The sequence below is a fragment of the Uloborus diversus genome, chromosome 8 (genome assembly GCF_026930045.1).
Source record: "Uloborus diversus isolate 005 chromosome 8, Udiv.v.3.1, whole genome shotgun sequence".
In the NCBI taxonomy this organism is placed as follows: domain Eukaryota; kingdom Metazoa; phylum Arthropoda; class Arachnida; order Araneae; family Uloboridae; genus Uloborus; species Uloborus diversus.
In genome coordinates, this window is record NC_072738.1 from 119,658,419 (window position 1) to 119,802,597 (window position 144,179).

General features: G+C 31.9%; 3 protein-coding genes across 3 annotated transcripts; 2 read left to right on the forward strand and 1 right to left on the reverse strand.

Annotated features, from left to right (window-relative positions):
• The first annotated feature begins 2,457 nt into the window (after window positions 1-2,457).
• Window positions 2,458-6,433, forward strand: LOC129228560 (uncharacterized). Its single transcript, XM_054863242.1, has 4 exons — window positions 2,458-2,835; window positions 2,926-3,503; window positions 3,585-4,162; window positions 4,344-6,433. The coding sequence occupies exons 1-4, from the start codon at window positions 2,458-2,460 to the stop codon at window positions 6,431-6,433; spliced, it is 3,624 nt and encodes a 1,207-aa protein (XP_054719217.1).
• A 392-nt stretch (window positions 6,434-6,825) lies between these two features.
• Window positions 6,826-7,620, forward strand: LOC129228561 (uncharacterized). Its single transcript, XM_054863244.1, has one exon. It carries the CDS (start codon window positions 6,826-6,828, stop codon window positions 7,618-7,620), a length of 795 nt encoding a protein of 264 aa, XP_054719219.1.
• A 10,921-nt stretch (window positions 7,621-18,541) lies between these two features.
• LOC129228562 (uncharacterized) lies at window positions 18,542-102,945 on the reverse strand. Its single transcript, XM_054863245.1, has 14 exons — window positions 102,915-102,945; window positions 89,712-89,859; window positions 61,264-61,331; window positions 47,008-47,088; window positions 42,631-42,801; window positions 40,237-40,358; window positions 36,578-36,692; window positions 35,404-35,626; window positions 29,944-30,008; window positions 28,696-28,776; window positions 25,258-25,449; window positions 24,608-24,693; window positions 24,216-24,327; window positions 18,542-20,571 (listed from the first exon to the last, which is right to left on the reverse strand). The coding sequence occupies exons 1-14, from the start codon at window positions 102,943-102,945 to the stop codon at window positions 20,462-20,464; spliced, it is 1,605 nt and encodes a 534-aa protein (XP_054719220.1). The 3' UTR covers window positions 18,542-20,461.
• Window positions 102,946-144,179: the final 41,234 nt, after the last annotated feature.

A 144,179-nucleotide genomic window follows, 5' to 3' on the forward strand; every position in this document is an offset into this window, starting at 1 on the left:
TTTCAAATGCAAGGAAAGTCTTTATCGTGACAAGCTGAACTGGATCCAGTAACTTAACTGTTTTACTGGAAAGACTGGGGCCTCCGTGGCTCTATGGTAGAAGCTTCACTTCACATACCGAAGGTTGCGGGTTCGATTCCCGCCGGTACCCTGGGTGTTATTTCCTCTCTTTGTGCTGCAAATCTTTCTTTGTGTTGTCTTATCTGTTAATAAAGAAGTTTAACCTTTCGAGGCAATGGCACCAAGCTTTCCGTAGTAGTTTACTACGGACGCGCTAGCAACAACTGGTAAGACTGTTATTTCAGGAGAATGAAGAAATGCAAAAATAGTCAACAATGAATGCTATTTATTGGGGTTTAGGGGTCATCCACTGGAATGAGGGTTACAATTTCAACTATCGAAGTATCACCAAACAGGCAATGGCTTCGTTCAAATGTAGCACCAATTTTCACCCGTCATATTTAAATGAAAAAAAATATCTTTTTGAAATGTTTTTTTTTTCCTGAATAATTGCTGTCACGTGAGAAAGAAGCGTTTGGACATCAGTTTCAGACTTATTGATTATTATGAAACTACTCGGAGTTTATTGGATTCGTGCATTAATTTTCCTTCATGTGACACTGGATATATATTATAATTAATATTGGATTGATTGATATATATTAGAAACGGGAACACCTTGATTTAACATCGGCACAAAATTTTAAAGCGGTTTTAGTTTCTATTAGAAATACCTTAGAAGCGTAATTTTATTCTGAGTTTAAAACATAGGTGTCAGCCATAAATCCCATAACTTCTGCTTTAGCGAAATAAAAGTTTATATTCAGAATAATAGATTTTAAAGCGTGCAGAATGCGCCATTTTGTAAAGAAAATAAAGCTTTATTAATCCCAAGAAAGTTGTTATCTAGAAACAACCGCTAATAAATTTCCTTCTGGGAATCGCTCTTTGTCGTTAAAGAAATTAATGCTTTGAGTAGTTTACTTTGGGGCATCAAAAGTTAAAACGTGTAACGGTTTAAATTATTCCTTAAGTGAAGTTATTCTAATCCAGTTTGGATCGTGGGAGCACAAAAGCCTTTTAATGCTTAAAGATCAGAATTCCAGAAACTTGTAAAGAAGTCAACGGGCTATAAAATTTTAAATCTTGATAAAGTTTCGTTTTAGCTTTAAAGCTAAAACGAATATTCTTAGTTGAACTAGGAAACAGAAGGTTTCTGGCATGGAATTGGCTTAGGTGTCAAATATTGCTATCTTATGTACGGCAATAAAATATTTTTAGATAGCAAGTCGCTTTCATATATTTAAATATTTTCAACAGTAGATTATCGATTATCCGGAATTACATTGTATGGATTGTGGATTATCCGTACCCCCCCCCCCCCCGACACAAAAAATGAATGGAATATTCGCGGGAAAAGCGTGAAAGTCTGGTATCATAATCTAAATCTGAAAGTCCCTTACTAGTCTAGTTACACTTCTTTGAACCCTTTCCAATACAGAAATATCTTTCTTCAGATAAGTCGACCTAAACTAAGCAGCATACTCTAAATGAGATCTTACTGAACTCCTACATAAAGGCAGAAGAACTTTCTTAGATTTGTTTGAAATAAATCTTTTGAAAAAAACCAAGCATTCTGTTGGCTAACTACTTGCAATGCTGCACTGTTGACCAAACCTGAAGTCCTGATTTATTAAGATACCCTGATCCATAACATTTTCTGCCTGACTAATGGCTGAACCTTGTAAACTATATTTCGGACGCTTATTTCCATGACCTAAGTGTAGCATTTGACTTTTCCTACATTAACTGTCACACCCCACTTATCCGCCGACTTAGTAATATGATCTAGAATAGTAATATAATCTTGTTCATTTTCTACAATCTCCGAAGCTTTTACATCTGTGGAAAAACTTTTATGTTTTTTTAAAATGGCAACAGTATTAGCCAAGCAGTTTGGTGTATATATACCCAGTGAATTCATGTGTAAGTGCTTCTGTTAATTCTGTTATGATTTTAATTTATGTTCGTTCATTTAGTTCATAATTTTTCTTCAATAAAATGTTTTAAGTTAATTGGTTTCATGTATCTGTTATAACCGCGTGGCAGAAGAGAGTTTGAAGTTGTTTCGCGACATCATTTTTGGTGCATCAGGCCGCGAAGTCGTGAAAGGTGGAAATTGTGAGAGTTGTGTTTGAAGTTGCTTGTGGAAGTTGTTGGAAATTTTGTGGCACGTGCAAAGGTTGTGAGTGGTTTTTCATTTCTATTTTGACTGAAGTTTGTGTTATTTCTACTGTGTTGTTGTGAACTGAACTGTTGTTGAATAGTAGGAAATTTAAATCGTGAATTGAGAATTATAGAAATTGTGCTTTTATATACGTTAGTTGGTAATTGAAGTAAATAAATATTGAAATGGCAGATATTGAAAAGTTAAAAGTTAAAAGAGCAGCTATTAGAATGACGACAACTAAACTAATTAAAAAAATAGATGACTTTTTGGTGAAGATTGAAACTTGCAGCGAGGATAATGATACTAAGTCGAGTATTTTGAAAGAGTTTCATGAGCAATTACTTGAGAAAGAAAAAAGTCTGAAATTTGTGAATTTTGATATTGAAGCGTATTTACCGCTAGATGAAATTGAAAAGGATTGTACTACTTCCGAAGAATATTCGGAAAATATAGTACTTTGGAAGCAACGAATAAAAAATAAAATAGAACTATTAGAGACTAAAACTAACAATTCCAGTTCAGTTAATTCCTCAGAATTAAATGTTCAGAATGTTAGGACTGTAAAATTGCCTCGATTAAACATTAAACCTAACTATGGGGATCCAGTGGGATATTTGGAGTTTATGAATCAGTTTAATAATGCAATTGATAAAAATACAAATTTAAGCAAAATTGACAAGTTTAATTATTTAAAGACATTTTTGGGAGGTGCTGCAGCAAATTGCATTAAAGGTTTTACTTTATCAGAAGAAAATTACGATTCGGCTATTGAATTACTAAAAAAGCGTTTTGGTAATACACATACTTTGATTCAGTTACACATGAATAATTTATTGAAAATTCCTGCTGTGTATAATTCAAGGGATTTAAATAAGTTGCGAATTTTTTTTGATAAAGTGGAGGTTCAAATTAGGAATTTGAAAAGTTTAGGCATTGAAATAGATTCATACTGTAATTTGTTAACACCAATCATACTTGATCGTGCTCCTAGAGATCTTGTTTTGGAATTCAATAGAAAATATTCGGAAGGGTATAAATTTCAGGACGTTCTTACTTTCTTAGAAAGTGAAATTCAATCGCGTGAACGTGCATTACTTGTGCAATTAAGGTCGGAATCGTTTAAATCTGGTTCAGAAAATTCTTATAAGAATGATCGTAAAAATGGGTCAAGTAACAGTAAGAGTTATAAAAACTATGCTGCAACAGCAAACTATGTGGCTAGTACAAAAAAGCATTGTGTATTTTGTAATAGTCCAGATCATGAGTTTTGCGAGTATAAAACTATCGAAGATCGTAGAAATAAGTTAAAAAATGAAAACCGTTGCTTTAAATGTTTTTCGAAAAATCATTATAGTCGCATGTGCAGGTTAAAAGTTGAATGCAAATTTTGTAAAAGTAAATTTCACAGTTACGTTTTATGTGAAAATGCTAAGAATAAACCTTTAAGTAATGACAAAGTTAATGAACAAAATAACTCTGTTGTGACGCAATGTAATTCGTCGGCTTTAAAATCAAATATTTTATTGCTTACATGTTCAGTGATTGCAAGTGCAGGTAAAGATTCAAATTCTGTAGAAATTGCTCGAGTACTTTTAGATAACGGTTCTGAAAGATCTTGGATCACAAAATCTTTAGCAAGTTGTTTAAAATTAAATATAGTTGGAAGGGAAAGGCTTTCAGTTTATTCTTTCGGTTCGGTAAAAACATCGGAAAGAATTTATGAGGTTGCAAAACTTAAACTATCAAATATAAATAACTCTGAATCATCAATTGAAATTGAAGTTTTAGTAACGCAAACAATAACTTCAGCATCCTTAGCAGTACCTAATGTCAACGTTCAAAATGCATTGCAACAGAAAGGCTTGTTCCTTGCAGATATGTGTAATAGTGAAAATGAAATTGAAGTGTTAATTGGAGGGGATGTGTTTTGGGGTATAATTTGCGATTCAAAAGTGTTCAAAATAAATGAAACATTAAGTTGCGTACCAACGATGTTTGGGTTAGCTATTCAGGGGGTCCAACAAAATTGCAATTCTCAGCTTCGTAGGAGTTTTGGCTACGGATTGCGTAATTGCAAAGGATGTTCAGGTTCTTTGGGATCTTGATGTTTTAGGTATCACAGATAAGGAAGAATTAACTTTAACAGATAAGCGTATAATAGATAGATTTCAATCAAATTTAAAATTCATTCAGGGTAGATATGAAACACGATTGCTATGGAAATTTTCCCCGATTGAGTTAGGGAATAACTTTTGTAATGCAAAGAAAAGATTTGATGAATTGCAAATAATTCTTCGGAAGGATGAATGGTTGGCTAAAGAATATAATAAAATTATTGAGGAACAAGAACGGCTAGGTATAGTTCAGGAATGTATTAGAACTGAAAACGAATACTTTATGCCACATCGTCCTGTTGTTAGGATTGATAAGGATACGACTAAAGTGAGACTCGTTTTTAATTGTAGTTCAAAATTAAAGCAAAATATTTCGTTAAATGATGCGTTAGAATGTGGTCCAAATTTAAACGCTAACATTCTTGATATTATGTTAAACTTTAGGAAATTTAAAATTGCATTCAATGCAGACATTGAAAAGGCTTTCCTTATGATTAGTATTGCAAAAAATGATCGTAACTATTTGAAATTTATTTGGGCTTCAAATAACTCTGAGGGATATAAAATTATGCAAATGAATCGATTACCATTCGGTTGTACAATGTCAAATTTTGTTCTCAGTGCTACAATTAAAACTCACATAAAAAAATATGAAGATAATAGGCGTACAACTGTTGAAATGTTGAAAAGTTCATTGTACGTCGATGATTTGTATTTTGGAGCTGAAAGCGTGGAAGAAGCATTTCAGTTGTCGTCTGATGCCGTATCAGTTTTGAAAGATGGGGGTTTCAACTTAAGAAAGCTCAGATCTAATTCAGTTGAATTGGAATCTTTATGGGTTGACCAGGGTCTGAGTACTAGTGAGTGCTTGGAAAATTGTCAGTTAAAGGTGTTGATGTTGAATTGGAATACTAAGGAGGACAGTTTGTCATTAGATGTAAAATCTTTGTTGAGTAATTTATCTTCGTTGAAAAATACTAAGCGTTGTGTGCTGCAGACAGCCGCAATGATATTTGATCCAATGGGTTTTTTGTCTCCTTTTGTTGTAAGAATTAGATGTTTAATGCAAGATATTTGGAAAATAGGTACAGATTGGGATGATGAATTGCCAGAGAATTTGACTTTGAAGTGGAGGAAGTGGTATGGGGAGATTAAAGATTTAGATTCAATAACGGTGGAAAGATATTTCTTTTTAAATGTGAGTGACCTTAGGGATTCTGTTGAAATACACATATTTTCGGACGCGTCATTAGTGGCTTATGGTGCGGTTGCATACTTTAGGTATAGTAATAAGAAGAATGAAGTTTCGACATCCTTTATAATGTCAAAGGTCAGAGTGGCACCGTTGAAAAAGTTAACGCTTCCGAGACTGGAATTGTTAGGAGTGTTAGTGGCTGCAAAATTGTGCAAATATTTGTCTGGTTTATTTAATAATTTGTCTGATAGAGTAATATTATGGACGGATTCAGAAATCTGTTTGTGTTGGATTAGAGGTTCATTTAGGGAGTGGAAACAATTTGTTGCAAATCGTATTTGTCTTATTCAAGATTTGACTTCGCCTAGTATGTGGAAATTTTGTCCAGGTTTAATGAATCCAGCAGATAAACTGACAAAAGGTGAATCATTGAGTTTGTTGAAAAATGACAGCGTGTGGTGGCGCGGACCAAAGTGGTTGGCTAGTCCTAGTGATGAGTGGCCGTTGCAGAAACAATACTGTACGAATGACGCGGCGAAAGTTGAACTTTTGAAAGTTAGTGTTAACACGGTTGTTTCATCGTACAGTCCTGTATTAAAAGTTAACGACTTTAGTAATTTCAAAAAATTACTGAGAGTGACTGCATGGGTGTTGAGATTTATTTCGAAGTCCAGAAAATTATCAATTGAAAAGGGTCCACTGAGTGCTATAGAATTACAAGAAGCTGAAGAGATGTGGATAAAAACTGTGCAGTGGGAAGTGTTCCGCGAGGAAATTCAAAGACTTCAAAAGAATCAGCAGATTAGTAAATCTTCTAAGATTTATTCCTTATCTCCATATCTGGACGAGACTGGTGTTCTTAGGGTAAGAGGACGTCAAAGGAGGCTCCATTGACTGAAAATGAAAAACATCCAGTTTTACTTCCGAAATCGAAATTTGCGGAATTGGTGATTTTTCATGAACATCTTCGTGTCTTTCATTCGGGTGTATCATCAACTTTAGCTCAAGTGCGTAAGAAATTCTGGATACCGAAAGGAAGACAGACTGTGAAAAGAGTTATTTCTACTTGTTTAATCTGCAAAAAATATTCGTTAAAACCAGCTAAGCAGTTAACTGGTCAATTACCCTTGGAACGTATTGCTGAAAGTCCACCGTTTACTAATGTGGGAACTGACTTTAGTGGTGCAATAACTGTTAAATCTAAATTAAACAGTTGTGAGAAAGTGTACATTGTATTATTTACATGTGCCGTAACTAGAGCGGTTCATATTGAAGTAGTGCAAGATATGTCCGTAAAAAGTTTTATCTTAGCTTTGAGACGTTTCCTAGCAAGAAGAGGAAATACAAAAATAATATTTTCTGATAATGCAAAGACTTTCCGTTCATCTTGTGAAATACTGAAATCTTTTCGTAAAATAATAAAGCATCCAGAGCTGCAGAATTTTGTAGCGTCGGAAAACATCATTTGGAAATTTATTCCAGAACGTTCTCCATGGTGGGGAGGTTTCTGGGAACGATTGATGAAAAGTATTAAAGACCCGCTGAGAAAAATACTCGGTAGAGCTCTATTGACATTAGAAGAGCTTGCTACCATCCTTACAGAAATTGAGTTTATTTTGAATAATAGACCAATTACCTATGAGTTCAATGATTTAAATGAACCAATTGCATTAACACCTTCATGTTTTTTATTTCCAGGAAAGGACAAGATTAACTTTCCAAATTATTTCCTTGAGGTATTTGACAAAAGCTCTAACCAAAAGACTTTACAGAAACGTAAATTGTTCCAGACTCGTTTAATCAAGCAAATTTGGTCTCAATGGAAAGAACAGTATTTATTGCAATTGAGAAGTGCTCATAATTTTTTAGTTCCTCACTCCCAACAGAACTTAAAAATTGGAGATGTAGTGCTTGTTGAAGGACCTTTGAAAAATAAGTTACTGTGGGACATGGGTGTGATCGATAAAATTCTCATAGGAAGAGATGGCAATGTACGTGCATGCATAGTCCGCACGTCTAAAGGTTGCTTAAGAAGAGCAATTCAACTACTCTATCCATTCGAAGTGACTGTTTTGAAATGAAATGTATTGTTTATTGAATGTTTAAATTAGTTTAATTTCAGACTGAAGTAAGTTGATTGTTAATTTAAGTGATGATTGAAATGTCTAATTTACTTTAAATTGATAGATCTGTTTAATTTATATTAAGTTTTAGTGTACTCATCAAAGAGTACAGGTGGGGAGTATGTGGAAAAACTTTTATGTTTTTTAAAATGGCAACAGTATTAGCCAAGCAGTTTGGTGTATATATACCTAGTGAATTCATGTGTAAGTGCTTCTGTTAATTCTGTTATGATTTTAATTTATGTTCGTTCATTTAGTTCATAATTTTTCTTCAATAAAATGTTTTAAGTTAATTGGTTTCATGTATCTGTTATAACCGCGTGGCAGAAGAGAGTTTGAAGTTGTTTCGCGACAACATCATCAACACTGTAAAAAAATTCAGAAACATTACTGACTATTTCCGTGTAACCTTTCGGGATTTCAATGGTTTTTATCCACTTCCTGGAAATATCAATTATCATTGACAAAAAGTTTCCTGAATTGCTACAAGTTGCACAAATGCAGAAATCTCTCTGTTGTAAAAAATATTTTTAGCTCCCAGTTTAAAGATTAATTGAGAGTATTTATAAGGTGTATCGGCTTCAGTTCGTGTACGGCTTGTCCATGCTAAGTAAACTCCCTATGAGAGCGAATAAGTATGGACTACGTGGCTTTGCAAGAATTGCAAGCAAGTGAGGTGCTAATACTTACTTGCAATTTTAGCTTAGCTTAGCTTAGCTTTGGGAATGCTTCCAGTCCTGCTTTTGGCACTGTCTTTATTAATCAGGAAGGTGCCAAACGGTAATATCATCCCTACCCAAGATAAATTTGAACTTCCAGAGACACAACGGCTTTAAACGGGAAGATTTCTGGATTTTTCAGGAAGGTTACTGAATTTTAGCGGAAAACTTTCCTGGTTTTTGCGAGATATATTACTGGTAGAAAGTGTGCACATCAGCTGCCCATTATTTTCCAGGAACGTTTCTGAATCGTTTTTACAGTGAACAAAACAATTCATGCTTAAAAAAAATATTTTCATTTATGTTATTCATAAAAATAATAAACAAAAGAGGCCCTAAAACTGATCCATGAGGACACCCGCTTAAAACATCACTCCATTTAGAATGATTTCCCCTCACAACTACTCTTTACTTCCATCCAGTGAGCCAATTTCTAACACAAAGTAAAGTGTTTCCTCCTATTCCTATATCAGCTAGTTTGCTGAGAAGAGCAACATGCGGTACCATGTCAAAAGCTTTTTGAAAATAAATATAAACAACATCCAAACGCTTTTTTTTAATCTAAAGCTGAGGTAACCTTGTCATTGAAATGCAATAAATTAGTAGCACACGATTTACCTTTCTTGAAACCATACTGATAACTAGTCAAAAGACTATTAGTCTCTAAGAAATTCATGATCTTAACTTTGATCAAAGTTTCGAAAATCTTACAAATCACTGAAGTTAGACGTACAGGTTTATAATTCCCTGGATTTCCTTTAGAAATTTTCTTGAAGAGCGGCGTTATTATAGCCAACTTCCAGTCCTCTGGCACTGTCCCCGAGTTATAAGAAGCATTAAAATTATTTAAAATAACATCCACTAATTCCTCTGTATATTCAACTAAAATTTTTGGACAAATATTATCTGGTCCCGGAGCTTTTTACTTGCTTTAATCTTTTTCAAATGAAATAAAACTTCCTCCCCGCACTGTAAAAACGATTTTGAAACTTTCCTGGAAAATAATAAGCACCTGATGTGCACAATTTCTGCCAGTAACACGTCTCTCAAAAAACAGGAACGGTTTCCGCTAAAATTCAGTGACCTTCCTGAAAAATCCAGAAATTTTCCCGATTAAAGCCAGTCGAGTCTCTGGAACTTCAGCGAAATCTTAGGTAGGAATTATACAACTGATTGGAACCTTCCTGATTTATCAAGAGAGTTCCAAAAGCACTGTTGCAAACATATCCAAAGGTAAGCAAGAATTGCAATTGAGTATCAAGCAACTCACTTGATTGCAACTCTAGCAGTGCTACGAAGTCCATACTTATTCGCTCCCTTTGAGAGTTTAATCAGCAAGGACTAGCCCTAATCGAACTGCAGCCGATAAACCTTATACATACTCTCAGTTAATCTATAAACTGGGAGCTGAAAATATTTTTTACAACAGACAGAAGTCTGATTTCGGGCAACTTGTAACAATTCAGGAAACTTTTTGACAATGATACTTGATATTTCCAGGAAGTGGATGAAAACTATTGAAGTCCCGAAACATTACATGGAAATACTCAGTAACGTTTCGGAATTTCTTTACAGTGTGGAAAATACAAAATCCTCAAGCTGTATAATAGTTTGTGTCATGTTAGTGTCAGCTGTTGACATACAGTTATCGTTAAACACATTGGAAAAAAGTTATTAAGAACATTTGCAATATTCCTATCTTTTCGGATTAAATTTCTATGCTCATAAACCAATGGCCCAATATGACTATTTCAAGCTTTCCCAGAATTAGCGTAAGCAAAAAACCTTTTAGGATCAATGTTTTCTGCTAGTGTTTGCTCCAATTCCTTTTTCTGAATCCGCACCAAATGCTTAATATTCCACCTTGCCTTACCATTCTAGAGCCTCTGCGCACTTCGACCAGTTTCTATACACTGACGAAAAGCGGCTTTCTTATAATTTAGAGCTTATTTTTTTCTCTCTGAAGAACCACATGGGCCAAATATAGGTACTGACATCTTTTCTTCTAACTGGAACATAATCTCCAACCGTTTTGGCTAGTTTTTCCTTAAATTCCGCCCACTGCTGATCTACGTCGCTATTTTCCAATCCTGACAAAAAAAAAGAAACTCTTTCAAGCTCTGCATTATTGCAACAAAATCATCGTTTCTGAAATTAGGCACAGCTCTAAAATTATCATCTTTGTACACTTCAAATTAAATTTGGAACCTAATGCTGTTATGATCACTATCTCCAATATGATCCCTTACACACATCCCCTGAGCAGAACTTCCTACGTCACAAAAAACTAGATCCAAAATCGCCTCTTCTCTAGTTTCCTGAGTTACAACTTGATTTAAGAAACAGTCACCAATTACTTTTAAAACTTCCTCCTCTTTGCCATTAAAAAAAAATATTCCAATCAATACCCAGAAAATTGAAATCGCCCATAATGATAACGGATCCCTTATTGGACATGTCACTAATAATGCGATACATCTGCTCATCTTGCCCCAAGTTTGAATTAAGTGGCCTATAAATGTTTCCAATGCGTAATTTTTTGCCCTTATTGCTCATCAACTCCAGTCAAACACTATCAATATCAGTAGGTTTATTATTTTTGACCAATTCATTGCAAATGAAATTGTCTCTAACATAAAATAAAAAACCTTACCACCTGCTTTGCCTACTCTATCTTGTCGGAAGAAATTATACCCAGCAATATGTAATAACTCGGCATCAAATTCGGTAGTCCACGTCTCTACTTTATTCCAATAACAACCAACTTCTCATTTATAGCTATGCTTTTCAACTCATTCATCTTGTTCCTAATACTGCGAGCATTGGTATAGAAAAAACTAAAACTAGACAGTAATAATCAAAAAATACAGTAAGAAGCCACTTATCTGATTAGCAGCAATAAAACTACCTGCATCACCAGGCGCCTGCTAGTGCCCTTTTCCAGCATGTGTTAAAGTTTTACATTAATCTCAGAGCAGCACAGTTTGAGTAACTAACTTCGTACTTAAAAAAAAGTGAATTACTAATGATATGTGTCAGGTTATAGCACACATTATATTTTTTTTATTTTTAACTTTATAGTGGTAAATATCGGGAAAAAATACCTAAATTTAAAGTATAATCAACAGAAATGATTCCACGTACGATTTTTAGATGGTAGAAATGTGCTTCTTTGTCCCTAACAGCTCAAACATTAATGACACTTTCAGAAATAGCATTATAGTTATAGCGTAGTTGGATCTTAAGTAAAAACCTAACTCTTTTACAGACCAATTTTTTGTGGGTTTTAAAGAGATCTATATTTATGTATTACACTAGCTCTTAAAGTTGTTTCATTTAACTTTAACTAGTGTTACGTGCGACTTTAAAGAGAGGTAACGCGAGTCCAAAATAAAAAAAACAATTTTTTTTCGAACCACCCTAATAATTATACCTTTTTAGGCTTTCTTAAGTTTACACTCGAACTAAATAAGCGTGCACAGTATGTTAGATGGTAAATTCATCAAAAGCTAATTTCAGTTTTATATATTGATTTGAAGTACAAAAAGTCAATAAATAAGTAAAAAGAAGTTAAAAGCTACCCTTAATTAATCTTTTAACGTAAAAAAAATAAATAAGAGGATGAAAAAGCGCTTGATCTTTGTTATTCTAGTTTTCAAAAATAACTGAATTGCTAAATTTAAAATTAAAACTATCCAGTAAAAGAAAATTAACAAAATATTGAAGTTGATTTCGCTTTCAGAAGGAAAACGAGCTGAAGTGTGCATCACATGACTTCCTTTCACGTCAATATAATGATAATAGAAGTGTCTTGGAGTAAGCAAAGTAACACTTTAAATATTTTTGCCCCAAATTTGTCGCGAACTGAAGCAAAAAAAAAAAAAAAAAAACTTTATACAAGTTATTTTTTCCAATACTGGACATTTTAATGTGATTCAATGGATAACTCTCTAAATATTGCCAATAGTGACCAATAGAAAGCCTAATTTATAAAAATAATAATAATGTCCCCAAGTTGGCGAAAAAGCTTGGCGATATGTCGCCAAGTGTTTGCCAAATTATAACACCACTTGAGTTTTCATTGATATTAACAATGATTTCCCCAAAAAAGGTGTAAAAGAACCCCTAGGAATATCCGAATGCAACCAAAAGTGCAGGCGCACAACTTGACCTCATTGGAGGTCAACGTATCAAATTTCAACTTTCTAGGACATACCGTTTTTTAGGTATGCGAAATACATACGCACATACACACAGGGCCGTTCGAGGGGGGCGAGCGGGGCTATCGCCCGGGCGCCTCGAAATCAGGGGACGCAGCAGGCGCCCCCCATCTCGTCTCTCATCTGGCCGATACACGAAACGATACACTACGGCCTGAGTGATACACGAAATGAGGGGTGACGAAGGCGTCCCTCATTCCCCCTCCCCCACACAGTCGTAGACACAAGAAATAGAGAATCATTGCGATGATTTCCTATTTTTTTAAGGGCACGAAAATATTCCTCTCTCTCAGTCTCCATAAGTCTCTCAGTCTACGTAAACTATTATCGGATTCCTGCTGTTAAATGTTTATTTCATAAGTTTTGCAGAATTTCACATACATTCATCGTTAATCGGTCGACCAAAACTTCTCACATAATCCCATTGTTGTGAAAATGCGAGGGTGATGCGATTTTTTTTACCAGCACTGTAAAATGCTGAAATTGTAATCTGTAATAATTATACTGGAGTTTATTCATGCTTAATAGTTTTCTAGGTTAACACGTTAAGATATATTTTTTAAATGACTTTTTTATGTTTTCTGAAGCTCAATTGCCTTTGAATACAAGTACGCAGTCAAAACTTTAACCAAACATTTATTGCATTAAGCATAACTTAATTACTTTCTTACTTCTATCAGATAATATCCTCAGAATATCTTCAAAGTTCAAGTCATAGAACGAAAAAAGATGGAAAAAAAGAAAAATATATATTGGTTTGGAAATTGCATTAACGTCCTAAACATAAACTGAAAAAGAAATTTAACGGAGATGGTAGGAAAAGAAAAACAGAAAACGTAGGAAAATAAATCGAGTATTAGAAAGAAGAAAATATATTGGTCGATGAAGATTATATTAATTTTCAATGAGGGAATAAATAGTTCAGTACCACAAAAAGTTTTCGTTCCTGATAAAGAAAAAAAAGGCAGAAAGCTTTTGCATATCTTTTCTCCAGTAAACTTTTATTTTTCTTCTGCAAATTCACGTTAGGTGACATAAACATACGTGAAACAAATGACTGTTATTAATTTATCATTATATAGACGAAAAGAAATTTTTAAGAGGGACAAAAAAACGGTGAACAAACATGACCATTTTTTGCTTCTGTATAATTATGCAAATCAGTAACAATTTTCCTGTTTTTTTTCTAAAAATGATGAAAAAAGAAAACTTTTGTAAAATTGTTTTTTTTTTTTTTTTTAATGATGAGAAAAAAAAACCTTTGTAAAATTTACTTATTTGTTTATTTATTGCGGGGTTTTTTCTTATTTTTTATTGTATTTTCTGTCATTGGGATTTTATATATTCAGCATTTGTGGAAAACTGTTCGGCAATTTTCTGTTTTTCAAATTACCACGAATAAATTTTATGTTGAAAAGGTAGTATAAATTTAATTAAATCGTTTAATGTTGGGTAAGCACAATGGGGCAGTTTCCAAAATTTTTAAAAACATTCTTTTCTCTAAATAGTGTGCTTAAAAACATATGATCTGACCCTTCTTTTAAATATTTGACTAAGTTTAATATTTTTAAAAAATACTTTAATCAGTGCGCTTTCATTGTTTTTGCTTCTGTCGATGACATCACAAATGATGAAATGCCTTTTACTGATATCATTCACAGAGCGCAATATTTAATTTGCATATTTTCTCACGGGTACTGGCAACGATATGGTTGATAGCAAGCGTAGAGCGCAGTATTTTTCTCGCTTCTTGATTTTCAAAACATGGAAACGCGGTGGACAGATGCGCGAAAGTACATCATTTGTGACGTAATAAAGACCACACATTATTTTCAAAATCGGACATTTTAAGAAATTAATTAAAAACTAAGCATCGGAAAAATGAAAGTTTTTTCTCACTCCGAGTTTTTTTTCATTTTTTTTTTTTTTTTTTTTTCTCATTCATTCAAATTCAGTGACTAAAAGTAATACTTTTGACTGAAGGAAACAACCCCATTTTATCAAATATCTGTCTTAGTTAAAACGATCTGTTTGAATATGAACTGCTAGCATTGTTCTCCATTTGAAAAAAAAATCTACAAGTTAAATTTTAGTGCTTTAGACGATCGCAGATCAGTGTTTAATTTTACACAAAAAATTAAAAAATAATAAACACGATAAACTATCACCTTGTGAAGAGAACCATTTTGTCATGCTTTTTCTTCAATACTGTGATTTTTTTAAAAGATTTTTGTTCTTAAAGTACAGGATACTGTTACAGCGGTTAAAAAGACATATTTTTACTTAAAATTTGTATTTATTATCACGTATACTATTCTTTAAAAAAAACTCTTTTGTTAAAATGTGTCATTTTACTTTATTAAGTAACTTTTCTGGTTGAAATATTTCTTCTTTAGTTTTTTAACTTTGTCAAGCTTCGCCTTTATTATAGATATTCTCTCAGTAAAGTAGGTATCCCATGTAAGTTCCTTTCAATCATTTAAATTCAATTTCGTTTTATTCAGCGAAAATTCTCTCAGTTATAGAAAATGTGCTTGGTTTTTTATTTTTCTAGCTTTGTCCTATAAGGCCTCTATGACAATGATCCTAACACTAAAATAAAACTATATTTTTGATAAATCTTAACATCAATAAAAGTAGTTTTTTTATACTTCTTCAATGCAAATCAAATCTAAATCAAACTATATTTTCGATAAATCGCAACATTGTTAAAAGTAGTTTTTATATACTTCTCAAATGCAAACCAAATCTAGATTATTTAAACTATTGTATGGCAGCATTCAAGTTCAAAATTTACTTGTCCATCAAATTCAACTATTTTTTATAACAATTTTCGTAGGTTTATTATCCTGTATGCATAAACTGTTGAAAAATCTAAACATTATTAAAAGTAGTTTTTAAAAAAACTTCTTAATTACACATGAAATCTAGATCAAACTATATTTTTGACAAACCTTAACATTATTAAAAGTAGTTTTTAAACACTTCTTAAAAGCAAATCAAATCCAGATCATTTAAACTATTGTACGGCAGCATTCAAGTTCAAAATGTACTTGTCCATCAAATTCAACAATTTTTTGATAACAATTTTCGTAGGTTTATCGTCATGTATGCATAAACTCATTTTTAATACTTGGTACTAAATTATATTAATATAAGGTAGTGTAATGATCGTATTATCCCAAACAATGCATCATCTTTCATTAAAGCTATCTCGAAACTTTAATCCCAGCGCATATTATCGTGAACGTATTTGTTTACATTAGCTAGTCGCTCATGCAACAGTGTAATAATCTACTAATTATGAGAAATGAGCCAGACGTATGCCAGTAATCAATTTTGTCTCAGACATTTAATCAGGTAATATAGTGATTTTGGCTTAATGTTAGTGTGCTAAACAACTTTAGCGCAGGAAATATGTGGGGAATCAATATCATTAATTATTTATGAACAAAGAATTTATATAATATTCTTATGCACAATGTTCGACTCTGTCTTATTTTTTTTCACATAAATAACACATATCTAAGCAGTGCTTGTGGGCAAGTATAAGTGCTAAATTGCATGTTTTTGAAGAAGAGTAAAAATTTCTTCTTTCATTTAAATATTATTATAGTGCATTCAAAATTTGAATAGTTTGATACTAATTTGTAGCACTAAAAATCTAATTTATATGAGAATGTTAATTTTTAATCATGGTGATATTTTCTTACAAAATTCAATTTAAATATCAAACGATAGAAATTTACTTACTACGTTAAATGAATATGCCACCAAATGAACTAATTAAGCTTTTATTAACCATTAAAACATGCCCGTCAGAGAAATGGAACACAACAATGAATAACATTAAATATTCATTAAAAAAATCAACAAATAAATATAACAAGCCTATAAATAATATTCAAAGTTTCATTGAAATGTAAAATAATTCACTGACAAAGTCAAAATCCACAAACAACTCAATTATTTATCTTCTTTACTAATAAAAAAGCTGAATATATGGATCTGTCTGGATGTCTGGATCTCTGTGACGCGCATAGCGCCTAGACCGTTCGGTCGATTTTCATGAAATGCTCCACGAAATTAGTTTGTAACCCGGGGGTGTGCACCTTCAAATGATTTTTCGAAAATTCGATTTTTTTTTCTATTTCAATTTTAAGAACACTTAACCGACCAAATTATCATAACATGGACGAGCAAATTACCAGAACGTGGACGAGCAAATTACCATAACAGGGGCGAGTAAATTAACATAGTAAATTGGCGAGAAATTCATCATCCATTTTTTCGTAAATATACAGGCGAACCAAATGACCTTTAAATTTTTTACTTTGGCCAAAGCCGTGCGGGTACCGCTAGTAAGCAATAAAGCCTTGTGACTAAGTTACTGTAAACCAAGCTTCTTAAAGTTTTGGCGAGCTTTATTTCCTTGTTCCTAGATCAAAAAATTTTATGATTGAAGTGGTGGTTTTTTTTTTGGAAGATCGACTGGGTATGAAATCTTGTAACTTTATAAACTTTGATGCCATGTATTGTGATGGCAAAAAAGTTCTTAATAATTTAAATATTTCTGAATATTTTTGTAGCAAATTTTATCAAAAAAATAATAATATTAAATTAAATGAAAATAAACACATGAAAGTATAAAATCTGCCCAAGGATTCAGCTAGTGAATATTTGAATTTTTCCTTTCATTCGTTCATTTTGCTTTGCATTTATTTAGCAGAATGTTTCTACTGTCAACTACATAGTAATTTCCTAAAAGTTCAAGAAGTTTTTTTTTGAGCAATCATATTGCTTATTGTTCTCATTTGACTGTTTTGATGTCCTATAATTTTATTTTCCTCCCGCCGCCCTCTGCAGCCGGCCCCTCCCGATGTTGCTCCTGTAGCGAAAACCGTCTCTAGGTTGAGTCTATATCCTACACACACATACTTATGCATGCACTCACACATAAACACACACGCATACATCACATACCTATAAACATACACACATACACTCTTGCCTGGACACAAGCACACATTCCTGCATACATACACATATTCGTGATTGTGAAAATATAATTTGAATTCAAGGTGTCAAAATTAATTTTTTTTTTTTTTTTTTTTTTTTTTTTGCTTCAAATATGAACGAAGTCTATTAAAATAGCAAGACCAATGAAAAATGAACGTTCGTATTGGGCAATTATTATGCGCAGGAATTAATGAGAGATAAAAGTTTCAATAAATTTGGAAGCATACACTGTAAAAAACATCCGAAACGTCACTGATTACTTAGGTGTAATTTCGGGATTTCAAGAGTTTTCACCAAAGAAAAGCAAGTTTTTCTGCGAAAAGGTTTACTGAATCGCGACAAGTTCGACATCGAGCGCCTATTTCTAGGAGGAAATCCAATTTGGCTCAGACAACACGATAGATGGCAGCACCATCTATGGACAGTTTGATAGTTTAGAACCTGACCAGAAGCTGAAAAACTTTGGCCTTGCACCGTTAGGGGTATTATTTAACTTGGAGGACTTTGTGACTACGAGCATATTTAACGTACCACAGTCACCCTTAATGGAGACGGTGGATTTTGGGCCGACTAGAATCGAACCAGGAACACTCCGGTCACAAATAGAATGCCTTACTGATCAGGCCACCACACCTTAATCGGCAGTGATTAAAATTAAACTATAGTGCATTCAGCGAGAAGTGATAGAAGTAAACGAAGCAGCGTGACACTTGGAGTTACTACTGTCTGCTTGGCTCTAGGATGATTATAAACAGAGTCAATCGGAATGATCTCTAACAGAATCGCCATTCTAATGCGAAATTCGTGAAATTGGCAAATGTGGGCAGCCAAAGGGAAAACAATAGCTTTATTTCCGCTATCATTTCTCCCTGAATGCACAATATGTACATAACTCAGAATAACACGTGCACAAAACAGATTTCAATAATTTATTTCTTTTGTTTAAGGTAATTATACATGTTGTAAAATCTATTAATTTTCATCAAGTGATCGAATTCACAAAATATATATGTATAATGCTTATGTATTTACATAAAGTACATGGTTTCAAATTAGAAATGTATATGGCATTATTTTAGTCTACGACAAGAATAACAGTACTTTTGTTATTAAAATCTTCTATGTTTAATTATTGTTGTCAAAAACATATGCACTTTGCCTTTGAGAACATCAATGACAAATATATCTACTATAAGTTTCTTTTTAAATGAACAGGAATCACAGTTAGATGCCATCATTTCGTGAAGATTGTATAATTTGTACTTGATTTACCAATTTTGTTTTATGAAGGCCAGTTCTTTATATATTTTCACAACTACTTTTTTTTTCTTATTCTTTCCTAGAAAATTTTGCTGAATTCACTAGTACTTACTTATCTCTCGACATTTGAAAGTAGCAAAATGTAGTAAAACTTTCAACATTATAGTTTGGAATTTAAGTAAATTTCATACATGTTTTGTAATTTTCTATTTTAGTTCAAAATTTTTAAATTTGTGTAGCAAACAAATGTAGTAATAACAAGGCTACAATGCACAAAGGAAAATAAAGTCTTTAATTTTTTTTTCCAATTTGTATTTTATTTCCAAAAAGAGAAACCTACACTTGATAAAGCATTTCAGATTTTTTTAAATAAGTTTTTTAACATTAATTTTCTGCTTTTTATACACATATCGTAATTTATTTTATATACTCGCAGCTTTGACAGTAAATGAAGCTCAGTAGTTTTAACATTTGTGTTTGTAACAAGCAATTCAATTTCTGAAAAATTATATAACTTATTTAACTGTAATTAATTTAAAAGTATAGAAGGTAGAATATCATTTTGATTACAGGAATATTTTTCTTCCTTTTACTTAGCGTAACGTAGAAATAAATAAATAAATAAATGCATAATGTCCCGACTTTCTCATTTTGATCATCGTTTCTCAGTTCTTTTTGACTCCCAGACCGGTAAACATTGTGAAAAAAAATTTGCAGCCCAGTGCTGTGTTTTTTCCCACTTCAATGAAAGATAATTTGTGTTTAAAAAAATGGGTAATGTAAGTTAATTTTCTTTTATTTGCTTTTTTTTTTGTGTGTGTGTTTGGCTTGCAATAAATTGTAAATGTCACAATAATTAATTATTGTGATCACTGATAACCATACATATGTAAATGAACCGCTGAAAAATTTGAAAAAAAATATATGAAACTCAACAGAAAATTAAGGAAAATAATATCATATTATATGATTTACTTTTATTTCTTGGTTTTGTTCATTCTTTTAGTTAGTTCTGATACTTTGTATTTATTTACATTTTCAACTCATTTGTTATATTTTTTATTAATATTTTAATTTAAATCGCAAACAAATAAGAATTTATTAGAACTGTTTAACAGATACACCACGTATACCAATCTTCTTCTGATTTCTTTTACTAAAGTAAAGAAATGTATTTAAAGAGATAATTAAAAGTTAAATTGTTCAATCCAAATATAAAAAAAAACTTTTTGTGATGTAAGATTTCTTGATACAGCCATAAAATGCTTTTTTTTATTTATGCATGAGTGATTAGGTGTGCACAGTGATTCATGCATTCCATCATATTGCTTATGCCGTCGAAAAATATATGTCTACCCCAAAACACTAATCTCTCAAAGATCTATTCTTGAATGGACGTCTACTTTCTCAGCACATTCGAGATTTTTTTTTCTTTTGTTCGCGACTGGCCTTCGAACGGTAGAATGAACCTTCACACATGGCTTGATTAAGCGAGAATCCATCGTTCACTACTTCCATTCATTTTCGCCATATCATCAGGCACTGGCAATTGATAAATCGTTTCCTCCTTCACTGTAATTGTCACCTAATGGGCTGACACGATAATATGACGAGGCTCAGTATGCCAAGGATTACTGTTGCTAATGGTGGCACATTAGTTGGCTGGGAACTCAGCAGTGCTTCACACATTCCTGAAATGACACAGAAAATGGTATGTAAACTGTAAGCGTTGAATACGTTGGTTCAGGAGACATTTTGCTTAATAATGCTCTTGGATTCAAATAACAACGTATAAAAAACAAAACATAGTTATTAAGATAAGCTAAAAGAGATTACCAAAGACACCCATCCAAAGTAAGAGTTATTTAGAGTACATTTAATCAACTAATTTTAGTTTTAATCTGCTTAACTCACATTTCAGCAGCAGGGAGGCTGTATGCAGTTTATATAGGGTTAAGTTCATACAAGGGTATTTATTTTGCGCATGTGCTCAGAACGGGGGGCATTATGAAGACGTAACCGACTTATGCTGATTTAGCTTATCTAAGCGGGGAAAATGAGAGTTTTCGTTTGAGAGACAATTGTAACAATTCATTTTTTCTGCACAAAATAAACTTTTATAATTTGCTTTCATCGGTTATGTAAGGTGTTTAAGATACATGAATTAAGATAGTGTTTAAGGATGCATGATTTTATCTAGAAAAGTTACTTAAATTCAAAGCCGGTTTTTTGCCGTATTTAAATGACGGGACGGCGTTATTTGGAGAAAGTTAATATATCGCGCTTGAGTCAAGCTACTTACGTGTAATAGTTTAGCTCACAAAATGTTTAGAGTCTTTATTTTTTCATAAATGATTCAAAATGCCAAGAAAAAAAAACACCTTAACAGGGAAAGTAATATCTCCTTGAAATATTTAAAAGGACATGTTTCGAAGAAAATACCTACATTTATGAATGTACTAGCTGTACCCGACGCGCGTTGCTACGCCAACAAAAAAAGTACATCATTATACTGATTTTCATGACAATCGGTTGAACGGGTCAGAAGTTGCTACTCTGCAGTGCCACCTGGTGGCGAGTGGCTTCAATGAGCATATTATGCACCTTCTCTGTGGAAAAATACATATATATAGCAATTTTCATAATAATCGGTCCAGGTATCAAGTGAAGCCGTGACTATACTCAAATTTTGTACTCACGCAGTTTGCAAGATCAATCAATCGCTAAAAATATCAAATAGAAAAAAATTTAAATCCCCCCGTTGCATAAAAAGCCATAAAACAATAAAGAAAGAATTTATTTGTTCAAACTTAAGAAAAATGGCAACAGTTAACTTCTTATCAATGAGATCTTTCACGCGAATTAATTTCTGCACCCGATAATTTTATTCGTATTTATCCAATGGATTGTGACTTAAATTGGAATAAAAAAGGAACTATCGATCGGATTTTTTTCGAACTGGTCTATAAACATTCCCAGTAACAAAAATAACAAAGGGTGAAAGTTTCAGCCAAATCTGCCGGGTAGTTTTTGTGTTCATGGATGGCATACAGACAAACATTCATTTATATATATATATATATATATATATATATATATATATATATATATATATATATATATATATATAGATTACGTTTATTTTATTTTGGTACGAAATATTACTGAACAAACATCGAATATCTATCTAAAATGTGTATCAACTACACCTGGACTCACTTCTTATTAGTACAAAACTCCGAAAGTACTGCTAAATTATCCAAAATAAAAATTAAAAAAAACCTTTAAAGACCATTTAAAGTAAACTAAATCCAATGAACTTTGCTCTTATTTTAAATTAAACTGGTTAAAAGTTTTGCTTCGACTTAACGCTTATATTGAAAAAATGAATAACTGCTATATGAAACAAATAATTTTAATAAATTTAAAGTAATTAATATTAGAAAAAATAAGGTTGCAAAGTGTTTACAAGATCCCAATTCTTCTTCCTTTTCCTTACAAGATTTCTATAACTAATAATATGAGTCAGTAAGAATTAAAGAGATGTAAATGAAAAAAAATCAAAAAAAAAAATCAGATAACCTGTATGAATGATATAAGAGCAACTCCTCTGTGATGGGGCATGATATAGTACTAGTAGCCCTGGTGGTAAGTACTGCTATACACCCTGATTTAGAAAATAAATTAAATGAAGGCCTACCCAGGATCTCAACTTCTGACGTATTTTACTCAAAACTTTAAAAATTGCAACATATTTAGCTCAGTGTTCAAGAGTTGCTTCATAGTTATTGAATTGCAACTCCTTGGTTGCTAAACGTTTACTCTATGCTTGCTTCTGATATCGAATTTTAATCCCAACTTTTAACCAATTGAAGAACATTTTAGCTACGAAGTTTTTACGGAAGTAGAACAACATCTGACAGAACATCTGACAGCATAAAATTCCTCTACAAGAACTTTCAATATTTCACAAAATAAGCAAGAATTACAAAAATCTTTAAAACTTGCCTTTTTATTTATAGCTCACATTTGAATGCATGCATGAAATTCCTTCTATGTTACGTATACAGATTAAGAAAAAAAACTGTTTTTTTTTTTGGTCCCTTTTATTACGTTTATTCTAAACTCTTATAATAGTACATCTTTAGAAGTCTCACTATGAGAAACTAACAAACTCGAATCAATCGGACGTTTTATACTTCCTTTCTTGAAGCTCCAAATTTCTTTAGCGTAATATAACAAGAGCAGCACTTGTGAAAAAAAAAAGACAGTCCTAGCAAGAATAACTTTAAAATTTATAAAATACAATTTTCCTTTAAACTGCGTGAACAAAAAAGTGTCAGTTTGGTTATAATTACAAATTTTCCTTACATTGTGCAACAGGTATAGTAGGGATAAAAGTAAATATTGCACATTAAAACGATCGTCATTTGAAATTGTTCCAGAGAAAACGAGGCAATTGTTTTAAACTCAAAACATATTGTGATGAAAAGCAATAAAAATCGCTCCTTAATATATGTATATATACATTTATACAAATTATAACTTTTTTAAGCGACTGGAGTCATATTAATCCTCCTAAATCCTTTGAAAGACAAGCAAGCTAAATGTAGTTTCAAACCGATACGTTTCTGAAAGGTCACAGGCATTTTCTCAAAAGCACTGAAACATTTAAAGAAAAAAACATGTTGAAAACGGCATGGGTCTCTAAAACCAGATTTCGTTAATAAAATTTAATCATAATATTTCCAAGAATAATATCAGTGACAAAGTAAAGCGAAAAAACAAAACTGTGTCACATTCTGTTCCGGATGTTGCAAAAAATAAAATTCAATACTTAAGAAATAAAGCTATTAATGCTAAGAGTTTGGATATTCCTATTTTTGAGGAAAAAAAACACATAAAAACATTTCATCTCTTGATTCTAACGTTAATTTTGATTCTGTTTGAAAAGCTATAATCTTACAAAATGAAACGAAACTTTTAAAACAATAGTTTACAACTGAAAAAGGCAGCGGGCTCATATGTAGTGTAATTTCTACCTTAATATTTTAATCGTACATTTTCTAAAATAAAATGAAAGAAAATATGAAAATTATAAAATTTTATAAATCTAACCGATTATCTGTACCAAACCATCCATATTGCATAGCAAACCATTTACTAATGCAATCAATGAATGCAGGACGTGTATCAATATTTTTTCCACCTTTATAACATTTTAATTTTTTTTTTTTTTACATAAATGACGGCACACAAAGGCAAAAAATAATAAAATCAATCGTGTTATTCCAGAACTAGCACAAGTTTTAAATGGAAGTTTTTAAGCACTTACCCGCTGATGATATGTTAAATGTTACATTTTCTGTTAAGATTTTTTCTGAATTTCTTCTGCATGTATCATGGACACCTGCTAAGTGCGTTGTTTTGTCTTTACTCCAGTAAACCTGATGTAGAAAAATACGACAGTTTCAGTTTATTAGGTCGGAAGAACTGTAATGGTACTGTAATACTGTATACCTATACAACAAAATTATTAGGACTTACAGCCTTTTTTTTTTTTTTTTTTTTGAATAAAGCAGATAGATTTAAGATTTTCTCACTATACATAACAATTAAATAAAATTAGTTGTTTATATGTTTGTTTGTTTTTTTCCTATATTTTTTGTTCATGTTTTGTTTAACGCTCAATGGATTAAATGTGTGGAGGAAAATACGTGTACTTACAAAACAATATTTGTCTGCAGTATTTCGCAATCCTGTTACAAGAAAAGACCGTCCATCTTCTTCCCAAGACCCATGACAGTGAAAACCTGAAAAAATAAATAAATAAATAAACAAATTTTTAAATACGCTATTAAATTAGATAAATTTTTTGCACTGTCGATAGTTTAAAAATGTATTCAAGCAATGCAAACTATTTTTTGAATTGCTTGCTTAAGGTCTCTCCCCCCTACATAGTAATAAGTTCAAAGTGAATGCTGTCCATTGATGATACGTGTTTAATAAAATGCAATTCGAAATAAACACAAATGCCTCTTAAACATATTTACTGGCGTTGTTATCAATATTGAACTGGATAAGAAAATTTTATAAATTTAAACTTGTTATTTTTCTGTTTTAATATACCAACGCTTGATATCATATGTTCCATCTCATAGAAGATGTTAGCTAGAGCACCGAAGGGTTGAAGCTAAAAAAAGTTCTATGCAGCCTAAATACATACAAAACCAATTACTAATAAAAGGTGACATGACCAAGCTAAAAACTTAAAAAAGCCATACGCATGTTTCAGTTTAGAGTGTGGTCCTACTTATCCTAGTATCCCAATTGCCCCAAACAACCTTAATTACAAAAAAAAATTTTGTTTCACTTACTTTTAACATCTGTAAAAGAAGCACAGCTGATAAGGAATTCTAGAGTGTCATGCGAACGGCAACCGGAAACCTTGATTGTATGGTCCCTGCACAGCTCTGGTCGTAAAGATGAAGAGACACCTTTCACCACCTGAACTCTAATTTCATTGGTTTCTACAAGTTGAGGACAACTAGAAGTACTAACTGATCTCGCTGAAAAGGAAAAAAAAATAGTTACGTTGTCTTTTCAGTCACTGTGCATTTGAAAATGCGCTACTGGAACAGATTGAAGTAGAAAGATCATATACACGTACTTAAAATCTCTACCGTTTCCAAATAAAATAAATCTAAACAAGTAATTTTACCTCAGTGCGAATAAAAGCGATAAATTGGGTGTAAAGACAAAAGGAAGCAGCAGTTTCAAGTAACAGTAGAGAAGGTGAGGTTTACTTCAGAGAGAGAATTACTTCAGCAAGTAGAGAGGTTACTTCAGGCTACAAACATCCAGTGAACTAACTCCCTTTTCTGATTAACATGTACCTCTTATTTTTCATTAATAAAAAAACTAAACTACATTTCGAGTTTTTAACTGTCAGTTTCAATTAACAGCTAGTTGATTTCTTTTTTATGCATGATCAAAAATATTTTTAAAAATTTAAGCTGAGATTTTAGCAAGAACTCTCATGCTATAAGACTGGAAAAAAATAAAACTAACAAAAGCAATACAAATTTGGAATAAATGTATGCTTCTTAAAATAAAATAATAAAGCTATTTCAAACCATAACTTGTAAATTATTATAGCAGAAAATGAAATGTTTCATATCTTATATCCATTATTCGTTAAACTAGTAATAAATAGTTAAGATTTTCACTCTAATACACGCACACATATACTACCCAAATTCAAAATAATAGAATATCAGAACTGTTCAAACAAAATTTGTCCCTGAGTCGGAAAAATGAACGCATGCAGATAAAAAAGACTAAAACTCAATGAATGGATAAATCAATTAATTAAGTATATATATATATATATATATATATATATATATATATATATATATATATATATATATATATATATATATATATATATATATATATATATATATATATATATATATATATATATATATATATATATATAATGTGTGTGTGTGTGTGTGTTAGAGTGTAAATCTTAACTACGTCTTGAAAAAAATGATAAAACTTTTATTTTCTTCACCATTACGTTAAAAGAAAAATATTATAACGTGTACACTCAATGTAGAGTAATTTATCCTCCTTTCAGGAAAGAAACCTTTCGATTATTTTTTTTTTATTTATTTTGTGGTAAAAGTTCTAAACATAGATTAACTGCAAAAATCGGGCTGCATTTTCTAGAAATAAATCATAGACTCTTTCATTTCAACACGAAAGAAAAATTTAACCAAATAACATTTGTTTCTTTAAACTGAATTTATTAATAAATCACGCATGCTTTTAATAAATATGACACAATTTATTGCAAAAATTTAAACCTTTATAAATCCTCATTTATCCTTAAATTTAATATGAAAATATCTTAAAGTCATTTATAAAAAAAATACCAATGCAATAGTTGTACGCGGAATTGCTTCCACTTTTTACTTTAGATGAAAAATATAGCAACGCAACTTACAATAAATTATCCTACTTCCAGCAGAGAAACCCTTTAATTAGATTTTTTATACCCTGAAACATAAATTCATAAAATTCACCAGCTAAATTTCTCGAAGTTTAGAAATAAATCACAGATTCTTTAATTTGAAGTCGAAAGAAATGAAGAATATAACATTCGTATCTTTAAAAACTGACTTATTAATAAATCGCAAAAATTACTCCAAGACTTAGATATGGTCGCTCAGAATTTTGATCAAAGAAATGGCGGAACGTGAACGTAGTTGAATAAATTTTGATTATCGCTCCCAAAACGACGCAATTGCTTGATGTAAAAATAAGCTGAGGGAAAATGTTTTTCAAGTTTAATTTAACGGCAGTCATTTGATGAAAATGAACATTGTGCACACAAAAATTTTAATCATGACTAATTACTCTCATCTGGCTTTCATAAGAATTCTGGAAATCTTCGATAATTAATCCTTTGGGGCTGTCAATCTTAACTTTTGGCTGAATAATTAAAATTAGGGTTTTTTCTTCTTTATCTTTAGTCATATTAGTATTTTTGAATAGTTCAATCTCTAACTAGTTCTGATGTAAAATTAAGAGAATTTCTGTGATACTTTTCGAAATATTTCGTAAAGATGAAAGCCATGCAGTTTTTTTTAAATCAAAAATAAATAACGAAATAAATAAAAGACTAATGTCATACTTAACTCAATTTATCTTATTAGCACCTATTTAATGGCATGAATCATTTTTGGAAAGTGACAAAAATTGAGTGCTGTAATAAAAAATAAAAGAATAACTGAATGGATTATTTTTTATCAATTTTAATTTAGTTACTAAACATAAAAGTTAAAATATTTTGTTCAAATTATTTGAAAGATAACTGCAATCAGCGATAATGTAGTTTTGAGCGTCAATGCTTACCTTATGAATGGAATCCCACACCACACATTCACTAATTTGGTTGTAAACTAAGAACAACATGAAAGATAAAATCAAGGACATTATTTTAAATTTCAAAATTTCCACTAAAAGGGTTTTTGCACAAAAAATCTGAACTGGACAAGTAAAATTATTAAACAGGAATGCATTACCAGTTTGAATGCTTATTGATTAACTGTTTAGTAACACGACATCAATCTGTTATTCTATTGAAACGTTTGCTGTCGAAGCGTCACCTAGCGGGTATTATTGAACTAATACAATGTGTCTGGACATTGCGTTGAGTAGGACTTAATAAACGGAATCCTGAAAATTTATTTTCATGCGTAGACATCCACATCCTAGCTACTAAGCAAAAAGTTGTTTAAATTGTGAAGTACCGGAGCTAAGCTCTTATGAACTATCATGAAAACTAAGTCCTTTTAAAGATCCAACCATGCATTGAAGTTAGCGATAAATTTAACGCAGCCTCCATGCATCAAATTTATTTACAAACCGTTACGTTTTAGTCTCCTGATAATCAAGTCATAACGCGCATATAAAGTGAATTCTACATTATGATTTGATTCCAAATTGCTTCCCTTTTTCTCTTCGCGAAAGTCAAACAGGAAAATGATTTTCTCGCGGACAAAGGAAAATTACTTCGATAAAGCGTTGTAAGAAAATTGTTCTTTTTTTTCATTCTTTTTTCATTCATTTTTAGCCTATTAATAGAAATTTCATATTGGGAAACATTCTTTTTAGCGCATTTTAACTAAAACATTTAATTAAAAGAAAAAAAGCTTTTTTATGTACGTTTGAGGTCCAGCAACTAACATTTAAATTTAGTACTGACCAAAAAGCAGTAAGTATATTTTAATAAAACTTACCGACTAATGTCACAAACTCCGGGCTGCCAATTTCAGCAAAAATAGAGTAGCATGCTTCTTGTGGACTCCTTGCTGGCTCTCCTAAACAAAAGGAAAAAATATTGGTTGCAAAATGTTACGTTAAATTTAGGTAAAGAAAAGAGCTTTAGCTTTTTAAAACCACGTACTAGAAAAAAATGCTCAATAAGATTGAGAAAATTTCGTAAAACTAATCTTTTTCCCGCTATTATAACTGATTAGAAGCTCTACTTGGAATTCACATTCGTTTTTTCCTCGTTTCTAATAAAATTGTAAAACGAATGAAAAAAGCAAGCCAGATGGCTTAGAATGCATCTTAAAAATGACACTAAAATAAATAAATAAAATAAATAAAATGGTTTTTGAGGGAATAGTACGATTCGAACAGACTTTGCTTTGATTAAAAGACCTCGACAAGGACACATTATTACAATGTTTTCCGTTTTGGTCTAAACAATTTTTATTTCAATTTTGCGCGGTTAAAAAACATCTCATTAAAGTCTACGAGGCAATTTAAGATAAATGCAAACCCGAAAGTAAAGGCTGATTTGCTTGAAGCAAATTTTGTTTGAAAAAGCTCTTGGCCAATCGCGTATACGAAAATGAAAATTCAAAATTTTCTAACATTAACGCATACGGTTAAATTTCAAGAAATATGTCCTAAACTTACTTGGGTTTGTTTGAAACAAGCAACCATGGAAAAGGCTCTAGACAAAAAAAAGTTTTAAAATGAAACTAAAAAAATATAGCATGATCTCCTGTAAGAAAATTTAAGGCAAATACACATCCAGAACTTAAACGCGTAGTTGCTTGAAACAAGTTTTATAGGAAAAAGTTCATGACAAAGAACATGTTCATTAGCTATAGTTCAAAATGAACAATTATTATTATTTTTTTACATTAGTGCCTAGTTGAGAATTTATTTATTTTACTTCTGGGTACGGAAAATAAAAGGAAGTTCACGGCCGAGGAAACTGCAGTCATCGGCTGCAATTGACTGAGCTGGCGGTGTATTTCATGTATGTCTACCTTCGCCCTGGCTATAGGGCGGTAACACACTGAATAGCTCTTTATTTGATTTATGAACACTTGACCCCATTAGCCATTTTCCCCGCCAAACCCTAATAAATGAGTATACATGCTTAAATTTATCAATAAATGTGTTGGTTTTTATTAGAAAAAATTCATTTTCTAAAGTGCAGCATGTGCACGTAACAAGAATTTACTTACCATGCTGGATTTCGATTATATGCTTGTGTCTTCGGAAAAATGTCATGCACACGTATCCATTTTTGCTATAAAGAACATTTTAATCTTAGATTAACTTATGGTGTTTTTAACGTACAATAATGCATATAATTCAATTAAAAATACTAAGAGCATAAGATACTTTATTTCAAATAGTAAATTATATAGACAGAAATTACGCTGGCATACCATTTAATTGATTACAAAATGTTATTGACACTATGAACCTTTCTTTCACATGCTTTAAGGGAGTCTGGGACACATTTTGAAAAAAAAATTTTATGTACTTTAGAGTTTTGAAATTTTTTGCACTGATTCATCATTTATTTAATAAGCAAAATCATAACATAAATATGAAAAAAAAATATTTTTTTATTTAAATTTAATTAGTTTTTTTCAAAAAAATGGGGTTGCTTTAAATTGCTATAACTCAAATTATTGTTGGCAATTTTCAATTTTTTTTCAAAAAAGTATGCACAAATATCTAAGCTTTAATTTTTATTCGGCGATTTTAAAAATATTGATTCAATAAAAAATAAAAAATATTTGAAGAAAAATTTCGAAAAATTCAAAGATACTTTTTAAAAAAAAAAATCATAATTTTTGCAGTAAACGTTTTTTTCAAATTCGCCGAATAAAAATTAAAGTAAACTGCTTGAAAAGGATATGCTCCAAGTTTCATTACTTTATCTCTATCGGTTCCTGACTTATAAGAGTTTGAATGCAAGAAATCTGGAAAAATTGCATCATGGAGAAAAACGCGTTTAAAGTTTTAAAGTTATGTACACATTAGTTAGATGCATGCAACAAAAATAACTATATCTTTCGTTCTATTTAAGGTAGAAACAAGATTCAAACGTCTTCTTAAGCAGAAAGAAACGGAGCAATTTTTCAAATCATAAAAAAAAAATTGCAAAATTTGACGACTTTTGTGTCCCGGACCCCCTTAAGTTAAAAACGCATTAAGCTATCCCACCACATCTGAGTGATTGGCACTATACCAGGATCTGTCTTTTATTTTATTTCCTGCCTAAGTTACCGAGATTTATTATATTTATCTTCAGGATAACCCATATCTGGATAACCCCGTGGTTTAACCAGTTGGATGGAGCCCATGAAACATTTTTTTTTTTTTTTTTTTTGATCCAGATCAGGAGCCAAGCGATCCCAGATCAAGCATTATCATATGTATTGATTTGGAATGGAGATATGAGTATTTTGTGACAAGAACATGTTTAACTATTAACGAACTGTTACCATTAACGAACACGGAGGATTTTTGACCAGCTGTCATCGAACCAGGGGCACATCCAGTTACGTCTAACCGATCAATCCAACACGATCTAGTTATTGAGATTGTATTGAGAAAAACTTTCAGTTGCAACAAACACTTGGATTCTGCCACGAAGAACTGTTAAATACGATTCATAGTTAACGCTTGTCGAAAAAATAGTTAATTAGATCAGCCTTTTGAAGCAATTACTGCTTAAAGTTTACTGTCCTCGATTCTCATTGAGGTCCATTAATACCCAAATTTTTGTTGAAACTTTTTGATTGTTTCTTCAAATATGATATTCCCGTCCGAATCTTTTTCCTTAGCGTTTCATTTTTCCACCAATTTTGTCAAAATCCCAGCATTACTTTCTTGAAACAATATCAGCTATGATTAATGAAAAAGTGTTTCATTTTGTCAAGATTGTGTTCAAAGTGATTCAATCATCATGGAAATTTCAGCGTCAGAACCTGCTAGAACCGAGTCCCATCAAGATAGTTTTGTATCAATTTGTAACCCCCGACAAGAAAAAAGCGGGGTTATAAGTTAATAAAAGAGAGGTTCTATGTATCTGCCTCACAGTAAAAAAATTCCGAAAAATTACTGGTTATTTCCGTGGAACGTTTCGGAATTTCAGAGGTTTTCACCTATTTCCCCAAAAAATCAAGTATCTTCGCAAAAAAGTTTCCTGAATTCCTAAAAGATGCACGCATGCAGACCTTGCACTGGTGAGAAAAATATTTTTCGCTACCAGTTTAAATATTGACTGAGCGTGTTTATTAAGTGTATCGGCTTTAGATTAACTACGATCCGTCCAGATTGACTGAGCTCCCAATGGGAGCAAATAAGTCACTGTCAAGCTACAGCCTTGTGAGGCAGGAATTGCGTATTTTCAGGAATTTTCACGTAGCTTTGGCCATGGTTGCTCCAATGTTTCTGGGGCTGTCTTGGTAAATCAGGAAGGTTCTAATCAAATAAAGCAAACCTATTTAAGGTTCACGACTGGCTGTAACAGGGAAGATTTCCTAATGTTTGAGAAAGGTTATTGACTTTTATCGGAAAACGTTAATGGTTTTTGTAAAATGTGTTACTGGTTGAAATTGGGCGCATCAGCTGCATATTATTTTCCAGAAACGTTTCTGAATCGTTTTTACAGTGCTGTGGCGGCCGATTTTGATTTAGAACTTTTTTGGTGAAAGACATTCTTCAAGTTAACATAGTATATCAATATCAAATTTCCAATAATTAATACGCATAAAACAAAATAGTAGTAAAGTATTAATTTATAAAAACTTCGTTTCCAGAATTTAAAATCGATATTTTGTTTCCAGTAAAGTCCTTCTAAATCGTGATTTAATCTTAATTTAATGTAGATACTTTTAACAGGAGATTTTTTAATATATTAAACATGCACTCACACATCTTATTGAGCGTAATTTGGAAACATACAATAGTATAAGTGCTATCATGGTCGTTTTTAATTTACTCTACTTCTTCGTTGGTTATTGTTCGTTTGGAAGAAACGTTAGTACTTTCTTCTTAACTGCAACACCGTGTACTGACACATCGCATTTCAATTTGCTCGATATAAAATATTACAGGACCAAAACCGCGTTTTTTTTTTTTTTTTTTTGGTGACACGGTTGCAGCTTATTTGTCTCTACACTGTAAAAACGATTCAGAAACGTTCCTGGAAAATAATGGGCAGCTGATGTGTCCAATTTCTACCAGTGACATATCTTGAAAAAGTCAGGAATGTTTTCGGCTAAAATTCAGTAACTTTCCAAAAGTTATCCTGGAAGGTTCCTGAAAAATCAGAAATCTTCCCGTTTAAAGCCAGTCGTGCCACTGGAGCTTTAGGGTAAATTTAAGTAGGTATAATATAATAACTTGGAGCCTTCGTGATTTATCAAGAAAGTTCCCTAGTCAGTATTGGAACCAAAGCAGAATTACAAGAAAGTAACAAGAATTTTACTCTCCTGCAATTCTAAGCAGTCCATGGATTGATTATCTTCCTTTGAAAGAGTAATCAGTTTAAACGGGCAGCAATCACAATGAAGCCGGTATACATTTTAAATACGCTCAGTTAATCTTTAAACTGGGAGCTAAAAATATTTTTCACTACAATGAGAAGTCGAACTTGTAGCAATTCAGGAAACATTTTAACGAAGATACTTAATTTTTCAAGGAAGTGGATAAAAACCACTGAAATAACGAAACGTTACACGGAAGTAGCCGTAACGTTTCTGAATTTTTTTACAGTGTATAGCGAGGTACAGTGCGACGTAGAAATACAGCTAGAAAATGAAATATCTTAATTGGGTAGAAAAGATTGCTTTAAAATGTGGGCATTATTTTTAACAGGCTAATAAATTAATACGATTTTATTATACTCATATACTTATTATGAATTTTTATTTTATGTAATATGTTTACTTGTATTACAAATACAAAGACTCACAAGTTGCTGTAAATTTATTAGGTCTATAAATTCGCCGAGCTTTACTGTGGAAATTTTAAATACACATTGAGCTGAAATCTCCAAGGCGCTCTAAATTCCACAATAAATGTCAATGGCATCTCTGCTAATATCAAACATTGATTTTACTTATGGTTTTAGAGGTTTCTTTAGCTTATGCAGAATTTTTCATTGCAGCCAAAATCTTTGACTAAAAATTATTTCTAAAACAATAATATATATTAATAAAATTTCTGATAAAAATTTCGTGCATCGAAAATAAATAGCTTCTCACCCATATAGTATTAACAGTTTGTACTCAATACTGACAGCTTGAAGCAAATTATGGACTTGCACTGATAAATTTGCATCCATTTTATATCGGAATTATTCCGCTTAATATATATGTCTAATATATTTTTCTAAAACCCTTATCTATTATGTTTATTTTAAGCGATATAAAAACCAATTATGAAAGTTCCTATCAATGTATGAATTTCTCTGTTTTTCTTTTTCCTTTCTCTTTTTTTTTTTTTTTTTAAGTTTTCAGAATGTTGTCTAATTTTTTGAAATTTTTTTCACACTCAATATTTTATTCTTAACCGTTGAATTTAATTTGTCTTTTTCTTTATAGATCCATATTGCGTATTTATGAATAGAAAAACCCTGCAGAACTTATATTTCAGCCTAAACCAAGACAGTTTTAAAGATTAAAAATCCTTTCTTTACATTTTTTCCCAAATCCTTTCTTTTTAGCTTAATTTTCCGTAAAAGTTAAAAGCATGAAAGAAAGTTTTATGACATGAAAATGGTCGCAAATTCACGAAAAAAGTAGCAGTTAGATTTAATTTTTTGGAAATTTTATTTTTCTGAAATAATTCTCAAAACAGTTTTAAAGAATGAATTTGCATGCAGGATTTTATGAACTAACAACCGTTTTTTAGATGTAGGAGATACGTTTTGTCTTTGAAAATTTTCTAATGATAAAAAAGATTATTTTAAATAGATTGTAGCTCACGCCAATCGATAGAAGGATTAATCATCTGTCAGAAAATCACTGTTGTCATATTGAAAGTAGGCTAGCTATGGTCTATGAATACTTTTTATTTCCTTTTTATTCTGATTTAGTTGAATCGCTAAACCCAATTTTATCCTCTTTCCTTACTGCAAATTTTAGTAATTACCTTCTGAACTTAAAAAATCATTTTATGTTACGTCGTTAAAAATACTTTCATTATCTTTCTATAGTACCGGCAAAATGAACATGGAAGCGTTGTAATGATGTGATTAGGATCTGCGTATCCTTTGCAATGCTGTCAGGTAAAGTAACCCCAACCGTGGACTCAGTAGATGGCGCTGACGCTTTCGGGTCTTGACAATTTATGAATTTTCTGTGTTAAAATGATGCATCTATGATCTGATATGCATCAACCAATCATTACAACGTTTCAAAGTTTGTTTATTTTTGATTGGATGTCGCCCATTTTGACTGCAAGAGATCCTGCACGGAAACCTGCATCCTCCAATCAATGACAACGTAATGGAAAACACGGGATCCCTTTTATCCCTCTATATTGCCATGAGTTTCAGCGATTGTCATGGTCTATAAGGGTAAGCGAAATTTCGTGGGGCCATGCCCCAACTACCCTTGTTAAAACTTTCTCATTAATAATTTGAAACGGACAATATTACAAAAATGTTTCAAACTTACCATCCAGAAGAACTGTAGGTGACAAGTGTTGTGGAGTTTGCTGCATTTGAAATGTGTTCAATGCATATAAATTTGGTGTCCCCTTGATCTTGGTAGGTATTTGAGACTTTGAATGTGTTGTTCTTGTGTAGAAATGTGTAAGTTGTTTTACCATCCAATGTATGCCACTTGTGATTGGACGTCACCCACGATGGAAATTGACACCCACTTGTCGGATGTTTACCTAGGATAAGTAGATAAGAATGTAGTTAGGTATTTTTTCATAGGTAAATAATTATTACTAATAATAAAGCTGTAATCTGTTTCTTTGTATCTCTGGATGCCTGTATCCCCGTTACGCGCAAAGTGCCTTGCCCGTTCGGCTGATTTTCATGAAATTCGGCACAAAATTCGTTCTTACCATAGGAGTAAATACCTGGAGGGGATGTTTTTTAATTTGGACTTTGTTCTATTTCTGTTGCAATTTTAAGCCACCATTCATCTGCAGCAATACCTAGCGAATTACCATAACACGGGCGAGTAAATTACCATAATATGAACGAGCAAGTAACCATAACATACACGAGCAATATAAGTTGCATTGTTTTCACTACGCCTCTTGAGCCTTTCGGATGTTTTTCAACAGTGATCGAAACTACAAATTTAACCCTAAATTTACATCCATATCAATTTTTTGAATTATATTTTAAGCTGTTTATTTTCTTTTTTGAGAAGAAAGCTACCATGTATTTACATTTTTGAATATTTAATTTACTATTAAGCTGTTTAGAACTGCTTGGACTTACATTTGATGTGCTCTGCTCAGAGCAGGTTAACACTAATTTTATTTCTTTATGCTAAACAAAATAATGTATTAACTAATAACAATAATTTCGAAGGAAACACTGAAGGTTTATTTAATTGGCAAAAGATATTATACTATTCCATCCATACACAAGAAGTTTGAAAATAAGAAAAATCACAAAATTTCAGGAAGTTGCTGAACATAATAAACGATTCACCTTTCTTCGTATTAAAGCAGAATTTTTGTGAATTTCACAAGGAATTATTGTATCAAATTAGATATCTGATATGTTTTATAAAGTAAGTTATTTAAAATGCTAAATGACATGTATACGACTTTTATAAAAATCAAGCTGTGCATTTATAATTGTTATAATTTTCAATTACTTACTTTTTGTGAGTCTCATTGTTCGTGATCCTTCCCATGGAGAAACAAGCCCATCACAAGTAGCATCTGCCGACTGTGACATTTGTATGACGACTTTGTCTGTGAGGTAATCAAATACCTGCAATTACAAAGGTGAGTGAAATTAAATAAGTAATGCTTTTAAGTAAATACTCGAATGATGAAAAATAGTAATGATAGTTAGGTCTCTAGACACACTTTAGCACTGCTTGAAAAAAAACGACATAATATTTTGTGTATTTTATGCTAAAGAGATTTCTCTCTCTCTCTATCTATTTCTCCTCTCTCTCTCTCTCTCTCTTTTATTTTTGAGTATGCAAAACAATTCTAATACATTGGATATAACTGAAAACGAAAAAAAAAACATTTCGTCCCCTTTAAAATACTTTTAAAGTAATGTAATGTATACATATGGCTTTTATGGATTTCGAAAATTTACATTCTTATTTTTTATCACATGGTTATAGAACTAGACATTTCAGAAACGCATGTAATTACTTTATCTTCAAAAACCATTATGGACAATACTTCAGCTGATGGGATCGTGTAAAAATGTTGTTTCATTAAATATTTCATTCGTTATGTCTAAAAATACTCATGATATTTAACTTTGCGTTAATGATTTCTGGTTATTCTGTATAATTATAAATTTCAGATATGATTTTGAGAATGAAGTACTTGTTCTAAAGGAGTCGAACCAGAAAGGAACAATGTACTACTAAAAAAAAGTTCTAAAATTTTATAGTAAAAAACAACTGCCATCCATGTTGCCAGTAACCTTTGTCGTAAAATCCTATTTTAAAGAGAGTTAATAACGGAAAATGCCAGTAGCAGGTTCAAACTCTGGACCTTCGTATTAGTGGGCGACTTTGGTAAATAGAATACCGATTGGGACTCATCGTATGAGGGGAAGTACGGTGTTTTCTGTTTCGCACTGTAAGTCACGTGGTGTATCAATTGGTGCTGCGATCGTTTTTTTATTCTTTTGGTACAATTACTGTAAACTGTTTCCGTACTGTAAACACTCCATTTTACTGTAACATTTACCATTAAAATTTCCTGAAATTTTTTACAGTGTACTCATCAATACCGCATGCTAAATTTTGAAGCTAAGATGCACCGTTTCCTTCAATTATGCAGACACTATAAATGCAAAGCACAATATTGAGACATTTTTATATGAAGCTATGCAAATGAACCGCAAGTATGCAAAACTTTATATGAAGGCTGCTGTCTGCACAGAGAGCTTTACAGACTAAGCACGGATTATCGGCAGTACAAACAGGCAGTAATTAATTATTAAAAGTCATCAATGTGAATTGATGGATGATAGAACACTTTATGTTTGTTTTTTGTAGGGAAGGACGAGCTAGTCACGGAAGAAGCTTGCATTGGAATTCAGTATGTCTACACGTTTTTCCTTAAAATAAGGTTGTGATCAAATTTGATACTATCTTCTGCACTAGATCTAGAGAGCAAATGTTATCAGAACTTTATTACTCTTCACCCTGTTTTCCTGTGTTTCATTTCCCGATTTCAGGTACCTGCATGACCATTCTATTTGCAAAATTAAAAGTTTCATTTAATTATTACTATAAAATAATGTAAAATTTAAAACTTGCTTTTTGACTAAATATTTTGACTACGCGAAAAAAAGGGGTGTTTTGCGATCATTTGAAGTTACTTTCCATGTGCTATTCCTGTTTAGCATAAAAATACCATCAAACACTGATGCAAGGGCTTTCAATCTTTGTAAAAAGATTGCGACTTTTTTAACGTCGTTAACTATAATTACTATTATCATTACTTACAATAAAATTTCTCATTTGATCATCGTCATCATCACCGACACTATTATTATCATCATCAATACTATCATTATCATTATTATTGTCATTAAAAGTTGTACTCATAATAACAATAATTATTATTAATACCATCGTTGAGAAAAAAAACTTTATTTTTATAAAATATTATAGTTATCAAATAACGTACTTGTTTTGCAGCTAAACATATGTACACGTCGTCAAAGATCAATTTTTTTACACTTCACTGGAGTCCAAAATGTTTTTTTCTGATCAGACCACTTTCTACATTTAAACTGGTTACATCAAAATACACTAGAATTTTTGAAATACATTTATTTTATAAACATTTTCTCAAAACACTGCTTTTATTTTAAAACTTTAAACATTAATTAGTTTATGAAAACAATTTTAATTAGGCGTGTCTTATTTCCCTTTTGCGAACCAAGATTAAATTCATTAATTTAATTTCCTATTTCAGTTCGGCGTTTCTAGCAAACTTTAATCAAGAATAATAAATTTCATTGCTTTACTCCAGCTAATTAAAATCATCTTCACATGAATTCAAAAAGTTACCATCCATCGTGAATGAAATACTTGAACATTGATCTACTTAAATAAGGTCTAATTTATTGGTTTTTTGTAAAATATCTTTACGAAAAAAGGGTGACTAATTAAATTAAGCTTTGAATTCGTATAAAAGGTTAGAAATATGTGTACTTGATTTCATTGATTGTATTTAAACATAATTCTAAATAATATGTGTGTGTCATTTAAAGTACATGAATTTTTATACACCAGTTTACATTATCTGAAAAGAAAAGGACTTTAAAAAAAGTATATTTTGTAAAAAAAGATTGTAAGGAATAAAAATGAATTCAATCTATAAATTTTTATTCAAACGATATAAAAAAGAGACTTGTTATACTACGAATAATACTAGCATAATACGTTTGACATTACGGTTAACACTGACCGTATTTTGAAAAGTTATTAAATTTTGGATAGCCTCTTATTCTAAGATGTATTTTTTTCCTTTTTTCGTTCTTTGTATTGCATTATACAAACCGTTGAGAGCAAGAGTGGAGTACGTCAATAAAACGATACTTTTTGGAATTGAATGATTTAGTAGCCACTTTGTACAAAACAATGTTCACGATTATCTGCTGTATGCCTTATGATAGAACTTAGACTTATACCAGTTTTTTTCCTGAAGTAGAATGCGGTTAAAACTACTTTCCTAGACTTGCACCACTTTCGCATGAATTAGAATGCAGTAAAAATTAATTTACCAGATTTAGACCTTTTCCTCAAGAATTAGAATGCTGTCCAATCATAATTCATGTAGGTTTAGAAAGAAATAATGTTTTAAAAGTTACGTACCCAACTTTTGCTTTCAACTGCTCATGTAATAATTTTAGAATATGTTTCCTAATTGTCTTTGCATTTAAAAACTACTTGAAATAATGATAGCACTAAACAGAAATTAAATTTCTATAAGCTTTTGAGGAAGCTTAAAAGAACCACGAACTCCAATGTTTACCAATATTATAACAAAAATATACATAACTAGTTTTGAAAACTAATCTACAACTAGAAAAATCATGTTACATTGAATTTGACAGTGAACGAGTTTTATTCATTAAATGAAGAAACTACACAAAAACACTATTGAAATGGAAACTATAACTAACATAAATTCCCTTAAAAGGTTTTTCTTCCAAAAATATTTTAACTACGCATGCAAAATTATTATTAAATGAAAACTGTTACGAGCATATGTAATCTTGAATGAAACTATAAATACTAAAAAACAATTTTCTTTAATCAATTACTTACAAAACATCTGTAAGCATTTTCATCTGTAAATGACTGCTTATAACTTTTTCTAGTAGAAATCTTTCCTACCAAGTAATGTGCTGGTCCTTCTTTCCAAACAGCAGTACATGTTAGCTCCTCAACTAAACAACATGAGAATAAAAGTTATTTAACTTTACTCTTTTTTTTATAGAAAGCTTAACTGTTCTAATTTAATTGGAAGTGCTTAGCGTTTATAAGTATCATTAATTAAATTTTTATCAGGTGCTTTTGCTGGAAAAAAAAATATATATATATATATATATATATATATATATATATATATATATATATATATATATATATATATATATATATATATATATATGGGCAGCTCTCTTTACTCTCAGATCCCCCATCCCCCAAAATTTTTAAAACTACACTTCGTAAAAAGGATGTTATTAATAGTATTATCAAGAAAGCTTTAGAAGATACAATGGTCAACAGAAACGATTTCGTTTTTAAGGCGATAAACAGCTATTATTTTTTAAAGTAACTTTCAATGAATTTCTTTACAATTTTCAGTATAGTTCATGATGCTAATAAGTATAAAATTTCATTGAAGTACATTGAATTCTTTTTTAAATTAAATTTAGATTTTATAACGTTTTTTTTATATTACTCCTAGCGTATGAAATTTCATCAAAATAATAAAATACTAGCTAAATATGATACATATACTTGGCATAAAATTAACGACACATTTAAATAGTAATTCATTACAATTATTGGAATAGTTTGAATTTTGTAATTATGTCGAAAATGAGGTTTTGAGAAAATCAACATTTTCTGTTTTTACTGCTGCAAATTTCACTATTTAATAAAAAAATTTAATTTATAAGACAAATTTACCACAAATAAGGTTTTATTATCCATTTGAAGTGGTATTACTATTAAAAATTAAAACATTATGGGCATTTTATGTCCAAGTTCATAGGAGTATAACCCGCTTTAAACAAGCAAACTTCACTTAAAGCGAGCAATATTTTTGCGGTTCATAAAATTTCTATTGATTTCCAGCTTAAATTAGCGTTTTTTGGTAAATTTTCTTTGACATTCCAAAGTTAACCAAAGTTAGTCATAAATCATAAATCCTGAGAACAAGCGATAACAGAACTTTTTTTAATTTTTGGAGTAAAGAAACATTTAAAAATTATATTACGTTCCTAAAAAACAATGGCATACGAAAGAGATCTTCAGACAGTTCAAAGTAAAGTAACTAACTTCTTTGGAATACAGTGATTAAAAAGACAACTGAAGACAACTCCACCACTTCTCAACCGAATGGTAACAAGTCTCGGTTTTGGTGGGAGATTTGGGGAGATTTTCGCCATCCAACTAATAAATCCGGAACTACAGCTGACTTGATTGAAATTTTGGCAAAATACGGTAAAAATATCAAAATCAACATTTTGTGTACATAATTAAGGTTGATTGCAATTTGAAGAAAAGCATATAAATTTTTTTAAGTACAATTTTGAAGAGAGAATAATGTTACTTTCAAAAACATAAACGATAAGGAGAATCAATTACAAAATGATTAAAAGTTATTTAACGTTTTAGAAACAACATATTTTTCAGAAACAGTCTTGATTAAAGATAATAATGATTAAAAAGATACTGGTGTAGTAACAAAGTCATGATCAGTAGAATGTCATAATTGGTAATATGGTCAGAATCAGTAAAAGTGAGTAAAAAGAAGAAAAAAGGCAACGATGCTAAATATTTATGATGTTTTTCACGAACCCCTTTCTTTACGAGCACTCGGTTACAGCGAGCAAATATTGCGGTACCTTTGCGTTCGTTTAAGCGAGTTTGACTGTATTATCATGCCTTAATTTGAAGCAGTTTCTTAATGACTTATTTTTATGAGTGCAAGTCTTTATAAACATCCTGTTTGTATAAGAGGTATTGGTGTTATAGATGCAGACTACTATTGTAGGGGGGTCACGCTGAAGAATGCCCCCCCCCCCCCCATAAACGGACTTATGGTTTTGGTAATAAACATTTCTGAAACTGTTTGGGGGTGAAAAAAAGCACCAAATCGGTCGGAATAAGGTACTTAGTAGGGCATAAACGTTACTAATTCTTTTTATATACAATATAAAAAAGCAATATTTCAAATATTTACTTTAAAAAAATTAATAAATTGAAAAAATTACTGAAATTGTTAAAATTTTATTCATCAAGCGCTTGAACACAATGTGGACTGATAACATTGTCGACGGTTTAGGGGGTGTCATGACCCCCATGACCCTCCCCTTGTATCCGCCACTGGTTGCACGCAAGAAATAAGAAAAAACAACGCACTTTTTACTTAAAAAAAAACCAGCTAAAAGAAGTCTCAAGGTGAAATATTTTTTCGGAAGTACCTACCGCTGCTTTCCGTTCCCAAAACATCTGCGCACGCTTGGAACCTGAAGAGCAGGTGAGAGTCATCCGTGCAGGAATCAATAGTGGACAACGGATATTGGCACTCTCCGTGGCCCCTGTTGTAGGTGAAAGTAAACGGCCCTCGCAGCTCACAAGGTACGGGCTCGGCATCCACTGCGGAAAGTTGTTTGTTGTCAGAAGGTTTGGGGAAAGAAAATGACAATTTAAAGGGATTTAGCGCCACACACGCAGGAAAATAGTGTGGTCATTTCCGAAATTTTGAAAGTATTTCCTTTTCTGAAAAAGCATGCTTCAAAACATAGGATTTGACCATTTTTAAATAATTTGACTAAGTTTAATGTTTAAAAAAAATTTAATCGGTGTGTTTTTATTGTTTACGCTTCTGTCGATGACATCACAAATGATAAAATGCCATTCACTGATGCCATTCACAGAGCACAGTATTTAATTCGATTCTTTACTCATATATTTTGGCAACGATAAGGTTAACAGCAACTGCAGAGGGCAATATTTAATTCGCTTCTTGATTATCATAAAGTGGAAACGCGGTAGACAGATGCGCCAAAAAATATAATTTGTGACGTCATAAAGATCCCACCTTGTTTTATAATCGGACAACTAAAAAAAATAGCGCGCTAAAAAAATAAGCGTTGGGAAAAGAAAAGGCTTTTCTCGCTCCATGTTATTATAATTATTATTTTATTTATTTATTTATTTATCTGTTTTGCTTATTATATCCATTTCAGTAACTAAAAGTAGTATACTTTTGACTGAAGGAAACAACCCCATTGTGTGAAAAAAATATTAAATAAAACTGAGTTTAAAAAAAAAATGAATATTTGTCAAATATAATACGCTAAGTATTAGTTTTGAATTTAATTTTTAAAAACAAATTTCATGCCTACCTTTTATTTAACCAAAACATGTTTATTTTTTTAGAGCACGGAAAGTAGTACACTAAAGGGCAAAAGACTAGTTACGGGCACGGGTAAGATTTTTTTTTTTTTTAGTATAAATTTGGATTGTTGTTGAACAGTGCTGTTGCAGTTCTAGTTCATGGAAAAGTTAATTTTCATGAGGTTAGAAGTTAGAAATTGCAGTTTTATATTAGTTAAATGTTCATTAATACTTAACTAAGATTTGCATTAGAATAGAATATATGACTGTGTGGTTGAAAAATGAAATATAATATAACATCGTTTAATTAGTTTCGGAGCTCACTGAAAAATTCCGAACCACGTGCATGCAAAAATCTGCAAATTTTGCGTTATGAAACATATATTACATATAAATATACAAATAAAACATTTTTTTTTTCTTTTAGATTTGTTTATTTCTTTTAAAAATATATTGAAATACATTGGTTTGACCAATTGTAGATACATTTGCTTTGATTAGGGCCGACAAAAAAATAATAATGATCATGCCACCTGAATTCTACTATTTTCGATAAATATCACAAAAAAGTCTTTAACCATATTAAAACACTTATCTTTCAAACAATATAAGTAAATTTCAACTTACCAAGTCGAACTACAATAAAATTAAAAACTGGACATTTGATAAATTGCTTTTGAAAAGTTCGTCTGAACAAAAACAAAAATTAGTAAATGAACAATTTAAATATAACTATGTATTTTACATATTTAACATTATTTGATGAATGTTTTTACACATAACTGGGTGTGGTTCTTGCTTCTTTCAGATTAAAGATTGCATTGAGTAAACACCCGCCACCCCCACCCTCGCGAAAATTTGAAATGACGGACCTGGTAATTTGCTTACAAAAAAAAAAACGATTTTTTCTGTTTTTCTGCAGCTTGACGTTTATACAGTAATGCTTTTCCCCCCTACCATTTGCTGGGTCATGAAAACAAAAAAAAGAAGGAAAATAAATCACAAAACAGTCAATTTTTAATCTCAAGAAAGTCGTCAGATGCACTTTAAAAAGCAATGTAATTCAGAATTTGGAGTAATTGCTTAAACAGTTTCGTATAAAACTATTGACTGAAAAAAAAAAAAAAAAAAAGAATTCTCAAATGAAAATACAATAAAAATATGTTGTTATTATGTGATGGTACGTGGCGTGATGGTATGCAATGATATTTTCTCAATATTTATGAACAAATTTGTTTGAGCGAAAAGGCATTTTTTTTCCGCTTTGGCAATTTTGAGAAGGGTAATCTTAACTAACCTATTATGCATTGAGCTTATACTCTATGTGGGTCTTATATTAAATATTCCAAACTTCTGCTACCGAAGATGGGAAGGCAACAAACTCAATGGCTGCTTTTATGCATACTTTCACGCAAAATTTATCCAAAATCAAAAATTAATTTTCCCTCAGTTACATAATAATTATAAAGTTCATGTTTCATTAAGTCACGTTCACGAAGTAAGAAGAGGAAATTAAACCAAAAGGTATGATTTTTTCCAACTCACCAAGTGGATTTCCTTTGATAGCGCAAGCACATCAGAAGATTTTTGAATAATATGTTAATGAAAATTTAATCTCTTCAAGCTTAGTTATCCAGGATTGAATAACCGTCAGCTTTCCCAATCTTGCTCAAACACATTGGCTGCTGCGAAGACAATCTTCTTTTGGCTTCAGACCGCAATATTTAATTATTCTAATTAACTACACATACTTCTAAAAAGGAAGCCAGGTGCTATAATGAGAAACTAGGCTCTAGTTCACGGTGGAGACCAGGGCAATACCAGGAGCGTTAATCCAAGCAGAAATTCTGGTGGTAATTTCAGAGTTAGCGATAAACAGTGAATTACAGCTAGGGCGTAATCTGTTTACTTGGGAGTTGCAATTTCACGGCTGAGTACTTCGCAGCGGAGAAAGGACAGGCGATAACATGCGAAGAGACAAGAGATTTGCCGCCCTTGTCTGGCGCTCTTGTTTTCTTTAAAAAGAGTATCCCGTGAGGAGAAAAATTGCAAACTACTTAAGAGCTGTGATTTCGGAAATCTTTTGCTTAATGCGTTATTGGGAAAATATTTAAGTATGTTTACACATGAATAGGCTAAGCTTCCTTTAAATAAAGCACAGAAACTGATAGCTAATTAATTTAAAGCAGTTAAGAATATATAGCGATAAGTATTAGTTTGATTTTTTTTTTTTTTTTGCAATGCGTAACATAGGTTCATAAAACAATTCTAAAACTAAAATTTATCTTTAAAAAAATTGAAGTAATACAAAAACTCAAATGTTATACATTAAAAAAATAAATAAAAATAAAATTAAAAAAAAACTTTTTTTTTTTATTAACATATATCAAAAGAATGGGGAAGAAGGCGGTAAATTTTAAAAGATAATATTTAACGCCGCTGCAAAACCATTTGTTACTTAAAAAGGAAAAAAATAATAACGACACACTCACTATTTTTTTACAGAACAGAAAGTAGTACTAACCCTCCCCCATCTCCCCTACGCACACAAAGAAGAAGAAAGACGTAAATAGCAGCTTTTGAACCACGCTCTTCACTCCAAAATAATAATAAATATAATTCTTAAAAATATTTAATATGTTAAGATGAAAAACATATATGGGACGCTTGATGAAAAATAGTAGTTTATGAAGAACCATAGACCAATATTAATTTGTAGGAAAAACTAATTTTCGTAATAAAAATATTTGTTTTAATTTGAAAATTATACCTAAGGCAGTTTAAAAAAAAGGGATGTAAGTGCAAAAATTTCGGAGACAACCTGTGCAAATGATGTGAGATCCTCTCGTCTGTGTTCGTGCTAGGGAGAGTTCTAATCGATCTGATAGGTTGTGCGAAACAGCATAATTTTAAAAAAAAATCGATGAAAACCTGCCAAGGATCTGAACTTCATTTGAGTTTTTCTCGAAACTTAAAAATGTCTACTTACATCCCTTTGCTTCTCTCAGCCACAAATATCTTTATGATAAATTAAGAAATGCGTGCTGTAGAGATAGCAAAGCAAAATAGGTACAGAAACACATTTATATTTTCAGTACCATTTTGTGCAGAAAAAAGTAAGCAAGTTTACGGAAAAAAAATGTATCAAAAATTATGTGAGTAAAATGATTGTAGATATAGTCTAACTTAAAAGATTTAACTAAGTAGTTTTTCTAAATCAATTTCAAAATTAGCAACTATAAAGATTAACAAACTTGTCTTGCAATAAAACTGATTGGCGTTTCTCTTATCATTTGCACTAGTATATAAACATTTTCATTATTGTAGTCAGTTGACTTTTAACTACCTTATTCGTTTATTTAAATATTTTTAAGAAATACATTATGTTGTATGCATTTAAAAACCATTAAAAAGGTTTCATTGCTACTTTGTTTTTCTATAAGTATGCTGTATGCAACTTACCTCTAAATAAAGAATATAGTGGAGCATCTGCATTTATTATAGAACAAGCTTGGCTCAACGATCTGTATCCATCACAAAAAGCTGCAATACAAAGAAAAAAAAACTCTGTCAAAGTCTTTACAAAATTTAGTCTTTAGCAATGTAAGAGAAAAAAAAATTATGAACATCAAAGAAAAAGCAAAAAAGTGAAAAAAGGCTTTTTGTTAAACATGAGTTTTATGATAAACACGCACCGAACTGAGAAAATTATCATTTCAATCAATGTAACATTTTGTGAATCCTCTTGTTAATTTTTCGATTTTATCTGTTTAGTCAATCTTTTTTTACTATCAAAAATTGACACTCTTTCAAAACTAAATTCTTAAATATCTCAATATCTAAACAACAGGAACCGTAGTCATCACTGAATTAAAGTAATTCATACACGCACCTTTAGAAATTAGATTTTAAATACGTAAATGTCGTCAATAAAGAAATGCAGTTTTTTTAATTACGAAATTATTATCAGAAGTTCATATTAACACCTATTTGAAAATAAAATTAATTCCATGCTACATCATGCAAATGCTTGCTCTTGTTAATGGTACAAGAAGTAGTTACGTCTTTAAGATAACTGAAAAGATGCTTTTTATAGAAATACTTAATATTATACACGTAAGATGTTATGTAATACTCTGTCGAGATTTAACTCGTGAGTCCTCTTCCGAAATTATATGCAGTACTAAATTAAGAATTACGTAATTTCTATAACAGAAAAAAACGACACATTTTGACTTAAGACATACAAATTATCTGGAAAAAATATTTTTAAATTTAAATCTTGATTTGGTGAAAAGAGAAACAAATACATCTATAACTCTAATTTTTTAAACATAATCCATTAATTCCAAAATCCCATTATTCAGGGTAAAGTACCCAAGTTAAAGCTACTTTCAAAACAGAAAGATATGAAGGTAATAATTAAATTTTACAGTTTATAACATACTATTAGGAAGCTGAAAGAGAAATATGAATTAAACACAATGCTTTTTTTCATTAGAATTTTAATGACACCAAAGATTTCCTAGCACATTACTCTGCACGGGCTAAGAAAAATACAATCCAACTACTAAAGATTACTCAAGTGGTTGCATTTTTCGAAGAGGAAAAATAAAACTAAGCAAAAAAAAAAATAGACAGGGTGGTTTTTAGAACAAAAGAAAATGGCATTTAGAGAGCATTTTTTACCAACTGACTAAAATCACATTTCAAAGCTCTCCATTTTTCTGATGTTTCTATAGCAACTGCGGAAAAAATGAGACTAAAATATCTATCCACTATAGGTTTCAAAGGTTCTTCTTCGCTTGCACCAAGAAACCGAAAACGGATATCACAACACGAAATTGCTTTTAGGAAATCCAGCTTTAGGGGTAAAAAGCTAGAAGCCCGAGTTCGAAGGCTAACATAAAGTTATGATACGTTTTGGAGCGATCGTGGAAGTGCACTCTTGAGGATTAAGCTTGTCGTATTTCACGGCAGATATCTTCTGGCTAATGCATGTTTTCATAAAAGAAAGTTCGTTTGCTCAGCGATAAAACCCGCCTCATCTACTCCGGCAAACTTATTCCGGGACTCTTGAAATGGATTCACTGAGGAGTGAGGTATTCTTGAAAATATCAATAGGAATGATATCCTGTGTTGTAGTTTTTTCTTGTCATCTATTATCCTATTTAACGATTAGTTTCATTTTAAACTTTTCTTTCCAAAGGTGCACATATTGTTTCGTCCTGTCCTCTAAGGATGCAGCACGTACCAATTAATCGGCCATAATCGGTCACTTTGCCAATTATCAAAAATCGGCGGAAAAAATATTGTTCAAAGCCTTTTTTTTTTTAAGTTTATCTGGAACAAGAAATTATGATAAATGCATTTACCAGCAATAAAAAAAATGCAATTTTGTCTGAATATTACTATATAATATAAGATGAAAATGCACGGAGAAAAACAAAATATAAAGTATAGATAGCGCGGAATATTTAATGGAATGTTAAAGAATCTGAACTCTTACAGCTGATATTCACATGACACTGTTATTAATAATTAAACTCCAGGACTTTTAAATTGTGAAGCAAAAATCTTTATCCCATTCAAGACCCTCCTCCAAACTCTTTTCACATCACCTGCCTTAAAGCAACATTCTGTTTTTATGTTACAATGATATTTAAATGTATCTTTAAAGATAGAATTATTTGCAGAAAAATTAAATGTGTTTATGATCCCACTGTAACCTCTCCTTAACTCTCCAATGAAAAAAGAAAAACAGACTAAGACTTTTGTTTTGCTTCTTAAAGAAAATCAGGATCATTTTCTAAATTTAAATTACAACCCTCAACTTTTGAAGACTCAATATTTTTTCCTGTCATTTTGTTTCTTGTAACTATACATAGGATTACATCATACATTTTACCATTTACTCTTTAAACTATTAGTTTTTAATTCACCAAGAAAATTATTATTATTAAATATGGTTTGATTAAAAAAAATATATACATATTTTATTATTATTATTTTTATTATTGATATTATCATTATTGTTAGGATTACTTTTATTATTACAAACTAACATGTCTAGTTGAAGCAATGTTATTTTTTAAATTAAGTTTTTCAATTTTGAATAATTATAAACATACTCGTATATACATTGTTTCGCCATTTTTTATACGTCGATACAATTCCTCCTTTAGAATACTGCTCTTAGATAATTTTATAATTTTTATAAGTATTAAATCGTGGATAAAATAGGTACTAATAACATAAAACTAAATTTAAATTAAAGTGCTAATAAATTAACTTGGTTACCACAGGCTATCCCCTAATATTTTATAATTTTAACGTCTAGTTGACAATATGTAAATACATCATTAATAATAAGAAAACTGAAAGAAATCGGAAGAAATTTTTGAAATTGTTTTAGGAAAATTAGGAAAGAGGAGAAAAATAAATCATCTCTCATAAATAATCTATTAACTATTTATCGTCGAAATGAAAAAGAGAAAAAAAGTGACTAGTCTTAAAAATAATTGTGATCATCAACCGGCTAAGCCGATTAATCGGTCGATTATCAATAGCCGATTAATCAGTAATCGATCCGTTTGCTTATCGGTGCACCCCTACTCTCATCCTTAATTTTAAATGTCTTTATTTAGAAGTTTTTAATTAATTGGAATTTAAACACAATTTACTCGTCTTATCGTCCGGCTAATGATTGTTTTCATTTTTAGGAAAGTTAGTTTGCCTACTAATAAAACCCGCTTCATCTACTCCGGCAAACTTGTTCCGGGACTCTTGAAATGTATTCACTGAGGAGTGAGGCATTCTTGAAAGTGTCAATAGGAATGCCTTTTTGTTGTGTTTTCTTCTCACCTGTTATTCTACTTAACGATAAAGCACAATTTTAAGTTTATTCCTAAAGGTGCATACATAGTTATACCATATCATCCATAACTATAGGTATCTTTATTGAGATTTTTTAACAAATCGGAATTATAACTCAATGTACTCGTATTATCTTCCGGCTAATGACTTTAAAAAAAAATCGTTTGCTCTACGATAAAACCCGCCTCATCTACCCGGGCAGACTTTTTCCCAGACTCTTGAAATGAATTCACTGAGGAGTGAGGCATTCTTGAAAGTATCAGTACATTACATTACATTACACCCCAGGATCCCCGTACCTACGACAGATGTGGTTTAACCATTGGGTAGGGCCCTGGAGAAAGTTCAGCCTCAGTTCAAGTTACAGGAATTGTTACAGGAGTGCTTTTCTGTTGTTGTTTTTACTTCTCACCTGTTATTCTACTTAACGATGCAACACAATTTTCAGTTTATTTCTAAAGGTTACATTGTTATATCCTATCATCCATAACTATAGGTATCTTTATCGAGATGTTTTAACAAATCGGAATTGTGACTCAATGTACTCGTATTATCTTCCGGCTAATGACTTTACATTAAAAAAGAAAAAAAATCGTTTGCTCTGCGATAAAACTCGCCTCCTCTACTCCGGAAGACTTATTCCCAGACTCTTCGAATTTATTAACTAAGGAGGGAAGTACTTTTGAAAGTATCAATAGGAATGCTTTTTTGTTGTCGTTTTTTTTCTTTTCACCTACTATCCTACTTAACGATGCATCAGTTTTTTTTTCTAAAGGTGCATGCCGGTAATTTTAATAAAGGGGCATTTTAACACAATTTACCCATATTGTCTCCCGACAAATGAATTTTCATTAAAAAAAATTGTTTGCTCAGCGATAAAGCTCGCCTAATCAAATAAACTTATTCCGATTGATTCAGTGATGGGTGAGGCAATCTTGAAAGTATAAACAGCAATGCCTTTTTGGAGTCGTCCCCCCCCCCGTTTTCTTTTTTCCTCTTAGCGATATATCTTAATGTGAGTTCTTTTTTAAGGACAACTAATTATTTCCTCATATTATACTGAAAAAAAAAAACGCATATTTTCAAACATTTTTGAACAATGTCATTTGAATGCAATTTCCATTGACTATATTCTGGTAAATCAATATTTTCAAAACGGAAAGTTCGTTTGCTCAGTGATAAAACGCGCCTCGTCTGCTCCAGCAAACTCTTTTTGAGTCTCTTGAAACGGATTCACTGAACTGTGAGGTATTCCTGAAAATATCAATAGGAATGAATGCCTTCTTGTAGTCTGTTTTCTTGTCACCAAGTAGTCTACTTATCATACTTTACAATTTAAGGTTTTTTTTTAAAAATTAGTATTAATTATTTCGCTCTATCTTATATAGTTAAAAACTGAGCATGTGCCTATGTATGTACATATGTATCTATGTAATTGTCTATGTCCGAGTTACTTCTCCCGAACGACAGTGAACTGACCATCGAACCAGGTATCAATGAATTCGTAATCTTCTCGTCTTTACGTTTGGTTATTTAACACAATCCCTCGATAATAATTAGCGGAGATATCAGTTAAAAACTATTTATTATGACACTTAGATTTCGACATAAAATACCTATTTTTCGAAGGCTTTAATTCATTCAAATTATTATTCAGTGCTTCATCTCAACCTTCCAATGCTTTTATTAAAATGTATTGCGGGAAGAAAATCACTGAGACGAAAGATCTGTTGCCATTTTTCTTTCTCGAATAAAAACAAGTAAAATTCTTGATTTTGTTTGCAATCAGCCGCAAAATTTTACTGAATTTATATATATATACTAGCTGACCCAGCCACGCGTTGCTGTGGCAAAGAAGTTGGATTAAAATAAACTTTTACTCATTATTTTGATAGAATCAAATAAATATTTTTAATAGAGCTTAAAATAATATAGCCGATTTTAAAACATATGAGATTGATAATGGGCTTGATTCAATGTAAAAACGATTCATAAATGTTCCTGAAAAATTATGGGCAGCTGATATGGCCAATTTCTGCCAGTAACATGTCATGCCAAAACCCGGAAAGTTTTCCGGTAAAAGTTAATAACCTTCCTGAAATTATCTCGGAAGCCTCTTGAAAAATTCGAAGATCTTCCCGTTTGAAGCTAGTCGTGTTTCTGGAACTTTAGGGTAAACTTAGGAAGGGATAAAAAAAAAGCTTAGCACCCTTCTGATTTATGAAGGAACTTCTGTAAGCAGTAATGCAAATATAGCCAAAGCTTAACCAGAACTGCAAGCAAGTATCGAAAATTTTTACTCAGTAACGATTCGTTTTTTTTTTTTTTTTTAACAGTCGAGGCTGAAGAAAGTACTTATTGAATCCAGTAGGTACTAACTAAATTTTCTATAGAAAAAGCACTATACTTACGCTTAGTAAATTTTGTAAGTATGACTTCGGTCAAAAAAAAACCAAAAATAACTTGATAGTGACAGTAAATATCGAAACTGATTGTAAAATAACCGAATGTAGAAACTAAGCGTAAACCACCATACACTTTTAGATTCTACACTACATTTTATTCACCTCAGCTTTCTCTATAGTTTGTAATCAATAACTTCTTTACAAAATACACTAACTAAATTAAAAACATATAAAAATTAAATTTTTTCAATGGAATAGATAACATTGACTTCGAACTATTGTTTCTATTTTTTGAAAACTGAAAACTGTCTAAGCACTAAGTTGTGCACTATGTTCTTGCTTAACCAGTCTTTTAGTAATACGAAAAGTACGATAACTTTCCACTTGTGAGTAGGCGATATATGGTTGCACATGAGAGAAATATTTATGTTTCAAGTCCAAACCGAAAGAAGACATTGTTTGTTCTTGACATCTATTTATGGTCTTTGCAAAAGCTAAACGAATCAAAAATTGAAGTCTTTCAAATCTGTTTGAAAATTTTGACTCTATTAATGGATTACGTGGCAACACAAACATTTCTCCTTTAAACTTTCCCGTCAAAATTGTTGACTTTTGATGAAGAAACGTGTACCGTTGCGTAATTTAGGTGGGTTTAAATCGCGAAAAAAATAAATTGTTGAGCCAATTTTCAACCGGAAATCGTGTAGTCGCATTCCTGGTGTATCCAGGGCATTTAAAAACTCAGTTGGAATGTTTACTGCTTTGTTTTCATCGACAACTGTATAGGCTTGTTCAGCATCAATGAGGAGCTTTTTTCCAACCGTCAGTAATGGCTCATTATTCGCAATAATTGTAGCTAAGACAGCGTCATTGCTCTGTTGTTATACGTTGCAAATCAGTGTTAACTAAGTCGGTGGCCCAACTATCAAGTGACGGCATATCATAATAATTAAGTTTCAAATTTGAAATTAAAACGCAAAAACCTTCAGTTAAAACTAAAGCTTCATATTCATCTCTGGTGTAAAATCTGGATTTCGACATTTGTGTGTTTGTTAAACTTTATGAAATACGTCTTCAAACGTGAAAGTTATATAGTTTCTCCTTGAAAAATGATGATTGTGTTGGATAGTATGTCGTCAAAATTGTTTTAAACAGTTGACGAATACTGTTTCTCCATATGTCAAACCTGCATTAGAAAGTGTCAACTCCCAATGACTTTGTGCGACCAATAAATAAAATTTGCGACATGTATCGGGATATGTATTTGACAGTTGACAATTGACGATCCACAAATATTCCCGTCTCTTCGGGAATGTTTACCGAAAACAAAACTGCTACAAAACCAGCGCGATTACAGAGACAATTATGATTTTTAAAAAATTAAATTTATCTGGGAATAGACTCTCAATTAGTTCACTTTTCGTCTCAATGGCAGTGTAGAAATTGTCTGGCTCTTTGTTGTACTGTATATTTTGATACAGTTCAATTTCACCGTTTCCAATACCAAGCAATTGCTTAGAAAATACTTGTGCGATTAGATTATTTTGCGTTAATACTCGCATGTTCATGGCCAATCGCATTATCTCGACATTACGCTATAAAAACGATTATTTTAAACATGCGTTGATTTCATCGGAATAACTGGTAACGTCTGCCGGAAGTCCCCAGACAGTATTCAGACAATTTGGTCTAAAAGTTTATCGTTGCCGTTCAAATCTTGCACAATCCTATGATGTGCTTCTAATGAATGCTTTTACTCATGAGCCATAGTACACTTATCCCATATTTTAATTTCACTCTCTTGCAACACTACAGCCATTTTTTTTTCTTTAATGTTACACATTGCATTTTGTTTGTTATGAATATCTAATAGGCAACTTTAAAGCTGAATGTGCTGTTTGTCTACCATCTAAAAAAAGTAGCAGCAATGCCTGACGATGCAATTGTCACTGCAATTTTCTGTTGCGAACGTATCTTTGCAAGAATTAATGATATTAAAAATTTCTTTGGGGAACAAAATAAAGAAAATAATTGTTTTCCGCTTAAATTCATTAACCTTCCTGAAATTAGCGTGGAATATTTCTGAAGAATTCAGTAGTCTTCTTGGTTAAAGGCAGTTACGATTCTGGCACCTTTAGAGAAGCCTGACTCAGGTTTAATATAATAGCATGGAACCTTTCTACTTTTCTAAGACAGCTCTCAAAGCATTAATGCACGCATTGCCAACGCGAAGGCAGACTCTCAAGCAAGTAGCTCGGACGTAACTCCTCTGCACTTCTTACAAAGCTTCGTGATCGAGATCTGTTTTCGCACTCATTGCGTGTTGAGTCAATCTGGGCGAACCTTAATCTTTTCGCACTCATTGCGTGTTGAGTCAATCTGGGCGAACCTTAATCGCTCCGAAACCGATACACCTATTAAATACGTTTAGTTAATCCTGATACTGGTGGAGAAAAATATTTTTCACAACGTTGTGAAATTTGCAATTTGTAGCAATTCAAGGAAACGTTTTGAAAAATATAGTTGATTTTCTCAGGAAGTGAATAATAACCTGTAATATCCCGAAATGTTATATGGAAATTCTAAATAACATTTCTGAGCTTTTTTATCATGGTGTTTTTAGCAGTAAGTCATACGATGTTAGAGTTATATCGATTAATTAAATTACACCGCCATCTATTAAGAATTTTTAGAACTAAACAATTAATTCACACTATTATTGCATAATAAATATGAAAGTTGCAATAAAAAATTATGAAAACTATCCTATCTTTTAAGTTGGACCAAATGACACGTAGATATGAAATTTGAGAAAAATCGGTTGAGTAGTTTCGGAGTTTACCCCGAACAAACATCGTGACACGAGATTTTTATATATATATATATATATATATATATATATATATATATATATATATATATATATATATATATATATATATATATATATATATATATATATATATATATATATATATATATATATATATATATATATATATATATATATATATACTATTTTTGTGATTATCAGTTTACATTTGCAAATCACCAGGCACATTATTGGAAGATGACCTTTTCCAATGAACACACACATCACCATTTTCATCTTCACCTCCCCTCCTATGTTTTTTCTTTTCTACGGAAAAAGTAATTTACTTCTTTCCTGCATCGCGTTTTTTGCACGACATTGATCTATCCCTCTTATAGCACTCCTCGCCAACCTAATTTTCATTCTTAATTACATGCGGTATCATGTTTGAAATAAAAAGAAGACTAACAAACATGTACTTATCGTACAGTATGTACGTTAGAAATACGAAATTTTGAAAATCTAATTTTTAAACGAATAGGAACAAGGAAACCTGAGAATTGCAACTCTGCAGAAAACTAGTAAAATATGAAGCAAACACTTTTACCTGTCATAACTGCAGTTCATACCACTGCTTATGATCGCTACATTAAGCACCAACTCTTTGGCAACTAGATTCAACATTATCTGATAGATGGCAGATGCATCAATAGAAAAAGCACAGGTACCTCCCACTTTGGGAGGTACCATCGTAATCAGATACGTACTTTACACAATATTTGTTTTTTTTTTTTCTGCATGTTTTCAATTTTATGCATTCATGTGTGAAATAACTTTTGCTTAAATTTTTCTTTCATTTTTCCCTGCATTCAAATGCCGATCCACTTATTATTATCTTAAAGGGATTTTTATTTTTCAGATAAATTCCTGCTCTTTAATATAAGTTGCAATACACTTCTAACTTACACAATCAGACGGGGAAAAAATGTGTAAAAAATAACTCAAATTACATTTAAATCCACTAATATAGAACGCTTTGAAAATTACTGTTCTTTAAAAAATTGGGCAGGAACAAATTTAACCTTAAGACCAGAGCATGCATTTCTCAAAATAATGCATCTTCGTACTGCGCTGCTTAATTAAGAAACATTTCGCACAGCAGTAATTTTCTTAAACACATTACGTAAACTTGGCACAAGTAATTAGAGACCATGAAATAATTTACGAAGCAGCCTAAAAGATTAAATAAAACAAATTAGACTGGATTCTTTTCAATTTGCTTGCAGACAATTATTACGAAAACAAGTAAAATTGAGACTAATTCACTACCAAAAAAAGAGATGTTTTTTAAATTTTATCTGTGTATTTTTTAATACACATGTCCGTTTAGAAGTAAGACAGAGTAGTAAGACACAGTAAGAACGTGCGTAAATGTGCCCCGATGAAAATGCGTAAACGTGCCCGGTCAGCAAGTTTGGATTTATTTTTATCCTTCAAAAAAATTTAATAACTTTTCTGTACATACAAAAATGATTCTAAAAAACATTGTAAAATTCTGTTTTTATATGTGTTTATTTGTTTTTAGTAAATTATTATTCATTCACAATAACCTCCAAAAAGTTCAACACAAAATTTACTCGGCTTGGTAGAAAGCAGATTTTTCTATCTGCATGCTAAACCGAAACGCGACTGATGCTCAAAAACTTCTGAGAATATTTGCTAGGGAGCAGCATCAATCTGCTATGTCTGTTGGCTCTAAAGTTATAACTCGTTTTTGAAAAAGGGCTCTGCGTAAACGTACCCAATGCATAAACGTGCTCCTCTATGTCATACAAAAGAGGTTTTTATATCGAATTATAGGTTTTTCAGGTCACATATTTCATTTTGTATGTTGAAAATAAGCTAAATGTTCACTTTGGTACTTTTTTTTACATCTAATTTTATTACTTACAAAGGGGATTACGTGCTTTTCAAAGTACCAATAAAAAAATAGGAAAAATATTAAATGCAAATATGTACAAAAATATTTGTACTATATCGTTACTCAAATGCTTCATTCTTCGCATTAATTTTTGCATAATAATGTTCAGGACAGACCAACACTTCTGCAGCTAGCTGCTACACTTGTTCAGATTTTGCAGGTGCACTTAATGAGCTCACTGCATGAATCAGAAATTTCCGGTAACTCCGATCATTTCAGCTGCCAAGGTTTGTCATCTGACCCTATTCACTTGGAGATGGTACACGTATGATACGCTTGTGAACTTGTCCCAAAATGTGTTCAGCCTGGAAAGCACTTGTTGCTGTAAGACACCCTTTGTTGGTGACAAACTTTCAAGTGGCCGATTTTTTGTCATTAACAACTCTTTCCTTGCATAATTTACAATTACGCTATAACTAGTATAACAGTACAGTTGTAATACTACGTACTTTTCAAAAATGTGAAGTGGCAATCAAATTGCTTTTATAAAATCATCTACAACATATTTTTTAATGCAGCTTTAAGCGCAGTCACCTTTCAGTGATTTTTTTTCTTTTTTAATTTTAAGCTTAGCATCAAAACCGAAACCGTTTCTGCAAATGCTTTTATGGAACACTGATTGAAGTGAGCAACACAAAATTGCTCTTAAGACCTTAGCTGCAAGCGATGAAAACATTTTTAAGCGGATACAGATCATGAGATGCTGAAGTAATGTCTAAAGCACTTCTGGGAGTTTCTTCCTTTGGACTCCAATTCAACTAATGTGCAGTAAAGGATAAACTGCGATTTCTGAGTCTAGCCTATTGACTTTCGAAACCCTGCGTGCTTGATGTAAGATTACTTTCATTCTCATTTTCAGAGTATCTTTGTTTATGAGCATAAATATGTGAGACTTTATTTGTTCAAAGCTAGCTTCTTGACGGATTTATACAAGAATTATAGCAGTCTAATAATATGGTATGAAAAATATCATTTGATTGAAAATGCCACTTTATTTGAAAAAAAAAAACGAATTCTTCTATTGTGACATTTTTATGAAATCGTTTGCTAAACTTTGTTTTTGTACTCTTATTCTTTTTAGGCATTAAATATTATTTTATAACTAAAACCAGCTTAAACTATTAACCTATCCTGTTGATTTTACTTTGCCTGGGCTTAACGTATCACAATCTTTTGTGATAAGTTAGTTACGTGATCCATTGCGAATGCTCGACGAATAAACCATAGCTCATAGGTGTGTTGCTAGGTCTCATAATGCTATTTATTTATTTTTTTTTACACGTTATAAATCTTTTCAGATTTTATGGTTTTTTCCTTGTTTTATTGTTATTGTTAAAAATTGTTTTTTTCTACTTATTGGATTTGTTGATTAAACTTTTTTTTTCAAACATAAATTAGTTTTCATTTTATTGTTGATTCTTTTCCCTTTTACAAACGTTATTTACCGGTGCTTTTTTAAGTAAATAACTTAGAAAGTTTAAATAAAATCATCTGTGAGTATTTTAAAGGCTGGGATTATTTATTTATTTATATATTCTGGCAATCGTTATTTTCTAAAGGGGATTTGTGGATTTTGTAATATTTTATTATTAGATATACTTTTAACAGTATTTATTTTGGACGCATTATTTATGCCTTCTTTTTTTTTTTTTTGTTACATTTATTCATGTACTATGCAGTATAATAAGCAGTAAAATTACCGGTGGAAAAATGGTTACTCAAAAAGTTCTTTCTTTAGTTCTTCAAAAAGCTCCGAACAAACCTTTGATTTCAAAATATGTCATTTGAGCTTTCCAAATACTAATTCATTTTGTTTAAATGTAATAAAGGAAGAGCAGGTAAAAAAAGGGAATTAAAAAAACGATACAATAAAATAAGGTTTAGATCTGTAATTGCAAAGGTTTTTCCTATTTATTATAATTAAAGGAACAGTTCTGAAAATATAATTTAAGAGTTACAGGAACATTATAAAATAAAATATATATTATTTTTCCAAAATTGAAACTGCTTGGTTTTGAATTTTAGGCAATATTTTTGCTTTTTGCAATTTTTGGAGCTTTGGATTTATGCAAAAATAAAATGAATCGAGTGGGGTTGTTTCCAAAATTTTAAAAGTATTTTTTTTTTTTTTGAAAGAGCATGCTTAAAAACACAGAATGTGACCATTTTTTAAATAATTTCTTTAAGTTTAATGTTTTTAAAAATTACTTAAATCTGTTGTCTTTCATCGTTTAACGCTTCTGCCGATGATATCACAAGTGATGAAATGCCATTCAGTGTTGCAATTCACGGTCAAAAATATTTAATTCGCATCTTTATTCACGTGTATTGGCAACGATATGGTTGATAGCAAGCGTAGAGCGCAATTGTAATTCGCGTCTTGATTATTATAACGCGGAAATTCGGTAGAAAGATGCACCTGAGTGCATCATTTGTGACGTCATAAAGACCACGCCTTGTTTGAAGAATCGAAAATTTAAAAAAAAAATAATTAAAAAATAACTGTTGGGAAAATGAAAGTATTTTCTGAGTCCATGTTATTATTATTATTATTATTATTATTATTATTATTATTATTATTATTATTTGCATGTTCTATCAATTTCAGTGACAAAAAGTACTACTTTTGACTAAAGGAAACAACCCCATTGAAAAAATTAATAATTTTTCCAGAAACATTATTATAAAATAATCCTGACGCAATATGACATAATCTAACTTTAGAAAACTATGCAAGAACTTTTTACATTTTCCAATACTTTAAGAGGATTATATAAATGTCTGAAGATGTATTTCACAAAGTTTTAAAACTTTCTAGTATGCTCTCATATCTATTGTCAAAATATGTTTTTTATTTCAGTTTTTAAACTATAATGAAAACTACGATGACATAAAAAAAAACTATTTAATCCACCATTTGCAACAAACTTAAATTACACCTAGTAGTTTAAGCATCAATACAATCTAATATATTAGTAAAAATTAAAAGTTTTCAAGTAATAAATATGCATAAACATTTACCGACTGTTAGAGCGTCGTAATTATAAAGAAGTGAAGTACCAAAAATTCTCAGAACTCATTATAAATACATTTGGAACACTTTAAATAAAAAAAACCGTTACAGTTGCCTTAACTGAGCAAAATGTTATCCGATTGTGCTGCATTTAAACCCAGAGACTACGTTCGGACAGAGTACTTGTGCTCGAATCAATGTCTCCCACTCAGTTTCAAAGCTGAGCTTAAACTTAGGAACACATTTTAGAACCGATTGGGAACAGATTTAGGCACACTCGGATTTTGTTAGAAGTAAAATGTTATGTACTTACTTCTGACAGTACAGCCTTAATATACAAGTGATAAATAACTGCCTTTACTCCGATAACAAATGTCATACAACGATCAAAAAAAAGAGGAAAATTTGCATTTTTTAGCGGATTTGCGAAGGTAGTTTTCTGCAAATAAGCGAACACATTTCTTTATTTTTATGCTGCATCAAACTAAGTTTACTAAAAAATAAATGTTGTGTACGAATAAATTTATGTAATACTTAGGGTATAATTCCGAAAAATGGGAATGGGGAAAACTTATGTGATTTTATAACCTACTTAAAAAATGTTTAACGCAAAGCATTTTAAACAACTTACTTTCTCGATATTGTAACACATTTGGATGTTTTTCGTATATCACAACACATCTAAAGCACTTTTCTTTCCTATAAAAAAGAAAACACATAGTTTAAAACACCGAAAATGAAAGATAAGTTTTACAATTGTTATTATAATGGTTGAAGTGAATATTATTAAATAAATACTTGAGTTATTTAATCTTAAACAAAAATAATATTTATGATCAATGCAAAAATTAAAAAGTTTTAATGTAATGCATTAAAATACATGTAATAATTAAATTTGTTTAAAGATACTCCACAAACTTTTACACATCGACATCAGTGCTTTTTTGCAGTAAACTAAAACAAAATATTTTAGATTTAACTGTTAAAATGCGAATTAATGAAATATAGCTGCTGTGACACTGTAAAAATTTATGTAGAAACGGTTTAATCCCTTCTTGAGTGCTCCTTTCAAAATCATCGGCTAGGATTTCGTCTCTTATTTCTAAAACCGGTGATGTTTCCACGCTAGAGTGTGCAAACTTCAGGCTAAATAAAATTCCAGAAATCAAAAATAAATACGTATATTCAGTAAGTTATCACCTTATAGCCAGGGCTAAGGCAGAAATACGTACATTGTAAAATAAACTTTGTTTATCTAACTTTCTTCAAGAAAATAAATACATAGGCACTTTTATAACAGTTTTCGTGAAAATAACAAGATCGTTAAGAGGTTTGAAGTGGAAATGGCTTTTAAACATTTATCTCAAAAAAAGAAATTTAATTCGTTAAAAAATGCTAAATAGCGTTTAAAAACTCCTGTTTACTATAGTACTTAACATTTAAAAAAGACAAGATTCAAAATGTAATCAAACTAAACCAGTTTTTTTGCGTGAAATCACTGTGAGATTTGATCGCTTGTTCTGTGCAATCGCATTCAAATACTTAACAAAATATAGTACGTTGTGACAAACAATTTTTCTTTATGTTGTCGATAAAGTATTGAATGTGATTTTAAAAAAATGAGAGATTTTGAATTAATTATTGTGTTATATGATGTTGGAAAATTTTCTCTCATGATTTGAACTTAGCATTCGTGAAGCTTTTCTTCAAGGTTTCAAAAAAAAAAAAAAAAAACATGACGTAAAGGAATGGTGATACATAATTCAGATCTGATGTACTTCTCTATGCAAAAATAAATAGACAATTTCTTGAAAGTTATATATTTTTGTAACGAAATAAATTTCTAATATCTGCATGACTAAGTTAGGGTAAACTTTCTCTTCGTTCGTTCTTTTTTTTTTTTTTTTTTTTTTTTAGAATTTGAAATTATAAATCTACGGTCATGCATTGCGTCTATATTAGTCTGAAAAGACAATGATAAGGGAGATGCGAGAAAAATGAGGCACTTGCAATTATATTCCGAAATAAAATTCAAAACTTTATTCGTTGCTTGGTTCAGTAGATGTAGCAACAAGATTCTGAAGCTAATACATCTACCGGACAAGCAAGACATAATTTTTCGATTTTATCTAGCTGTATAAGTTCAGATGCCCCATCCTCTCTGCTCTCTACTAGGTACGAAAAAACTTGATTGTTTCTCCAATAAATTCGGTTCGTTGTTTTTAAAATTAAAAAATTGGAATACAAAAGCTTTTTATTCGATACATATTTCCTTAAATTATCGCGGAACTTTTTTAAGAGGAAATATTTTGCTGACATCGAAAGAACAAATGTATACTTCTATTAAATGGAATACTACACTTTGTAAAGACAAGCTAAAAAAGTTTTTATGTGCAGCATCAAAGAAAACAAGCTCAAAAATACTAAGAATAAAAATGAAAATTCAAGAAGTTTACTTTTCGTTGCCACATTTCTTTTAACAAAAAAGGTAAAAGGAGAAGTTGAAAGAGAAAGTAAATGGCTTAGCTGTAGACCCTAAATAGTGGCTGTTCTTCAATGTCTCAAGAGACCGTAAGACATTTAAGACGTTCTCCTCAGAGGAAAGAAAATCTGAAAGTTGGTTGGAATTCTCCGTTTACCACAAAAAGAAATGGCTATTCTCTCAAGATCTCGGACGTCTTCAAGAACAGTTGACTTTTTTCCCTTTAAGTTCGTCTTTAGCTTTTTTCTTCGTCCTTCATCAAGCTTTGTTGGATTTTTTCGCTGCGGGAAAATAGTTCTTCGTTAAATACTGAAGGCATGGGGAAGATTGGATGCGGAAAAAAACTTAATTTTACAAGTTACATCTTGTAATTACGACAGCTCATGTGATCAAATTTAACAGAAGGAATTAACCGGAATGACTGTTAAAACATTCTTTAAGGAAAAAATTTTAAACACAATCATTTCTTAGTATTGTGGACAGCTTTGTTGTACAGTCTGTTGTCTTCATATTCAAAATAAGATTTTATTATTTATCGTCTGCATTTTTTTTATATTAAAAATTGCATTTGTTTAACATTTACTTTTTATTATAGTTGTTAGTACTTCCCTCTCTCTCATTAAGCATTTAATTTTTCTGTTTTCGTGTCTCTAACTTTCGTATTAAAAGTAAATAGTATGTATTTGTCTGAACAATGTCATATCATAATAACTGCAGCTACACAAAGGTACCAAACATTCACTTTAAAGTCTGCATTTATGGTTTAACTACTGTAGCTATAAGACTTCAAGCACAATGAAACTGCGTTCCATTTCTTTTTTCTTTTTTTTTTAATATTTTATAAAATATTTGATTATACACAAAACAATAGTTGTAAACTTTCAAATTTTTTGTGCATTTAGAATTTGGTTGAATATTTTTCTAGGTTTGAAAATTAACAGCCGCCCTATAAATGTGTGTTAACTGATATTTGAAATGCAGTTTTCGGTGTTGAAAGTAACAAAACATTCAGATGTTTTACAAAAATAGAAACACACAAAAAAAGTCTTAAAAATATACAAGCTTTATTACAAATTTTTGAAAAATAAAATTCATGAAATATTCAATATTTATTTAATTATTTTATTTATTTTTGCCTTTTTTATTTTTATTTTATTTATTTATTTATTTATTTTATTTCTTTTTTTTTTGCGATATTTTTAAAATACATTAAGCCTTCTTCCATGCTTTTTTCTTCTTTTTCTGACTTTTACTGGGAAAGTAGGCTAAAAATGATTCTTAATTACATTTAAATAAATCGAATATAGAGTAACCTTTGGACTTGCCACCTACAATTGAATTGATTTTGAAAATAATAATAATAAAATTAATCAAAAAAAATATTCAGGATTCTGGGATTGCAATCGTTTCAGAGCAAAAGATTAAAAAAAACAAGTAAGATATGAATTTAATCTTGAAAACAACTCTCAGAAATATTTTGCTTGCACGAGATGCCCTCTATTACGGGATGCCACAAAAATAACATCAGAAAACATGTGTTTGAATTTCATAAGTCAAAAACATGCTTTTCAAAAAGAAACATTTTTATCTTTCAAATACCAGCGAGTCTATATGAGTTATCATGAGGCTTTTTTGACACCAAACTCACTGTTTACCCTCAGAACATTTGAAGGTGACAGGGCACAATGAACACTCGCTCCCCCCTGATTGTTTAAAATATTAAGAGATATGACAAAATGTTAAAGAAATTTAAGCGTGTTTTTGTGCCAAACGTGACGGTGGAATGGCCCTTAAAACCCAGTTTTTTCCGTTTTTGGTGTTTTGGAGCGTTATGTTTCTTTTATGAGTTACTTTAGCAAAACACATAACGCAACGATTTTTTTTTTCAAGTACATACTGCAATTTATCTTTCGTTCCCCGTATCGCACATTTCTTTTTCAAAAACAAAATCTCCTTTTTTACTAGTTTTAGTTATGTTAAAAATAAATTCATGACGTCTTTTCAATGTAATCCCACCCTTAGCAGCTCAAACTCAAAATCTGTAAATATAACACGTTTACTTAAAAACACGGATACATCAAAATAAAAGCCCATCTCAAACTCAATCCCATAACTCATTCTCCTTTACGTGCTGCAGATATCTATGGAAGAAAATACTCTTCATCAGGACTCGCTTGTTCAAACAATATAAATCTTACAGTCATTCACTCCATCTTTTCAGCACCAGCATTTTTACACATCCTTTTTCGAAGACATTCATTAACATTCTACCCCCTTTTGTAATGACCACGTTCAGAAAAGAACACATAGCATTTAACGTGAGTTACACACCACGTAGCTTTTTACCCCTAATTTAGGAAAAACCTGCTAAGAGAGGAAACTCTCGCAACTTATTTGCATGTCACGCCCCATGCTCATTTAAAGCTTTCCGCCGAGGGCTTTGTGCCCCACCCATTGCCGTCGATGAATCGTGCTGTCAGGCGACACACTAACTAAGCATTATCTTCCCCGGTCTGTCAGAATGGGAGTGAAAGTGGGGTTACGTCCGTACTTCGATTTAATTCGGAATAAATCGGCCAATGCGTAAATATAACGGAATAGAATAGAATTATTACTGGATGTGTTAAATTAAAACTTCAGCACATAACTCAACACTTTTTTCTGAACCATACATCTCTTTAGTAGATAATATCTTCTATAGAATATTGCTCATCAGGAAATCATACGCTAGTGTAATAATGAAACATATTTGAATTAGTTAAGAGTTGAAATGTCACACTGTAAAAAATTTCCAAAACATTACTGAGTATTTCCACGTAACGTTTCGGGACTTCAATGGTTTTCATCCACTTCTTGGAAACATCAAGTATCATTGTCAAAAAGTTTCCTGAATTGCTACAAGTTGCCCGAATTCAGACTTCTGTCTTTTGTAAAAAATATTTTCAGCTCTCAGTTTATAGATTAACTAGGAGTATTTATAAGGTGGATCGGCTTCAGTTCGGTTACAGCTAGTTCATGCTGATTAAACTCCCAAAGGGAGCGAATTACTATGGGCTACGTTGCTTTGCAAGAATTGCAATCAAGTGAGTTGCTTGATACTCAATTGCAATTCTTGTTTAGCTTTGAGCATGCTTGCAATACTGCTTTTGGAACTCTTAATAGATCGGGAAGGCGCCAAGCAGTTATATAACATCTACCTACGATTACTCTGAAGTTCCAGAGACTCAACTGTCTTTAATCGGGAAGATTTCTGGATTTTTCAGGATGGTTACTGAATTTTAGAGGAAAAAGTCCCTGGTTTTTGCGAGACATGTTACTGGCAGAAATTGCGCACATCAGCTGCCTATTATTTTCCGGGAACGGAACGTTTCTGAATCGTTTTTACAGTGCATTAAAAAAATAGTTTTTGAACGCATTAATTGTTTGCCCACGCGTCCCAAACAGTTAAAAAAATCCGAAGTGTCACTGATTACTTGAGGGAACCGTTTCGGGATTTCAAAGGTTTTTATCAGTTTCTGGTTTAAAATAAGTTTTTCACGAAAAACTTCCCTAAATTGCAGCACGTTTTACACCGATTTTGTACTGTGCTGAAAAAAAATTTTTAGCGACCAGTTTAAATGGTGTTTTACTTGGTGCTTCTCTTTCAGCTTCGTTACCGTCCCTCTAGATTGACTAAGCCGCAATCAAGGCCAAAATGCAGTCTCCAGATTTTGTAGATTTGAAGGTTGCCTGCAAGTCTTTGCTTTAGACATATTTGCTATCGGAGCTTTCCTAGTAAATTAGGAAAGAGTCAAGCTATTAATGCATACAAATGTAAAGTCTCACAGAAGACTTCTGGGTTATTCCACAAACTTGACAGGCTTTGATTAGATAGGTTTTATGAATTTTTCGAATGATTCCAGATTAATTTCAGGAAAGTTGCTACCTTTAAGCGGGAAACTTTCCTGTTTTTGCCAGATATGTTATTGGCAGAGATAAGGAACATTACCTGGCCATTATTTTCCAGGAACGTTTCAGGTTTTTTTTTTTTTTTTTTTTCACCGTGCCGTTTTTGAAATGCTAAGTCTTAAAATCGGCCGAAATTTAAGAAAAGTCGCCAAATGTTGCTGGTTTCGGTCAAAAATGGAAGATGTATTTCATGTCACATGAAATCCTGGTTGGCGTTTACTAGTTACCAAGTTTTTTTTTTTTTTTAATTTTTTCTTAAAAGTTTACCCGTCTTTTGCACCTTATATCTCGACAACGGTCAATGAGTTTTCTATGACTGAAATAGTATTTATCAAGTACAAAATACAACTGAATTGAACTTTTTTGTCCCAAATATGCCATTAAATTGGTGTGCAACACCTTTGAAGTTAAACTTTAGAAAATGGTATTTTGGAAAGAGAGCGAGAAAACATGTGACGAAACTGTTGTATAAATTTTTTGCAGCTTTATTTATTTAGTTATTGCTATTTAGTAAATGAAAAGTGCTTACATGGAATTACTATATGAACATTTTATAGATTTTTTTTTAAAATTATATTCATTGTTTCTTATTTATGGCTTTCTTAATTTAGTCATTGTTATTTAGAAATTGAAAGTGGTTACATGCAATTACTTTATGTAAATTTAATACAAGAATATTATTTTTTTTTTAATTATATCCGTTCTTTAAAGTAACTTACAATTCATACTGTTGAAGTTTATTGATATGAAGTTTTGTAAGCTGCTTCAAAAGACATTTTTCATAAGAAGTAATTTGTTTGCTAGGTAAAATACTTCTATGACCTTTCTATTGCTAATTAAATTCAGTTTCCTAAAGTTCACTCCTTCCGAAGAGACTTATTAATATTGATGATTATGGATTGAGTTTTGCTCAAGGCTTAAGTTACTACAATTTGAATTATCTTCAAAATTCTGCAGAATACAAATGCATATTTTAAAAACTAAAAAATAATTGATTTGTCAAATTTAAACAGTTGGAGTGATCACACAAAGGGAGGCAGGATGAAAATTACCATCAGCAATTGATTCTTTGTTTTATGCTTCTTGCAAAAGACATTAACTAAAGACATATCTGGGAATGATGATTCCTCCCCGAAGGACATCCCAAAGTGATTCGCAGGGAAATTGAAATTTCCACTCGGTCCCTTAACACCACAACTAACTACAACTTCCACTTCCGCACGATAATTACGCTTTCGGCGCTTCTCCACTGCGATGGAGTTCCAGCCCTGGAGTTCTACTTTGTAGCTTATTTTAATTTCGCTCTCTACATGAATGGACTTGTCTTTTACCAGACGCGGATCACGTTTTGGACTTTTGTTTTGCCTCATGCATTTTTAAAAGGAAGCTTGGGAAAATTTCGAAAGCTGTTCTCGCTGGTTTCACTATTCAGAATATTTTTACTCCAACTTCGCCTTAGGTTTAGTTCAATGAAATGGAAATTATCAAGTGAAAATAGGCAATTACCTTCATTACTGAAAGTATCGATCTGTAAGGAGCTTCCGAAATGGCAATCAAAATATACTTTTATGATGGGTTCGCTTTCGAAATTTTAAAAGTATATTTTTCTGAAAGAGCATGTTTAAAAACATTAGGATTAGACCATTTTTTAAATAAATTGACTAAGTTTAATATTTCTTAAAAATAGCTTTGATCGGTGCGCTCTCATTGTTTACGCTTCTGCTGATGACATCACAATTAATGAAATGCCATTCACAGAGAACAATATTCAATTTGCATCTTTACTCATGTGTACTGGCAACAATATGGTTGATGGCAAGCGTAGAGCGAAATATTTACTTCGCTTCTTGATTATCATAACGTGGAAACGCGAATGCGCCAAGCACATCATTTGTGACGTCATAAAGACGACGCCTTATTTTCAAAATCAAACATTTAAAAAAATAATTTAAAATTGAGCTTTGGGAAAATAAAAGTTTTTTTTCCTTGCTCCATTTTTTTTTTATTTTTTTTTTTTTTACTTACTCTCAATTTTAGTGACTAAAAGTAGTATTTTTGACTGAAGGAAACAACCCTATTTTGATATTATTATGCAAACTGTGAGATTATAAACTATCATGATTTCGATTTCGTTTTGAATAGACTTTTTGATGTGACAATTTTTAATGTTGTTTAGTGCAAATACAGTTTTCGAATATTTTTTTTTTCAACTGCATAACGGAAGTCTCTGAAACAGAAATGCAGGTAAATTTATCTTCAGATCTACAGAAGGCACAGTATCTACTGAATAGGAAAAATCACGTTGTAATTTTTTAAACCACATATCGTTAATTTCACATAAATATTTCGTACAGCAACTTCGCAATTTGAATAAAATTCCGTACTGCATCAACAAAGTTTATGGAAAATGTTTTGAAAATTTTAGAGCAGTAGATACTCTTTTGTAACTGAACATTGTCAAGAGAAATAAAAAGTATTATAGAGTCCTATTCACCGACGGGATGTTGTGTAATGGCACAATAAATAAATCACCACACAAAAGCACGAGACGTAACTACTCGCAAGTTGCAACATGAAAAGAATTGGCCTGGAAACTATAAATTTACTCTTAATTGAATCTTTACGCTCCAAAAATGAACGCATATGCACACGGACACAAGTAGTCACGCCTAACAAGGTGTTTCATAAACATATACGGATTGGAAATTACTCGGACATGAACATATTCTAAACTGCATTATTCAGATCCTAAACCATAAGTTCGCAACTGCTCACGGGCTACTAACAAGATGCATCATAAAAGGAATCAGATTGAATTTTTCCAATTCTTCCTTTTAATTCAATCATTCGTTTGTAGAATGTACACGGATGCACATGGAGACGAGATGAAACAGCTAACACGTTGTATCACGAACACATGCGGTCTAGAAACTTTGTAAACTAACTCTAAACTGAATCATTCATATAATAAACCTTGTGTATGCAACTTCTCACGGTCTACTCGTAAGATGCATCATAAAATGATTCGGGAAGAAACTTATGAACTTCCTCTTAATTAAATCGTTCGGGTTACTAAATCGTTCTAAATCCTTAGGACGCAAACGCTCACAGACACGAGAACTACTCACAAGATGCATCATGAAAAAATTCGGCCTGGAAACTATAAAGTCACCCGTAATTGTATCATTCCGTTTATAGAATGTATGCAGATGCACAAGGACATGAGATGTAACAACTAACAAATTGTATCAGCAACGTAAGCGGTCTAGAAACTCTATGGAGGTACTCTAAATTGAATCATTCAAATCTTCAATCATATGTGTGCAACCGCTCACAGACCAGACGATTGGAGTGAATCTTTCGGATTGACACGAATTGAATTATTCGTGTTCCTGAACCATTAAATGCGTAGGATGTTAACGCTCATAGAAACGAGAAAGTAACTACTCACAAGACGCACCATGATGACAATCGGCTTGCAAAATTATGAATATACCCTAGAAATTGGATCATTCATTTCCTAAACCATAATTGACCGTGCAAGGAGGCGTGAATTAACAACTTACAGTATACATCATGAAAGGAATTGGCATGAAAGTTTATGAACTTACTTTAAATTGAATCATTCTGTTTCCAAACCATAGGTAAGACACCGCACATGGGCACGATATGCAACAACTATCAAGACACATCATGAAAAGTTTTTGTTTTGTAATATCAGAAGCATCTGCTTTAAAAATATTTTGTCTTTGAACTATTATTATTGTCCCAACTATTTTTATTTCCTTTTTTTTTGGAAAAACATCTTATCTTTCTGATTTTTCAAAACATAACATCAAATGTTTCTTCATACTTTAAATAACATTTTAAATTCTTTGCAAATTTTTGCACGAGTGATGCAATTTTTTCAAACTTAAACAAGCACAATAATATATACATACGATTTACTAGAATCAGAACTAGACTAAAAATATATTTCTAGATTTAAAAAGGTATGAAATGTTAGAAAATCTTTTTCTTGTAAAACCGGTACATTTTCGAAAGTAATTTGACGTTTGAATAAATTTAAAATCTTCTACAAAAATCGAACCTCGGCCTGATTTACATTTTTATTTCAGAATTCAAGAATTTTCTGCAAAAGAAAATGTTGTAGTTAATTTCGCGAAAGTTGGAGATACGAATTTCAAAGAGCGTAGAAAAACCTGGAAGGGAGTCAAAGTGAGTGGTTCATTAGAACGGCTCATGCATTTTTTGAGCATTGCTCTCCATTGGAAAACGGTAACAAGGAATGGAGGGTGATTTTTTCTTTATAGAAATCGTACTGATTGAGTGCTAGCTTGAATCTAACTTTTTAGGCGACTTTCTTCAAATAGTGTAAGGGGAAGAAAAAAACGCGCAAAATTTATTTCCATTTGCAATTTGTTCTGAGGTGTACTTTGAATTTATTTTGCACAGAAATGAAACTTTTGGAATATTGAACAAATTTTGACACGAGAGAATGCTGCAATAAACTCGGGTCACATGTAAAAATGTGTATATATTGTGATACAGTTAATTAAAAAGCACTCTTCTTTTTACATAATAACCGAAACTACAAGAGTTTTTAAATAAATTTTATTGATGACTTCATTAAAAGCATAACAATACAAAAAATATATGTTCAGCATTTCTTTTTAAAACTATTTCAAAATTTCATTTCTTTAACGTTCCAAAAAAACAAGCTTTGTTTAAAACTTTGAGGAATTTGCATGTCACCTAAATGTCTCGCCTTAGGAACCTTTATTATTGTTACTGTTGTTATTTTTTATTTTTGAAATGCATAAAGAACACTCATTAACTTAGCGATCAAAACTGGTGAAATCGAATAGCTTGTTTTTTTCTTTAGCTTAGACTTTCTAAAATTGCAGCAACATAAACAAACATTGTAGTTTTGATTTGAATATTATGCTGCACGTTCACAAATATATTTACCAAATCTCCGTTTTAATTATATATGTTATTATTCCTGCTTATATTATACTACACGAATCAGATTTGTTTGCTACTTTTTACCTCTCTTTTAAATGAAGGGAATTGCATTGAAAGTAAAATTTATAAGGAACTAAAGATCTAAGTACCACTGGGGTAGCATCTCATTAATTATTGAGAAAGTGTTATACAGGATGTATAAAAAAAATCATAGTCAAAGTCCTCGCTTTTTTTTTAATGTATGGGTCATTCTCCAGAAAATGTAACTTTTGAACGCAAATATTTTTCAATTTCGAAACCTTTTGTTTTCTTTCTTTTTTTTTTCTTTTCATTCTTACATGAAAGCATTACCTACTAGAAGTAATCATAAACAATGGCCCAGCTAAGTCCTAATTATTTTAATCATAAAAAAAAAGCCTTGTTCACGGAAATTGCAGAAAAAAAACTTTTAATATTTAAAAATCGAGACCAATTTAATATCACAGTAGTATTTTTTTTTTTTAATTTTGCAAACAATCAGCTATTTTAATGATTACTGGAAACATAATATTAAACTCTCTTTCTTAAAGGACGGCTTAATTAGTAGTTTCAAATGTATGTTAAAAAATAGTATTTAGAAATTTGAGGATATACTGGCCATTTATAATTTCGGTAGAATGCCTATTATTGACGCAGTTCCCATCCATCATTTATTTTCACCTCAGAAATAATGACATTGATAAGGTCTGTCACGGAGGTGAGGAATTTTCCATTATTATTGGCCTAATATGGATACATTTTTCAGGGATTTTTTTTTCTTCGTTGCTACAATCTGCACATGTTAAGACATGTTAAACATATGAAACCATGTTTACTTCTTTTTTTTACATTAATTCATATCCCTGAAATTCAAGTTCACGGAGGTGAGAAGTCAGAATAACCACACTAAGTTTTTAAAGCAAAATCTATCTTCTTGTTTATCGACAAAAATCTCGCAACTTCATTTATGACTGAAAGTAAACAAGGGGATATGTATTGTATCATGGAAAATAAAATTTGATGTCATTTCTGCCACGTGTTAATGAGGAATGGCATTTTGTTTTTAGGTAATGAAGGTGAAAATTTATTGTGTGACACGATTCCTTGTCCTACTAAAACGAACTAAAAAACAATATTAAAAAAATAAATATGCTTAAACAATTAGTATTTGAGACACTTGTGAAAGGAATAATAAATAAATAAGTATATACTTTTAATTAAACAAGTTATTAAGCAACATAAACAGTCACATAAGATGTGTGACATGCCACGGAGATGAAAATTCACAAAATGTGAACCAAAAATATACTAAACTAAAAATTATTATTAAAAAAATGTTGGTAGGTTTAAAAAGATATATTTTTGATGAAATTAAAAAATCATTGTTAAAGGAATTGTTCCTTAACATTTTTAGTGTAAAAGCCGTGTGACAGAAAAGCTATACTTTTTAAAGAGTGACCTCTATACTTTTAAGACTTACAGTATCCGAGACAAATTCTAAAGACAAGCGAGACGCTATATTGCTTTCAAGAAACAAAAGTTTAGCAGTATAACAATTATGCATGTTTTTCATGTTCTTTTTAAGTAAAACAAGACAGTAATTAAGATTTGTCATTTCATTAAATGTAAAATAGTCCACCAAATAAAACATAAAATCGAGGAAGATGGTATTTCTATATTCAGCATTTTACAAATACACTGCTAAAAAAATTAGAGGAAAAAGCAAAAAAGTGAAAAAAAAACCGTGCGAGTCAGCCACGTATTGGCATACAATGAATAATAGTACACGCGTGCCAATGCGCAAGACAGAAAAAACACGTAAAAAAGTTAGAATTAAGCTTTAACTCTTCGAATTTATGGAAAAAACATGAAAAGATGATTTCGGGCAACAATTTGGTTACATGTGTACGATGAAAAAATGTACTGTTTAGGCATGATGCATAAGTTTTAATAGGGCGTGTGGTCTCCTCGAACAGCTAAGATTGCTGCACACCTGTTTGCCATGGATGCGATGAGGATATTGATCTGACTTTGGGGAATACTGTTCCACTCCTCAAGACAGTAATAAACGGCCTTGTTCACGCAGCAATGCGTCGTCCCAGCATGTCCCAAGCATGCTCGACTGGATTTAGGTCAGGAGAGCACGCTGGCCATTCCATACGCTGTATTGTTTCAGCGTCAAGCATGTTCTCCACAAGACGAGCTCTATGCGGTCGGGCGATATCATCCTGAAAAAAAAAGGAATATCCAATGGCTCCAACGTAAGGGATGACATGATGTCGTAGTATCTCGTCTGCATACCTTCGACCCGTCAAAATGCCATTCCGAATGATATGCAGGTCCATACGTCCGCCTATTCTGTTTCCACCTCATACTATTCAACCAACTCATCTGTATTGTGACCTTTCACGAATGAATGTGGGGTTATTTTGAGTGCCCCTGTCCCTCCATACCAGAACACGTCGGATGTCACACTCCAGACTGATTTGAGACTCGTCTGTAAACAGCACTTGGTTCCAATCATGTTGCTCCTATTCTCGATGTTCAGCAGTTCATCTTCTTCGGGCCCCACGGTGGCGTGGGGTCAACGGAATGCAGATCATTGACCTACGTGCATCGAGTCGTCTCCCATGAAGCCGATTATGTACTGTTTGGATGGACATTCTTCGTCTTGTTGCTTTGCAGCTGCGTAGCATTCTCTGTTCTGTTTCTACGGGCTGTTAACAGTATATACCGGTCATCAGTGGCTGTAGTGGCGTGTGGCCGATCTTGCCCTGGTCGACGTCTAACATTTCCTGTCTCTTGGAATCGATTCCACAACCTTACAATAACACTTCTGGAGACTCCAACAGCGTCCGCGGCAATACGTTATGTTTGCCCGGATTCCAGTCTGCGTATAACACGCCATGTCATGGATTCCGGTAAATAACGTTATTGAGACATTCTTAAGTAACCTTGTCTCAAGAAAAAATACTGCGCAATCGAATTTCACAGTTACGGCCTTAAAACAGGCTTTTCAGCAACATTCCGATTTCTGCCCTTATCTCCTTTTTCTGATTTTTGACGTCATGAACACTGATTTGCATATACAATTTTCTTCTTCCGTTTCCTGGTGATCTTTAAATAATGGATTATTCATTTTATGTTACTTATTTGTGTATATATTTGCGTAATTTTGTTAAAACCATGTGCTTCCCTAATTGTTTTGAGCAGTGTACTTTCATGAAACTCAGCTTAATGTGCAATGTTAAAATAAAAGCACATTTCAGAAGAACTTCATGTAATATATTTTTGGTGTCAAGACGAAGTATTTTATTGGAGGACATTGTTTTGGTTCGCTACAAAAATTCGTAAAATATGAATTTTCGGGAAACTTGTGCGTGCCAAACTAAAAACAAGCACTGCAATAAGCAATACGTTACCACCTTTAAGCCAGAGTTATGGCAGAACTTCATATAATATACTGACAGCTCGGTTATGGCATTACAAATCTTCTGTTTCGCACCCGTCAAGAGCTCATCCGCCAGGAATGGTCGGGAACTAAGCTGGAAACAGATGTCCTCTCATTAAAGCTCATATTACCGACAAACTGGTATTTGAAAAGTCGTTGGTATGCTAAACTAACTTAACCTGCCAGTTTGTTCGTAACATCAGTTTCAATGAGAGAATATTTGCCTCTGTCTCGATTGTCGACCTTTCCAGACTGATAAATTCATAAGAATTGCAGTCTTTGCGAGTCTGTTATTGGGCTGTCCATATATGTCAAGTAGTCCTTCATTGCTTTGTATTATCCTTGGAGTATGCTTTTATAAATCCATTTTTGTTCCTGAACACTTTGCATTTCTCTGGATACTTGTACTCTACAGTTGTACTCTAGTATTGGTATATTAAGTACTCTAGTATTGGTACATCAATTGTAATTAGCATCATCTTTCTCAAGAACAAGTCAAGATTTTTTTATATTATTAATTTATTTTTTTAGCCAAAAAATAAAAGAAAAAGACAAAAGTCAACACACATTTTTAAGAACAAGTTTCGTATTGTGTACTGCAATTGAAATGCATTTTCTTTCACAGCGAACTCCAGACATAATTAAGGATGATAAATTGTGAAAAAAATAAATATATTTCCAATCAAAAAGTTTTCTTTGAGCCAAAAAATGGTTTAAAATTATATTTGTCATTTAATATGGAAACCAGAGCTCATTTGCAACAAAAGGTGCTTATACGTAACAAGAATATCCTTTGCTTTCCGTTCACGCTTAAGATTCTGTTACAATTCAGTAAGCATATTTGTAAGCGAATCGTTCAAGTTACACAAATAACTTAAACCCCCAGAATAAAACTGCCCAGAAACTGGAATAAACATCAATGCGAATGTCAATCCACTTCGCTCTAAAATGAAATACTTGACTTACAAAATAGGTTTTAGTGCTTTAATAAAACACTCGCATAACATTTTAAAATTTATCGAGAAAAACTTGTCTAAAAGCAAAATCTCCACCATCTATAGTACATATAAGAATTGAAAGAACTTACGTGAGTTCTTAAATCCAATTATACTTAAAAGAGTTTCTAAGACGTTTGAAAAGCATTTAACTCGGTTAAATTCTCTTAAGAAAAATCTGCAAAAGGCTTTTATTTCGATTGAAATATGAAAGCCAATTACATCCTGAAGAGGATTTGGGGCGTATTTATACACTCAGAGAAATTCAATAAACTGAAAAATGAATAGTATGAACTGATGTTTAGCTGCTTTAGTTTAAACATAAAACTCGTACTTAAATACCTTGCTAATTATAAACGATAAAAAGAGATATAATAAGCTTTACACAAAAAGCATTTACGAAAAAAAAAAAAAACTACTGCCAAGTAGACTTGAAATGCCTTTTCAACTGCACAAAATGAACCTCATGATGAAGTCGTGTGTCCTGGCATGATGCAAGTAAAAGATTATAAAATAATAAGCTATATTTGTTTAGAAAACATTTTTCCCCATCGTTATTCAAAAAGTTTCTCAAGCACTGTTAAAATGCAAACCAGAGAAAAACTGCTTAGCAAGCACTTGGGAAATCATGCCTTCGAAGAGGCCTACTATTTTTCATAATGGATTTCGGAATTTTAAAGAAGGACTGGCTTTTAGATTTGTAGAAAAAGTAAAACTCGTTGACTTAGCTAATCCTCTAAACAACGAATATTCTTTCAGCTATTTCTCTATTTTGAAACGTTGTAGGAAATATATTTTTAATAGATAAATGCATGCTGTTTCTTTCATTATTCAAAGTAAAATTATAATGAGCTGACTTAGTTAAATTTTTGAAACGAGAATTTGGAAGCATTTAATGCATTTAGTAACTTACATATTAAAAAACCAGGTATATTTAGATATGCTTTTTATACTTGGATTTTTTCTTATTTTTGTTACTAATGTTACGAGCTAAATGAAATTTCATGTAATATTACTGCTATTTTTCTATAAAATAATGATCTCACCACCTTTATTGACATAAATTAAAACTATTTCATTTGTTCCATTAATGTATCAACCTAGCCTGGCGTTCAAATAGATACAATTCGAAACGAATGAGATGACTCAAATGAATAAACTGAAAAAAGTTACGTACACGTAATAAATAAGCGACGAAATGAAGTTTTAAAGAGCTGCTTTTAAAGAAAAACTCATAAATTTTTAGAAGGTTTTTTTATATATATAGAAAGATAAATATAGAAGTATATTTATCTAGGTCAAAAAACACAAAAGCAATCGTAATTTTTTGATGAAAGATTTTTTTTTTCTTCATTTCGGTTTTTATATCTTTGTCTTTCAGTAAATATGTCGCATCAGGAAACTACTACGTTTCACTCCTGGGTTTTCGTATCTTTAGTGCATTTAGTAACTTAAGTATTAATAAACCAGGTATATTTGGATATGCTTTTTATACTTGATTTTTTTCTTATTTTTGTTACTAATGTTACGAGCTTAAACAAAATTTCATGTATTATTATTACTATTTTTCTATAAAATAATGATCCCACCACCTTTGTTGACATAAATTAAAACTTTCATTTGTTCCAGTAATGTATCAACCTAGTGTGGCGTTCAAATTGATGCAATTCGGAACGAATGAGATGACTCAAATGAATAAACTGAAAAAAGTTACGTTCACGTAATAAATAAGCAACGAAATGAACTTTTAAAGAGCTGCTTTTAAAGAAGAAACTCATAAATTTTTAGAGGGTTTTTTTTTATATAGAATGATAAATATAGAAGTATATTTATCTTGGTCAAAAAACACAAAAGCAATCGTAATTTTTTGATGAAAGATTTTTTTTTCTTCATTTCGAATTTTATATCTTTGTCTTTCAGTAACTATGTCGCATCATGAAACTACTAAGTTTCACTCCTGGGTTTTCGTATCTATCAATACACCTGTCAAAACCGATTGAATGCGGCACTGAAGACAGCCTAGCAACTCTTGGACCAGTACCCCCAAAGGCATTGATTTGAAAAGGGAACTAGAAAGACTATGCGATAACCCAACATTTAACGTACACCATACACCATTATCGTACTCGGAGGATCTTCGACTGGCAGGCACCGAACCCGCGATTCTTTTGTTAGGAGTTCAACCCTTCAGCAGCCACTTAAAGGGTCTTGGACCCTTAACCTTCAAAATGTTCGATTTTCTGGAAAAAATATATGGTATGCCTCATTTAATTCTAAATAATTTGATACCTTATTTATTACCATACGCAAAAAACTTTTCAAGTTATCGAAAAAATGCGTATACCTTTCCCATAGAGATTTTATGTTAACAGCAGCTGTTTAAGCCTCTTTTTCTCAGGTTGCGTTTTCTCAGGTTTCTCGGTTTGAGCGCATGATATTTCAAAAAGTTTTATATATATTTCCGTAAAACTTTTTGTGCATGTTTGTCTGGTTTATTTTAATGATCTGAACCTATTTTTCTTTTTTTTTTTTTTGAAATTTTTTAAGTTAATATTAAAAATTTCCAAATTTTGGGTGAAAATATTTTTTTTTAAATATTAACTTTTATTTTTAGTTAAAATTTAGGTTCAGATCATAAAAATAAATCAGACAAACATGCATAAAAATTTTTATGGAAATACATAAGAAACTTTCTAAAATATCATGCACGCAAAACGAGAAACCGGCACCTGAGAAAAAAAGGCTTAAACAGCTGCTCTAAACATAAATCTCTATGGAGGAAAGTTTACACATTTTCACGATAACTTGAAAAGTTTTTTGCGTTTGGTAATATATAAGGTATCAAAGTGTTCAGAATTAAGTTATGCATAACATATATTTTTTCCAGAAAATTGAAAATTTTGAAGGTTAAGGTTCCTTAGACTCCATAAGTAGCCACGGCTCCATAAAACAAATTCCCAATACTTGTGTGAATAGATAACTGCGAATTTAAAATAATTAACTCTCAGTACCTATATATTTAATTTGCAAACTTAATAAACAACCAATAAGTAAACACATGCTTCAGAACATTGCTAATTTCCCTCGCAGGGCAGGTAATGAAAGGTTGAAAAATAAAAGTACAAAACAGTAACATATATTTAAAGATTAAAAACCCTACTTGTCCTCTGTAGATTGGAAACAATTACTAAAAACACTTGAAGAAATAAAATAGTTTTTTTAGATATATTTTTCCTCTTTCTTTAGAAACCATTAAAAATTCCTCAAGCTTTTAAGCTGTCAAGTAAGTACTCCTCCCATAAAGTTACTCTAAAACCCTTTTAAGAATTCTAGAAATTTTGTACTTGTGTTTATGTTTCTAGTATTATGTTGCATCTTGTCGATCCAATGTACTTTGATTAAAAAAAGAAAACAGAGAGTTTCCGCATAAAAAGATTCAAAAGAAGGGAATAGAAATGTAGCAGGAAATGAAAAACGGTTTTAAATGTTTTCACTTGAAAAACAAGTCGGTAGCTGCTTCCGGTTTTATTTTCTGTAAGAAGCTTAACTTCTTTTCCAGACAATTGTATTTTGTTAAAGTTTTTTATTCATATACACTCGCAAATTCTATTCTAAAAAGCGAAAAACAATTTAAATTTTTATGTTTAGAAGTTACGAAAATATTTGAACTGTATGCATAACTAAGTAAGTTATACATAATATGTAGGTACAATTTAAACTTTTTTTTTCCAATAAAGAAAGTCTGTGGTTGGAAATGTTACGTATCAATATCGGTTTGTGAAAACAATTTTTGCTGAAATCTAAGAATATTTAAGCTCTCCACTAAGGCTTGAACTTTCGCCGAATATATTAAAATAGCATTTTGATTTTATTTTTAGAACATTTTATGTATGATTTTTCTTACTCGTCTGCAGCGAAAATAGTTGCACGGCAAATATTTTTGCTCATGAAAAGAATATTCTGGTCTCGTATAATATTTAAGGTCTCCGCTGGGCCTGTGAAAAACGTATCATTTGCAAAATGTCGATACTTAAACCTTTAAAGCAGACCTTTTATGGAATGTATTTCTTAATTTAAAAAATCTTTTATTTTTTTTCTGTATAATAACTCTACGGAAATATTCTTCTGTACCAATCGTACCTTTTCTGCACTAATGTATAGATAAAACTTTACATTTACTGTTGTAAGTCACGTGTTATGAGAGAACATGCCTGGTGATTTACAGGGGAACGTATTTAGACAATATTCTGAGCATATCGTTTCACATACACACTATAAAAAAATGTGTAACCTTACTTCGTAAATACGGTGGCAGCATTCTGTATTTTGTGTAGCCTTATTTCGGCGGCTAGCTTCCTAAATAGCAATGTAGTAATTTAACAAATAAAACAGGTGTAACGGTATAGCGATGTGCAATGTTACACCAGTTTTATGTGTGCATTGGGCATGCAGCTAAATGTAACCTATTGCAACAAAATGGAAAGATTAGATTTGTATGTTATCCTGTGTTATTTGAACTTGAAAATTGTTGCAATACGCTACTTTCAACTTATTACTGCAAATTCCCAGTACACATTCGAAACACTTTTAGAACACTTTAATTCAAAAAAAGTGCTCCAGTTGCCTGAATGTGCACTTAATGTTTTCCGGTAAAAAGAAATACACTGAAGTGTCCTCCAACGATACTCTGAGTCCGTCCGGCACGAAATATTTGTAACATTTGTGCTTGAGAACACATTTCAAAACAGACTTAGGAAACATATAAGAACATATTGAGAACGAAATTGGGCAAACTTGGGATATTAGCGTTTTCTTTTGTATAAATATAATTTCAACGGCTTTCTTCCACGACCAGTCAAAGAACATCTCAGTATGGCAATGCTTAAAGAAATCTTGTTGCAATGAATACTGCCCTGGGCAGGTAAAGAGCAGTAGCTGCATTTTTTTTCTTTTTTGCATTTTTGTCTCTTTTTGTACATTAGCTTTTTTGTACAAGCTTGCTTATTGGGTTACCACTGAAAAAAAAAGCGCGAAAAAGACGTCTAATTCCAACTTTTCCCTCGTTACCTTTCCCTACACACACTTCTTCAAATATCTCGAAAACTCATTTCTGAAGGTACTACTGTTTACCTGACCGCGGCAGAAAAGCTGTCGCTTGATGCCTCGAAAGCTACCGAAAAGAATGGCACTCCCTAGTCACCCAACAGTTGCTCGTTGAAGACTGACAGCTAGCCCGTAAGATTGCTGTAAATTACAAGTATAATTTTATTAGCAATATCGTTCCAATAGTGATCTCTGAAGTGAACTAAAGAGGAACCTTGCTAAACGCAAACCAAAACTGTAAACTAAAACGCGAACTTTAAAATCCAAACAGAAACTTATTGAGTAATTCTTGATACGTGTTCGCGTCCATACTGTAAAACAGGCAGTCTAGATATATGATGTAACGTTAGCTAATAAATGTTGTTAATTTCTTTATTAGTTAAATTATTTTTGAGCAGTGACTTGAGAAAGCATGAAACAATGACAACACTACACAATTAAAGAAACACAAATGATTATAGAGAGAAGCCTCAACGTGAACGCAACAGATGAACAAATAGAAAGTAAAGCTTTTTGCTTATCAATCTTGTTTTATTTAAATTGATTTAATATAAATGGATAATTATGATTAAAATTGCATATTTGGATTTAACCGCTCATCTTCGAAAAATAATGCAGTTGTGGTACAAAAATTGGTTTCAAGCTCAGATTGAAAGCAATAGAACGATTAGCTTAATGGCGTATCCATATGACGTCATAAGTGCATGACTCGTCCACCAAAACAATATTAGCTTTAACCACAGAAATGAAATACAAGAAAAATCGATTTGCATTATAAGATTCCCTGGATGAATTATGCATTCTAATTTATTTTCCTTTTATTTCATAATCATTAGTGACTAAGAAATATTGTTTTTATCATGATCTTGCTTAATATTTTGCAATTACGCAGCTGATCTTAAACGTTAATGGATTATTAGAAGAGAGGCTAATGCTTATTCTTTTTGTGTATTTAAAGTGCGTAAAGGTTTTTGCACGAATAGATAGGGTTTAGTTCAAACGACTTTATTTGAATGTTATTTTATTTTCCTTTATTTATCTAATCAAAATAAATTACATATTTTGCAAAAACTTTTACTTCTTAATTTTTTGCTTTTAATCGTTCTTTTGCGTTTATAGTTAATGGAAAAGGCAAAAAACGAAGTTTAATTAAAAAGCCTTAATTCATTTTAATTTTAAATAATTGCTTAAATAAATCATTTATTATCATGCTTTGTACGGATATGAATAGGCAGCCAGATTCATTAAGAGTTAAATAATAGTTATTTTTCTACTTTCTTGCAAGTTAAGTTTTAATTTGGGGCCATTTAAGGATGACATGAAAATCGTCGTCTTTGTATAAATAAGACAGAGTTTGTATGTGCATCTATTTGTGCGTCGGTCACCTTCTCACCCGCTCAAAGGGTTCAAAAATTAAAAAAAAAAAAAGAAAAAGGTTAAAATTACCTTCAGATAAGTCTTGTTGCTCTTTAAGCCGTTTTTCTAAAAATACGAATGGACGTTCTTTTTTATTTCAATAAAAGCCATAAATAAATAAACAGTATTTCCATGCGACGAAATAACTATCGTTTTAAATTCGGAACCCATAGAAAAACCCATAAAACATACCTCATTCGAAGTGTAAAGGTTTTCCCTAGAAAAATAGTGAAAACATTTTGTTTTATCAACTGCGATCAACAATTGAGTAATTTTTTCTGTTGCCATTTTTACTTAAGAGTGAATTTAAAAAATATATTTTTCTATATTCGTCGAATGATAACTTCTTATCATTAGACTTTTCTGGTAATAGGAGGGAGAGAGGGTTAATTTTTTTTAAAACTTTTTTTAATTAATGTATTCATCGTTGTTATTATTATTATTATTATTTATTTATTTATTTATTATTATCATCATTATTTGTTTAATCTACAGACTATTGGAGAGATTTTATTGTTGATTTCAATAGAGACTTTTAAGGTTGTTTTTTGTCTAATAATTATGAATAACTTAACGGGACTTAAGGGACTTAAGGTTAAGATAACGGTCCGCTGCCGGTATTTTAGTATAGTTGTCCAGCACATACATAGAAGTTGCCCTGAAGATAAATGATTTTAGAAACTGTTTTCCTCACTATAATGGACATATATAGACTTCTTCTTTATAATAGGAAATGTAGAGTTTTTTTTATCTTCAGTCAAATGAAAATGTTTTGCGACCACTGCCGTATTTCTTATAGGGATTTTGGGGGACTGTAGTTTTTATTTGTTATTGTAGTCCTCATTTAAATGAGAAGTTTTAATGACTAGCTTTTGACTTCTAATGGAGGTTTTTGGAACTATTTTTACTCTGTAAAAAATTGAGTATTTCCGTGTAACGTTTCGGGATTTCAATGTTTTTTATTAATATCCTGGAAATATCAAGTACGATTATCAAAACGTTTCCTGAATTGCTAAAAGTTGCACGAAAGCCGACTTATCTCTGTTGTAAAAAAAAAAAAAATAGCTTTCAGTTTAGATTAACATGAGAGTATTTATAATGCGTATCGGCTTTAATTCAATCACGGCTCGTCGAGACTGGTTAAGTTCCCATTGGGAGCGAATAAGTCTTTGCATTACGCAGCTTTGCAAGAATTGCAATTAAGTGAGATGCTTGATACTTATTTGTAATTCTGGCTTAACTTTGATCATGTTTGAAAACTTATTCTTGAAGCTGTTTTATTATCCCTACCTACGATTATTCTTAAGCTCCAGAGACACGAATGGCTTTAAACGGGAAAATTTCTATATTTTTCTGGGTGATTTCAGGAAGGTTACTGAATTTTAGGGGAAAAAGTCCGTGGGTTTTGTTACTCCTAGAAATTGGACACATCAGCTGCCTATTATTGTCCAGAAACGTTTCTGAATCGTTTTTACCGTGTTCTATTCTAATGAGGGTGTGTATATTTTATTGCTTCTCTTTTAAATAGACCCTAATGTTAAACATGTGTCACTTTTCATAAGGTTCAATAAACTAATTGCGCATAAGATTCTTAGTTATTGTATTCTCTAAATCAAAAAATGTAACTGTTTCAGGGACTAATTTCAATATTCTAAAAATAATGTGTGCATTAAATTGATTCTCTTTTCAATGGGCAAGAGTGTTGAAAATGTGCCATTTATCATAGGGTTTTATAAACTAAATTTGCATAACATTATCGATTATTTTGTTGCCTAAACTCAAAGTTTTATAATATTTTGAATAATAAGGAGTTTAGCATTTGATGAGTGGAAAAATAACACCGATAATTTAGCTGTGTCAAACTTTATAGTTTTCCTTTTGTTAGTAAAGAAGAAAAATAATTTTAACAAATTTATCAACTATACTATATATATGCTGATAAAATTTATGAAGTGTAATTACATGTTAAAGTCAAATTTTGTACCAATGCTTTTAACTACATCAAAGGAAACGTAATTCGGAACAATTTCTACTCGTCTTTCGAGAGCAAAATGATAGTCTTATTTCATGCGAGACCAGCTATTGATCCGTTTCTCGCCGAGTGGAACTTTCTAGTTAAATGGCTTTGAGATGAAACCATCGCAAATGGCTGTAAGTAAACGGATTTTAAATAAATTACAAAGTTTATTTCACTGAATTATTGAATGAACTTCAAACGTTTACAGCTGACGCAAGAAAATGTTAAATCTTCAAAACCCTTTCAGTAGAAAGAGTTTCATTTGAATGAGCTCAGAATCATTAAAGTTTAGTGGAGTGTGAGGTAAGAACTGCTCACTTTTAAGAACTGCTCACTTTTAGGAACTGCTCACTTTTAGGAACTGCTCCCTTTTAGGAACCTTTTGTTTTATGAGAATTATCAAAAATGTGATTGGAATGTAAAAGGACTCATAAGAATGTCACTGAATGCATTGTAAAAAGTTAAAAAAATCATAAAAGTTCAAAACTGAATCTCCGTGTCTTGCAAATTTTAAATATTTTTTAAATACTGTTTAAAGAAAAATGTATTTAGTTTTTTAAAAATAAATAAAAATGTTATTTTATATATGTTAACTTAATATATTACATTAATGATATTGTTTTTTCTGTGAACATTACTAACCAGATGAAGATGATATTGTAGAGGTATACCTGTAGCCGAAATATCATTGTTTTTAATATGTCTTTTAAATTATTACTTTCGTCATATTAATTTAAAATCAACAATTTTCATGATAAGTTTAGCATTTTGTATATTAAGTTTACTACATTTTTTTCCGCTTACGAAGAAGAGGAAAATGGAATAGTTTTTAAAACATCTATATCTTTTGTACGATGTAAATACCACCGTTGATTGCGGTAAATCTCCAGCCTTGCTGTTTTACACTCTTCAGAGGTTCGATGGGGACTGAGCTGAAAAATTCTTTCGCATTTGCCACACTTTTCAGGCCTAGCACCATCCAATGTTTCGTTGTTGTTTTGTCAAGAAAATAATATATTGTTAAATGTTTTAAAGATTGACTGTATCACTTTTAAACAAGAAGTTCTGTCTAGAACTAGACGAGACTACTTTCCCGTATACCCATACTACTTTCTAGTACCTGATTCAATATTCTCAAAAATAGCTAAAGTCGCAAATTTTTTCAAACATATTTTTAAAATACTTTAAGCTGATTTCTAGGAATAAAATATTCCTCACTTATCTAAAAAAATTAGATGCGTAAAAAAAAAGAAAAAAAAAACCCGAACAAATAAAATAGCAGCAACTTTTAAACAAAGCAGCTAATACACTTTTTTTCATTAAAAAAAATCTTTAACAGCTTTCAAAGCGAAAAAATAATAATTAAAATTAATAAGCTCATTAAAATAAATACATAATATCAAAAAAAAAAATCGCCTTTTTCCCCTGTTGCCAAAAACATTTTTTTAAATGAACTAATGCACTTACCAAAAAAAAAAACAATAAAATGTCAACTTAAAGAAATAATTTTCATTGTCAAAAAAAAAAAAAAAAATCATCTGCACATATTTTTATATAGAAACATAAATGACTTCGAGTTTATTCGCCAAAAACTGAGTACCTAAATTGAAACTTTAGCGTAAAAATAAAAACAAGTCATATCAACAATAATTATTTCACAGTTAAAACCATAACTGCGGAGTCGGAGTCGAAGTCAATCTCATTTTGAGATAAAGGAGTCGGAGTCGAATATTTAAGAATCGGAGTCAGTCATTTGTCCTTCGTGTATAAATTTTTGCCAAAGCTACGAAGTCAGAGTCGAAGTCGGGGAGTCGGAGTCCGATTAATTATCGGGCACAATAGTCGGAGTTGGAGTCAAGTGCCCCTAAATTCTCGGAGTCGAACTCTGGAGTTTGGCGTCAAGAGTTATTTCCAACAAAATTTGTTTGAAGTAACTATCTACATTCACTTTCAGTTTCCCCGTAGGCGCTATTGTTAAGGGATTTGAACTGTTCAAAATTGAACGGAAAATTGTTCAAATCAAAAAGATGTTTTACATACAAGTTTTTCATCAAAAGTTTTTTCCTACAAAGTCTGTTTGAAGCAAATTCGCCTCACAGTTCGGAATTGCCTTGAATTTCCCCGTAGACGCTAATGTTAAGTTTTTTTGAACTGTTCAAAACTGAATAAAAAGTAGTTCAAATCAAAAAGTAAAATATGGGAATGAGGTGCCCTCGCTGAGATCTTTCGAACAAAAAAAAGTTTTTTCGAATCGGACTATTCATTCAAAAGTTATTAGGGGGGGCAGACAGACAGACCGACAGACCGACAGACATTTTTCCCCATCTCAATACCCTACTTTCCAATTTTTAATTTTCCGATATTTATTTAATTATTTTAATAATTTTTGACATTTTTTTTGTTTTTCGCGATATTTTTAAGATGCATTGAGCCTTCTTTCATGCTTTTTTCCTATTTTTCCTCTTTCTTTTTACTGGGAAAGTAGGCTAAAAAGGACGTTGAACATTGCTCGTCGTGTTTTTTTTTTTTTTTCCTTCTTTTAATCAATAATATTTCAATAGGTAGAAAATAACACCGAACTTCCGGGGACGCTTTTTTAATGTAAACATTGCATTTTGAATAAATATTATATATACGAAGTTAAAAGCATAAATTTATGTATATAGTGTTAATATAGGAAGACTATAAATTATTCCTTTCACTGCAGCTATTTTGTTAACGTTTTTATTTTCAATTTAGTTGTAAACGCAACAAAAAACTTTAAACGACATGTTATCTTATAAGTGCAAGTGGAATGTATTCTTTCACAAAAGAAAAAAAAAAAACAGAAACTTAAAAAAAATTAAAGAAAGCACTATGTCAGCATTTGATAATTAAAGTAGACAACAACATGAATTGTATCGCAAAGCAAAATATTTTTAATTTGAATAGTTTTAACATAATTATTTTAAAAAGTGGCACCAATGTTTAGTTGATGTTTGAGATAAATGAACATGTTATTCTTTTTTTTTTCTTTTTTATTCTAATGGGGCTGCGTTGGATGCACTACCTTTTGCAGACCTAATGCGATTCTCCGATGTAGCATTCATTCTTTCATGTGGTACCACTATGGCGGAAGCCATTCCCACGAGAATTTTGACGCCCAGTTTCCTCACCAGATGGATGCACCTGGGATCTATTTGATGCGATACTGCACTACGAATTTAATTTTACTAAAACCACTCTAGTCCAAACAAGCACACGAGTGATGTTTTACATGAAGCATGCGGCAGGGACGCGGCCGATTTTCTGCATCTTGAAGTTCCAGAAACTGCAGCCAGGTTCGAATCTGCGTCTTAGAGCGTAGGAGACCAACGCCTACCCACTTTACCACTCAGTCGGCAGTGAAATGAATATTCCGAATTAAAACGTACAAACACATTTTTAGTTTTAATCACTTTACATGCAAAAGGTATTAAATTTAAACGACTTAATAGTATACAGCTATATATAGTAAGGCTTGATAGTTCATTAATAAAACAAGCTGAAGAAAAATTTAAAATTGTTTTTTTGATTCGTTTTATATAAAAAAAATCTCATATAAACATGTATGATAGCAATCTGCAAATAATACAGTTTGGAATTTAAAAATGTATGTACTGTTTTTAATTTTGAGAAGTTCAAGTGTATTTTAAGAAGCATTTTATCAGTGAAATAAAAACTGATTGCAACTAATAAAACGAATTCTAGTTTTGAACGCTTTCTCATGATTACGAAACAGTAATGTTAATTTACATTAGGAATGTTTGATCTAAATTAGAGAACAAACACCAAAACTTTTAGAAAAGGCATCTTCCATCACAAACTGGACGGCTGATTAAGTAGGTCAACATTCTGTCCCAAGAACTGAGCTAACAAAGAATTGAGATAAGAGCGTAAACTGATAATCTTCTTGAGTAGCTTAATGAAGAATTGAATCACCTTAATGTGTAAATAACGGATCTCATTCAACACACACAACATCTGTTTTTATGCTTCAATCGATTTTAGATTAGGATCCGATGTTTTAAAAAACTGATGGTGCCGTAGCTCCTAATATTTTTCATAGTCTACGAGTTTCTTTTTTTCTTCTTCTTAATTTAAGACCTTTTTATGCAGTGACATCTGTTGTTTGAGAAAATTAAAGTTTATTTACTGTGATTTATTTCTAAAGCATAGTTTTTCTTTTTTTTTGGAGGCAGCGCTATTGTTTAAGGATAAAAAAGCAAGATATTGACGGAAATTACAGGTAACCAATTTGCAAATTGCAATTCTTAATTCATTTGTGTGAGATTTCTGATTATTTAAGCTAAAAGGATTTTTTTTTTTAACTCTAATCATCATATCATACTCGTACTGAAGTAGAGTACATCGTTTTCTAAGAAAAAATTAATTACGGGACACTTTCAATTCCAAAGTAATATTTTCGTGATAAAATGGATACTAAACAATTCTACCTCAGTTTAACTAAATTTTGAGCCTCAAACTAATTTTTTGCAAGAAAAGTGTTTCAAAACAAAAGCATGTGAATTTTAACTTATTGATACGTACACGTGCGTGTATGTGTGCTATTGTTGTGACATAACATATATATTATAGTAAATTTGTGGTTCAGTTTACAGCTTGATACTTTAGTATACTTAATTATATTTCATATACTCACGTGTCTTCAATGTAAAACATGTGACCATCAGCTGCTAAGCACTTTCCTCTAAATGAAAAGATATCTTTCTGTATTTTTATAGGCGGATGGACTCCTTTTTGAAACCAAATGCCAGTCCATCTCGTTGGAAATTCACATCCTTTGGACGCTGGAAAGAAGAAATAAAGGTATTATACTAAAATAATTGGTCTAGAAAAAAATATTTCATGTAGGGGAATGAAGGGCGAAGTAAAATGGCTAAGAGTAATAAGCTATTGGAAAATGAAAAAAATTGGAATCTTGTTTTGAAAATTACAGTACAAAAATAAAGAACAGTGTCCTTTACAATAAAGCTTGCATTGAAACGTTATTTTTTATTTCTTGGCAGAAAGTTTGCGCCTTCAATTTTTGAAATTTACCTGTATTATCATTATGCTTTAATATTCGGCGATTTTTTTTTTCGTGACTGGAATAGACTACATGTGCTACTACATTGTTAAATATTATTGTTGGCATACATTGTTGGCAATAAAAGTAGAGTAAGTATTTCACCATTTCACTAATCCCACTATTTTGATTTGAACCACATTCCCGTAATATAGTTAACCCACTAACTTATATAGTGGTTTTTCGCTAATAAATAAAGGAGAGAGTATGTTCGGATGCAAGTCTGCGTGCCTTTAACCCATCGCACAGCGAGACAACACAGACAAATCTAAATATTCGGCTTTCCTCCCTGTATTTGCTTTACTGGAGCTAACTCATGCTGCAAGGCAATCCCACTTTGTTTCCCTGAACGCTAAGGCCTGAAGTTGGAGCGTAAGACATTTCCCTCATTTCTCCCGCACAATGAAAAATAGCTCGTCCCGAATTTCCCGACAATTCTCTATTACCTTATTTTTAAAAACCAAAATAATCAATTCAATATACAAGAAGTTTATGTTATACTAGTCGACCCGTGCGGAACTCCGCACTGTGCTTTGAATCGTTTCATAAGGTATTTCGCTCTTTAAGAATTTCAAAGGAAGAACATTATGAAGAAGAACCGAAAAAAAAAATTAAGCGCAGAAAGGAAGGCATGTAATTTAAAGCTATCAGTAACAAAACCTCGTTAACTACAACGTTGTGATCATTTGATCATCGCTCACCTTTTGGTCGTACATATTTTCAATTCAAACATAAATATCATTAAAAGTGTGGCTGAGTAGTGACTCGTGATAAAGCAATAATTCTGCATGTAAAAAAACAGGTTGTGGCAAATACAGTCCTGCCCATGTGAGCATCTGACGGGAAAAAAAGAAACATTAAAGAGATATTTATTGGCACGGATTCGAATTGGCGCCATTCTGATTAACAGCCCGACGCCCCAACAAACCTAGCAATTGCGCCTTCCTTTTTGGAAGCTATTCATTGAAGGAATGCGTAGTAAAAAACAGCAAAAAATCTTTTTGCCAAAATAATAATAATAATAATAATAATAAGATCATGCTTCTATGTTTTGTCATTAACCAGCATGATACGATTTAAAATTATTCGCAAAGCATGGAATTTGATTAAAAAATGACGAAGATCTCACGTAGCGATTGAAACGACCATTCTAGAGAAGTAATAAATTAGATTGAAAATAAGTGTTTTTACCTTTGAATATTGAACTATTTCACATAGAAGGTTATTGCTTTAACCGTTACGGCTTAAATGCCAGCACATGTTTCTCTTTTAATCGAACACTTAAAATTCAAAACCAAAACCAGTTGAACTGAGTCCGTTTTTTAAGTGTAATTTTTCGAACGTTGACAAAATGAATTTTTTTTTAGCAGAAAGCAGAGGAGTAGACAATTATTTCTTGCTAATGAAGTTGATAATAATTTTAATGCTTTATATCGTATTCGCGCGAATAAAAAATTAAGAGTTTACTGGGTGAAACTCATAGTTTAAATTTGGCGTAGTATTTTTTCATTTGTACAAAATATCGAACACTTATTAGAAACATCTACATTTCAGCATACAATGAAAATGTTTTTCTGCACAAAAAGGATTTCCTTTAGGTAAATCTAATACTTTTTTATGCTTACATTATGCTGAGTGATCTGGATGTAGTCAAAGCTTAAAAAAAAGGAAGAACACCCTTCGATTAACAGTCAACTTATCCGAATGATATATGTAGCCTGCATAAAGGATTTGAAACACTAAGTAGCATTGCCACTGCATTTATTTTATTACGTTTGTATGTTATGAGTACATGTAATGCGTAATACTAATATAAATTTGATATTATATCGGACAGCCTAAACTGGCCCGAAGTTCAGATAGTTTATAGCCGAACGCTCTACCGAAAAAAATTTATCAATTTAACCGAACAACTAAGTCCAGTGCTTTTAAGCTTTATTAAAATATGAACACACACACAGGCTATTATTATTATTATTATTATTATTATTATTTTGCCGAAAGCGACGTAAAAAATGGAAAACTGATTAGAACTTTGCTTTTAAAAAATGCATAAGAACTACAGGCAGCATTAAGGTTTTGAAACAGCAAGGGGCGTTTTCGAAAACTTGATTTTCCGACTGTAAGTCTATTTTTCTTCATTAGCCAGCCTGATAAGTTTTAAAATGAGAAGGGAATAATATATAAGATAAGATATTGAAGAAACATTTTTTTATTCTTGAAATTTTTTACAATTTGTTACCGCAGGCTGCTTAAACCGTTATAACATAGATGGCAGCACGTGTTCACCATTTAACAGCACGGTTAAAATACAAAATAAATTGAACTATGCTCTTTTTTAAGCGTAGCTTTTCGAATGTAGTAAAAATGTGATAAGCTATTTGTTTTTTGGCAAAAAGAAGAAAAAAATATACATTTTACCCTTCAAATTGAGGTAGTAATTTTTTTATTTGTACAAAGAGTCAAAAACTCATTAGAAGAATATATATTTCAATATACGATTTATTATTTTTTTCTGAACAAAAAACAATTCTATTGTAGTCTGAAATCTTGAACCTGTTACTTAAATTTTCGCTTACATTATGCTTTAATTTTCTTACCAAAGCCAAAGTTTAAAAAAAAAAAAAAAAAAAACAAACGTACCATTTAGAAGTAATTTAGCACAAAGTCACTTCAAATTTTCATATCAGCAAGGAGCGTTTCCTTCTCATTTTTTCATAGTTGTTATTCACTTAATTCAGTGTTCATGTATTGCGCGATATTTCTCTAATTTTTTGTTGCAGATTGTCCGGACGTGGGCCCGAACACGCATTCTCCTGGTTACGAAGAGAACGCTCTGCCGATCAAGCTATTCAGCTCTGTCTGTCATAGCGCAATTAAAGTTATAAGTTTAACTGAAAACCTCATTCTGGTTCTTTAAAACAGGTTTTTCGGCTGAAAAAAACAATTTTCAGACCGTGGGTCTATTTTTCGTCAGTAGCCAGCACCATTAGCTTTAAAATAAGGCGTAAATCAAAGAAATCGATCAAGAATTGAGGAAAATCTGGCGTAGAAACCAAAAACAGGCTACAGAAATAATATATAAGGATTTCAAAATAAGATCAAGAGGCTAAAAATGCAAAAATACTTTTAAGCCAATATGCACGCTCCTAACACATTAGCATTTCTCCTAATTAAAACAAAATGATTTAAGTGTGCATTTTAATTTATTTCTTTCTAATATTTATCACTCAAGAGAAACTGCAAAAGCAAAATTCAAAAAAAAAGAATAATAATAATAATAAAAATAAATTTCATAAAAAATATTTGTTATGTTCAAAACTCCGAACGCTTTTTTTTCAACGAATACTCAATTACGAACAAATGCACTTTCAAGTTATTTCATTAATTGAATTCAATTTAAGCTTTTGTAAAACCTTTAAAAAATGGCTACGGATCATAATTTTACTCCAATAAAGTTTAATACGAGCTCATTTTTAAAACTCATTACGCAGTTCAGAATGTTACACGGTCTGTTTTATTACTTTTGGGAAGGAAGGCGCATTAAAGAATTCCGTATGTGGCATAAAAAGAGCTACTCCATAAAATGCAAATGATCTTAAGACACCTAAAAACTTGCGAGCAATAACAACTCCTTTTGAGAGTGAGAGAAAAAAAATCTTGAACAATTTTTATGAGTTACGAAAAAAAAAATGAGTTTTTTATGCCACAACATAAATATTGCGCTCGTTTTTGCTTCATTTCAGCGTTTTAATGTAGAAAGTCATGCGGCTAAATAATGAAATTTCTTTCTATAATAAGCGTCGTTGTCTCCTAGGAAACTTAATTGAAATTAATCTTCTCCTTTAAGAGCCTGGGGTGCATTGCATTAATTGATGAAACTTGGTGGTGTCTAACTTTGGCAAACCAGGAGGGGGGAAAATCCAGTTTTAATTAGTGTCAAAATAAAATTCAAAAATTAATCAAAAGGAGCTCTGGAAATAATTTCAGACAAAACGAAGGAATGATTTTGGGAAGTTAAATGACTTTAAAATGATACTACAACAGTTTGATACGGTAAAAAAATGAAGCTGTTTTCCACCAAAAGCAATTTTAAATTGTGAAATTCAGGATTTTTTGCGACGAAGAGTAATTAAGATGGCCGCTAAAGAAATGGAACTCCATTTCGATTGTGCAAAAGTTATCAATAAATATTTAAAAATATGTTCTTCGGATTTAAAAAAAAACTGCTGTAGATAAAAGAAGATTCATTTAATGAACTTTATTTCCAAACTTTCTTTTTTTTTTTTTCTGTTTTTGAAAACGAGTGCTTAAGAAATAGAAATTGCTCGTAGTATTAACATTTAAAAAGCAAAGTTGAAGGCATTTTTAAATATTGGTTAATACAGAAAACTGTATTCATCAATCCGTTTAGCTAAATATACTTAGCGTAAAAGACATATTAGCGTAAAGGACAGGAGTTTTAGACTGGGAATTCTGAATGTTAGACACTGGGTACCAAAGTCGCTACCAAATGGTAGCCATTTTCGCATTTTTGGTAGCATAGTATTTGGTAGTTAGCTTTTTTTTTTTTTTTTTAGTATGCTATCAGCGCAAAGAGTAAGAACCGATTAGCTAATGGTAATATGAACAACAGTTTAAAAGATTATATCACTGTAAAATAAAACAAACACATTTTTTCTGGATAGATTGTTTACTATAAAAATATAAGCATACAAAAAAAGGAAATATTTTAGACATTTTTAAATTTAATTTAAATGTAGGCAATTATAACTAAATGGAAGCAAATGTGAAAGCTCATACAGGCTTTGTTTTATTTGTTAAGCAGAACATTTCTGTCCCCAGACGGAATTTTTTCAGATTATTTGAAATTGTAAATAGTCATAAACGTAAAAACGAACCCTTTATCAAACAAAAAATTTTGATATTAAAAATGGACAGTGTAGATGAGAGTTAGAGTAGAAAAGTAGAGAAGAAGAACTCCGAGAATCAATGATTTTGTTACTTTAATTAAAATATTTTCATTTAAACGCTTACAACTTTTACTATTTTACATTATTTTTGTTTTTACTTTCTACCTCTAAACGTTAAATGAAACGAAGAAAGGCTTATTATTTCAAAAATATTTCTCAAAACAAATAATTTTAAAAATCAAAGGAAATCAGTATAGAAGTATTGAAAACAATATTTTGAAAAAAAAAATGTCATTGTTAACACGGCCGCTCATTAACAATGCTTTTATTCCTCATCATAACGATTCATTGTTTTGATTGACTGCTGCGACGCTCTCATTAGACTTTTATGATTTTGTAAGATATGTGAAACTTTAATTTTCCTAATCAATATAAAAAAATACATAAAATCAAACACTCGTTAAAAACATTGCAAGTGTGCATATCATTTAATAAACCCTTCTCTGATGGGTACTGACTAACAATACTCGCGACCTGTCAGATTGTGACAAAAGTATTTTCTTCAAATCGAATCTACTAACAGACTTTAACTTCTTCTTGAAAAATCGAATTATGTATTTTTGTACGAAAAAGCGTGTTTTCGCAGATACAAACACTAAAATTTAATCCATTATTGAATGTAACCCGGAGTGACAATGGTATTGACGTCTAGCCGTATCAATTGCGCACCCAACTGCTTACAAACTAATGAGCTATTTTCAAACTTAATCAGTACACATTCCAACTATTCCAATGCATTCATATATTATGCGACATAGGTTATTAGGGCATCTAGACGCATAAATGCGAGATGAATATATATATCTACTGGTTTTAAACTCTATTAATGCATGACATTTTGCATTACAGTTAAGTAGGAGGTAGGCATTGCAAACAATGCTGATATAAATTGATATTTTTATTGAAATAAAACGCATGTGACCTGCAGTCCATAAACGCGTTCGGTCATTTATTAGAATTAAACCTGAGCACGTATTAAATACAGGAATGATAATTAAATTTTAATTTAGACGCATATCTCCAATACCTACACATTCATAAATTTAATATCTAACGTGGATAAAACCGATCTCTCCATCCGAACGAACAATCCCGCCCTACGACCGGGGATGAAACTTCATTTTTGTCAGGACAAATCACCGGCTTTTCAAATCCAAAAGCACGCTGAAATGAATATGAATAAACTCATTAAAAATCCAGTGTACCAGCGGCGAAACGCGATCAATACCGTGATCCTGCGTTGAGCGCAACATATACCGTTCGTCAGGGAAATAATTAAGTGGCAAATGTGAAACCCACATCAACAATAGACGCATCCGTCGAAGCCCCGTAAACAGAGGGACATCGACCCGTTCGCTAACAAGACAGCACGGATGATTTAATTTCGCTTCTTCTTCGTCTGGAGAACAGTGAGTAATGGCACCGGCATTAACTGTGCTTTCTGGCCCACATCAGGACTGTCGCTATTTATCTGTGCTTAATGGTCCCGGCAAATGTTCGCACATCACGACACAAGAAGAAATGTTAAATTGCTTGCCTCGTAGCTGGTATGCGTTTTCTTGAGGGTAGAAGTGAAATGAGATATATCCGAGTGGCGTAGTTAAAAATAGTAGTTCTCGAATTCTAAGGCCGATTAATCATTCCGAAAGTTTTGGCGATCCTTTCTTTTTATTTTCTTTTTTATCTTTAAAAATATTCAAATAAAAGAAGCGGAATACAAATAAAATAGAAACGCTTATTACCGTTCGAAAAAATGTCAATATATACACACATAAGCTCCAGTACCACCACGGGGTGCCACCAGGGAGCGCAGTGCAGCTATGTTCTTCAACTAAATAATTTAAACTCGAGAAAGGTACTCTCTAACTACTACTCTGACGAATAGAAAATCAAGAAAAGAGAATAACTGCATTTAAAAAATGCTTAAAGTATTTTTTTTAAATACAAACTGCAACATTCTACAATGTTGTTGAAAAACGTAATAAAGTAACTAAATTAAATACAAAAATAAAGTAAAATCTGTGACCTACTTCCCCCAATTAATTCCAATTTGAATTCTGAAACTTTGAATTCAAATTATGTTTTTCGCAATCACGAGTTGCGACAAGACCCTACTGATTAGAGTTATTGTTTCTAGAAACGGCTCCCCCCCCCAAGCATGTCCCTCCTCCTGGGTGGTTACGTGTCTATAGTTGTGTGTGTAGGCTTACGTGTGTGCACGTAGGCGTGTGTATGTGTGTAAAGGCGTGCGCGCGTAGGGGAGTGTGTATGAGCATGCGTGTGTAGGACATGGACGCCACCGCCCAGCAAAAGTGGATTCCGGTGGACAGTGCTCAGGACCAGCCGCGCCGCCGCCGGTGGACGGTGGTGCTGCAGCCCTGGTCCAAGCTGAAAAAGGAACCGGAACATCAAGGACTGTCAAGTGAGAACAATAAGCAATCGTGATTGCTCAATAAAATATAAATGTTCATTACCGTTCAAAAAAATGTCAATAGATACATACATAAGCTCCACCCGGGAGCGCAGTGCAACTGAATTTTTCAACTAAATAATTTCAACTCGAAAAAGGTAGTCTCTAACTACTACTCTAAAGAATAGAAAATCAAGTAAAGAAAAATTACTGCTATTAAAAAAAGTCTTAAAATATTTTTAAAAAAAATTTCAAACTGCAACTTCCTACAATGTTGCTGAAAGATGTAATGAAGTAACTAAGTTAAATTGGAAATAATTCAATTGCAAGCAATTCCAAATCCATTAAAAGAAGGACACATGTTTTAAGAAGTTGTAGACATCATTAGGAGGCCTCAAAAAGGTTTGGCGAAGAATTTGTCTCCGCTAGAAACATTACGTACTGTACAATGGAATGATGTGTCAAGTACCCCAGTTATAGTTTTTCTTTTATTACTTTAAATGAAAATAATTTCCCTTTCTTAAAACAAATGCACTATTGACACTGCTACAAACATTCTTTTTCGTAAAGCTTTCGCAGCAAAAAAAAAATCAAGTTTTAAAAAGAGAGCAACACTAAAAAAATCCTAAACGTTACTTCTTATTAGACGTTGCGGGATTTCACGCGTTTTTGACTTAATTCCCCGTGAAATCAAGTATACTTGCAAAAAAGGTCCTAAATTGCTTCAAGTTGCACGATTGCAGACTCCTAACTGGTGTGAAAAATATTTTTAGCCTTCAGTTTAAAGATTAAATGAGTGTATTTTTTAAGTGTATCGTCTTGAGTTCGATTACGGCCTGTCCAGGTTGACTAAGTTTCCAATGAGAGCGAATAAGTCTCTGGATAACTGCAGCTTTGACAGACAAGAATTGCAAGCAAGGGAGATGCTTGGTTCTTACTTGCAATACCGGCGTTGGCCATGGTTGCATTGATGCTTCTGGAGCTTTCTTAGTAACTCTGGGAGGTTCTAGTCAATTGTATTAAACGTACCGAATTTCCGTTAAAGGCTGGGATTACAGTGCTGGGATTACAATAATGTAAGGATCAAAAAAAAAAAAAAAAACCTGCTTATTTCAAAACAAAACTAGTCCAAACACAGTGAAAAAATTTCATTGCATTAGTTTATATATTTAAAAGTTATGAATGGTTTTAGGTCATGCTCGCTATTATACAAAAGAAAAACATTAAATTGATTTTTCTCGATAATTGTCTTTTTCTGTGCGTGTGTGTGTGTGTGTTTTCATGTTATTAGAATCCCTAAGGATTTTTTCTATTAAAGATACAGCTTTAAAGTAGTTCTTTTTGCAATTAGGATAATGTATTTAACAAAACTGTGCATTGGATCAGCATTTTATAAATTACTCAAATGTTTAGAGCATGTTATACCTTTAAAAACCATTTTTAAAAAAGTGCGATTTTTTGCATAATTAATCACATAAAATTTTCTAAGAAACACAATAGCAAATGAATGCACAGATTTTCAGAGATGATAATTGTGATCGTTTAGCAAAAAGCTATTTTGAAACTAGTGCAAAAACAAAAAACCTTAGGGGTTCAAAGAACGAATTTTTTCAAAACTTTTTGAATTTAAAAAAAATAGGCGATATTTTAAAATTTTGAAAATAAATTATTGATTACGAAATAATTATGCATGTTCTGCTTTCAAAGAAAAAAAAAATTTACTTAAATTTTAAAAAAAAATGTTTGGAAGCTAATGTGACCCCTTAACCGGTGAGATCTCCATATTCTTCAGAAAGATCCAAGGCTAATTTCAGGATGGCTACTGATTTTAAGCGAAAAACGCTCCTGGTTTTTGAAAGATATCTTACTGGCAGAATTTGGGCACGTTAGATGCCCAATAATTTCCAGGAATGTCTCTGAATCGTTTTTACAGTGGATTTTATTCACAAATGAGTCTTCATAATAGCTAAAATATATCACCAATCCGAAAAATCTTAAAAGAAACTACTCACAAGAGTAAGCGCGTATTTACTTCCATTTCCGTTATAACCACTAAGAGAGCATCAAAGCACAAATCATAGCAAGCACAAATCATCTCAGCGTATACACTGCAAAAGCAATTCAGAAAAGTTGCTAGAATTTAATGAGCAGCTAATGTGCCCAATTTCTGCCATTTCTTGCAAAAACCGCGAACGTTTCGTGCTAAAAGCCAGTAACTTTCCTGAAATTGAACTGGAATCTTTCTGAAAAATTCAGAAATCTTCCCAACCAAAGTCAATCATGTTTCTGAAATAACTCAGAAATATTCAGTGAAACCATATTAGTGTATAGTAATATCTTGGAATGTTCCTGCTTTACCATGACAGCTTCTATAGCAAATATGGCCGCAGTGAAGTCGGAATTGTAAGCAATTCCTTTACATCTACAACGTCCGGAGACTTTATTTCGCTTTTGGTTAAGGCTCAGTCAATTCGGAGAAACCATTATAATTCTGAAGGAGAAACACCCCATAAAGTGGCATAGCATAATTTTACACTGGTAGCTAAAAATGTTTTCATTACAAAAAAGAAATCGGTATTCATGAAACTAAAAGAAAATCTTTTGGCAACAAAACTTGTTTTTCTCAGGAAACAGGTGTAAACCTTTGAAATCCTGAATCAGTACCCGGATGTAATCAGTGACATTTCGAATTCTTTCACAGTGTATAATAACTATCCATAAGACCTACATGTAAACATTTGGATGAACATTTAATCCCATACTTAATTAATATTTATTTGAATAAAAAGAAAACTTACGCACGGGACATTTTTTCGAGAGTCGCCCAATTAAATAAACAAATTAAATTTTTAAATTTAATAAACAATTTCAGTTCTTAATTTTCTGCGATAATAAATTGAATTTCAATTTGTTGCGTGCAACACAAAATAAAAAAAAGCATTGTCGATTTCACATAAAACTATTTCATAATCCACTTTGAGAAAAAAATCTCCTAATAATTCTACAAAAGGTGAAAAATAAAGTAAGGACAAAATATTTTTGCATTAACGCATCTAAATTCCTTTAAATTGGGTCACTAAAGGGATAACGAAATAAAGAGATAAAAACCACAACAGGGAAATGTGAGCTTTAGTAATTTAATCAGCGTTGTGTAAATCTCGTCTCACAAAGCGAATTTTGCAAGATCAAATCTGAATCACTAGAAAAAGGACAAAGCACCAGGAGCCTATCTTATTTTATTAAAGATTTTCTTCTTGGTAAACATTCAAGACAATATCCTGTAGGAATTTTTTTTAAGAAAGAGAGGTTTTTGAAAATTTAATCATTTTCTTTCGTATTAGCATGCGAATAAATTAATTCCATCGATGCTTTCTTTTATATAAATATACAATGTTGTGGTAGGGGAATATTAGTTTTGAAGCCGATTAAGAGAGTATAAACAAAATAAATTAAGTTTTAGCCTAAAAATTAATTTCAAATATAAGTTTACCGATCACACTGTATCAACGTCAGATAAATATCTGCGTCGGTGTCAGATTTTTATTTGCATTGAGCAAGGTTGAATAACCTAGCTTAATGCAAATAAAAAAAATAAAAACTTTAAGAAACTAGTAATATTAATGTAATTTCTTATAAAATTACCAGGGATATTGGTGTGAACTGATTCATTACTTTTTGGATATACGTAGTCAATTCCGCTTTACAACTAGAAGTTTACAGGGTTTTCATTCTTGAATCAGGAAAAGTTTTAAAAGAAATTTTAATTTCCCAAGTCATTTTAATTAAAATACTTTTTAAGACTGAAGTAAAACATGTAACAATAAATGAACTTACTAAGAAAGAAGCTTGTAGATAACCAACTCCTTTCAAAGACTACCGAATGTTATTTTTCGCTCTTCAGTTTTAAAAAATGCTAGATGCTCCTTTGGATACCACCGGTCTGTCTTCTCATTATTGCAGACTGAGTGATTTTATGGTAATTATATTGCATGAGTTTTAGGGGGAAGGGGTCTTTTTCTAAATATTTTTGGTCACTTTTTTTTTTTTTTTTTTTTTGTTGATGGCCGGCTATGTGTTGAATATAATATGGTTTTATGTATTTAATTATTTTTGGTTTTAACGTAAATATTTTTGCATGACTTTTCTTGGCAGTGAGGGCGATATCGTAAGCATGATTGATCTAACTAAGACTCTTGCAAAAACAGATGACCAAGACTTTTGAATGTCGGATGTCTTCTTGTAAAAAAAAAAAAAAAAAAGTTTTGCGGACATGATTGAATAACTTCAAAATTTTAAATTTGCAATCACAAAGGGCAAACAAAGTGGGATATAAATTAAAGATGACCACAGCGATAAAAACTGAAAAAAAGCAAAAAAAAAAAAAAAACCAATAAAACACTGAATTTAAAAATAGGCTGAAAAATAAAGCATTCTGCAATCAAAAACTGGAGTAATAATTTAAAACATTTTTACTCCCATTTTGCTTTTTTTAACGTTCTTTCTTCTCTAATCTAAATTTTAAAATGTAGCGTGGATTACTTCATTCATCTAAAATTTACAGCTTTCAGTGAATTTGAACTTTAAAAAATTGTTTACTTATACTTAATATCATTCAGAAATAGCACCGATAAATCTTTAAAAGTTATACATAACTCATGGAGCAAACGTAGGCGGTAAGAAATTTGCACCATAATAATATAAAATGAAACATGCTGTTAAGAAGTGCAGTTTAAAGAAAAAGTTGGGGGGGGGGGGGGAGTTCGTCCTTGAGAAGTCAAAATGAAATTGAAGCCACATTTTAAATGAATTAAATGACATATCTTTGCTTTCAAAAAATTTCTCAAGTAAGATGTGCTTTAAAAAAAACCGATCATAATTAACGTTTTCTTGCTCCTAAAATTAAATAATACTCTAAAACTCTACAAGAAAAACAATAAGTACAAAACATACAATTTGGAAGAATATGCCTAAAACATTATGTGGGAGGGGTGGGAGGAGGAGTGAAGTTTTAACATTTACTAGTTCATTTGCTAACACATAGGCAAAATGGTGAAATTAAGTCTTAATCATACACTGTAAAAAAATTCCGAGACGTTACTGACTATTTCCATGTAACGTTTCGGGAGTTCAATGGTTTTTACATACTTCCTGCAAATATCAAGTATCATTGTCAAAAAGTTTCCTGAATTGCTACAAATTGTCCGAATTCAGACTTTTCTCTGTTGTAAAAAATATTTTTAGCTCCCAGTTTAAAGAATTACTGAGAGTATTTATAAGGTCTACCGGCTTTGGTTCGAGTACGGCTCGTCCATGCTGATTAAACTCCCAAAGGGAGTGAATAAGTATGGACTACGTAGCTTTGCAAGAATTGCAATCAAGTGTGGCACTTGATACCTATATGCAATTCTGGCTTAGCTTTGGCCATGTTTGCCACTGTTTTTGGAACTGTCTTGATAAACCAGGAAGGTTCCAAGCTTTTATGTTATCCCTACTTAAGATTACTCTGAAGTTCCAACGGCACGACTGGCTTTAAACGGGAAGATTTCTGGATTTTTCAGGAAAGTTACTGAGTTTTAACAGAAAACGTTACTGGGTTTTGCGAGGAATGTTACTGGCATTGATTGGGCACATCAGCTGCCTATTATTTTAAAGGAACGTTTCTGAATCGTTTTTACAGTGTATGAATAAGAACATGGCAGCTAAGGAAACTGAATACTGGAGTTTTGTAGTAGTGATAGAGCCTCAGAATTTGGGTAAAAAAGGGCTATATCAACCATTCGAATAAGCTTAAACGCTCCGAAAAAAGTTCATCTTTAGCAGCAAAAGGTTCGTTTGATTGTAAAAAAAAATGGTAAAAAGTAAAGTAACTATTACCTTCACGTCACGTGGTGTGAATAATATCTGGTGGCGCAATTTTTTTTTTTTTTTTTTTGTGTGTGATTTTAGCTCATTTGTCGATTTTGCAAACTAAAAATTTCGCAGTAGGCGTCAATCAAAAACTTCATTTTGTATGGTTGCTATATACTCGTGGATATTGGCAATGGTTTAACATTTTTTTTTTGTATTGTCTCCAAGAAAGAAATAAACACGTTGTTGAATTAAGCGACGTACCTTTTACTGAAAAGTAACCACAAAATTGGTAAACGATTGTTGATAGCACTTTTGATGCCTGTATCCATTACTTGCAGTTCAATAGATGTAAAATCTCGCTAATTAGGTTCCTTCTAAAAGCCCCCGTTTTTTTTTCGTTTTCTTGCTTCCGGAAAAAATAAGTAAACTTTGACTGAGAAATAAGTATTAAGCAACCCTTGACAGCTCAAAAACAAAAAGTAAGCAGGAACTTCGAGAAAAATTAGGCTTTAAAAATATATTATAAAGGTATTGCTAAAGAAACAGTTATTTTTAACGCAAAAAAGGCTCTGCTAACTAAAAAGAAAAAAAAATACATCGAAAATACCACTATTTACATACCAAAAGAATGTCTGGATTTTCTTTTAAAAATTACATCAAACAAAAATCCACACGAAACATATCATAGTCACTTGATAGTAGAATATTAAATTCTCTTCAATATCCAAATACATAAATTACTTCTCCAGTCTAAAAATAACACACTATGTTAATACATGTATGTGTATATACACATGCATTTATAGCATTTCTTTATGCCTCCTCCCCAAGGAGATAACTAAATAACGAGATAAAAGCCAAAGCAGGAAAATAGGAGCTTTTGTAATTTAATCAAAGCAGTGTAAATCTCCCAACACGAAGCGAATTTCGCTAGATCAAATCTGAATCGCAAAAAAAGAGACAAAGCTTTGAGAGCTTTACTTCGTTGTTATTGCAGTATTTTCCCTGGTATGTATTCAAGACAAAATCAGTTGGGGTTTCATAAAAAGGATTTTTTTTCCTACAAAATCTAATCAAGACTTATTTATTATACCGTCTCAAAGGAGCATTCCTTAGCTTATGAAAAATGCTAAGCATAATAGAGGATACTGCTTTAAAGAAACGTTGAGAAAATAATACTTTTGAGAGTATTGTAGAAAAACTATAAGTATTATAAAGAAATTTAGATTAGCTTTGAATTCGATATTCTGTTACTCGATATGTTTGCGTGTTAAATAAATGTTTTATATCATCATCAAAAGCAAACAAATTAGATATTTAATAACTTTTTTTTAATGAAATGAAGGCACGTGTATCTTTATTAATAAAAACATAAATATTTTCTATTAAAACGCTTTAAAATCATTATTTTTTTTATATGCTTATATTTTTTCCATTTAATTAGCATATTTATTTTAAGGTGTAAAGATTTTTTTTTATTGCTAAACTTTTCTACATTTTAGTTAATTAATTCATGCTTTCAAGTTGCATTAAAAGCGTTACATATTTCTATAAAAAAATATTTTAACGCAACGTTTTATAATGGCTCAAAGTTTTTCCGTTTATTTTTCCTTCCTTAAAGATTAATTTATTTCTCTCTCTTTTTTTTTTTTTTTTTTTGAATGGATACATATTTTTGTAAGCATTTTCTTCTTTAAATTACATTTTTTATTTTATTCAACAATTTAGCAAACCTTAAAATCATTACCACTGAGTAAAAAAATGAATATTATCATGATCGATAAATAAAAAACTATACCATTGCATTTAACAAATATCAGTCATATCCCTACACATAATTTTATTTTAACTTTTATTCGTTCCAGATATTTTACAACAAATAAAACAATTCAACTATGAATTATCAAAAGAAATAGGGTAAGTTAGGGACATCTCGTCACCTTAAAAGAAGGTTATGAAATACTAGTTAAAATTCATGGATACGATGACTTTCCCAGGAAAGAATTACTCGCATATTATATCATATTCAAAAATTTTGGTTGGGTTTGGAAACAATCTTTACTAATAATAATGCTGAAAGTCTCTCTGTCTGGATATCTGTCAGGATCTCGGTGACGCGCATAGCGCCTAGACCGTTAGGCCGATTTTTATGAAATTTGGCACAGAACTAATTTGTAGCATGCAGGTGTGCACCTCGAAGTGATTTTTCGAAAATTCGATTTTGTTCCTTTTCTATACCAATTTTAAGAACATTTTCCCGAGAAAAATTATCATAAGATGGACGAGTAAATTACCAAGTTATCATGACGTGGAACCGTAATTTGGGCAAACCAACTGGCGAGAAATTCATCACACATTATTTGTAAATATACAGGCGAACCAAAGGACCTTTTTATTTTCTACTACGAGCAAAACCGTGCGGGTTCCACTAGTATAAAATATATTAATCGAATTAAAAACGAAAGAGTCCTAAATCCATTCCTTTTCCGCGAGAGATGTCAACGAATATGTGCGGAATACAAGTATGCCAGTTCGATGCAGTTCTAAAAATGAAATAGGAGATTTTGAACAAATGTTTGGTCTTACTAGCCAGTAACTTGAAAACTGCGAAAACCACGGCAAGCGGTCATTTTGTCCTGCACGTGACGCCTCACTTATGTTATTAACTTCATTTAGATAACTATTAATTCATTAATAATTTCTAGAGGACCAGATTAGGTGCTTTTAAGAATTTCCTATTCCTTATTTTTGATTAATTTTATAGCTTTTGCTATCCTGAAAGGTGCGATGTAAGTTAACGCCTATCCCCCGCTCCCCACAGAAAAAACAAACAGTTATAAACACTGAAACGAAGCGGGCATAAAACATTAGGAAAATGCTCAAAACTGCAAAAGTAAAACTTAAAATTAGGTCTCCTGCTCAATAATTTTCAAAACATGTCCACAATGATGAATGAAATGTTTTATTTACCGCGCGAATTATTCCTTCAAGGCTCGTTAGGTCACGAAATATGATACCATTATGGAAGACTGCATTTCAGCTAGAAGCAAACATTAACGTGTACAGAAAAACATCATCCCTCTCGCTATCCTCTTCATCACTTTTTTCACAGTCCAACTAAGATATATCACGCCGCAGCTGTTTAAAAGCCTTAGCCAGTGACAGCCGTGAACTCATAAAGTGCTGGAGTTTTCTTTGCAGATTTAGCTTTTCTAACTGAAGGTGTAGAAAAAGTGCAGCGTAAGGTGAAAGTTAGCTTTGGGGATTGCTTTAACATCCTAAAAAGATATATACTACACGTATCTCAAAGGGCCAGAAAGGAATTCGTATAGAAAATCGATAAAATGGAATGTTTGGTTGAGTTTTAAGAAAAGCTTTTTTGTGCTGTTAGAAAAAGGTGATATATTATTTTGATAGCTTAGAAAATTGTAAGGTTTCTGAGCTGGATTTTAAGTCAGTTTTTTTAGGATGGGGCTAACAGAAGAATGTAATTTTTACCAAGTCGCTAGCAGTGCATTAATGTGTATCAAAGTAAATTGACATTATTGCACTTTAGTTAAACACTAATGTTTGCGTTCATAGCTAACATTAACATAGTTTGTATCAAAGTGCTTGGGTATTAAGTTTAAGGATTTAGGCGCTTACTTATTGCGCTTGGTATTTAAAAACCTTTTTTATAAGAATTTCAAAAAAAAAAAAAAAAAAAAACAGGAAATAGTAAGTTATCATTTTAATGTGTGTTTTTTTTCCAATGATTATTTGCTGATCAAAATTTTTATTTTTTTCCTTTTTTTTATTTTTTGTTGCTTTCATTTTTACTTTCTTATTTTTCTGATTGTTTACTATTTTTATTATGTAAGAAAATTGCCTTGCCCGTAAGGTATGATAGGCGAAAATTGCTCCTACATTGTTCTTGAGTGATAATTTTAATAGTTGAAAATTTAACAATAACTCCATTGGATTAACCCTAAACTCCAGTAGATAGCGCTCATTTCGACCCCCTTTTTTCCGTTTCTTCATACCCCTAAAATGAGTCTTACTAGTACAACAGTTAAGTTTCCGAATCGAGTTCAGCCTTGTCACAACAAAGCATTTCCCTGCATGTTAAAGTTCGCCAAAACATATTATCAAATTATCATGCCGTGGCGCAAGTTCTATTGTTGATGACGTCAGGGGTGTTTCTGTATCATTGAATATTATATATATGAGGATTTCATTTTTCTTGGATCCTATTAGGTTTCGCAATGAATTAGCAAATTAGTTTAACTTCTATTTCTAACAATTCATAAAATAAAAGTTCTGGCTTGTTGTCAAGAACTTGTGCGCTCGAGAATAGTTATAATGAAAATTAATCAAAAATGATGTTTGTTAAAGGGATACTTATTTCGTTTATTTCAGAATGAACCCCTAGATATTATTAAAAACATCTGCACGTTCATAAAAAATTACATATTACGCAAGTAAAAACAGAAATGCAAGACATTATGTGCCAAAATAGGAAAAGAACTTTAAATATTTTTTACAATAAAGCTACCTTATGTTGCGAGCAAAACTTTCTTACTAGAAAAAATGTATCTCAGCTTGGCTGTGACCTGAAACGTGCACATATGATGAAAGATTTTTTTTATGATTGGAAAATTCAATACTTATTTAAGAAGAATAAAATGTATAAAAATGTTGGACTTATAATCCTTAAATAAAAAGAAGGTTAAACATAGTGAAAAAAAATTCAGGAAACTACTCCTACTTGTGATCTATATAATGCTCAAAACAAAATCCAAAGAACCAAGGGTTGAAACTTAAAACCATTTACATAAGAATAAAAAATGCAATAATTTGTTTAAAATGTGTGTAACTCTTTTAATTTTCAATCTTTCTGATATGATTAATCTTTTTAAGCGTTTACAATAATAAAAATAGCCTATAAATATTATTACGTGAATACAACTGTAATATACATATTACGTGAACTGAAGGACTTTGGTTTAAAGTCTGCATACGTTGGGTAATGAATCGTTGCCCAACTTTTCAGAACGTTACGTCACATTCTTCAAATTTATGGTCCATTTTAATATATTTACCACTAAAAGATACCTCGTTTACGAGATAAGTTTATAATGTCGTTTCATAACATTTCCTTCAAAAACTGAGGCATATTATGGTTGAAGAGAAACAATTAAAAATTTTTGTCGTCGGCTTGAATACCGCAATGTCATTAAGGATAAATTTTCATTTATGAAGCGTTGAAAATACGTAATTAATTTATCAGGTTTCGAACATATTTCAGGGAAAGTGTGAAGTACTTAACACGAAATAATGTTATTATGCATAAAGTGCACTTTGAAAACTATCTAGTGGATTACAAGACTAAATTTATGCAATAGAGGCATTGAATGATTATAATCCAAATCTGAAATTTTTTAAATAATGCTATCAAAACAATACCTACAATATTATATTGTTTACTAAGGAAATGAATGTTATGGAAAGAATAGCTATTTCATACGATTTGTAACTAGTTTAATATGATTTAATGTTTCAAATGGTAAAGGATTATGAAAAAATTCGTACTACCTTTAGATATGCAATTTGGTAATCTGGTTTACCACTTCAGTTTATGTACAGTAATAAAATCAAGAAAACGATGCGTCATGAAGACTATAACACAAATTAATAATTATATTTTCATTGGAGATCTGAAACTTGAAACTGTTATTAAAATGAAACGTTGTTTTTTTTTGGGGGGGGGGGGACCAAAGAAGAGGTCATTTCTTTCATATGGTACGTTTGCTTGTGAATTCTGATGGGAATTTGCCTAAATAAATAAGTTATTGAATTGAAAAAAAAATTTAAAAGTCTCTAAAAATACTTCAAAAACTCCTTTTACATGTTTGACGATCGAAGAAACATGTTAAACACAGTAGATCTCCACTTTAACACTTTAAATGGGGGTTAATTTCTTTGAAAAATACCGCATAAATTAAGACACGATATTAGTTTTCAATTAGGAGTTATATTTCATAGCCAAAAAAAAATCTATAAATAGGGGATATTGTTGTACCTTGGGGCACTTTCATAATTTAATTTTTAACGTCAATTATTACATCAAATTTAAAATCTAAAAGTCACATTAAAATACCCCAAATATAATATTGCCGGCCATTTAAAGTAATTCCATATTGTCCCAAGGTACAACACCATATTGTACCTTGGGAGGACACATCCTGTTTTACCACGGAACACTTTCATAATTCAGAAAACAGCCTTATACTTGAACCAAATTTTCACCAAAAAACAAAAACAAAAAAAACAAAAAAAAAAAAAAATCGGGGTAATGAATTTAATTATAAATAATGAGTAATGAATCATAAATACTTAACTAATAGTAAATGTGTTTAAAAGACTACATCAGATTAGAACATTTTTGCATGTTCTCAAATATATCTTAAGTATTAATAACCATGCATATGTTGCACCTTTGGACGAGTCTTAAAGTAGATATGTTTGGCAGTCTCAAGGTACAATCACCATGTGTGGCATAAGAAAAACCAAAATGGTGGTCAATCCACCTGCACTATCATTATTTTCTCATAATCAAGATATTTAAATTTACTTCTCTTTTACGACAAAATATGATTAAACTTCAGTTGATTAGTTTTTCAAATGCAAAGACAGAAAGTGAAATAAAAATGAAGAAAATATTTACTTTGATTTCATAAAATTTTCTTTCTCTCACAAAATTATCAATTTGACTCTTTTGATGCTGATTGTTACTATGGCATTATTTAGTGGTGAAGGTCACAATTAGAGATTGTAAAAAGCATGGCTGTTAAAAATAGATTCTTAGAAATTAGCAGTGCCCCAAGGTACAAAACTCTGCCCTAGTAATAATTGTCCTAATAAACTAAATCTGTAACTGTTTTGATAATGTAAACGACGTGAAGAAAATAAATAGTACATAGTTTGTTAAAATAGCTGGTTATGAGTCTGCTGGCAGTCATAATTTATTTTTCATTGCATTTTGGAGAAAGGGGGGGGGGCATTAACACGTCTTTCTTTTCACGCTTTATTTCCGTAACGGCATCCAACGCCACTAACAAATCGAAAAGATCACCTGCCATTGTAAAGAAAGGTCTTAAAACTTTCAATGTCAAAGTTTTTGATTGTGTCATCGGGGTGGATGGCACTATCCTCAATGGTTTTATCCTCCTTTGATTTCAGAACTCTCTCTCACTCTCTCTTTTCAGAAGTAATCACAAGAAAAAAGTCTAAACGTAAGCATTATTCAATCATTTGTTGTTAAACTAAGTAAAATCGGACTCTTATTATCTAAATTACTAACTCTTATACGAAGTACTTGTACTAACATACATAAATCTATAAAGGCTCTAAAAATCTTTAGTAACCAACACTAATGTTAAATATTCTAAAAAAGTAATGATTCTCAAAAATCACTTCCTTTCGTACAAAAAAAAAAAAAATAGTAGAAGCGATTGTTAAAGCCGTCAGCTTTTTTATGATTCAATCATGAGGGAGAAGTGGACAAAAATAGTCGAAGCAACCTCAAGAAAATCTTTTAAAAGGCAATATTAAAGCTCATTTTTCACCAACAGATTCGATCAACTCTGAATAAAGTTCACAGCCATGACGTGGAGCGACAGTTTTATGATTTATGATGGGAACGTCTAGAAGAGGGATTATTAATTTTCCCTGTTTTGATGTCACCTCGTTAAAGGCTTCGTATCTCGAGCACAAGAAGGACATTACTTTTCATATAATCTTAAACGATCCATCAGAGCGCCTTGTGTTTAGTGGGGTACACAAGAGTGAATTTGCACAATAATGAGCAAGATATTGCTCCTCAGAAAGATGCTCTCTTCTGAATTCATTTTGAATGAAGCTCGCTGCGAAAAAATGCGATCAAACATCAGCATTTTTGCCATGATGGATGATTTTCATGAAATGTAGGTGATGGTGGGTTTTGCTTGGTTATTTAAAAATAACGTGTATTTTAAAGTCATAAGGTATGGTGTAACAAAATTTTTGTAACCTTACTCCATAAAATCAGTGGTTGCTTAGCTACATCTACTACTCTGGGGTAACTTAACTAATATAACTCGTGTAAAAATACATTGCTTGTGGAAATTTATACAATGGTAGTATAACTATAGCGTAATGTCTCACTCATCTCTGAGTAACGTTATACCAGAATTTTCTGTATCCTTATAAAAATTAAGCTTCTATCTGAATTTCTTTGAACGATTCATCAAGTTAATGCTTTTTAACAACCAATGTCCAACAATTATTTATTTTTGAATATACAACAAAGACATTTTTATTGGACTAAGAGAGGAAATGACTTGAGTGGGGACAAAACCCATAACGCAAGTCTCAGGCAGGTCGCAAAGCAAGAGTTTTTACCTTTCAGACACCAAGATGGTTTTCGTTTCGCTGATAAGAGTTTACGTGCTCTGCGCCGATTCTGATCTTCACGCATGAGTTTTGAATTCTTCTGAAACCATAGTGCAAGGTTCCTCCAACAATTTGAGTTTTTAAAATGACGATGCAACACACTTCAGAATTCGTGTATCGTTACTGCCATTAATAGTAGTAACCTTACATGTTGTTTTTTTTTTTTTTTTTTTGCAGTGTAAGTGTTTTGTTTCAAAAGTATTAAATAGGACAATTTTTTCCGGATGCATGCATTGGATATCCTTTGTCAAAGCATTAGTTGGGTCTACGCCAGAGGTTCACAAAGTGTGAACCACAGCACCCTGGAGTACCTCAGAGAGAAGCAAGGGAGGCAACAATGCGTCCATGCACTGTAAAAACGATTCAGAAACGTTCCTGGAAAATAATGGGCAGTTGATGTGCCCAATATCTGCCAATAACATATCTTGCAAATTCCAGGAATTTTTTCCGCTAAAATTCAGTAACCTTCCCGATATTATCCTGGAAGCCTCTTGAAAAATTCAGAAATCTTCCCGTTTAAAACCAGTCGTGTCTGGAAATAATATCTTGGCATCATTTTGATTTATCTGGGAAATTAAAGAGCATTATTGCAAACATGGTCAAAGCGATGCCAGAATTGCAAGCAAGTAACGAGAATTTTACTTGCCTGCAAATCTTGCAAAGCAATGCAGTCCATACTTTTTCGCTCCCTTTGGAAGCTTAATTAGCATGGATGGGCCGTACTTGAAGCAAGGCCGATACACTTTATAAATACGCTCAGTTAATCTTTAAACTGGGAGCTAAAAATATTTTTCACAACAGTGAAAAGTCTGCATTTTTGCGACTTGTAGCAATTCAGGAAACTTTTTTTCAAGAATACTTAATTTTTCCAGGAAGTGGATAAAAACCATTAAAATCCCGAAACGTGACACGGAAATACCCAGTAACGTTTCGGAATTCTTTTACAATGTGGTATCCATAATACAGGTGTATGTAATAAGTATACGTAATAGAAATAGAAGGGACCGCCGATAGTCAAGGCGGACTCCTTGTCAGTTCAGTCACCCGCCCAACCCATATGACACGTATGCTTCTCCGATTTGGACCTCCCCCCCCCCCACACTCAAGGGAAGGATCCCTTGTTTCCGACAAGCCTGACGTGGCCTGCCGTCGGTCCGGGAGATTGACTAAGGTGCCCTGAGAAAATGGGAGCTACTGCTTTACGAAAATCAAGTTTCTTGAAGCCCTTCTTGAAATATCAATGTAACAAATCTTTGCAATGAATGCTGAACATATCGTAACTTGAAAAATATAGTGACACAACTGAAAAAAGAAATTTTTTTGAAGACCGTTTTTTTAATTGTTACTATTTATAATTTATTGTTGTTTCATTCATAACAATTCCTAATTTGTAGTGCCCCTTAAAAATTTTTAATATTTTTTTTTGTTTATTTCATGCAGTTTTTGTGCTAGCACTTTAGGGTTCGTACAAAATTTTAATCACATTTAGGTCAAATTATGTTTTAAACAAAGTTATTATCTACCAGCAATTTTGCTATCTACAACTTGTATCTTTTTTCCACATAAAAGATTTTTAAAGTATTATCAATTAAAAATCTCATCTTCGGTATTTTTTGAGCTGTGTCACTATATTCTTTTCAAGCTACGATATGTTGACAAGTAAAGCAAAATAAGGTGGGTTCGGAAATTTTACAGTAGCGGAGTGCCATTGGGAAGTAGTTGAGTTCTAGCAGGTGTGTAAATGGAAAGGAGTTCTTTGCTGATTCCATGATTTAAGAGTCAAAGACTTACATTTTATTTTAACTTCCTGAAGTTATATCTTTAAAGTCCCAAAAAACATCAAAATGGATCAAAAGTGCAAAAAATCCACTTGTTTGAATTTTTTTGCAAATTCAAAAATGCATAATTTTGAAAATACTTAAATCTACACAGAATTACTCTTTCCCAAACCTTTGAATTCAGAGATTTTTTTTTTTTTTTGGCTTTTTAAACTACGCTAGTGCAATGCTTAATGTATTTAATATATTACTATTTAAACATTAAAAAAGTTCATAATCCTATGTAAGAAAAATATACAAATTTCATTTAAATATGCCAAAAAATTCATGATTATTCTTATTAAAATATAAATAAATTTAAGAAATACAAATACAGTTAATGTTTACTATCGTTATGGTACATATTACGAGATCTTAGTGCAAAAAATAAATTAAAAATTATTGTTAAGAAATATAACGTTCAGTTATTCAAATTAAACACGGGAAAAAACATCCCAAAATTCTCCTTGAGCTGGAACAAATATCACTGAAGCATTCATCGTGAGATGGATAATTGCAAAGAAAGCTTCCATTTCCACTTTCATTCCATACTGTGTCCCCCACTCAAGCCACTTGACGCTTAAAGCTGAGATAAGACATTTTCACACGGGGTAGAGACTGTTAATTGCATCTTCAGAAGCAAACACTTTTTCATCAGAACGCAGGAGTTTTTTTTCTGCCATGAAGATCTCAAAAAATGTCTTTATGTGTGTTCATTTTTTTCTGAATGTGGAACGGAATTTGGAAGTTTTTAACTAAAACGCACTCTACATTTTTCTCGTTTTTACACGCATGGCATATTAAATCATTTTAATGAAAAATAACTTTTGCGTAGTGAGAAATATGAGTTTGTGACTATTTCAAAGTGAGAAATAGTACGCTTGTCTTCGTGCTAAACTACTTAACGATGAAATCAGCGTTAATAAAACGCAGGTTAAAAAAAGGATTACATGCAAAATTTTACAGTATTTTTTCAAAACTGTGCTTGAGTAGCTTTATCAGTTCAAAACACGTTGTGTCTTTTAAACATGATGACAAAAGTAGAATGATGGTTTTCAATGCCAGTCGAGTATTATTACTTAATTCATTAATGTTTACAGTATATATTTCTAGATAAATATTAATTTAAACAAATGCCCTATATTATATGTAGATTTACAATAAAAATATTGATCTTTGACTTCATCTTATTGCACATGAATCGACACAGTGAATACAGAAATTAAAAATGCACTTGCAAGTTATTTCTGATACCCCTACTTTTAACAAAAAAAAAAGAAAGAAAGAAAGAAACGGAAACGTATTTATTACGCACTAACTGGACTACACTCATCCTTAGGGATTGCAATATCGGGCTAAATACCAGTACTAGGTATTTTTAAAACGTGATACCAGAATACTGGTATATATGTCGGTACTTAAAATTTCTCAAAAAATGCTTGAAAACACATTGTTTTCTTATTACATTTCATAATTTTGAACAAAAAACTGTTATTTATGAAAACGTATTGTGAACAAATATAAAATGGAGGAACATATGTTATAATACAAAATCAATAATAGTAAAAAGCACAAAGTCTATTGATTTGTCTCTAAGCCTGAAACTCATTTAGTCAACGTTCCAACAGTTGAAAATACTTTTTCTGAATTCACGCAGTCGGTGGTACTGTTAACAATGCGCAATATACCCCAAGTGTTTTGCTTGTTAATTTTTTGAAAAATCCTTTTGTGTGCATGTTTATTTTTGATTGTGTGTAATATTATTATGTATATTTTTTTTAATTTATAAGCAATTTTTTTCCAAGAGAGACGATTCTTCTCCAATATTAACATCATTTTCTCTTAAGCAAGAGAGGTTTGCATTTGATTTTTATTATTAGCCCTTTGGTTTGAAATTTTCGATAAACTTGTCTTAATTTGATCTTGTTAGTTTATCTAATTCGTTTTCATGTTGCTTCAAAATTCTACAATTTAAACTATCTAAAAATCAGAAAATATGTTTCAAATGGTTATGCTTAATCTCTATGCAAATTCAAGGCACTATATTTTGCATAGGCACTATATTATTCGAAATATTATTATGTCAAGGCTAAAGCCAGACATGACAACAAACCACCACCGGTGACAATAAAGTGCCATTTGTTTTAATAACAAGAGCAAGTTTTTGCAAAAATTCAGTACAGCTGAAACAAATATTTGAATAAAATATCATAAAGTAGTACTGCAATTGATGATTGGGATAAATTATTCATAGAACAAATACATTCGAAACTAACTTTCACACAAGGGAAAGTGAGTGGTCAGGGAAATAGAAAAAAATAAAAACATTGTGCACAAAAATGCAGTTTATCTCACCATGAAGGAATGATAGTATCATTTTGCAATACTTCTGCTGCTTTTGTTAAATGATATGCTATTAGCTCGTGCTTTTGAAACCAAATTTTTACATCAATAGATTGATGTTGTTTTTGTTTCAAGGAAAAATAAATGTACATTTAAAATACAAGTAGATATTTAAAAAGTTAAGTTGAAAATTCTTTAATTCAAACTATTTATTCTTATCAGCTAATATCAAAAATACCGGTTATTTACCTCGGCAAGTACTGGTATTACGAAATTGCAAAACTGCACGAAGTACTGGGATTTGCTATACCGGTATACCGGTATTGCTATAACTATTCTCCCTTATTTTCTATTGGCATTAACATCAACAACAAAGTTTTGTTGAACACTATTGATGTTTTACCGTCTTTCTAAGTATCGTCGCCTCAGAGCAACAGTACGATATCTTAGTTTCATAACTCGGATTAAATGTCTTACTGTTGCTCTGCGGCGACGATTTGTAACTGTTATATTGGTTATTTAACGGAATGCTTAATTTTGAACCAGTGCACTCTTAAATATGTTTTATACATTCACTGACTGAATGAAAGTCCCGTTTATAGCTTATATTACAATTTAAGATAAATTGTTTTTTTTTTTCTTGAGCAATCACGATTGCTTATTGTTCTCATTTGACAGTCCTTGACGTTGTGGTTCCTTTTTCAGCTTGGACCAGCAGCACCACCGCCCACCGGCGCGGCGGCGGCACGGCTGCTCTGGTCTTGAACATTGTTTCCCGGAATCCACTTCTGCTTGGTGGTGGCGTCCATGTGCTACACACGCATGCTCATACACCCTCGCCTACACGCGCGCGCCTTTACACACATACACAGGCCTACGTGCACACACTTAAGCCTGCACACACACAACTATACACACATAACCAGAACCACCCAGGAGGAGGGACATGCTTGGGGGGAGCCATTTCTAGAAACAATAACTCTAATCAGTAGGGTCTTGTCGCAACTCGTGATTGCGAAAAACATAATTTGAATTCAAAGTTTCAGAATTCAAATTAGAGTTGATTGGAGGAAGAGGGTCACAGATTTTTTTTTTTTTTTTTTTTGAGCAATCACGATTGCTTATTGTTCTCATTTGACCGTCTTTGATGTTCCGTGCCTTTTTCAACCACCACCGCCACCTGCAGGCGCGGCTCCGTCCTCCGGTAGCCGCTCCTGGTCGGTGGCGTCCATGTCCTAGACACACGCACGTTCATACACATACGCACTCACACACATACACACACGCCAACGTGCATACACACAGGTCTACGCACACACAAAGCCTACACATACACAACTAATACACACGTCTCCGTTCAACAGGAGGGTAGATTTGGAGGGACAAGAGCCGTGTCTAGAAACAAGTGAGTAGAGTAGTAACCAATGAGTAGGGTCCTGTCGCAACTCATGATTGCGAAAAACATAATTTGATTTCAAAATTTAAGAATTCAAATTATTTTTTTAAATTTTTTTTTCCAGAACCTACTTGTTTTCTTTTTTCTGAAAAAAAAGTGACCCGTCCAGTACGAAGCACACATCTAACAAATGACGCAGGTTGAATGTTTCTTTCTACACAGGTTGAGTGTTTTGACTATTTTTGGGAGGAAAAATAAAGGCCCTTACGTCATACAAAACAAAAAAAAAAAACGATTTTTTTCCCTAGAGAAGCGCGAGAGGATAAAGCAAGAAGGGATTTATGAGAAAGAAAAGCTAGCTAACAGCTAACAACAACCCTTGTATATTTAAAATGCGCTTGACCAAAATGTTGAGCTGAACTAGAAGTTTTATTTTAAACTATCGTCTGCGAGATAAAACTCTCTACTGGTTTTACTTTCTTCTACAATCTAATATATATATATATAAAAAAAGTATTGGTTTCCGGAAAACTTTCGAATTTTGACAGATTTACACGTTTTGAGGTGTGCTGAGTTCATTTTGATAATTTTGAAAAATGTTTGCCTGTCTATCTGTCTGTATGCGTGTAACCATTTTTTTTTCATTCTTTTTTAGTCGCCATATTGTCGTCTTAGAGCAACAGTAAGACATCTAATCTCAGGAACAACACTAAGATATTCTACTGCTTCTCTGAGGTGAAGATATTCAGACAAACGGTAAAGAATATTAAAATCATTTACAAGGAACTACACCACTTTTACGATTAACGACACATATATTGGTAAGGAAGTAATTAAAAATTAAATCAACTTCAGTAAAATAAAAATTTTAAAACTCCTACCATGTAAGTTCGTTGGAACCACAATCAACCCTTTCTAAAGCGAAAGTATTCTGATTTTTTTGTGTTAGGTAAAAATAGCAATTCATTTTTATTAAGTATTCATTTAAAACGCTTTTTTGTTGAGTTTATATTTTTTGACAGAGATACAAATCAGATTGCATATTTGTTCCACTTGCACTTTAGTTCTCAATTATTTCAAAAACTACAGACGTCCATTCGAGCAACATCTTTTCATTAAAATCAATGATAAATTCATGAATCTTCAGCATTTTAAGTGCAAACTAAAAATACACAAAAAATATTGCGGTTTTTCCAGCTATGACATTTTTAAAAAAAAATAATAGTGTAATAGACACTTTTTTTTGCACTACCCTTTTTTTCCCTTTAACATGCAATATCACATATATAATCAAGTACTAGACACAAGAGACGGAATATTTTTGTCGTAAAGCCCTTAATTGCATTTTACACGGCATTTTTTTCGTGATGATTTCTTTAGGAACTGAGTGAACGTCCTTCTTTTTGCCGTCGGTAACAATAATGACATTATGAGAAAGAAGCTTGAATCGTTTGAAAAAAAAATCATACTTTGAAGTCAAGCAGATATTTCTTGCATTAATAAAAAAAATAGTTCTTTTTTCTACTTAAGTCTTTTACAGAAGGTTAAGGGCTATTTCCAAAAAAAAAAATTCTTCAGAAAAAAAGTCTCCATAACTTCTTGTAGTGATATTAGGAGAAGAATGAGGGCCCGTTCACATGCAAAGCGCGTTGGATTTCAAAGAAACTCCAGACATAGAGCAATCGTGAGTCTCAGTAAATCTTAATTTGTTTGAATTTATTTTAAAGATGTGTTGCGTAAAAACCAATGCCCCGGATATTTTGACAAGTTGCTACTGGAAGATTTGCATTTTTTTCGGGAGGCGGAAAAGAGGCATACTGTGTTATCGTGAATGATCAAATGTAATTTTCGAAAAAACTACATACAAGTGTTTCGAACAGGGCTGCGTAGTCGAAAGAAAAATGACTGGCTCCGACTCCGATTTCTGGATTTTTAAATGTCTGACTCCAACTCTGGCTTTTTTATTTTATTTATTTATTTTTTAACACCCCCTCATGCGAAGGGGGCAACCCCTTACAAAGAGATGAAATATTAATTTCTTTAAAAATAGATTAAATATTAATTCATTTTTATTAAATTTTCTTGTGCATTTTAATGTGAACGGCATATGCATTCAACGTTAGAAATTCAATTTGAAAATCAAAATTTTCCAAGAATTGTGATTTTTAAAGTGAGATTACTTAAAAATCTCATTTTTTCAAAACTGAAAAAGTTTAATTGGCTCCCCTTCAATGCTTAAAACAAATAGATGTTGATCTAATTGTATGCTATAAATTTTCGAAATCTTTATCTTGAAAGGAGAGAGCAAAAGCTTTTTTGTTAAGTCAAAAAACCTTTTTGAGAAGGAGCGATCCACCCTGGGTGACACCCATCTGGTGGGTATTACCAAAGAAATCTTTGGTATTACTAGGGGACGGCGTAGGTCGCTATCACAGAAAGTTCAATAAACAATCAAACCAGTTTGTTGCCAATGACAGTTATTTTCTTATTAGTTAGCCTTTTGACAGGGGTGCCCACTTAGGGGGGGGGGTCATGGCGCAGGGCTGCGCGATTAAAATTTTAAGGAGGGTTGTTTTGAGGGGTATTTTTTACGTATTTGGGGCTCCTACTTTTGAGGGGGGGGGGGTCTTTGCGATATTTCGAGGTGGTGCGCACTTGCACTTAGGGGGTGGGCACCCCTGCTTTTAAAAAAGGTAGCAATCGAAAGAGCATCTTGAGTAATACCTTTAAAACAAAAAGTATTTGACTTCGTCCGCCTGACATTAAGATATAACTTCTTAAAGTATGCCAAAATTTTTACAAAAGCGCCAAATTTAAGGACTTGGCGAGAAACTGATCACGCTATTTCATCATCTGCATCCACCTACCAATCTTGTGAAAAATGTCTTCCATAACTCTTTGAAACTTGTTAAATTTTGATAACTTTTTCTTAAAATTTCGGCAGAATTTAGGAGTATGCATTTTCATAACAAGGACTCAGGAGCAAATAATTTATGCGTTTATAAACGTCATTTTCAAATCCCCTTCAAATGTTTTCAATTATTTTCTATTGTGTGGTTTCCTGGTGAATAAAACATTCCTATTGTAACATTTCGTTTCAAAAATCGTATTGCTACACTGTTTAAAAAAATCCTGAAATTTTACGGTAAAAGTAACTGGTATCTATGTTGCCAGTAACCTTTACCGTAAAATTCTATGTTACTGTAAAATTTTACAGTAGACTAAACGAGAGTTGGAAAACGTGAAATGCGAGCAGCCGGTTCAAACTCGGGACCTTCTTCTTAGGGTAGTTCGAAAAAACCGATTTTTTTTTCGTAATCGCGTTACTTCTCAAAAGTTGTAGTTTGGTATCCTGAATTAGGGAATAAAATCTAAGTTGACATCTTCAGTTCGCGCGTTAGGCAGAAAGTTTGAAAAAATGTGTTAAAAATTAAAATTTTCAGAAAGTAATAAATTTTTTTTTTTTTTTTTTTTGTATTTTTTCATAATGCAACAGCCATACATTGTCAGTACCGAGTGCAGTTTAAACCTTAAAAAAATTACAGGTTTTACAGAAAATCTTTAGCATACGCCTTAGATTGGGCAGGAAATTTTAGCCCAATTTAAGGCGTAAGCGCAAACGAAAGATCTTATGTAAAAGCTATAAAATATATATTTTTTTTTGTTCAAACTACGCTATATTCTCGCAATTAATGGCTTTTGCGTTACAAAAAAAAAAAAAAAAGCTCATTTTATTTATTTATTTATTTATTTATTTATTTATTTATTTTTTGAAAAATTCAATTTTTAGCATATGTTTTCTAACTTTTAGCCTTATGTGCGAATTGTAGATATCAACTTAGAATTTTATTATTAAATTTACATAACTGATGATACTAAACAACAACTTTTGAGAAGTAAAGCGATTCAGAAAGAAAAAAAAAATCGATTTTTTCGAACCATCCTCTTTGTTTTGGCAGGTGGGTTTGCTAACCAGTATACCAAATGGACGCATCGTGTGAGGGGAAATACTGTTTTCTGCTCCGTACTGTAAGTCACGTGCTGCATCAAATGGAGCTGGAACTATAATTTTTTCCCGTACTGTAAACACTTCATTTTACAGTAATATTTACCATAAAAACATTCCTGAATTTTTAGCAGTATACACGAAGACAGGACGTAAACTTTGTATATTTGTAGGTGATACCAGTGACAGCGATTTGGGGGGAGGAGCTAGGAGGGCAAATACTCCCCCTTTTATGGTTTATTTATTTATTTTATTTTTCAATTTTAGAACCAAAACGAGACATTTAAAAAAACAGAAATGTTAACATTTTCAGCACATAAATATTTGTTTTACTTTGTATATCTGTTTACGAAACATTATATAGCACAAGCAGTAATTTTTAGTTTATGTATATTCATTGTTTAGATATTAGTAAATCAATTGATTTACTTAAAAATCAAGCCATACTTGTTCATTAAAATTATAACCGAGTGTTTGTGACATCTCCAAGATACTTTGGGGTAAATAATGTGAGTCTAATTCATGTCTAAGTGCTTCTTCGGGGATTGTGTACAAAATTCATCAAAATCTTAATAAACACGTGAGGTTAGTGCTATATTTACATCAATTACCACCTATCTGCTCTCAAAACCAGCTCTATCAAAACCTTATACCTGTTTCTCTCTCCCTCTTTTTTTTTTTTTGCTGCCTCAAAAGTGCTATGTTTTTTAGTTTTCGTTTTTTTTTTTTTGACCCCCCCCCCTCCCACCTATTTTTAAGTCCTAATCGCCGCCTCTGGTGATACCAAAACAATAATATTTTCGAAGGTTTTAGAGTCAGGTTGATTTGCATTCATAAAACTGCCTAATCGAAAACGATATGTTCGGAGTAAAGTGATTTTATGCAATTCAACGATCGGCAGACTGCCTGCAGGGAAAAGGACATTTTCTCTATATCCTGCTTCATTATTTATTTTCCTCGACTGTTCTATTAGAATTTCAATAACTGTATGCATTATTAAAAATGTTGGATGATATAAATCTCTTGCATCGCAAAAGGTATTTTAATATACTTCTATGTTTTACATAAGTTTTTACTATTTAAGGCAGTTTGTGTATTGAACAACCATTTTGCATTTTGTTTGATCAGTTAATATTTCTAAAGACAACGCTTCTTTAATCAAGCCTACACATACGTAATTATTTTAGAATCTGTCTATTCGCCAAATCTTTCATTTCATAACTCGTGTTGCAATAAATACTGTTTTTCTGACTATTTAAATTTAATTTCAAAAAAACATTTTTATTCACGTTTCTTATTTTTCTTGAAAATCAGAAGTTTTCAATTATTAGTACTCTTAGTGTATTGATTATTCTTAGGCCATTGAGCACATGATCAGTCTTGATAACTTTTTGATAAGAAAGTGATCAAGAAATTTGCATTCGAGAACAAAGAATGTATGCACCAACTTGATTTTAAAATTTATGCATAAAAAGTCGTAATTAAAAGATTTCTTTCAAATTTCTTCTTAAATATTTAATTTTAAGTTTTTGTAGTTATAATCCTTAAATAAACATTCTTTTGCGTAAATTAACATAAATAGTTTACAAAATAAGTGTTTTTACTGATTATGAATGTATATTCATTTCAATATTAAAGAGATAGCAGCATTCTTCAGAAAAAATATAACTATATTGCATTACGCATGGTAAAATTCATCGATTTATGCTAGCTCCAAATACAAATATCAAAGTTTTTTCTCAACACTTTTTCCAGAAACTTTTCCTGAATAAAACTCTTAACCCATTCCATGACCAGCCCGAAAACCCTTAACGCGCATGCCTCAGATAACGAAACGGAGTTGCTTTTTGCTACGTTGTAATAGCACCTTTCTCCCCATTTTGCTATAGGTATTTTAATGTTGTTTTTGCTGTTCAGCTTGCATTCGAAAATCGCTTCGCTTTATTTGTTTTTAAGCACTGAATTAAATAGTGCAATAAAATACAAGGTTGCTAATATGTGCTGAAATATTCATACATTTACGCAGTACATAACAGGGAAATAAGAAACAATAGAGGATTGGACGAAAAGAAATTATTTTCATAACACTAATTATTTTATTGATTTATTTTTCTTTTTGCTTTTATCTCAGTATATCTTTTTTTTTTTTACTGTTAACTGTAAGATGATCTATCTTTCAGAAGGCCTCAACAAAACATTCTTCAAACAATTAACTGATCGATCCAACGTGTAAGCAAGGGACAAAAACGCTTTAAGTGTGGGAATGATTTTCTAAGAGGATAAAAAGTATTCTTCGGTGCCTTTTGGTATATTGTGACACTTCAAAACGACCAATAAACACAGAGACATCCCTTTGATGGCAGGACTATGGTCGACTTTTATCGTAATTCAGATGACTTTTAAATCCCTTCAGAATGCCCAGATATCAGTTGCTCAAGCGTGGGAAGTATTTTAAAGATAAATGATTACAAAAGATCAAAACTTGCGGCTAATCCCCTATTTCCCTAAAGGATACTTTTGTGCATGCAACTTAAAGCCCCCAGCTGAGAGAGGAATAACTAGACCGACTGGGAGGTCTGTATTCTCCAAGGACCCTCTTTGCAAACATCCGAGCAAGTTAGTTCCATTCAAAGAATGGTCAGAAGGTTTTATTGTTTTGTGGTCAACCCTTCCACATTATTTTCTTACAACAAAACAGTTTAGCTCAGAATGGAATTTCAAAGCAAGCTTTTATGCCTATATGTCGGAACATGTCTTCAGAAGGGAAAAAAAGGAGTTCTTGCTTGAAATCGAGTCGGATTTTAAATCTTTTTTTTAAACATACTTGGATAAATTTTAGTTAGTTTCATAGGATTATTTACTAATTATGGCAATTTGATTATTGAAAAGAAACCAAATATTTAATTTATATTTTTAAAATCTCATAAAAGGTGCAATTAAAACATTGGAGCTATTTTAAGACAATAAATAAAATCTGAAAAAGAATGGGAGAAAAGGAATGTTTCGTTTCTTATGAGTAAAGCGTACAACAAAAGAACTCAAGATATTATCATTTCATTCGTACTGTTGTATCTATTTTATGTTTTGCATGGTCAACTTTTACGTATAGTCAATGCGGTCGTCATTTTTTTTTTTTTCGTGAAATAAAAAATATTCAAAACCGTATCACTAAAAATCCATCAAAGGGTGCCGCGAATATAAAAAGATATAATTTACGTTTCAAAATATCATGATTTAAAAATAAATAAGTAATAAAAAATAATAATAGTGTACAAATAAATAAAAAGCGTAGTAAACACATTATAATAAAAAAAACATACTCGTACAAAATTAAGATATGTAAGATAATTTAAAAATTAATATTGTGTAAAATAAATTATAAAATTTAAGGATTATGAACAATTTAGTGAAGGATACTTGCGTAAGAAGGTGGATTTTTGATAACAAGAAAAACATATTTCTGTTTATTTGCTTTATTCAGGCATAGAAATATTGATAAATATGTAAGGAAATATTTTCACACTTGTTCACCAGGAGTTCAAATGCCAGAATGCTAAGAAACAAAGCTTCCACGAAAAGATAAAAATATAATGCCTGATTATTTGAAGATTATACGTGTCCCATCAAAGAGTACTTGAAAGGTTAATATCTTAGTAAAATAAAATAAATTACAACAAGTTCCATGAAATACTATAAGTTACATCCCTTTTGTCTAAGGAAAAGAGCTTGATTACCGTTCCCCTAAAAGCTCCAGAACCCAACAGAGAAGCGCAATAACAGGGTTCTGCCCCTGGAAGGATCGCCGACACATATTCGGCCGAAGCAAAAACTGCTGGAAACGGCGTGACGACACAGGATCGTCGAGGGCAGTTAGGAACCATTTTCTTGCGACGAGCCTGAATCGGCCGGGGCAGTATTAACACAAACTGCGCGGCCGATCCTGTATCGGCCGGGGCAAGGAATGGGTTAAGCTATTTTCAATTTTAAATCGAACGCTTCTTCGTACTTCTTTATTGTTTTGTTTTGAAGAGCAAACATACCAAGTAATTCTTCAACGAAATGCATTTGGAATAATCTCTGGAAGGAAACAACATGGCGTTTCCTACTAAACTTTATTTCAAAGATTGAAGGGAATTGTGGCTGAAATTTACTTTTGAAGAAATGCATGAATTATTTATATGTGAAGAACTGACTCGTTCTTACATATTTTTATGGAACATTTGAACTGAGCTATTCAAATTAGTAGGACACTGGAAATAAAAATGGAAGCAACATAAATCTTAACATTTTGTAATAAGACCTTTGTAAGGTATTATACAACGGTTTTGTTTATTCTTATGAAATGTTTGGTGCAACTAAAAATAAGCATTACATGAGCACTTGGTTCGAAACAGAAAGTTTAAAAGTTGAATAAAATGCTTTGTAAAACTGAAATTGAATAACATGCTTTGTCTTTCTTTATCTTTACTAATAATAAAGCTGAAAGTTTCTCTGTCCGGAGGATCTCTGGATGTCTGTAGGATGTCTGGATCTCTGTGACGCGCATAGCGCCTACACAGTAAAAATGATTAAGAAACGTTCCTGGAAAATAATAGGCAGCTGATGTGCCCAATTTCTGCCAGTAACATAAATCGCAAAAACCAAGAACGTTTTCCATCAAAATTCAGTAACCTTCCTCAGATTATCCTGAAAAATCCAGAAATCTTCCCGTATAACGCTAGTCGCGTCTCTGGAATTTCAGAGTAACCGTAGGTAGGAAAAAGTATAACAGCTCCAAAAGCTGTATTGCAAGCACGGCCAAAGCTAAGCCAGAATTGCAAGTAAGTATCTTACTTCATTGCAACTCTAGCAAGCTACGTAGTCCAAAGACCAATTCGCTCCCTTCGGGAGCTTAAATCAGTCTGGGCGGGCCGCGATCGAATTAAAACTGATACACGTTATAAATACTGTCAGTTAATCTTTTAACTGGGAGCTAAAAATATTTTTTACAACAGTGAGAAGTCTGCATTCATGCAACTTGTAGCAATTCAGGAAACCTTTTGACAATGATACTTGATATTTCCCGGAAGGGTATAAAAACCATTGAATTCCTGAGACGTTACATGAAAATACTCAGTAACGTATCGGAATTTTTTTACAGTGTAGACCGTTCGGCCGATTTTCATGAAGTTTGGCACAAAGTTAGTTTGTAGCTTGGGGTGTGCACCTTGAAAAGATTTTTTGAAAATTCGATGTGGTTCTTTTTCTATTCTAATTTTAAGAACAAAACTATCATAAGATGGACGAGTAAATTACGAAATTATCATAACGTGGAACCGTAACATGGGCACAAGCCAATTGGCGAGATACGAAATTATCATAACGTGGAACCGTAACATGGACGCAAGCCAATTGGCGAGATACGAAATTATCATAGCGTGGAACCGTAACATGGGTACAAGCCAACTGGCGAGAAAATTCACCATACGTTATTTGTAAATCTACAGGCGAACCAAGAGATCTTTTAATTTTTCTATTACGGGCAAAGCGAGCGGTTACCACTAGTAAAAAATAAAGTTGGCAAAATGTTTTGTAAAAAATGAAATCGGCAAAAAGTTAAACAAAAAAACTCATTTCAACTTAGCACTGTTATTAAAGTGAGTTCTAAATTCCATTTTATTGAATATACTTTTCATCGACACAAAATATCTTCCCCCAACCCTATAAAAGAGTGAAAATGAAATTGCAAGCATTAAATAATCTATATCATGCCATTGTATAATTTATTACTCCATACCAGGAAAAGTGGTTAAAGTAGGCTTAATATTAATATATGAGTCAATGAGAAGCAACTATTACTATCTCTTGCCCCAAGACGAAGAGAAGGTTCACCTCCTATGTGTACTGGTTACCTCCAAATATCTTTTTTTGCCACTAACATCCCTTTGCTTCTCGCTGCCTCATATGTATTCCTTAAAGCACAATATCATTTAAAAAGCGGAATCGTGTGCATTCATTATTCAACCAAAAGTACTTTTGCCATAAATTATGACTTTTAATTTATTTTCTTCCTAAGACCAAAAAAAGTAAGTAGAAACAACCATGACATGCATGAAAATGAAATACATTCCTTATATTAGTTCAGCCAGACAGATAAATATTTTTAGTTTTCATCTAAAGTGTAATAAAACAAGGAATTCACAAATGAAAATTCGAAAGTTTCATTTCTGGACACATACGAAGAAAAAATATTATTCTTCCATTTTAATCGCCGTCTGCATCAACAATAAAATGATTTTCCTTCGAAGAATTATAGCCCCACCATAGCGAGAACCGCCTTCGCTCAAATCGAAAGTTTTCGGGGTGGTACGGAACATTAACCTTCCTTTTGGAGCAAAACAGAAGCATTCAGGCAATTCGACAATGAAATATATTTCGAAATCGACCCAATTTCAGAGAAAGGACCAATTTTTATTAGATAAAGGGAAATGAGTTATCGAAAGAGCGAAAGAAACAAAGAAAGGAAAGCACGATATTTTTTTCCTTTTAAAGAACAGTGGATGAAGTTGAAAGTTAAGGAAATCTTGCGTACAGAAGTATTGATCGCCAGTTCCACATCATCAGTCAATACCACATGCCTGTCATTTGTTTTTGGTTACGAACTATTTTTATTTTTATTAAATGGGACTTTTTCTTTCTCGTGTCTCTTTGGACAAGAGATTACTGATTGTTTGTATTGTAGCAATATATTTTACGTATCACGAGAGAGCGCTTTAGAATTGCGCTGAAACTGAGAGATTTAAAAAGTAAGAATGTTTAATTTCTTTTCTTTCTCACAGTAGAAATTCAATTGAACATACGTGACATATTTGTAACTTGACAGATAATTCCTGGGAAAAAAATAATAGTTGAAAAAGCTACCAATGTAATCAACGAACTCAAAGTAACAAATATGAATGCAGTCGACTCTCAGTAACTTGAAGCTTATACCTCGATTATTCCTTCACTGTAAAAACGATTCAGAAACGTTCCTGGAAAATAATAGGCAGCTGATGTGCCCAATTTCAGTCAGTAACATATCTTACAAAAACCAGGAACGTTTTCTGATAAAAGTCAGTAACCTTTCTTGAAATATTATGAAATTTCCCCTATTAAAACCAGTCGTGAACCATCTAGAAAAATTAAATAGGTTTAATTTATTTGATTAGAACCCTCCTGATTTACCAAGAAAGCTCCTGAAGTATTAGAGCAACCACGGCCAAGCTACGCGAAAATTGCAAGCAGGAACCAAGCATATTCCTTGCCTGCAAATCCTGCCTCGCAAAGCTGTAGCTCTCCAGTGACTTAATTGCTCCCATTGGAAGCTTAGTCAATCCGGACGGGCCATACCCAATCTAAAGCCGATACACTTTATAAACACGCTCCGTCAATATTTAAACTGGTAGCAAAAAATATTTTTCACACCAGTGCAAGGTCTGCATTCGTGCATCTTTTAGGAATTCAGGAAACTTTTTTGCGAAGATACTTGATTTTCTAGGGAAATAGGTGAAAACCTATGAAATCACGGCACGTTCCACGGAAATAACCAGTAACGTTTCGGAATTTTTTTACAGTGTTTATCTCAAAGTTTTCATCTGGTCTCAAACTCTTGAGAATGTTGTGGGAACTTCCCATTTCTCAAACTATCAGTAACTCGAACGTTTTAGCCAGTTCCTTGGGACTTCAAGTTTTCGAGAGTTGACTTTAGTTTACAAAACTATGTTTCTTCACTATAACCTGATACGGTTTAACAGCTAGTAACCTCATTCAGTAGCAAGTATATCATGTTGTAATTAACAAAATTTCGAGAAGCCCCTATGATTCGCAGGGGTTTATAGGAGATTAAAAAATGTACGTGATAAATGCTTTACATAGTTGTCTTTTAGACAAGGGAGCTCATAGAAATGCATTGTGAAAAGCCCCCAAGCCTTCAAATTTGCCACTGATCTCATGGTCGTCGAATGGAGCATATTTATGTTGAAGTAACAATTGTAAGATAGGATAGTGGTAGACTGACAAATGAATAAACACTTAAGCGGAAGTTTATTTTCTGAAATTTGTAACATTGTTACAAAAACATACCGTTAGGCCAAGGAAAGGTCAAGAATTTTAATAAATATTTGTAGTTATTTTTTCATGGTTCCTCGTCAGGTTTTTATCTTCCATAGCATTATTTTCGGTAAGTGCAGTTATTTTGAACTTGATTAAACAAAGGTGTATGATCAGATGAACACGTATTGCTCGAGTGCTTTTTATGCCTATCAATCGTAACATTTCAGTGCAACAGATTTTATTTCTTTCTTAATTTGTGGATGTTAAACAACTTTGCAGCTGAGTTTTTTCTCGTATCTCGTATTGTTTCAGAGATAAGAATGGAAGCACCTAGTTTTTCCGCCATGTGGCACGGTAAGAAGCCTCGTTATTAGTGGGGCATGACAACTTTACTGTACCTAGATCCCACTTTGATGACTAGGTGTTGTGGTTCAGAAATTGTTCTGCTGACAGTCAATTTTAGCCAGCACTCGACATATTCAAATCATACTACATGAAAAATACAGAAAAAAAAACAAAGAAATGGCATTAATACAAATACAATAATATTTCCAAAAGCAATTGGGAGGTGGGCCAGTTACTCTCATGATCTCCTTTAAAGAAGGGCCTGATTATGAGTGCTATTTTTTTTTTAATTCCTTAATGTAAGGTAGTATATTTCTGTTCGTCAAGAAGCAAAATAACTAAAGCTACTACATTCTTAAAAATATACCAACCATAATCTTAGATTTTTTTCCTTTGACTTTCTTTTGATTCATAGCATTAAAAATATGTTATTTTTTAATATACGTTTCATTCTATAAACCCTGTTCTACAAATCGCTTTCGTCATATATATATACACACATTTTCGAACGGAGTCGAATTTCCATTCCTAAAAACGTTCTTTCTCATAAGAGTACATTTTTCTCCTACGCGGTTACAATATAAATCTCCGCTGTATGCTTTATTTTAATATAATTATCTTTTGTTTCTCTGCTTAGAATACACTTTAACTTCTTCTTTTGAAATTGCTGTTAGTCAGGATATGTATCTAATCTTATGTTCCTTTCTAAATACAATCTCTAATGCTTCTTCAGACAAGATTGAATTTCATTTTTATGTTAGAGAGAGAGAAAAACATTTTTTTTCCAGATTTAACTCTAAATAAAGGTTAAGGTTTTCGTCCCCGCTGGCCACATAATTAAAATTTACTTTCGGAGTTTTTTTATTTGTGATGCAATTTAAATGTTTATAGGGTCATTTTTTTTATTTGTTTCATGTTTTAATTTTCTAAAGTTCTTTCACTTTAGGTTCTCTTCTGCCATTTCTATTGTGCATCCCACCTCGGTTTTTACAGAAATATTCTGACATACTAAAAATAGGTTTTATACAGGTTTTCAATTCATTATTATCTTTATGAAAGTTTTCAATATTATCTTGAAATAAATATTTCAAGTCGACACTAATATCGTGAAACTGTTATATATATATATATATATATATATATATATATATATATATATATATATATATATATATATATATATATATATATATATATATATATGTGTGTGTGTGTGTGTGTGTGTGTGTGTGTGGTTGTGTGTGTGTATATAACTATAGACACATTAACGGACAGGGAAATAATTGTCTAATATTTAGTATGCATTCCTTTGTTCTTGATGAGCACCTTAAGTCTTTTTGGCATATTTTTCAAAAGGTTTACACCATTTATTAACTTTTTAAAAATGGAGGTAAAAAATTGTTTATACTCACTATTATATATACTCACATACACATACTCACTAATTATCTAAAACTAACTTTAAATATAACAGAACACACTAATAAAAAGAACTAGTAAACTGTTTAAGCTGATTAAGGTTATGTTCCTGGTAGGTAGATAAACAAAGAACATAAACAAAGCGGACAGTGCTTGCACCTGCAAACATTAAATTATGCTAAAATAACGTAATAATCAGTGTACAGTATGTAATATGTAAATAAATAGTATTTTAGTACAAATAGTGTACAAAAACAAAAAAAAAATATTTAGTCTAATACTTTGGCCAGCATTGTATGTATATACTTATATATGTATGTCACAAAAGTTCCCTTGCAATTACAATTAAACACCTATGCTTCCGCCAACTCAGATATATCCAAAATTAATCCTTAGATAACAAAACGTTTGTTAAGATAAACAATATCAATGAAGCCGGATAAGTTTATCTGCAAATACAATGATACGGGTATTAAATCAACTGCGTTCTAATTATACCGAGGGATAGGATTCAGGTGCATTCTATGGTTAGAGCCCAGTCTTTGGACTTAGTAGTTCAATGGCAACTACAATACAGAGAAGTACCTTTAGTTAATCCTGGCAGATTTACACTGATTGGATTCAGTACCTGGAAACCTCTATTGCCGAACTTTCTTGATCAAGGACACAAGTACATTAGTCACTTTGATAAGGATTCGCAGAGGCCATATAATTTCTTCTGGGTGAATAATTACATCTATCTCACATTACAAATAAAATCTATTGAGATACGATATGTATGTGCAAAAAAAAGAGGTATTTATTATATAATTCATTTAACGTATGATTTTTAAAATACCAATAAAATGATGCGTATCATTTTGTAACATTTTTAAACAAAATATTGCTTTTATTAGTTGCATATAGTTATATATTAGTTGCATCTCTATTTGGAAGTGTCTTACATTGTATCAAAGCAAGTAACTTGAAGTGTAAAATGTCAGAAGCAGCGGGACTATTTTATGTAAGAGGTAGCGTACAGAGAAGAAAACATTTATTTCTTAGTGTTGTAATTAGTTTAGTGTTTTACACGTATGCCTTTTGAATAAGTAAAAAAACTAGAAGCGAGTTTTATAGCTCTGTAGATGACATTTCTACTGCTTCAAATGTTTAAATGCTTGGAAACTCCTCCGCTAATCAATGTTTAATGAAATTTAGTAAAACTATTGATTAACCCAAGATCGCTTGCTAAACAGCTCACAAAAAGTCATGCTGAGTGCCTGTATGACCCCATTTACTAATTTTTACTAATTTTTATATATTAAAAGCATTTTAGAGACTTTAAATTAATTACTACTAAGCATTTTCATGAAATACCTAACATATTTCAAAAACAAGGAACAGAGTTAAAAAAACACTAAAAAGACACTAAAATACGTATCCCATACATTTATCACAGACATAATTTGAATGAACATTGAAAGTAAATTGTTCACATTTAACTCAAGAGATTTGGATTTTTTTTTTTTTTTTTTTTTTTTGAACTCAGCGACTGTTGGATTTGGCCTCCAATTGTAGGTTTTCTTCCCAAAAATGAATGTGGTTTTTCAACTAATGAAAAACATTAACTATCGGCAGGTGTTCTTGAAAAAAAAAAACATATAGAAAGTAAGTAATTGAAGCTCGGGTTCAAATCTGTTGAGTTGCACCATCGAAAATAGTAGATTTTAAGCAGCTGTGCATGGTGACTAAGGACCCCACGCGAGTTCTCTCGGGTTAATCGCAGAATTTGTACAATTGAGCTAAATATTTGACAAGATCAGGTATCAGCCGATTGGGGTCCTACCCCCCCCCCTTTATTAAGGATTCATTTTCATAAAAGAAATTAAGCAAGATACTAAGGGATAATACCGTAAAACGGTATAACTTTGTGCCAAGGGGGCAACAATGGGTCACAGTTGCCATTGTGATGATTTTGCTCTCTAGTGGCCTCTTGTTTTGAACTTACGAGCTCCAAAAAATTAACTTGGTAGTCTAACTATTTAGGTACCTAAATACGCTTTATCAGAGATTGCCATTGTTGTTGTGTACCTTGGATAAATTAGTCATTCTAAGTGCGTGATTCGACTCACTCGTGGAAGATCCAAAAGCCTCTTTCGGACATAGCACGTGTACTGTTTTCCAAGATCTGGTAAGTTCAGATTTGCTTTACTAATTTGTCAGTTATGAATTAAGTCGCTTGTTGACTTAAGATGTTTCGTAGTTTTCACAAGCTCTCAACATTTATCGAAAATGGGAATGTTGTGGTATAACAATGGGCCACCTATTTTTCACGGTTTTTAGTGGCTTGGAGCTACATTTTATTCTCTGTAGTGATGCTTTCGTCATATTTATTGCAAATAATGGCAAGAAAAGACAAAAAAGAACTTAAGGGTCGCACAGTACTCTAAGGAGATGTTTTGAAGAAGGTTCTGACTAATATCCAGCCCAAATACAAACTGAGATAATTTTTAAAAATTATTTATTTTGATGAGATTTGGAATAAGAAATGTGATTTCGCATTTCAGTTTTCATTTTTTTTTTTTTTTTTTTTTTTTTTTGATCTCGTTTAATTTTTTTTTCAGATCTACCTATTTACCTATTTTCTGAGACTTAGGTATAGGTACCTAGCCGTTAGTTGGTGATATTTTTCTGGTTTACAAATGTTTCTAAATCAAAACCTAGACAGATAATAAAGAAAGTTATCGACGTTTACTATGTTGAACTTTATTAATCACTCGAGACAACATGTGATGATTAAGTTTTAAAAAATTGAAAAAAAGGTAAATGATGGACTAAAAGCATTCTTTATACAGTTTCGAGCAGATGATAACGTGTAGCCTCAGACAACAATAGATCAAGTTTTGAATGTGTTTTCTAGGTTAAAATGAGGTGGCCCTTAGTTATATCCCTTAGGGGTACAACACGGGGGAAAATTTCCCTTCCTCTTCTTTCCACCTTAGATTTTTTTTTAAGTATTTAATTCGAAAGATGAGACGTATAGCTAACATTGCTCAAGTCCTAAAATTTCCAAATCAAAGATGTACGCGGAATTTTCATTAAAAACATCAAAAAGTTGCACCACTTTACGGTACATCATCGATGAAGTGAATAATTTATATGATGCAGATATAATATCGGAAGACGATAGGCTAATTTCTTTTTTTTTTTTTTTTGTTTAATATAAATAAAGCTCATGTTCATTAATAGGTTGAAAAAAGTTTAAAAAATATTAAATTAAAAAACAAAGGAGAAAACACTTTTTTGTGGCAATATGAACTTAAAAATAAAAAATAATCTTTGGATGTTAAGTATGATAAAATAATTGTCCAAAAAATTTACTTTTTTTTTCAAAAAACCGTGGGGTGCTGTCTGTTTACTTTTTTGCAAGGACAACAAATGGAAGAAATTTAAGACAACTGATGTGAAGCCCCCCCCCCCATGCTTTTTTTTTACATCAAAGTTAATTATTTGGTCAATTATTTCATCATAATTAACATCCAAAGATTATTTTTTAATTTTTAGTTCATATTGCTACAAAAGCGTGCTTTATTTTAGTTTTCTAAACTATTAATTTATTTTATTATTTTCAGCTTTACTTGTGTTACGAAAAAATATATATTTTAATATAATTCGAGGTTTTCTATATTCATGAAATCCCCCACCCCCAGCAAAAAAAAAAGCGTCTAAAGCATAAAATTATTCAAAATCAATTATAATCAGATCGCAAGTATAGGGCGAAATTTGAGTTGCAAGATTCTATTACAAGATACATGCCTACATACATACATACAGGTGAAGCTAATGTAAAAACGTGTTAATAAATAATTAATTTCATACACTGTAAAAAAATTCCGAAACGTTACTAGTTATTTCCGTGGAACGTTTCGTGATTTCAGAGGTTTTCACCTATTTCCCCAAAAAATCAAGTATCTTCGCAAAAAAGTTTCCTGAATTCCTAAAAGATGCACGAATGCAGACCTTGCACTGGTGTGAAAAATATATTTTTCTACCAGTTTAAATATTGACGGAGCGTATTTATTAAGTGTATCGGCTTTTGATTGTTTATGGCTTTTCCGGATTGACTAATCTTCCAATGGGAGCAGATAAGTCACTGGGTAGCTACAACTTTGCGAGATAGGAATTGCAGGCAAGTAATATGCTTGGTTCTTGCTTGCAGTTTTCGCGTAGCTTGGCCGTGGTTGCACTAATATTTCTGTAGCTTTCTTCGTAAATCACGAAGGCTCTAATCAAATAAATTAAACCTACTTAATTTTTATAGATAGTTCACGACTGGCTTATATAGGGGAGATTTCTTAATATTTCAGAAATGTTACTGACTTTTATCAGAAAACGTTCCTGGTTTTTGTAAGATATGTTGCTGACTGAAATTGGGCACATCAGCTGCCTATTATTTTCCAGGAACGTTTCTGAATCGTTTTTACAGTGTACAGAAAAACCTTAAATTAAACAAGTTTAAAAGATTCATAAAGACTTTTCATTTACATTTGAATAGAATAATGCGTATCGTTATCAATGTATCGGCAGTTAATAAAGAAGCTGTATAATGTATAGAAATATGTTTTTCACCGCTATAGTTTACTGGATGGTAGACGCTTCTCCTTTCTTTTAAATTTATCTAAGGCTTGATTGAAAAAACACTGCAAAAGATAACAATTATGAAACTACCATGGGGAAAAAAACAGCGTTTCAAAGGTTAACTGTAGCGTAAAGTCGAGCAAATTCGGCGTGACTAAATATCATTAATCTAAAAAGCAGGCGGATGGAGGTTGGTTTTGGGAAAAAAATGAAGTCTTGATGCTTTCTTCGCCACAGAAATAAATTGCGTGTTTTGAGAGAAGGGGGCTGACATACCACCTACGGGGAAGTAATGCTGTCAGCGTGAGCGCTATGATAAACATCTGTACACGTCAGGGCTAATTGCTTGACAAGACTGAGACCACACGCAGAAAGCGATGTACTTTTGAAAGCTCGCTATGTTCCTTGTGTCATTTTTTGCTCAGTCAGAAATACAATTGCTATGTTTTTGTTATAATAGCTCACGAATTATTATCTTCCGTCACATTACTTTCCCATACGGTGGAAAAAGACAGTTGGAGTTTTAATTAAAATAAAAGGACTGGGTTTCAGGAAGTTAGTAACATTTTTTTTAAGTAGGAATTGTCACAGAAGGCACACAAGTAAGTTAAATGCTACAGAGAAATCTCTTTAACTCTTCTGCATGATTATGAGCAATCTGTTGGATTAGACTTGACGCACGATATTTTTTGGTCTTGTTTTAGAAGAAATTTAAGAAAACTAAGAGTTTATTAGGGCGTTGTATTGGTTCGAAAATCTCTTTAACCCTATCAACAGTCTCATTTAAATTAATTCACAAATATTATTTTACTTTGAGAAGACAACAAAATTACACGATCCATGGTACACCATCAACATTCTGAAATATTTGATATGTCTCCTAAAAACAAATATATTGTTTAAGATGAGATAGACAGTTTGTATAGCAAAGAGATTTGCATAGAAATTACTTATTTTCTTCTACTATTTCAAAATTTTCAAATTATTTTTCCACTTCATTTAAGAGATAAAATACAAGTCTATAAAAAAATATTAATTTCGAATGATTACACATTTGATAGAAAAATATTCAATGCCAGCAGCATACGACAAAAATACCATCCACAATTTATCAAAACATTCTAACTCTTCAATTTCCTTTTTCTAAAACTATTTGTATCGTTGCTATACCAAAAAGAGATATTCAGGAAAAAGAATACTTAATTAATTGCAAAAATATGAAGCACTGTGGATGATACTAAATTAATAAAAAATGTAGGTAAACATCGTAAATTATAAATTTGCGATGACAACATTAATAAGAGCCCTTAACTTTAAAAGCAATTTAAAGTCAACATTTCGACAGCCTTTACAGGAAAGGCCACTTTGAAATAAAGGCCTTCCACTCGTCTCATGATGGATCGCAACTCTCAACACATTTTAATTTGAACTATCACTCACATAAAAGTTGATACTTTTATGTGAGTATCAACCTATGTTGCACCAATTTCTCTTGAGCAAATAAATAATAATTGATTCCGATAAATCAATCTCATCAATCAAATCTAATATTATGTGTTCAATAACATTACCTAATATGAATATATTAGATGAATATATTTATATTAATCACTGCCTTGTGTTCCATCTGAAATTGTACTGTAAAAAAAAAAAAAAAAACTATGTTTAGATTTGTGTTGTCTGCCCTTTATTTTTCAGACCTTATTTTAGAGATATGCCACGTACATTTGACTAAGCAAAAACTTTAAAGTTAGAAATGATAAAAACATTTATTCATGTCGAATTATTCAGCAACCGTGGATATCCAGTGAAGTCTTACTTTCTTAATTTTAAAAGAAAAAAAATCCAATTCACAAATCCAGACACTTGTATTGACTCATATACTATATTTTGCCAATGTGTTCTTTCTAGTGGGGCTGCGTTATCGGCACAAACTTTTGCAGAACTAGTGATATCTCTCGATATAGAACTCATTCTTCCACTTGGCACCACTTTCGACGGACATTTTTACCACGAAGATTTTGAAGCTCAGTTTTCTCACAAGATAGAGACACCTGGCCTCTCCTCGATACAAAACTGCACTATTAGTTTAATTTTGCCAAGAGCACTCCAAGCCAAACGAGTACTCGGATGATCTTTTACATGCCTAATAATCATGCGATGTGGACGCAGTCAATTTTCTGCATCTTGAAAATCCACTTAGTAGGCGGAGGTTCGAGCCTCCGCCTATGGGTGTAAGAAACCTGCCTCTAACTACTACACCACTTTGTCGGTATTTTCCAATTTAAGACTTTTTTTATGGGACAAAAAGGGAAGGGGGAGGTAGGAGAGTTTTATAAATTAAAAAAGTTATTGAACTCAATCCAGGAACTTAATGCGTTTCACAACAGCTTCAATATTATTTTTATTTTGGGAATTTTTGAATTTACAAAATTTGTAGTGAACCAATTAAAAAAGTGCGTCTATATTTCTTCTAATTTTACCCTTCCATTTAATTATCTATCTTCACTCATACCATTCATTATTTTAAGCGCAAAAATTAGAATCTTACTTGCACGCTATTCTAATAAATTCTTTTTATCCAACAAATATGTATTGTTCCTTTCTAACGCTTGCAATTTGCGTGACAGAACACATAATTAATTGTCTAACTTTCACCCATCTAGTTGAAAGATATAACTACCTAAGTAATGTTTACTAACTACTTACTACGAGTTAACCAAATTGTTCTTCCGTGTGCATAATTTCGAAGTTTTTATTACATGAATAAACTAACCAGTTAACTATTCATGTTAACTTTGAGAAGTATTCAATAATTGTTCTAAGCTGCTGTGTGATGTATTGATTACTTTTAAGCATTCAAGTCGTCCAATCTCGGAGGGTAGTGCAATCAACTGCTTATTGAGTACATGGAAAGAAGCCAAATATGGTACTTATTGAAAGGAATTTCAGTCTATTAAAAAACTCAAAGCTTTTGTTTAGATTAAAAATATACAGGGTAAGGTGTTTTTAAAGTAAAACACTAATTGAGAACTTTTTAAAAACCTATTTCAGATTGATGCAAAATTATTTTTTATTTTGAGGTTTTTATCATTAACTCCAACCCCCCTTCCCCCCATCGGTAATATAGCAAATACATGTTGGCATCGCTAACATCGAGAACTAAAAATGGCGCTAAAGGAAAGAAAAAATGCACTGGGGAGCCTCAATGGGAGTTCTAAGATCAAGTTCGTCCCCAGAACGTTGGTTTTAACGAATATTAGAAATCCTAATAATTGTTATAGCAATTTATATCCATATAAGGACTGTTATCGCCTGATCCGAATCTCCCAGAAACATAAATTCTGGTTGCACGAAAGTTGAAAATCATATAAATCGTCTCAGAGCTGCGAAAAATGCATACGTAGAAGCGAAGGGCTAGGGGCAAGGTAAAATTAAGTAATTAAAACTTTAGAATGAAAAAAAAATCTCAACAATCATTAGTTTACAGTAAAAACCAGAGTTTCGAAGTCGGAGTTGGCGTCATGGAGTCAGAGATCCAGACTGATTTTAGGGTAAAAGTGTTAGAGTCGAGAGTCGGGGCTTTAAAATTCCTAGAGTCGGAACCGTTTATTTTCATCGTGAGTCTATCTCTGCGAATGCTGCTGAGTCGGGTTGCGTTTGAGGTGCAGGAGTCGGAGTTCAAAATCTTTAAATTCTAGGAGTTTGGGTGAGAATTTGGAGTAAATCATTTTCAACCGACTCCTCAGCCCCCGTAAAAACTTTTGCGGTTTGAATTAATTCAATTTTAATTCAGTCATATTTATCTCTGACTTGTGTTAGGTTAAGTCTAAGAAATATGGTATTTCAATTTTGGTTAATAACTTTTTTTTCTACTTCTTTTTTGAATTTTTTTTTCTGAAAATTGAGAATATATTCGAAACATATGCAGTGTTATTATACACTGTAAAAAAATTTCAAAACGTTACTGGGTATTTCTGTGTTACGTTTCGGGATTTAATGGTTTTCAGCCATTTCCTGTAAAAAGTAAGTATCATGTTCAAAAAGTTTCTTAAGTTGTTACAAGTTGCACGAATGCAGACTTCTCACTTTTGTGAAAAATATTATTAGCTCCCAGTTTAAAGATTATCTGAGCATATTTATAAAGTGTATCGGCTTAAGTACAATAACGGCCCGTCCATACTAATTAAGCTCTCCAAGAGAGCGAATAAGTATGGACTACATTGCTTTGCAAGAATGGCAGGCGAGTATAATTCTCGTTACTTACCACCAATTCTGGCTTAGCTTTGGCCATGTTTGCAATAATGCTCTTGGAAATTCCTTTATAAACCAGGAAGATGCCAAGCTATTACATTATACCTTTCCAAAATTACTCTAATTTCCCACAGACACGACTGGCTTTAAACGGGAAGATTTATGAATATTTCAGGAAGCTTCCGAGATACGTTCTGAAAGGTAACTGAATTTTAGCGGAAAACGTTCCTGATTTTTGTAAGATATTTTACTGGAAGAAATTGGGCACATCAGCTGCCCATTATTTTCCAGGAACGTTTCTGAATCGTTTTTACAGTGTTTGTATCAACGTTATTCACACAAGGTCATTACGCTAACTTTAAAACTGCAAAGAAACATCAGCGAATATCTACTTCTTTTAGGTACAATCATGTCTCCTAATCTAGGAACACAGTAGTATGTTGCTTAATATGGTACAAACACTAAAGTACCCTATATAACAGTTGAAAGCAAATCATGAAAATTAAATGTCGGGCACAAAAAAAAAAATATTTCTATGGAATAATTCTTAAACAAAAACTGACAAGTTCTCCCATGTATGCAGAACAAATCAGCTTTTTTGTTCGTTCCTCATATGAGGCAGTGAGAAGCAAACGGATGCAAGTAGCAAAATTGAAAATTTGGAGACAACCAGTTGACCATAGTAGGTGAACCGCTCCTCTATCTTGGGGCAAGATATGGTACTAGTAGCATTGGTAGTTTTCGGTATACAGCTTTATTTAGAAAAAAAATCAATGAAAGCCTACCTAGGATCTGATGTTTAAACGCGTTTCACTCAAAACTTTAAAATGTCCACTTGCATCCCTTTGCTTCTCACTGTCTCATATGACTCTTAGTTCTGAACACGTGCGGACTTGAGAATTAAAGCTCTTGTATCAACTTAACCCTGTATAAGTTGGACCCGGTCTAAAGGACAGCGTCAGTTTAACAATATTTAGCGAGATTAACACAGAATTCGATTCTAAAACCCTGGTGAAATATCTATTAGTAGTCTCGAAAAACTATCATTTCTGCACCAATTAGTAACAGACTATGAATTTCATTAAATTAAAATGTTTCTTTTCTCGTTTGGCTCTTTTGTAACATATTTTTCACTGTAAAAACGATTCAGAAACGTTACTGGAAAATAATAGGCAGCTGATGTGCCCAATTTCAGTCAGTAGCATATCTTACAAAAACCAGGAACGTTTTCTGATAAAGGTCAGTAACCTTTCTGAAATATTAAGAAATCTCCCCTATTAAAGCCAGTCGTGAACCTTCTAGAAAAATTAAATAGGTTTAATCTATTTGATTAGAACCTTCCTGATTTATTAAATAGGTTTAATCTATTTGATTAGAACCTTCCTGATTTACCAAGAAAGCTCCAGAAGTATTAGAGCAACCACGGCCACGCTACGCGAAAATTGCAAGCAGGAACCAAGCATATTCCTTGCCTGCAATTCCTGCCTCGCAAGGCTGTAGCTATCCAGTGACTTTATTTGCTCCCATTGGAAGCTTAATCAATGCGGACGGGCCATAAACATTTTAAAGCCGATACACTTAATAAACACGCTCCGTCAATATTTAGACTGGTAGCAAAAAATATTTTTCACACCAGTGCAAGGTCTGCATTCGTGCATCTTTTAGGAATTCAGGAAACTTTTTTGCGAAGATACTTGATTTTTTGGGGAAATAGGTGAAAACCTCTGAAATCACGAAACGTTCCACGGAAATAACCAGTAACGTTTCGGAATTTTTTTACAGTGTTGTTTCATCAACACAATTCTTTAAGTATCAGATTTAAGACATCAACAGAAAAAAAAAATTCAAGTTTGAAACTGCCTGTTATATTTAATAGTTACAGATAGCATCTATTTTTAATACTTGTAATGTGTATCGAAATAAGATTTAGCATTTGTTTTAAATAAATATGACTTAATTACGTTAGCCAAATGTTGTTTGTAATTCAGTAAACATGTTTTGATTACCTGTAGTATTTCTCACACTATTCTTTTTTTCTTAACCCATAATTTTTTTGCGAGTAAAAACACTGATTTAAACTAAATTCATAAAAGTCTACATTAAGGGCAGTATTTTTTACGCATGTTGATAATTCTACCATTTTTACTAAACATTCGTAAAAATTATGAACTTATGAAGTTTACTTCTAAGGCTTGTACAATGTAGTCTATCAATTTCCCCCACTTCCCTCCTTTTTTGAGCATTGCCAATTAAAAATTCAAGAGGCGTTTCCCTTAATGACATTTGTGGTTTCTTAAGTTTTGACCGTTGGTAAAAAATCTTTTTCCCACATATTTTCGGAAATATCAATACTAGTTACCTTGAAGTAATTTCTTGTGGCCTTGAAAACTTATTTTCTTATTTTCTGCTATATCGTAGTAGTTCATGTGAATAAAATTGGAAAATAATTTATTTACTTTTAATGATTGTAAAAACACTAAAAAAACTACTATAATAATTTATATAAAAGCTTAAAGAAACAAAATACATTTGTAAGTACAATTTTTTGAAAATGTAGCTCATCCTTTTTCAAAAATATCGTAAAATCTCTACTCTAAGGTTTCTTTGTAACGTTAACATGATTCTTACCGAGTAGGGCATTTGAATTTTTCATCTAGTGCATAAATATTCTATTTGAAAAGTTGCTCAAAATGAAAGAAACAGAAAAATACAAAAAAAAATCTCCATATTTTTTTCTTTTCTTTACCAGAAACTGTATAAGTATTTTCCTTACCTGATTTTTAGAATTTTTTCTGACAAACACGAATGATATTTTTATGTGATATTTCATGCGCATAATTCAAAGCCTTTCATATTTTATCTGCAGCGATGCAGAAAACAAGCAATGTAAGAAATGGTAATTAAACGCACATTAAGAAAGCTATCATTAAAACAAAATTAAAATTTCCTCGTCACAAACGACCTTTCCCTTTACTGATCGTAGATAATAACTTCCTATTCTTACCTTGTTTTAATAATTACTACCGTTAAATCACTCGAAAGTCAAAAAGCAATATTTCGTTAATAAAGATTAAATTCAGTTAGGCGCCATTATGCAGACGCTTGGTGAGAGAGCAATTCAGTAGAGAAAGGCATAATGCCAATTCATAAAAGAGCAAGTTTCTAATCAACTCATAACGTGTAATTCGTTCTTCTAACTTAATTGGACGTTAATGCGTAATAAGTTTTAGAGACTAGGACATTAACCACCGCAATTCTTCACATAGGAAGCCCTCAATGGGAAATCGATAGGGCCGTAAGTTTTAATCAAAACCTTAATTAGAAAAGGTTAAAAAAAATCCGCTCCCAGTCAAAACTTACTATTAAGTTAATGAGTTCTATAAAGATTGTGTTAGTCATGAACTAATGGTTATTAAAATTGGGCTCATTATGATGATCAACTCCGTACATATGCTGTTTTCATAGTTTAGAGTTACCTATGGTTAGAAATGTTATTAAAAGAAAAGTTGCAACGTAAGAGTAAAATAAAATCTGCTTTTCTATTTTTTAATCAAGGAATTTAACTTTGTGATATAAATGGATGCCAAAATTAACTTGTTCAGTATTGATCATCACTTTAACCGAATAAATAAATATCTAATGTTAAAACTGTAAAAAAATCGAGAAGAAGAAAAGTTAGAACATTAAAATGTGCACATGCACTTTGCAGTGAAATGTTCAAGCAGTTACGCAATAAAATATTTGCATAACCTCACATGGTTCTACTGCGTAATGCAGGGCCTCGGAATCGGAGGTTGAATGAACGATTCCGGCTCCGACTCTAGAAGTTTTAGAACCTTCGACTCCTTTACCCCAGAATCTATCTGATTCCTGCTCCACGAGTACTAGCAGGGCTTCGCTAGCTGCGGACTTCGAGGGGAAATGACAGGCTCCGACTCCGACTCTTTGAACTTTAAAACAACTCCTTTACTAACAAAATCAGTCCGACTCTTCGACTCCAACTCCGACCCCACACTTCTGGGGAAATGCGATGGATATAAAATTTGGCTCATTTTAGCAGTTGTAATTTC

Bases quoted from the DNA above. Each gene is read 5' to 3' on its own strand.
- LOC129228560 (XM_054863242.1), top strand. From the start codon at position 2,458: ATGACGACAACTAAACTAATTAAAAAAATAGATGACTTTTTGGTGAAG. The intron at 2,836-2,925 runs GTGGGATATTTG...AATTATTTAAAG, and splicing joins AACCTAACTATGGGGATCCA to ACATTTTTGGGAGGTGCTGC. The intron at 3,504-3,584 runs GTATAAAACTAT...AAATCATTATAG, and splicing joins CCAGATCATGAGTTTTGCGA to TCGCATGTGCAGGTTAAAAG.
- LOC129228561 (XM_054863244.1), top strand. From the start codon at position 6,826: ATGTCCGTAAAAAGTTTTATCTTAGCTTTGAGACGTTTCCTAGCAAGA.
- LOC129228562 (XM_054863245.1), bottom strand. From the start codon at position 102,945: ATGGCCAAAGCTAAGCCAGAATTGCATATAG. The intron at 47,089-61,263 runs GTAAGTTGTTTA...TTTGTATTGCAG, and splicing joins TGTGTTACAATATCGAGAAA to CTTTTTGTGATGGATACAGA. The intron at 42,802-47,007 runs GTAAGTTGCATA...AACTTTCCGCAG, and splicing joins ACTATATTCTTTATTTAGAG to TGGATGCCGAGCCCGTACCT.